Source organism: Ursus arctos, unplaced genomic scaffold, assembly GCF_023065955.2.
Source record: "Ursus arctos isolate Adak ecotype North America unplaced genomic scaffold, UrsArc2.0 scaffold_10, whole genome shotgun sequence".
Lineage (NCBI taxonomy): Eukaryota > Metazoa > Chordata > Mammalia > Carnivora > Ursidae > Ursus > Ursus arctos.
In genome coordinates, this window is record NW_026622764.1 from 76075239 (window position 1) to 76204108 (window position 128870).

General features: G+C 42.6%; 1 protein-coding gene across 1 annotated transcript; it reads left to right on the forward strand.

Moving 5' to 3' along the window:
• Positions 1-551: 551 nt before the first annotated feature.
• On the forward strand, positions 552-73185 carry LATS2 (large tumor suppressor kinase 2). The gene is made up of 8 exons (XM_026492973.4): positions 552-784; positions 13069-13617; positions 60541-60673; positions 61889-63300; positions 64436-65018; positions 66066-66248; positions 68015-68121; positions 70823-73185. Exons 2-8 carry the CDS (start codon positions 13276-13278, stop codon positions 71315-71317), a joined length of 3255 nt encoding a protein of 1084 aa, XP_026348758.1. The 5' UTR covers positions 552-784; positions 13069-13275; the 3' UTR covers positions 71318-73185.
• The last annotated feature ends 55685 nt before the right edge of the window (positions 73186-128870 follow it).

The window sequence follows — 128870 nt, forward strand, 5'->3', positions numbered from 1 at the left end:
CAGAATCTCACTTGTTTGTATACATTTCTATCTAGTTCTTCACATCATGAAACATTTCTCATAAACAAAATATCCACAGCACTGAGGTTTGATTAAATTAAAACTAATTTTGGATATACATTTGAACGTCCTTTATTACTTGATTCCATGGACTAAGCTGTCTGTCCTCTTTTGCCCTTACTTTTAACAGCTGACACCTATTTGGTAACTTGGTGGCTTCTTCAGGCCTATTAACTTACTTTCTTTGCCCGGGCTGGTGTGAGATGCTTAAGAAAACAGTGGCTTTAACTACAGAGTTACCAACTCTCATACCAGTGCAGTCGAAGGGGCAATACTGGAGCTGGGGGCGGGTGACAAAGTGGCAAGAAAGTCCGCAAGAGTCCGGCGGGGAGGCCGCGGGCAGGTGGCGGCGGGCGCGGACGGCCGCGACCGGGAGGCAGGAAGCAGCGGCGGGGCGGAGCGGGCCGGCCGCTGAGCAGCCAGGGCCGCAGGCGCCCCGCCCGGGCTGGTATGCGGCCGAGAGTGACGCGGGAGGCGGGGTCACGTGACGCCCGTGGAATGCCAACAATGTAGCGAATGTCCCACTTGGGTCTGCGCGCTGGAACCTCGGCGTGAGCGCCCCGGGAAGATGGAGCAGCCGCCGCCCGCGCCGCCGCCGCCCGGGGCTCCCCCCTACCCGTGGGGCCAGCAGCAGCTCCTGCCACTGGCGCCCGGTCCCCCGGCGCGCGAGGCCCCGGAGCCACGGACGAGGACGCCCCGGAGGGTGTAGACCGCGCCCCAGGAGGTGAAGGGGCAGGGGCGGGGGCGTGTGGCCAGGGGCCAACGCGGGGCGGCTGGAAGTTTCCAGCGGGGCCCTGGGACTCCCCACGCCCACCCTCGGGCCGCTGCGGGCCGCGGCTCCGAGAGGGGCGCCCGACTCGGCGGGGCGGCCCGGCCGAGGGGCGGGGAGCGGGGCGGCAGAGGAAGTTTGTCCCGAGCGGAGCCCTGCGCCCTGCCCCCACGGCCCCCGCCCGGTCGGGGCCCGGAGCCGCCTCCGCTGGCGGCGCGTCGTCGCGGGCCGTCCGGAGTCCGCCGAGCCGGGGAAGTTGGGAGCCAGCGCCTGGCTGGCGGGGCTGCGCCGCTTTGTTGTGCGCCGGGCGGCTGCGGCCGGGCTCCCGGCGGGGAGCGGGGCGTCCCGAGAGGCGGTCCGCGCCAGGGGTACCCCGCCTCCACGGTCCCGGGGAGCTGGGCTTTTCCCCGAGACCCTGCCGGGCGCCGTGCCGGCTGGGGGCCCGACAGCAGTCGGGATCCCGCGTCCGCTGCACCGCCGTCCACAGAGGCCGCGCCGTCGTCCGCCACGGGCCGTGCGGTCGTCCCCCCGTAGGCCGCGGCGTCGTGTCCCCGCTGGGCCGGCGGTCGTCCTCCCACCCGCCCCCCACGGGCGGTGCAGCCCGCAGAGCTCCCGGTTTTGCCCGAACGGTTCTCGCTTCGATCTCTCCAAGTTTGCCTCCCGGTCCTCGCGGGTCGCAGCCCGAGCTTCAGGGACGCTTTCGCGGCCGTGAGAGCGGCGGCCGTTGCATAACATGCCTTTCCTGCGCCCTAGTTTAGCCGACTTTCTGGAGCTTGTCTTTTCTGATGCAACCTCACGTGCAGTTAGTTCCCCTGCCGGGCTCCGGAGATGCGGATTCTGAGTTAATTCGCGTTTTGCCAATCACCTCTCCGCAAGCCTGCCTTCGGAACTTGAGGAAGAGCATCTCTCTCGGGGTGAAGTCTGGCTCGCGGGGTTGGGCGGGAGTGCAAGCCCGGAGCAAACCTGTCGTTTGTAGATTCCGAGTCCCCGGCGCCCCAGGGGAAGGCGGGGAAGGTAGACCCCCAGAAGAAGGTGAAACTCACCTGACGGCACGGAGGCCCGGGTGTCCTAGGGTGCTGGCTGTATGTTATGAGCCCTTCGAATGAGAAGTTATTTTTTTCTTTCAATCATAACCGTGAAAGTATACTTTATTTATAGATTTATTGTGACAAAATCTTAAACAAGAACTTTTACATTTTCACACGTATGTAGGATATAAGTGAGCGTGCTCTTAATAGTAATCTAGACTTTTAAAAATTGTTTACCGGTACTCTTAAGCCAGAGACTATACATTTGGCAGACAAAAATTCAGTGGCCAAATAGCTCTCTTCCCAAAGTATTCGGCAAATATGTTACATTTTAAAAGGAAAGCTGGCCCACATTTTACTAAGAAACTTAAATATACTGAAATTTGAATGGAAGGTCACAAAATGTGTACTGTCTTTGTACAGGTGTTCTGTTTAAACTTTAAATTAGTAGATGAGGAGCCTGCCTTTAATAATGGAGAAAGCAACTCGTGGCTTATTTTTAGGAAATTTGTACTAAGTAGATCTTGCTCCATTCGACTAACTAGTCGAATCTCGGCATAAATCCCTCCATGATGGATCACCATTTTTGAGTGCTAAATCAAGAGACTAAGCTGTTTGTATCTTTTACTTTTTCCTTTAGCAGCTGTTGTAATAAGGTAGTAACAGAACAATCTTCCAAAATAAGAACACAGAGACTGTTTAAGAAAGTCTGTTTTACATTATAATTAACAAGACACTGTTATTCAGCCTCTCGTAAAATTTGGTCTCCTTATCCAGGTATGTAGAACACTGTTTAATGAGTACACCAGCATTCCTTTGAAATTAAAATTAGTAAACATTTAATAAATCTCAAAATGTAAAGCAATTTAAAATGGTATTGGAACAGAAGACCTCATGCAAAAGTATTAAGTTGAATTCCTAGAGTCATGGAATTTTAGAACTGGAAAGGATTCTACTGGCCTCTCCATCTAGCTGGAAATAGTTTGGACCTAAGTGTAAATTGGAACTGTACATATTTCTTTCCTTAGCAAATCACAGGGTTGATGGGAGGGACTTTCCTTTGGTGGGAGGGGAATGTTTTTACAATAAGATGCCTTGTTATTTTAAATGCTGTGTTGTAAATAGCCGGCCCTAGGCTTCTAAATCCCACTGTGTGTTGGGGTGGGGATGGGGGGGTGCAGGTGTTCTAGCTGATAAATTCACCATAAACACTTAGGAAGGATTCTGGAAAGCTTTTGAAGGGGGCGAGGGTGTTCTGCTTTGTATTAGGTAAACCAGACCAACACAGTTTTTGAAAAGCTGCTTTTAGGGGCGCCTGGGTGGCTCAGTCGTTGGGCGTCTGCCTTCGGCTCAGGGCGTGATCCCGGCGTTCTGGGATCGAGCCTCGCATCAGGCTCCTCTGCTTGAAGCCTGCTTCTTCCTCTCCCACTCCCCCTGCTTGTGTTCCCTCTCTCGCTGGCTGTCTCTCTCTGTCAAATAAATAAATAAAATCTTAAAAAAAAAAAAAGTCTTTAAAAAGAAAAGCTGCTTTTATATTTTATTTCATGATTATAATGTTAAACTTCTAAACAATGTTCCCCACTGACTTTTACAAAATGACTTGAAGAAATACAGAAGATAACTTAGTGCCTTTACTTTGTCTTGATTGTAAATCTGCTTGAAAAAGGATCAGCAGAATGAAGGGGTTGGGCACCTGTGAATGGCTCCTGGTGTTTGGGCCACTGGCTTCACTAAGTCTGCTGCTTCTCTCAGTATTTTTAAAACATGTTATTTCATCTATAGTTTCGTTTTTGAAGTATTACTCAAACAAGGTAGTGTTGGAAATAAAGATAATGGTTGTGATACTAAAATTAGGACAGAAATTTGACGTTAATGTTTACCATTCAGTATATGAAAGCCTTATGTTGCTTACCATCTAGACCATGTCAACCTAATTGTGACAAATGGTTTCTTAAGTTAATTAAATACTTTTTGCCCATGTGCTAATTTTTGACATTCATAGGACTATTTTTGGAGCATAAGTGAATAATCTCATCTTTTGTAGCAGTGGTTTATATTTATTGTTAGCTAATCATTGCTCTATTGTGGCATAGCGTAGATTCTGTTGACCTCTTAATTAGCAAGGATGGTAAAGATCTTATGAATGTAAGTTGGCTCTTGAATGGAGTGGGCCTCCAGAGTATTGCCCTCCCTGCCTCCAAGCAGTTTTCCTGATTAGGAATGTTAAGAACCATCAGGTTTCATTGCTAATTAACATCATCCTACCTCAGAAGTCTCATTCCTATGTTTTCATTAAATGTACCCAGGCAGTACCTGCCCCCTCCCCAACATTATCGGCCTATTTATTTTTCTCTTCTATGTTTGATCCTTTTCACAGGAAGTTCCAGACTCTAAGAATAGCTTCACACTTCTTCCTTCATCAAATCGTAGCCTTTTAGCTTTTCCAGTTTTGGTGAAACAATTCTTAACCTAGTAGGTTTTCTCCAAATAGGCACATGTACTGGGAAGGCACGTGTACTGGGATTCTTAGGACAGTCACAGTATTACCTCTGTCCATAGCAAGGACTCTCACATGGGATGGGGGTTCTGACTCCCTAGCTGGCAAATGTCTGAGATTTGGAGGGGGAGGAAGCAGGGCTTTCTCAAAGATTGAAAACCTTACTGGGGTATGGAGTTGAAGATAAGGAGACCCATCCTGTACAGTTGCTTGCTGTTACGAATGCTGGAAATAGTGGATAATAAATCTGTCTATAACCTGATCATTCTGTGTGGTCATCTTGAGTACAACCTTCTGTGGCTCCATTTTTTTATGCCATTGTTCATAACGCATACATACATACCCCACAGATACCAGGTACAGAGCTAATAGAGAATGTGGTGGTTTGTTTTTCCTCTAGATTGTAAGCTTATTTAGAGGTGAGACCCTGTTCTACCTGGGTGAGACCTCATAATACCCAGCAAAGTATTTGGCATGCATATGGCCCTTCTAAACCCACTACAACCTTGTGATTGTACTCTTTATTGGAGAGTTTTCCTGGATCCCCAGAGGAACGTAATCATTGATTTCCTCAAAGACCCTCACTGCGAGGGGAGCCGCTGTTGTGCGGTTTCCTGGCCTGGACAGTACTGGAAAGGTACGCCAGCGTGGTACTTTGTGATTCTGACGTTCAGCGTCTGGCTGGATGGCTGACCCGTCTGCCTGACTTAGCTTCAACTTTGCTAGTTAATTCTAGTAAGGATATGATTTAAATAATAACTGGAATTTTAGGTCCAAGAAATACTGTTTTAAAAAATGCCAGTGTTTGTCATCAGTGTGGGTCTCTAGAGACATGGGTTTGGTTGATTCTGTGGTTGGTGCTTGATGTGTGTTTAGCATCCGGTGTGGGTTCATGAAGCACTAACAGAAATTAGAAGGAAAGTTTGTGAACATCTGATAGCACTTTCCAGGATTGGAATTGGGTTTGAGAGGGCCGAATTAAGGGATGCTTCAGATGTAGCTCTCACACTTTTACATGAGCCACCTCTCCTAAGTAGTTGTCTCAGTTCCAGGCTTGAAAATGAGGTGTTTTTGTTTTCTGAGTTGTGTTATAGTTTTAAAATTCTAGTGTCTTATAGTTTCTTCTAAAGTATATTTAAATTTATTGAGGATGCCAAATGAATTTCCAAAATTAGATTTACTTTGCTTGATGCCCTCTTTTTAAAAATCCACATTCATGAGGCCTTAGGGTCATATTTAGAAAATTCTTGATGAGAGAACTTATTAAAATGATATAGTAGTGTGTCAGAGTAGCTCGTTTCCAGCTGCAATCTTCGGTGAGTATTCTCATGAAAAATTCTATCACAAGTTCATAATTTGGCCATGAAATCAACTGTCTCCAAACTAAAACGTAAAATACAAGGTCTCAAGCTGAGAAAATACTTTCTTTCTTTATGAGACTGAGGGAAAGTTTCATGCTTTCCAGATTGTTCAGGCAGGAACAGTTTGCACAGAGCTGCTGTTTTGCAGATTCCCTTACACATACAGGGCAATACCTGTGGTGGTCCCAGCACCAGCGCTTTCTGTAAGATGATGGTGGAAGATGGGAAGAACATGAGAAGCGTGTGTGGTGACCTCCTACTCCCACTATGCGAAGGAACTTCCCCAGGCGGTGGGTTTATGGGGTGTCACTGAATCATTCTTTCAACTTCTCTGTATGTTGGAAAATTTTCATAATAAATTGTTGAGGGGGAAACAAAAAGGAAAGAAGCCAAGACCTCTGATCCGGATTCTGTTTAAGGGCTCATCCACTTGGTATTTCTTGGCTCATGCATCAATACAGACATCAACACAGAAATATCTGGTCTCACCTCTGCCGGCTGGCTTTATAACTGGAATGTTTGTGGGACATATGAGTGTTTAAAACTCCCAAGTATCTCAGGAGCTCAGCTCTTTGGAAGTTGCTCCCTGTTGCGTGTGTCAGCCCCCTGGCAGTGGGGGTGACCGCGTGCTTGGGAGGGCGTATGTGGCAACCGGCAGGTTAGACTCCACTCTGTGAGGGGACTTTGCTCTCCTGGTAGCACCCAGTCCTGAGGTTCGGTCTCTGCATGTGTCACTGTGTGTAGCAAGGGAACCATCCTTCAAATGCTAGTTAGCTAAAGGCGAATAGTTAGACAATTATTCCCGTTTTTTGTGTGAGTGTACAATATACATATTTATCATTTTAACTGTTCGTAAGTGTATAATTCAGTTGCATTAAGAACATTCACATTGTTACTGCAATCATCGCTGCAATCTGTACTCAAAGCTTTTTCATCATCCAGAAAGAAACTGCACACACTAAATAATAGCTCCCCATTCCCCTGTCCCTTGGTCATCTCCATTCTGCTTGATCTCTCTCAAGTTGCAGATTCTAGGTGCCTCATGGAAGCAGAATTGTGAAGTATTTGTCCTTTTGTGTCCAGCTTACTTCGCTTAGCATGACATTTTCAAGGTCCCTCCATGTTATAGCCTGTGTCAAAGTTTCATTCCTTTTTCTGACTGAATAATATACTGTGTTATGCAACTTTATGTAATAATTATGTGTGAACTTTACCGGGGAACATTTCACCTGGGCCCACATCTTACACTTCAGAGAAAGAGCACTGCTGTTAATATGGAGCTCCTTCCACATGCTCAGCCTTGTGCCAGGAGCTCTCCTGCAGCGCCTTTAGAGCACTGGCAGCTCGTATCCCCGGTTTAGGATGGAGTGCTGGGCGACTTCATGCATTCATTTAACAAATGCTCTTTGGGCCTGTGCGCGTGTCCGACAGGCAGGCTCCTGCCCCACAGACCTTACAGTTGAGGTGATTCAAGACGAAAGCAGGCACATCGGTCATTCATTATGCACTGCAATGTGGTTGTGAATGAACACCAGGGTCTCTGAGGTTGGGTGGGCAGGGAGGTCCTTCTGCGGAGGGGATTTTTCAGTTGAGAATGGTAGGAGGTGAACCAGACGGAGTGGTATTTGTTCCTAGCAGAGAGAATGGTCTTGCTAAGTTCAGAGGTAAGGAAGAATTCGTTGCCTTTCGCTTGCCCCAGGTCATCCAGGTTGAAGCTGTTGCTGGCTGGTTGGGAAGCAGTCCCCTTCTTGAAGCTAAGGTGCTGCTCAGAACTGACTATCCCAGACCCGGCTGCAGGCACATGGTTCACACTTTAAGTCTAATCACTTAAGTTTTTCTCTCTTGTGCTTTTCTTTTTTTAAAAAGGAAGGTACTTTAACTTTTCAAGCATTGCTATCAAATAGTCATTTAAAGAGGAGTCACTTGGAGTGAGCATGAAATACATTTCTACATTCAGTTTGGTACCTTTTCCACTAATCAGTCTGGACTTTGCCCTGGTCTTGTCTCTTGACTTGATTAAAGCCTTTTTTGTCTGATTCTGAGTCGAACTTCTTAGTAATTCTAATAATTGGCCCGTGTGTTGTGCATTATAGATGAGAATGAGCTCACATGAAATTTCACCTGTGATCTTCAGAGCAGCCTTGTCAAGTAGACAGAGAAAGGCTTGTTACCCAGCAGGAAATTGAAGCTCTGAGAGGTGAAGTGCTTGCCCAGATCACATGGAGCTAAGTGCCAGAGCTGGGGGTGGAAGCCAGGCTTCTCACCTCCAGCTGCTTTTTCCTTTGCATCGAAACGGCCCTCTTCTGCATCAGCCTCCCCCAGACCTGTCCTTACCTCCTGATAAGTGCTCTCCTCCATCCCCACCAAGGCTGCTTGCTTGATGCTCCTTGTCCAGGTGGTTGTCCTGGCTCAGATAATGGTACTACCATCAGCTCTGGTTTCTAAACCAGAAACTTGGCCTCCCCTTTCAAACCAGTCCTCTAGTGAACATCACCAACCCTTATTGGTTCTATTTCTTAAGCTGTTGAACCACCTACTTCTCTCTGTTCTCCAGCTACTATTCGATTTCAGATCCCCATAATTCTTTGGGTAGACTTTTATAGTCACATTATCTAAGTAATTGATCTTCTTGTCTGTCTTCCATCGTAAACTGTGAACTCCTTAAAGTCAGAGGCTGGTCATTATTTTCTGCTTCCCTAAGATCTAGTAACAGGGCCACCTTGTATGGGTGTTCAGGTTGTGCACTGTTCAAGGGCCTTACATGTAAAATGGCATACCTCACATCATACAAACGCTCACTTATATAAGGGCATGTGTAAGCCTACGTGGAGACTCTGGGCCACTCACAGAATACCTGTACAGCAGTAGAGTCACCTCTGAGGATAAAGCCACATAGCGTGCATGTGATAGACCTGTTCTGGAGGATACACACGATCACTCCTCTGTCACCTGCCTCAGAGGTCCAGTTCCCACCCTCCTTGTGATTCAGACTTTACCTGCCCCCCTCACCTAGGGGGTGTATATCATGTGTGTCTGCATGCATGTGTGATAGATTGTGACATGTGGCATGTCACATGTGGTATGTTTTCAGAGTGGGCCAGGCCACTGTCCACAGAGCTCTGGAAAGCTCCCTAGGGCAAGAGGTGCCCATGTTGTACAATAATATAGTAAACAGTTTACTTGAGGAAGGGGTACCTTTTTATTTTATAGTCCCAAAAAGGTACCACATGAACCACTAGGGCTCTGTCAATAACTACACAGAAAGTATTGGATGTGGCGGTAGAAGCAACGTCTTAGAGCAGACCACTCACTGCTCAACTCCTCATAGCTCTGGGGCTGGAGCCATGTGGGCTTCCGCAGCCATAAGGCAGCAGTACAATTTGCAAAAGCCCCAGACTGGGAATAACCAGATGTCCTTTGGTGGCAGAATGGATAAACAAGTATGTTCATACAATGGAATATTACTCAGCAGTGAAGAATGACAGACTCTTGCTACATACCACTGTATGAATAACCCAACAGTGACCAAAGTAAGCCAGACATGAAGAGTACAGACCATGTCATTCCATGGATATAAAGTTCAAAAACTATAGACTAATCCTTGGTGTTAGAAGTAGTGAAGGTGATTCCCCTTGAGGCGTTGGTCTTTGGGGGACTAGGAGCTTCTGGGTGGTAATGACACACTCCTTGATCCAGATGCTATTTATAAGGGTGTGTTCTTTGTAAATGTTCATTATCTTATGATTTGTGCACCTTAAGAAATATATGTTCAACTTACATAAAAACATTCATCCTTCCTGCCCCCTCCCCAAAAGACTGACTTCTTCCCCAGCTTTCAGCAACTTTGTGTTTTTAGAGTAAATTCCAGAGAGCTTTCAAGCCTCAACCCACCAGGGCCTCTTTCACCTGTGCCTGGCTCCCCTTCGCTCTGCTGGTGTGGCTGGGCAGAGAGGACATCCCCACATCTTGGGTTTGGCATTCTCAAAGCTCTTTTTTCTTCAGTGTGGACTATCTCCTGTGGCCCTTGCCCTTTCTTAGCTGAGTGCAAGACAGCTTTGTACCTTCTCTTCAGTCTGCTAATGTCCCTTGATGGTAAAATGAGGCTGCTCTTCTAAGTCATGCCAGTTGGGAGGGGTATGAGCTCTCCACTCACTTACCTAACTGCTCGCTCTCGTGGCTGAGCAGACAGAATGTCCCGCGTGCTGGTGGCGTTCATTGATGTCTTTAGGGCCAGACTAAGCCCAGACATCTGGCCAAGGTGTAACTAGCTCCTGATACCCTCTCTCCCTTCCTCCTTGGGACTGCTCACCCTGGCTTTCCTCATCTACCTGGTGTGTCGTGATTGTCCCTTCCAGTCCACCTTCCAGTTGGCTTCCAGACTCAGCTCTTTAAAGGGCACTTTTGGGGATGCCTGGGTGGCTCAGTCAGTTAAGCATCTGCCTTTGGCTTGGGTCATGATCCCAGGGTCCTAGGATCGAGTCCCGCATCAGGCTCCCTGCTCAAAGGGAAGCCTGCTTCTCCCTCTGCCTCTTCCCTCTCCGCATGCACACGCTCTCTCTCTGTCAAATAAATGGATAAAAATCTTTTAAAAAAATAAAAAATAAAGGGCACTTTTGGCCATGTCACTCCTTAACCTAACCGCAGACAATGACTTGCCACCATCTGCAAGGAGTCCAGACAATTAACACGGCCTTGAAGGTCCTTCCAGATGGAGCCCTGTATACCTCCCAGGGTCTCATCCTTCCATAACTCTCCAGGAAAAGCCTTTCCCGCACAGATGTAAATCTGAGGGGTGGGGCCTGTTCCTCCCCTCCTTTGCATATGCTGTTCCCTTTGGCTGGAATTCCGTCGTTCCCTGCACTCAGATTTGGTTATCTCTACTTCAGAGTTTTTTCTGGCTTTCTCCTTTGTTCTCCCATTTGAAACCTCCTCTTGGGCATCTCTTTTCCTTTGAAGCTGCTCATTGGCTACCTCACCCTCACCTTGCTGAAGGCTGGATTTTGTTTTTGTTTGTACTAGCAGTGCCTGAGATTTTGTAGGCTTTTGATGAATGTTTGCAAGGTGGGTATGTGGGTGGATGGGTAGGTGGTAGAGGAAGGGTGAATACATTTTGACTGCAAAGAAACCTTCCCTGATTATTTATTGTGAAGGTAAGATGATTTATGTCTTGTGTATTTCAGTTTTTAAAAAAGGGGGGTTAAGACCCTGAAGAGTGGAAACAAAGTGATTTGTGTGAATTCCCACAGGAAAAGATACAACTCTGCAGCCTATTCTCAGACATAGCGAATCACTCAGGATTCTCCATACATGCTTGGCAGCTCCTTGAGAATCTCTATTTTTTTGCTGGAATGGGAATTCATGGTTTTAGAAGGTTAGGTATTTCAAAACAGATGCTTAGACCACGAAGTCACTGAAAATGAGTGTGGTTGCAATATGCCCCATTTTACACCAATTAAGCAGAGCTCTGGGCTTCTGGCCCCCCGCCAATACTCTGGTCCGGGCCCCAGGGAAATCTCAGCAGCTCTTGGATCTAATTGTTCACTGTCTGCGTAGTCTTAAAACAGTCATTTTGGTGACTTTACTATGTTAGATGTTGTGTATTAAAACATGGATTTCATGTTGAAAAATGTATTTAGTCTGCTTCGTAATTTCTAAATAGGATCTTCCTTCAGTTTCATTGAGAAGGTGATAGTTAGAACCTTTTAAGAGCTTCCATCTTCCTACCTCTAAGAAAAGAATAGTAATTTTAATGTCATTTCTTCAGATTTACGGCCATAGATGATTATGAAATAGATCTATATAAGTAAATTCACATGGAACTCTCAGAGCCTGGCACACAGTGGATACTGGATAAATATTAGCAATCATTTTTTTTTCTGCATGACAAAGCCTGTGAAGCAGATTTCCATTTTACGGTTCTAAAATTCCTTACTGAAACAAAAAACCCAGATCCCTTCTCCCTGTCCTTTTAAAGATTGCTCTTTTTAGAATCAGTTTTCTTTGTTCATTAAAATGCAAAATGCATATCCTTTACAATTCTGTGGGTTAAAAGGAGTGAAGTGAGTGAGGGCAAAAGAGGAGGGGTGGGGAGAGGGACCTCTAGAGCTTCAGGTGTGAGCCCAGGGGCTGTGCAACAGGCCTTTGCTTCTGCCACCAGTGGGCCTCTGTGCACTGGTGATGACAGCTAATTACACAAATAGTAACAACACGAGTAGTAGAAAACATGGTTTACCAAAGACTTCTGTGGTCCAAGTGCTACTGAGCCAGTTCTTGCATGGTCTTCCTCAGTGCTTACCACTGCCCTCTCACCAAGTGTTGTCATCTGTTTCACCCGGGGAGGGTGAGGGGAGTTAAAGGACTTTTCCAAGGTCACCCAGGCAGCAAATGATTTGAGCTAGATCCTGCTTCCAGGAGAGCTGGCTGCTAAGGGCGGTATCTGGTTGGGATCCATTTTGTTTTTTGAATGCAGGAACAACAGAGTAGTCAGTGAATTAGGCCTGTAGAAGCCATTTCCATGCTGAAGTAGGAGGTGATCTATATGAATGACTTCCTGATGTAGCCACTTGTTAGTATGGTCATAGTGTACTCTGAGAAAGAAATCCCCCACATGCTTTTACCAGTCCCCTTCCAGGTAAGTATCAGTGTCTACAAGAAAGGTATTTAGGTCACAATTCTGATAGGAACTTTACCACTTTGTGGGGAAAAAAAACAAGGGAGTAGTTACCTTCAAAGTCTTATAGCACATTTTGTTAGAATGCTTTCACTTGCAGTATAGGACACCTTTAATGTGATCAATATTGTGGTATCTTCCAGGAAGTTTGGGAGGGCTTTATAAGGAGTAATTTCCAAAGACATGGAAGGACCACAGGTTCGTGGGGGGGGAGGGGAAGGTTCGCAAAATCACGGAGATAAGAGACAAAGGTGTGGGTCATGAGTTTAGTGGTTATTAGGAACAAGCCAGAAATCTAAGACCTTGTGTAGGAAGTTTAATCCTAAATACTCAAGTTGTGAATTTCAAAATGAAATTATATTATAATGAATTATTTTAAATGAGCTCTCAGTTGTCAGTACTATTCTCTATTCTTGCCTGAGTTAATATTTCTAAGTCAGTATGAGTTGTGGAGATTTACTTTATTGCAGATTACATATTACAGGAAACATCTTGGGACAGCCCTAGATGTCATGTGCGCCAACCAGAGTTGAACAGTATTTTTATCATTTCTGAGAGGTGATGTGTTCTTTCTTAATCCTTCCAAATGGAATATTTTCAGGATCATGGTCCATTTCTGAAAAGTATTGTTAACAGTATGTGAAAACCACAAATGAGTATGTTCTTTCCATTTTCTTTTTCAGATAGTGATGATCTTCAAAATGAAGACTCTGGAAAATTTTAGGTTCTCTATAGGAACTACAAAAATTGAAGGAAAGAAGATTTTCAAAAGGAAATTGTTTTGAAAGTATGTTTACAACTAACTGATACTGTTGATAGTTTTTTTTTTTTTTAAATAATAAAACACTTTAAGAAGATTGTATTTATGGTAAAAGGAAACTGGACTAACAATGAGGCCAAAGACTTTTCCTGCCACAACTTATTCTGGAAATAGCCGCCAGCGACTGCAGGAGATTCGAGAGGGCTTAAAGCAGCCGTCCAAGTCTTCCGCTCAGGGGCTGCCTGTGGGACCAAACAGTGATGCTTCCCTGGCTACCAAAGTCCTGGGGGGCAAGGATGCCGCCAGGCAGCAACAGCAGATGAGAGCCACCCCAAAGTTCGGGCCTTATCAGAAAGCTCTGAGAGAAATCAGATACTCCCTGTTGCCTTTTGCTAATGAATCCGGCACTCCGGCAGCTGCAGAAGTAAACCGACAGATGCTGCAGGAGCTGGTGAACGCGGGATGTGACCAGGTGGGTGTAGCCTCCCTGAGGCCCCTGTGGTGGCAGTTACAGTAAGTAGGCCATCAGAGCACGGTTGAGATACCCAAAGATCCCGTGCTTGCCCCTTGAAGGCTCTGAACTGCTTACTAAGAGAAGTATTTTGAGGTCAGAACCCAAGGCCCTTCCGATGTGCCATTGCATTGCTTTCCACCTGCTCTCCAGAAGGGTCTTTCAGGCCGCTTTTCCTTTTCAGGCAAGATCCGGACATTTCTGAACTCCACTGAAATTGTACCATGTGTATTTTCTGTTCTGTCCTTGTGAAGTTGAGAAGGACATTCACACTTACCCCTATCTTTGGGGTTTATTTGGGCTTATTCTGAGCTGTCATGGGGAAGATACTGGCTTCCCTTGTTTTTGGTTTGTGCATTTGTTTTACTTAGTTAAGGGAAAGGTTGGTTGGTAGGATTTGGCTCTTCTTAGACTCTTTTCTCCTATTTTTAAAAACAGTGTGTATACTGTTATAGGAGACATAACTATGTTAAGGAAATGATCAAGTTTGAGAAGTCATCAAAATGGTGGCAACATAGTCTGACTTCTCAGTTGCTTAAGAATAAGGGACACATTAACGGAGGTGGTACCAATAATATAGAAGTACACAAGTTCTAGCGATATGTTTCTGATCCCGTGGTGACTCACATAGCCACGTCAAACCCAGGTTGCGGGGCAGGACTGTGTAAAATGGAGCTAGTGTCCAACCACGTAAAAATGTACTTAGTAAAATCTAACTGGTAAAAATGTAATTGCCTTCTGAAAGCTAATGCTTTGTTACCATCCGTCCTCTTACAAGTCACAGTTGCATGAAAATGGAAATAAGCTAGGTATTTTTGCTGCCTTGGAACATTAGTAAGATTTCATGCTCAGAGCACGTCTAGATGGCTTGAGCACTTGTAGCGTCTTAGAAATAACCTAAGTACCTACTCCTGGCCTCACAGTCGCAGGAGAAGGCTAACAGTGCCCTCTTTTATTTCCAAAAGCTATCTCAACCTTCTTGTTGGAGTTGATTACCATAGAATTTAACTAGAGAATTTATATTTCTCAGATGATATGTTTGTGAAACTAATCGTGCTATTTTGCAGGGCACTTCCTTGACACTTTGGGATATACTGGGATTAACTTGTGTGAAGCAAGCATTGTTGTGTTGAGAGTTGCTTTTATAAAGCACAGGGTCATGAATAATGTGGTGCAGAGTGTTTTAGCAGTGGAAGCTGACAGCAGAGTCATGACCTTTCTCATTGTGAAAATATGAAGTTAAATACGCTGCCAAGTGCTATCCCTTGACAAACAGAACTTGATGGTTTTGAAAGTAGGAAGGAGCAGTCCTGGGGAAATACTGGAGTATGATTGCAGAGACTTGAAACCCAACAGCAAAGCCTAAAAGCTTCTATAAATCACTTGCAAACAAAAGAGGTAATCAGAGCAGGGTGTCTTTGCAGTTGTGTTTCAGCTGTGATAAAAAGAAACAAGTGAAGCAAATAATCCAAAATACAGGTGGGATCTCATTATGGCAAAATCCATTAGTGATAATTATAGTGCAAGAAATAATGAAGCTGGTGCTGTATCCAAGACAGTAAAATACAAATACAGTAAAATTAAGGATCATGACACCAGTGAAGTTCCCATCAGCATTTAATTTATGTTAATTGCTAGCAGAAAGGACTCTGTTTGTCATATTTAATGCTCCTGAAATAATTAAGTCACTTGGTGTATAGTGTTACTTTATAAAGTAAAACAGCTCTGCCTTCACCCTGACCCTCCAATTTGGACTGTTTTTAGTCTGTATACAGGGGTGCATTTGCTTTCAGAGAATCCCGGTCAGACCGTCATTACGAGAACCTAAATAATGTGAGTGGAAACAGTCAATAGTACCTCTAGAGTTGTGTGCCTTCAATAAAGCAGATGATCAGACCCAGTATAAGAGGTACAGAGAGTACCTAGTGTTGCAGCTTTTCATTTTCCTTTGTCTCCTCCTGTATTGCCTTTTAATTTAGGTTCAGTTTTATTCTCTTGTACTTTGTCATTTTTAACCCTGATGTTAATCAGAATGGCAGTGAACTCCCGTGTTTTCTTAAGGTCTTACTGGTGATACACACTTTTATATACACCTTTTATCCATATACATGTGCATACATTTTTTTCCCATTTTATTTGGCCTGAGACTTACTGAAAATATTTACTTGAATGTTTGAGTGTTTCCTTTTAAACTTTTTATTAAAATAAAATTTACATAAGAAAAGCACATGATTCCTAAGTATACAGCTCAGTGAATTTCACCTAGTGAATCACACCCACGTAACTAGCATGGATGGATGTATTTTTTTTATTTAAGTAATCTCTATACCTAACATGGGGCTCGAACTCAACACCCTGAGGTAAAGAGTCACATGCCCTTCCGACTGAGCCAGCCAGGCACCCCTGGGTGTGTGTGTGTGTGTGTGTGCGTGTATACATATATGTATATATATTTTTTAAGATTTACATATTTATTTTTAGAGAGAGAGCATGTGCATATGAGAGAGTGTGGAGGGGAGGGGCAGAGGTTGAGGGAGAGAATCTCCAGCAGACTCCCCACTGAGTGTGAAGCCAACTCAAGTCAAGAGTCAGGTCACTCTCACAACCCTGAGATGATGACCTGAGCCAAAACCAAGAGTCTGTTGCTCAACTGACTAAGCCACCCAGGTACACCCCACTCCCCACTGGAGTATATTTTAATTAAAATATTTTTAATGTAAATTTCTAGGAAAAGTAAAAGACTACGTTTTCTTTTTCTTAGTCTTTCTATGTAATGATACAGTATATATATCAAATGATACAGGTCTAAAATATTTTTGCACGTACATTACTAAAGACTTATGAGAATTTCTACAGAAAAAAAAAGGCCAGTGAATTAATATTCCTTATGGAAGGAGCTGCTCTTTAAATATAGATTAAAGGGGCGCCTGGGTGGCCCAGTTGTTAAGCGTCTGCCTTCGGCTCAGGTCATGATCCCAGGGTCCTGGGATCGAGCCCCGCATCAGGCGGGAGCCTGCTTCTCCCTCCGCCTGCTGCTCCCCTGGTCATGCTTGCTCGCTCGCTCTCTCTGTCAAATAAATAAGTAAAATCTTTAAAAAAATAAGTAAAAATTAAAGGAATTGGAAAGGTAAGTGTTTTGGTTATGAGTCATACTTTGTATCATTTGGATACTCTTCTCACTGACATAGATAATAAATTTAGCTTTTACTTTATCTTATAAAACTTAGTTTCACTTTTCTTTTACTCTTAATCAGGTGATCATATTACTAGGTTTTCCCTTTTTTTCTTCCTGACAGAGTTTTAAAAACCACTAATTAGGGGTGCCTGGGTGGCTCAGTTGGTTAAGCATCTGTCTTTGGTTTAGGTCATAGTCTCAGAGTCCGGGGATTGAGCCCCCTCATGGGGCTGTTTCACCCTCTCCCACTCCCCCCCTGCTTGTGTGCTTTCTCTCGCTCTCTGTCAAATAAATAAATAAGCATGCTAAAAAAAAAAACCCCACTAATTTGATTTTGCAGCGACATTAATACATGTAACTTGTGTGCTTCTCGGAAGCATATGACTTGTGTTCTCTCACTGAATTTCAGTGGGTGCTGTTGAGGCAGGCTCACTATCCTTGGGGCTTCTCAGGGTGCAGGGATGGCTGGCTGGTATAGGGGCCTAGTGATGGCAAGGATCCTATTCAGCAGTAGCTCCTTGCACTCCTCAAAATAGCTAAGCATTTTATCACCTTGGGTCCCTTAGAGGAAGACCTAGGTGAGAACTGCCTTTCACATATGAGTACCAAGAAACCTTTTTTTTGCTTCTCTTGAGCAATTAGCATGTGCTCTTTCTCTGTGGACAACCTTCATGAGCCTCCCTCATTGATCTGCTGTGAGAGGTGCCAAGTCTGTGGCAGCTTTAAGACTTTTTAGGGCCTCGGCCTGTCATAGCTACATTCTTCCAGTCCTGAATTTCTATGTTAGCATAATTTTCCTAATCCCGACTTAATCCAGTTTTTCCTCACTTTATTGTGAATGTTTAAATGACTTAAATCTTTAATGGAATGAGGGTAGGAAGAAATGTAAACAAACAAATCAATTTATTATACCAAATTTGGCCTAAGAAAAAAGCCAGTGGTCAGGATGTATATTCAGAGGCAGGCTTCCTGAGAATAATGGTCATAGCAACAAATAAATTTGAGGTCGTCTGGTTAATAGGAAAAGGGAGTGAATTTCTTTGCATTCTCAAGCCAAAAAGTACAAAAAAAATCAAGTTTCTCAACCCATCCTACAAGTTATTCCTCAACCCAGGTCCTTTTGCCAAAGGAAATAGCATCGCAGAGGGGTGCGGCCTGCTGGGGCCTGTGAGTCTCACAGAGGAAGGACAGACACTGGTGCTGGCAGCAACCTCCTATGCCAAGTACTGTTCCAACAAGCACCTGCACCAGCAGCCTCACTGTGGAAACTACACAGCAAGCATTGGAGATGGATTCCAGTCGTTACCCCAGTATTGCAGAGGAAACTATGGCTTGAGTGGTCAGGCAGGTGACTCGAACTCTCCTCTGCACACTCCCCCCAACCCCCCAGCCGAGGCCCTAAAAAGACCTTGTATCTTCAGTAAGAGTTGGTTAGACAGACTTGTTACACACACTTGAGAGGAAAGACGTCAGTGCTCCCTTAATGTGGCCATGCAGAGCTGTCTTTAACTTGCACTGTGTGTGTTCCTGGCCCGATTCTGTGCTGACGTACGCCCCATCCTGGTGGGATTTTCTTCTCCGTGACTTGGTCCTCTCCTTTCCCTCATGTCCTCTCACTTCCTTGGGTGGGCGGCACTTGCTCAGCGCTTCCAGTCCCCAGGCCCCCTCGCCACAGGCCCTGGATGCGTGGCGCGGCCTCCTCCTGCTCTCACCTTCACTTCACTTGTTCTGGGGGCTTCTTCAGCATATTATTCTGTTGGCTGGTAATGTCGGCATCCATCTTCCCCAGCGTGGATTCGGGCACCTGTTATGGTTCCGCTCCGATTCTTACTGCAGCGTTTCAATTCCTCCGCCGGGATTTGAACTGTTCCTATAAAGACTTCCCTAGTTCTGTATTTCTAAGGCACTGGATGCTTGCTGCCAGCCTTGTGCGGACAAGGTGGTCATGCTGTCGTCGCACTTGCTTCGTGGCGCGCAGGCCCCTGGGTGCCGCATCCGCGCTGCGTCCCGGTGTGTCCAGGTGTGCACAGGGCTGCCTGCGCGGTTCGCCCGCAGTGTGTGCGGTGGGGATTTGCACACGCGCTGTGCACGCCCCAGAAAAACTTTGCCCACACGGTTCCCTGTGCCGGTCCGTGCACAAGCCATCACTGATCTGTCAGACGTCGAAGAGACACAAACACCACTTGGCCTCTTTGTATGTTTAGCTCAAACAGGAGGCATCGTGTCGGGAAAGCTCTAGACAGTGACCTACAGAAATGTTAACGTTGAAGTGCTGTTCCTTTAGCCTGGTGTCAAGATTCTGCCTCGGGACTAGTTCTCTGTAATACAGGTATTGTGCTAAGGAAAAAAAAGTAGAAAAGGCCTAGATAACAAGTACATTTCCTCCTTTTCCCTTCCTCTGGAAAGGGAACGACTTTCCAGTATTACCGAACAAGAACACGGGTACTGCCCTGAAATATTCGTAAGAGGAGAAGGAAAAAAGAAACACTTAAGTTTAGGAATGCCAGTAATGTAACAGGAAATTGTATTACAATGGCTTTTGGGTGTAGCAGTTCCTTGTCTTCCCCTCTCCCCCACCGTTTTTTCTTTTTTAGCCTTTCAAATTAAATCTGGCCCTGCCAAAAGATAAACTGTATACTTTGTTAGAGTAGGATATTTAAAATTAATTTGACAAGACACAAGCACATCATACCCTTGTGTCATACCCTTCCCCCACCCCACCCCACCCCACACAGGCTTCATCCTAGTTATTAAAGGAATATGTGTTCATTGTGTAAGTTTGGAAAATACAGAAACAGATGAAAGGAAAATAAAAATTCCCTATAATTCTGTCAGCTCAAATGTGACCACTCAGAACTTTTGGTATGAAAGCAGCCAGATTTTTTTTCTAATTAAAGGAAATTAAGGAAAGTGAGGAGGCCTGTACAGGTGACAGGTGGAAAAAACAGAATACGGGGTATGATCCCACTTCTTCCTTCAGAAAAAATATATGTTTATAATATAGCCCTTCTCATTCTCCTTATCTAAATCAAGACCAGTCGTTTCCCTTACAGAGTGTGTCTTGAATCTCTCTGTGCACTTCCCTGTCCTGGTCTCCCTACCTGCCAAGCCTCCACCTTTGCTCCTGACGTTGCCGCTCCTCCTGGCCCCTCTCCTCATCTGCTCCCAGCACAGAACCCTCTGAGTGATCATTCTGAAAAGGAAAAGATCCTGTCATTTCGTTCTGGAAACCTTTCCGCTGCACTTGTGATGAAGCTCCTGACCTGTAGGCAAGGCCCATCCCACAGCCTCAGGTGGCACCCCTTTTCCGGCAGTTGGTGCTCTGACCCTGCCAGCCTTTCCTCAGACCTCTCAGCACTGGCCCCTTCTTGCCTGGATAATGCCTACTCCTCTTTGAAGGCTTGTCTTCCAGAGAAGCATTCTGTGACCCCTAGTCTAAACCAGATCCCTCTGTTTTAGTCCCTTTCATTACAGAAATTTGCTTTCATAGCATTTATCAGAATTTGTTGCTAAGTGTTTAGTTGTGTATTTCATGCAATATCCATTTCTCTCTTTAGATTTAATGCCCATTGGGCAGTGGCTTTGTTCTGGTCATCATTCTCTAGTACCTAAAACTGCAGACTCTCAAAAACATCTGTTGTATAAATGAAGGGATAAACGTTTTGCTGTTTATGTTTATGGTATGTTTATGGTAAACATCTTCATTTTTCATGCCTGTATTGTATTCCATTGTTCAAATAGTAGTTTTATAATTTATTATAAAAAACTGGTGTTAAGAGGTAAACTGAAGCATATTTTAAAGTTTATCTGAGCAAAAATGATTCTAATTGGTGGTGGCAAACCAGAAGTGGTTAAGAGCACTCCACTGACAGTTGCTCAGGGAAGGACTTTCAGAGAGCAGAGGCAGAAGCAAAGTAAGAAAATTATTCAGTTGTTTACAGCTTAAGTGGTTACCTGATTTGGGAGGGCCTAGGTGGCAGCTTATGATTGGTTGTCCTCAGGTTTTGACTTTTTAGCCTTCAGGCATTACAGACTTAGGTTTGGTTTGCTTACATAGGCATAAGGTCTTAGAGTCACCTCAGTCTGGGGTTCCTGGGTGGCTCAGTTGTTAAGCGTCTGCCTTCGGCTCAAGTCATGATCCCAGCATTCTGGAATCAAGTCTCGCATCGGGCTCTCTGCTCAGCGGGAAGCCTGCTTCTCCTTCTCCCTCTCCCACTCCCCCTGCTTGTGTTCCCTCTCTCTCGGCCTCTCTCTCTGTCAAATAAGTAAATAAAATCTTAAAAAAAAAAAAAAAAAGAATCACCTCAGTCTGATGGCTTCCTTGTTTAATTAAACACTGTGATGACCATCCTTCTGCATAAATCCTTAGAGATATCCCTGATTTACTTAGAACAAATTTTAGAAATGGAGTTACTAGGACAAATGATAAGAGCATTTTTACAGTTTTTATTTGCCAAGTTTCTTTTGAAAATTTTTAAATTGCCTTTATATTTCCAACCCTGCCAACAATGAATACTGCTACCACAAAACAACACATCTGTTGGTCAGTTTAATAGTTTGTTCTGTATTCTTAATTGTGGCAATAAGTATGTGGTAATAAAGTGGTGATAGTTCTTCAGTTTTAAGTAGCAGAAAACTCATATTTTGAGGGGGCTCTAAGTGTCTGTGATTGGATCCATTTTACTCTTAAAATGCGATGCAAAGTCTGGTACATCAAGCCAAAATGTTTTGAGGCACATCTTTTCTCTCCTCCTGGAATGATTTACATTTGTGCATGGTACAACTCCTGGCCAACACAGGATTTTGCAGTCCCAGAGGATTTGCAAGAGCAAAGTTGGCAGACGGGTAGGCGAGGCCTGTCCTCTGGGGAGGACAAGCCATAACAACCCCAGGAGCAGCAGCATCGGGACATTCAGCTTGCTCTGTTGCCCAAAATGTGTTGTGTGCAGAGCAGAGCGCCCTGGGTGGTGTTGAGGAATGACAGGCACGAGTGTTGGTTCTGGCTGCCCTCAGGAAGCCAGGTGCTGGCTCCTCTTTGAGCAACCTTCTCCCTTAATCCAAACATGCAGTAAACTATTAATATTTTCTGTATATGCCATAACGTGGAAAATATTGGAGCTCACAAATATTGTTTACCTGATAACCTCAGTTTGTTTCCTATAGTTAAGAGTTTCTTATGGTTTGTCATCTTCTCTGATTTCACCTTATTTTATCTTTCCCTCCCTTTTCCTATGATCCTCGGTTTTGTTTCTTAAATTCTACATGAGTGAAATCATGTGATAATTGTCTTTCTCTGATTGACTTATTTCACTTAACATAATACCCTCTGGTTCCATCCATGTCATTGCAAATGTTAAGATTTCATTTTTTGATGGCTGCGTAATATTCCATTGTGTATATATACCACATCTTTATCCACTCATCTGTTGATGGACATCTGGGCTCTCTCCATAGTTTGGCTATTGTGGACATTGCTGCTGTGAATATGGGGGTGCATGTGCCCCTTTGAATCACTATGTTTGAATCCTTTGGGTAAATACCTAGTAGTGTAATTGCTGGGTTGTAGGGTAGTTCTATTTTTAACTTTTTGAGGAATCTCCATACTGTTTTCCAGAGCATCTGTTATCAGTTTGCATTCCCACCAGTAGTGTAAGAGAGTTCCCCTTTCTCTACAACGTCACCAACATCTGTTGTTTCGTGACTTGTTAATTTTAGCCATTCTGACTGGTCTGAGGTGGTATCTCGTTTTTTGTTTGTTTGTTTTTAAAGATTTATTTATTTTTTTGACAGAGAGCATAAGCAGAGGGAAGGGCAAAGAGAGAGGGAGAAGCAGGCTCCCTGCTGAGCAGAGAGCCTGATGCAGGGCTCAGTCCCAGGACCCTGGGATCATGACCTGAGCTGAAGGCAGACGCTTAACCGACTGAGCCACCTAGGCACCCCCTCATTGTGGATTTGATTTGTATTTCATCTTTCTTTTCTTTAGTAAGTATATCTGGAAAGAAGATGTTTTTCGTAATTATATTTTTCAAATTTGTGATTTTATTTAATTGACTTATTTTTCAGTGCAACAATTGAAATTTTTTTAGGTGTACTTGCTATTTTTCCTGGAGTTATGGGAAACCGTAGGAAATTTCTCTTCCCTTTGTACCATTCTCCCACACCCTCACCCTTATCCCGACTTTCTAGCATAGTCCTGGATAAATAGTGAATGCTCAACAGATATCCCCAGCTGTTGGAATCAGACAGACTGTATTTCAGTTCTGACTAAGATTGCTGTGAGTATGACTTGGGAATCGAATTAAGCTGCTGGTGACAGATTGCCAGCTACAGAGCTTACTATCCATAGGTGACCTAACAAAGGGAGCTGGAGGTTGGCAGGATATGGCCTGCATGGTGGTTCTGCAGTGTCCTCGAGGCCCTAGTCTCCTCCTCTCTTTCAGTTCTGTCCTCCTTAATAAGAGGCTTCCGTTCCCAGGTGCACCAGGCGGCTCCTCTCCGAGAGTCAACAGTTTGTACAGAAAGCAGGAATATGGCAGCAGAAGTGCTGCTCTAGCTCTGGCTCTTTCTTCGAGAGCTCTTTTCCATACCTCACTGGCCAGAACCTAGTCACTTGGTCACAAGAGGTAAAGCAGCCTGGGAAACGTGTATTTCAGTTGGGCATATGGCTGCACCTGATAGAACCGGGCTTCTGTTAGTAAGGAAGAAAGGATCTCAGTAAGTCAGACAGTAGATTTCGTTAAGGAACCAGAGCCTAACCACGTGTCGTGCTGTCTGTCACCATGAGCTAACAACCTCCCTTTCTGAGCCTCATGGTCCTGCCTCTATACCCTGGGGATAACAATTACTCCTACCCTGTGGCTTGTGTTGCAGACCAGAAAGAATGGAAAGTGACTTGTCTTTGACTATAATCTTTACTTCAGTCATTATATTATTGTGTACTTTCCCCAGTACCTATTTTTTCTCCTGCATAGCTTTCACATCTATGTCTTTTCATTGTTAACACCCTTCTCTATACCTGGATTCTTCTAAGTAGTCGCCCTGACCCAGTATTTCTGCCAGTGAACTTTTCCTAAAAGGTGAGAAGCAACCATTCTCTTGGTATCCACTGCCCTTCTCTTCTTACGGTCTGAATCACCACCTACCAAACTTGATTATTTCTCTCATTGCCAGCCCAACCCGCTTGCTCCAGCTGTGTTTGCCTCTTTACACACCAACTGCCACTAAGCTGTGTGACTTTCTCCCACACTGGCTTTACTCATGCTGTTTTCCCTACCTGGAATGCACTCCCCGCCAGCCCAGCCATGCTCTGCCCACTCAAGTCCCACTTCATCCATGATTCATCTTTGTGCCCTTTTCCAGCTATTCATTCCAGCACATGTGGGGTTCTCCCTTTTCTGAATTCCCATTTTTGCCAGTGCCATCTAGAGAGCCATGATAGGTCTGCACAGGGTCTTAGGGATTATCTAGCCTGTATGGCTCTTTACACAGTTAAATTAACCGAGACCCAGAGAGGCGATTTGGTCACTTTAAGACTATGCAGCAAGTGAAGCGGAGACTCAGAGCTACAAGCGTCTCAGTCTCACCCGTGAAACTGACAGAGAAAGAAGGAGAGAGAGTCATCACCCTGCCATTTATAAAAGTATTTCCATACAGTGAAATTGACCCATCGACCCACTGTCCAGGGATAATCATTGTTATTTGGCCATATTATGGTTCCTTTTATTGTTGTTTTGATTAACTTTTTATTTTGGAAAAAATTTAAAAGTACAATAGCATCTCTCTCTGCAGTAATTTTTAGAATAAACATTTAATTCAAATATAGCATCTAGAATATTTTCAAAACAAATACCAGGCATCATTTCATTTATCACTCATATACTCTTATATTTAAATGTATCTGTAAAAGACAGAAAAAAATGAAAAACACAACAGAATAAAAACATAATCACAATACTGTTGTCACGCTCAACAAAATAAACATTTGAAATTTAATGTAATTTTTATGACTACATGGTTAATATTTTAGAACTACTTATTAATGAAATTAATATTTCTGAGCAATTACTGTGTGAATATCATTTTAAGTCTCCAACAAGCCTACAAGGAAGGTTCTGTTATTGTCAACATTTACAGATGAAAAAACTGGTTCACAGGTTAACTTGCACAAGGTAAATAATGTGCCTACTAAGTAGTGCAACTAAGATTCAGAAATCCAGATCTGGCTATTTCTTGTTTTGTATCCTGAATTCTTTTCCCTGAACATTAAATGCAAAGCATCTCTTCATATCAATAAAAACATAAATCTAAAATGTTTACATGCCATCATGGGAGTCTGCCAGAATTTAACAGTTCCCCTATTTTTGGACAATGAAATTGTTTCAAGTTTTTTACTATTATAAATAATGCTACAGTGAACATGTTTATTCATAAATTTTGGAAGATATATCTACTGCTCTCCTTAGGCTAGATTTTTTTAAAAGTGAAATTACTCCGGGAGTCTTGTTCTATAATTGTTTCACGCAAGTTAGTTTTGCCTAGAGGTTGAGTAACATTCGTAGCAGTAAATGATTGGCAGAACCAGAAGTCAACCCGAATAATGTTTGCGGTCCTTCTTTGAGTGCATGTTTATTGAACATCTGTGAGGTGCCATGCACTGTGGATTCAGAGATGTCGGAGACCTGAGATCTTTCCTCTTAATGCCTCGTTGCTTCTGGCTGGACTCTTTCTCATTCACCAGAGTGCTGAAGGAAAAAGAAAATCTATCCACTGAGAATTCTGTATGTAGCAGAACTGTCCTTCCGAAATGAAATTGAAAACATTTCCAGGGAAACCAAAATCTGAGAAAATTTGTCACCATTTGCAGTAAAAGAAATACAGAATATACAGGGAGGAATGAAGAGCACTAGGAATGGTAAATACCAACAAGTATAAAAGACTAATTTATTCCTTTCTTTCTCCTAATTTCTTTAAAAGAATGTCAATATTTAAAACAAAAATTACGCTGTAATAATGGGTTTATCACACATACAGATGTAACATAGGACAGTATGGATAACAGGTTAAATGGAATTGTATTACTGCAAGGTTTCTATGTTTCTTCTGACATAATTAAAAATTAACACTTAAGTGGGTTGTGATAAATTAAAAATCGACATTGCAGTTTATAGAGCAATCACTAAAATAGAATTCAAAGAGCTAAAGCTAGAGAGCCAATTAAGGAATTAAAATGGAATACAAAGAAAAATTGATTAACATGAAGGGAGGCCAGGACGGAGGGACAAAGGAACAAACAGATGAGATAAATAGAAATGGCAGGCTTAGGGGCGCCTGGGTGGCACAGCGGTTAGGCGGCTGCCTTCGGCTCAGGGCGTGATCCCGGTGTTGTGGGATTGAGCCCCACATCAGGCTCTTCCGCTATGAGCCTGCTTCTTCCTCTCCCACTCCCCCTGCTTGTGTTTCCTCTCTCGCTGGCTGTCTCTATCTCTGTCGAATAAATAAATAAAATCTTAAAAAAATAAATAAATAAATGGCAGGCTTAAATAAAACCATATTAATGATTACATTCACTTAAAAGGATTATGCACTCCACTCAAAAGGCAGAGGTGGTCATACTAAATAAAAAAGCAAGATTCAACTGTATCCTATCTGTAAGACACACTTCCTAAATACAAGGACACAAATAGACTGCAAACAAAAGTCTGGGGAAAGATAAGCCGTGCAAACTGTAAACATAAAATAGAGGCAGTGGCAATATTAATATCAGATAGTACCCTTCAGGAAGAGAATTACTTGAGACAAAGAGGACTACTTTATAATAAAGGGCCTGGATATCAGGAAGATGTGGTAGTGAGTATGCATTTAAACACAGGCTTCAAACTATGTGAAGTGAAGTAGATGGAGCAAGAGCGAAAGGAGAAATCAGCAAATCCACGATCATTATGTGGAGATTTTAACCCACCTCTCAGTAATTGATGGAACAGGTAGACAAAAATATATCAGTAAGGATATAGGAGAATTGAACAGCATTATCAACCATTTTAATTTAGTTGACATCTATACACACTACACTCAGTAAATGTAGAATACACGTTCTTTTCTAGTGCACATAGAATGTTCACGGAGACAGACCTCTTGTTAAGACAAGTCTCAATAGCTTTTAAAGATTGAAATCTTACAGAATATGTTCTCTGGCCACAGTGAAATTAAATTAGAAAAAAGTTAAAATCTTTGAAAGCCCCAAATATCTGGATGTTAAACAACTCACTTCTAAAAAGGTCATAACTCAGAAAAGAAATTGCAAAGGAAATTATAAAATACTGGTTCTGAATAATCAAAATTTGTGAGATTTTGCTAAAGCAGTACTTAGAGGGAAATTCATAGTTTTGAGTGTATATTTTAGAAAAGAAGTAGAAAATTAATCATGTAAGCTTCTCCCTTGGGAAGATAGAAAAAAAAGAACAGTAAAATTAAACCCAAGGTAAGTCAAAGAAAGGAAACGATAAAGAGAACAAATGGTAAGAACAAACAATAGGAAAGTCAGTGAAGCCAAAAGCTGGTTCTTTGAGAAGATGAGTAAGAGTGACAAACTTCTAGCCAAACTTACCCAAAAAAGTAAATAAGAAGGAAAAAGGGACACCTGGGTGGCCCAGCATCCAGCTCTTGATTTCAGCTCAGGCCATGATCTTAGGGTCGTGGGATCAAGCCCCACGTCAGGCTCTGTACTCAGCACAGAGTCTGCTTATCCCTCTCCTTCTGCTCCCCACCCGCACCCCTCTTCCTCCCCTCACGTGCTCCCACACATGCTCACTGTCTCTCTCTCTCTGTCAAATAAATAAATAAAAAAAAATTTTTTTTTAAAAAGGAAATAAGCACAGAGGAAACAAATGACCAATTTCAGGAATGAATGAAGGAATCCTACTGTTGGTCCTAAAGACATTAAAAAATTGTAAAGGAATATATAAACAATAAATTTATGATCCAATAAATGTGACTTAGATGAAATGGATAGACAAATTTGTTGGAAGACAAAAAAACTACCAAAATAAACACGAAGAAATCAAAAAATCTGAATAGCCCAATATCTATGCAGTTCATAATTAAAATCCTTCCTACAAAGAAAACTATAGGCTCACATGCTTCACTGGTGTATTCTATTAAACAGTTAAGGAAGAAGTAATAGTAATGCTAGCCAAACTCTTTCACAAAATAAAGGAGTAGGGAGTGGTTCCTAGCTAATCTGGGACCGGTGTTGCTCTGGTATCGAGATTTGATAAAGCCATTATAAGAAGACTACAGACCAATATTCCAATATCTTTTGTAAATGCTATATAAAGGCAAACATCCTAACCAAAGCATTAGCAAATGCCATTCAGTGAAAATATATTAGGACCAAATGAGATTTATCCTGGACATGCAGGGTTGGTTTAACATTAGAAAATTAATGTAATTCACCATGTCAACAAAATAAAGAGTAAGGCCATGTAAAGAGTAATGCCATCTCCATAGATTCAAAAAAAGCACTTCACAAAATCCAGCAGCCATTCAGAACAAAACTGGGCATAAAAGAGAACTCCTCAAATTGCTGAAGGACACCTGTGTAAAACCTACAGCTGGCATCATATTTAATGGTGAAACTCTGAATACATTGCCTCTAAGATTGGTAATAAAGCATGGATGTCCACTTTTCATCTTCTGTGGAGGTCCTGGGCAGTGCCTTAAGGAGGGTAAAAGAAATAAAAGTACGCAGATTGGAAAATAAGTAAAACTGTCTTTATCTACATTTGACACGATCCTTTTGTTGGAAATCCTAAGGAATCTATTAAAAAGCTACCAGAACTAATAATTTCCTACATAATAATTTAGCATGGTCACAGGAGACAAAATCAATATGCAAAAATCAATAGTTTTCTGTATTCTAGCAATTAACACTGGGAAATTGAAATTTAAAATGTGATTTCATGGGGCACCTGGGCGGCTCAGTTGGTTAAGTGTCCGACTCTTGATCTTAGCTCAGGCCCTGATCTCAGGGTTGTGAATTCATACCCCTGTGTTGAACTCCATGCTGGGCATGGAGCCTACTTTAAAAAAAAAAAAAAAAAAAAAGTGATTTCATTTATAGTAGCATTTAGAAATATGAAATACTTAGGGATAAATTTAACAAAATACATATATGTACAAGACCTGTAAAAAAAACACAGACCAGTACTGAATGAGTTAAAGAAGATCAAAATAAATACAGTGATATACCATGTTCATGGATTGACGGATTTAATATTGTTAATATGGCAGTTCTCCCCAAACTTACCTGTAAATTCATCACAACTCCGACAAAGCCACAGAAGGCTTTTTTTTAAAAAATTGAAATTGATGGACTGATTCTAAATTCATAAGTTCTGCAAAGGACCTAAAGTAGCAAAAAGCCCTGTTAAAAAGAACATAGGTAGATTACTTAAACTATGTAATTTCAAGACTCATACAGTTAAAACTTTATAATAGAGTAGATTCTAGAGCTATACAATAATCAAGACAGTGTGGTTCTGTCACGGATGAGTGAAACAGAATTCAGAGTCCAGGGGCGCCTGGGTGGCTCGGTCGGTTAAGCATCTGCCTTCGGTTCAGGTCATGATCCCAGGGTCCTGGGATTGAGCCCTGCATCAGGCTCCCTGCTCAGTGGGGAGCCTGCTTCTCCCTCTTCCTCTACCTGTTGCTCTGCCTACTTGTGTTTCTTCTTTCTCTCTCTTTCTGTCAAATAAATAAATGAAATCTTATTTTAAAAAAATAAAAAAGAATTCAGAGTCCAGAAATGAGCCCACATTTATATAGTCAACTCATTTTCAACACGGATACCAAGGGAAGGAAGAAAAGGGGTTTTTTGTGTTTTCAGCAAATGGTCCTGGGATAAATGAATATCCTAATGGACAAAAATTAACACTCAACACCATTCATAATAATTAAATAAAAATGGATTATAGACCTAAATACAAACTATAAAAACTTTTAGAAGAGAACATAGGAGAAAATCTTTGCAATCTTGAAAAAGGCAAAGATTTCTTAGATCTAATATAAAAAGCATGGATCATGAAAGAAAAATTGATAAATATGACTTTTCTGAAATTAAAAATCTTTGCTCTTCGAAAGATATTAAAACAACAAAAAGTCCATGGGATAAGAAAAAATATTCTAAATACATATACTGGACAACAGACTTATTTCTGGAATATATAAAGAATCCTTACAATTCAGTAATAAAATGACAGGCCTTTAAAAATGGGCAAAGATCAGGGGCACCCGGGTGACTCAGTTGGTTAAGCGTCTGGTTTTGGCTCAGGTCATGATCCCAGGGTCCTGGGATCGAGCCCTGCATTGGGCTCCCTGCTCAACAGAGAATCTGCTTCTCCCTCTCCCTCTGTGTGCTCTCTCTCTCTCTCTCTCTCAGATAAATAGTTTTTAAAAATATGTTTTTTTAAAAGGGCATAAATTTGAGCAGACACTTCACAAAAGAATATACAAGAATGGCTAATAAGCCCATGTAAAAATACTCAACATTATTAGACATCAGGGAAATGCAAGTGAAAACCACAATGAGATACCACTACATTAGGAAGGATACAATTTTAAAGTCCGATAACACCAAGTGTTGGTGAGAATGTATAGCAACTAGGATTTTCTTACACTTCTGGTGGAAATGTAAAAAAGTTTCTAAAACATGTACCAACCATACATCTCGGTCATTCCTCTCATAATTATTTCTCAAAGAGAAATGAAAACCCGTGTCTACAAAAAGACTTGAGCATAAATGTTCATAGCACGTTTATTTGCAATAGCGAAAAACTATAAGCAGCCCAATGTCCATCAGCAGGTGAATAGATGAATAAATCCTGGCATGTCCATACAATGGAATACTGTTCAATTAAAGGAAACCTGTGGGACCACTTAGGTAAACAACAGCATGGATGAATTTCAAAATCATACTGCATGAAAGATGCTAAACACAAAGTAGGATCATATAGGATTTTCTTTTTATAATATTTTAGAGAATATAAACTAATTTGTAGTGACAGAAAGTAGATAACTAGGGCGGGAGTGGAAGGAGGGAGTACCAGAAAGGAGCACTCAGAAAATTTTACGAATGATGAAAATATTCTGTATCTTTGTTGTGATGGTGGTTTTACTATTGTATATATCTTGTCACTCATGGCTGTGGAGCCCCAGAGATGTGGCTTATCAGAGTTGAGACATGTGAGTCTATAATAGACACCCGATTTGGAAGACTTCACGCGAAAAAAAGAATGTGAAATATCTCCATCTTTTTAATATTGGTTACATGCTGAAAAACTGCGTTAAAGAACATATGTTAACATTAATTCCACTTTTGTCTCTGTTTTCTAAATGTGGCTATGAGAAAATTGGAGATGACCGTGTGGGCAGTGCTAGTCAGTGGTAACAGCAGCGGTGAGGGCAACTTCAGTCACGCCTTTGCCTGGGGCAGCTCCTGCAGGGCTGTTGATTTTGACGTTCTCTGCCCAGACCGCTTGCTTATAACTGTCCTCACTAAAAGTTCAGCCAACGTAGAAGAGGCAACTTTTATAATTTTGTTGTGATCATTTTATTACTTCTCAAAAGGTAATCCATATTCATTATAGAAAACTTCAGGCACCGTAGGTGAAGAAAACAAAAGCTGTTGAAGACCTTACCTCTAAAAGGCAACCACTGATAAAATTAAATTTTTTAACATTAATATATTGCTACGAATCTATCCCTTCAGTCTTTTTGTATATATGCATTTTATAAGAAAACAAACTGGAAACCACATTGTTTTGTAACTTTGGTTTATCATTTCATGAGCTGCTGCTTCTCTCCATATTCCACTTCTTTTTTCTCCTTTTGTTTAAACCCATGCCTGTTATTTTTCAAATTGACATTTTATTTTTCACAGTTAAATATTTAACTTTTCTCTGTGAAGCTCTATAAATTTCCTGTGGGGGCATCTCCCTCACAAGATGCCAGGATGCCTGCTTTCTTTTTCCCCAAGTCCTCTGTTTTCTTTTAGCCAGTAGCACAAAATGTGTCCTTAGTCTTTTAGCCAGTAGCACAAACTGTGTCCTCCATTCTTTTTGGAATTTTGAGATCTTGTTTCATTGTTGATCCTCAAGTTCAGAAGACTCGGGAAGCAATGTTCCCATCAAGAATGGCAGTTCACTACCTCCCGTGCACTGGCTGTGCCTTGCACATGGATTTGAGGTGAATTAGGCTGACATCACAGGCAACTAAAGGCCGGTCAGTGCACTTGGCAGCTTCTAGTCTGTATATAGCAGAGGTCACGGGCTGGAAGCCTAAGGATGTGTTTCTTTTTTCTTTTTTTAAATTTTATTTATTTATTTGAGATAGAGAGTGAGAGTGAGTGAGAAAGAGAACACGAGCAGAGGAAGAGGGAGAAGCAGACTCCCTGCTGAGCAGGTAGCCTAATGCAGGACTCGATCCCAGGACCCTGGGATCATGACCTGAGCCGAAGGCAGACGTTTCACCGACTGAGCCACCCGGGGGGCCCCTAAGGATCTCTTTCTTTAGCAGTGGTGTTTTTATTCTACCTACACACATTCTTACAGTTTAAAAAAAATCAGTTTTCAACTTATAAAAACCAGGATATTTCACATTAAAATTTGGGTTCTTAGCTGTCCTTGAAAAGGAGAAGTCCATGACCTTTCTGTCTTGTACAGAAGCCAGTTCCAGGGCTTTCGGGTGACCTCTGAGCCGTCTGTGACAGCTCTGGTTCAGCGCTGACACAGGCAGAAGTGTGGTCTAATGGAACCTAAACACCGAGCCCCGGAGCAGCTGCTCACCTGAGACAGCAGCCGAGGCAGCTTTGAGGAGGCGGCTGCCTGGCCACTGCGGGCTGTTGGCCGTGCTGCCTCAGGCCCTGGTGCCACGGGTAGTGGCACTGGCCGGAGGAACAGCGGGGCGAGCTGTCTTCCCCTCCTGCAACTCCCACGGTCTCTAAGTGGTTGGACACTCAAAACCTCCTGCTCCTCTGCCTCCTGTGTTTGCTCAAGAGGGGAGATCAGATGCCTAGGTGCGGGGTATGAAACACCAGCCATTGGCAAAGCATCCAGCTAAAGAGTAAGAAGGGGAAGTTTTTTATTTTTTAAGTTATGTCTGCGCAAGGTAATAGATGTGCCCCAGAAAAGGTGATTATTTCTTTTAAAGCCAGGGCATTGTGGCTCCTCCCACCTCCCTGAAGAGTAGCTGGAAAATTCCTTTGTGACTATAATGAAGATCTTTTATGCTCTATCAGGGTGAATAATTCTTTATATCAGCTTGAGTTTCTCAAAAACACGTAAATGAAACTCTCCACCTTCATGTCTAAATTGATTGTTTCTATAACATCCCTCATCTCTGACCCCTGCCTGCTTGAATATTCAGTTTCTCTGACTCAGGTAGTAAACACAGGATTCCTGAAAGCACCTGATAATTAAATAAAAAGCTCAATTTTGACTTTTGTGTAGCTCACTTCATCTCTTCAAACACTCGGAAAGGGGACAAGATTTATTCTATATGGTCTGAAGTAGGGCAGGTGGGAGCAAGGTCCATGTGGAGTATGCACGATGTGAGGAGGAGCTTTCTAACACTGCAGTCTGAAGCTGGGGTGTGAGGGAGGTTAACTGCACCACCAGTGGGAGAGAAAAGGTAAGGGTTGTGTTGGGGGAAGTCTAGAACCTCAAGGTAAATGCATGGAACTGGAGTGACAGTTCTCAGCCCTGAGCAGTTAGACTCACTGAGGAGCTCTGGGAACACATGTGAGCACACATTGTCCCTCTCTCTCTCCCTCTCTCTCTCTCTCTCTCACACTTGCACATCCCCAGCCCCAGAGGTTCCGATTTAATTGGTTCTGGATGGGTTCTGGGCCTTGGTATTTTTAAAAACTCAGCAGGTGTGAGAACCCACTGGGCTAGTCTTCTCAGCTGTCATCTTCCTGTTTCCCCTTGGGCTCACTCCCCTTTACCCTGTCCCTTTAGTGTCACAAATGAAATCAGCTTTTCTGATTGGGGACGAAAAGTACGGAAAGGGCGTCTGAGTACAGATTTTTGTCATTTCGGTGTGTGGAACTGACAATGCTGAGAGGAGCTTTCACCTTCTGCTCTGTGCTGTGGAAGGCGCCCCGAGCCCTGTCAGAGGCCGGGGCACGGGAGTGTGCTGGGTGTGCGCGTGACCAGAGCAGGTGGTGCCCCAGCAACCAGGGCCCAGCGTCAGGGGTCCTGGGACGGTTTCGGTGTTCTGTGTCAGCGCCTCGTCACCTCCCAGTAGTAAGTCCTTTCAGCGTCACTGCAGACCCCACATTTAGCAAGTGCTCTGGATGGGGTCATCCGTTCCAAGTCAGGAAGAAACTTGCCTGCGTGTCTCTCCATAAGCAGTATTTCTCAAAGCTTTACTGTCTCATTGAATTCTAAGTAGTCGACACATGCCTGAGGGGATGTCTTAGGTTTGACAGCCCTCTCTGACCTGTGAGGTGGTAGAGCTGCTAGCCAATGAGCTGCTGCACCTGTGCGGAAGTGAAATCGAGCGGAGGAGTAGGACCGGGCCAGCTGACGACGTCCCCTCCACGTGGCAGCTGTGAACTGACGATGCAAAGAGGATCCTGGCACTTAACTGAAGGGATGGCATTTTCAAAAGTCTCACGTCACTAGTATGAAGAAATGAGTGATCCTTTTGGTGGAAGGTGGGTGGTTGCCGACAGCACCCTAGCATTTTTAGTCAAGTGTCTTTCAAACTGCAGGGTGAGATCCTTGGAATGGATCAAACAAGCATTTTGTGATCTGTGAATAACAACGCAGAGAATCACATCACATGTTAATAAGGGTAAGTCGTTCTTACGAGATTGTGAGTCATAGTATAAACAAAACGACTCTAACACAGTTCCATGTAGAACGTTAATTTTTCCTGCATGGGAGACTGATGGGGGACAGGCTCCGTGCTTCACTTCATCAGCTAGCTGCTGCCCAGGTACCAGGCACCCTGCTAAGGGATTTTCTAATGGTTTGTCACCTCCTACTACGGTGCTTCGGATCCCTTAGAAGTCTGAGAGAGGAAGAAGCACTAACAATGACGACGAATTTGTTTCCGGTCTTGCCATATTCTGTGGGATGTGTTTTTTCTCATGAGTAATTTAGTGCCCTAGTTAGTCTTCTGTCTGAGAACAAATGTGTGGCCAAGGGTAGGGCATGGTGCTGTCCTTTGTGCTGGTGTCCCTCATTTCAAGGAGTTGGATTTAACAGGAAACAAGGTAGGCAGTCTTGGACCTGCCCATGGTAGAGAGTTACTTCAGATTTTCTGTGAGGTTTTACAGGCAAGACACTATCTGGCTAATTTCTCAACTGTGAAATGCACAAACCAGTCACTTGATGTTGGTGTGGGGAAACACTTATTTTTACTCAAGGTCGCAAGAGAGGCTGTGCTTAGTATCTTAGTATATATGGCAGACTGCTGATATTTCCTGATTGTAGGATAAAGGGTGAAATGTGAAGAAAGGTATTTTTTTTCCTGGCCATTTTCAAAGGAATGAACTGGTATAAAAAGGGAAACTGCTGATTATAGGAAATTAATTTTTTTTAAAGATTTTCTTTTTAGGGGGCGACTGGGTGGCTCAGTCAGTTAAGCGTCTGCCTTTGGCTCAGATCATGATCCCTGGGATCCGGTCCTGCGTGGGGTTCCTTGCTCAGCCGGAAGCCTGCTTCTCTCTCTGCTCCTCCCCCTGCTCATGCTCTCTCTCTCTCTCTGTCTCAAAAATAAATAAATAATCTTTAAAAAAAAAAAAAAAGAGGGATTTTATTTGTAGGTACTCTCAACACCCATCATGGAGCTCGAACTCACAACCCTGAGATTAAGAGTTATGTGCTCTACTGACTGAGCCAGCCGGCACCCTGAAAACTAATTCTTGACAATCCTCTGAGTTCTGTTTATAGCACCTACCTAGGACAATTTTTAAGTTGGGCATTAATGAAGCCAAAGGTATTTTGCTTGTTTTCTTACAGAATTTGAGGAGTAAGTTTTCTTTGGGTTTTAGGTGAGTTAAAGTGTATAGTATAGATTACTGCGCAGTGCTGTTAGATGTCTTAAGTGTGAATTGTGCACTAGAGAGGAACATGTCTCATCTCTGCCAAAGTCCTGGTCCTCACTGTACCTGAAACATGGGGTTTCTCCAGGGCAGGATCCTGATTGCTACAACAAACCAGCGAAAGGGAAACCCTGCCCAACACAAGCAGCAGGTCCTGCCTGCCCTGTCGGTCCTCTAGCTGGCTGTCCCTTTATTTCTACGGCTGATCTGCACTTTTACTGCCAGCAGCTGAGTCGGAACTCCTCGGGGTCAGGGAGTTGATGATGGAAGAAGAGTAAAGAAATGTGTTGCTAAACCATTCTTGCCCAAGTGCAGTATAGGTCCTTTCACGGTAATCTAAGTATTACTGGACCAAGAGGGTTACACAGTTTTACCTAGAACACCATGCATTGGAAACTCAAAAGAAATGTCTAGAATCTCTGACTCAGCACACATTGTGGAGTGCCTGCTGTGTGCCAGGCACTGTGTTAGGATCCCAAGAGTACTAGAGTGAGCATAGTAGACCTGATGGCACCTCTTGGAGTTTACAACCAGCCAATGAATACATTTTCAATACCTTTTTCCAAACTAAATTGTCCTAAAACAGACAAGACCTTAGAATAGCTTAGATTGCCCAGATGGATAAACAATGTTATGTGTTCTTTGTGACTTTCTGAGAAAGGAGTGTTCATGTGGTTGAGGCTCTAAAGTTAAACCACTCAACAAATTTTTTTTTTAAGTATCATATTTATTCTTTCCTTGGCCCTGTGAGGTTTATTTTTGTTGCTGATAGCAGTGCTGGCTGCAGAAACCGATGTGTCTGGTCAGTGAAACCAGCAGTTCGTGAATGGGCTGATGGCCGGTGCCTTTCTGACTTAGTGGCTGAGGTGTGCCTTGCCAGCGAGGGGTGCTTGCTTCAACGCACCATCTCAGCATTTCCATGCTATCTGAAAGAGTTATTGTAGAACCCTCCTGGCATATAATTTTCTCATACACATCAAGCATATACTTTTCATCCAAAAATACTTCCTTCATAGCAGTTCCTTAACAAAGGTTGTGCTTTGTTCATACTTCAGTATTGAGCTAAGTCAAACCATACAGCTGGGCAAATTGGCTTTTTTGGTTTGTTTAACCTGACTGCATTATTACTTTCTTTGGCTGGCATGTTTCAGTTTTGGAATTTGTTTCAGATAGATCCCTTTGACCTGAGAGGATAGATGGTTGAATTGCTAATTGTCCTCTGTGGTTTGCTCTCATCTTTGAGAGAACTAGTGAGAAGGGAAGCTGCTGGATTCCCTAGTGCCACGCCTTCCCATCCAGGGAGTGGGGACTAGTGTCGCAGACCTCATATTGTCCGACTCTTGGTTTTTAGAATAATTCCCTTTTATCTGTTTCTTCCTAAAAGGCTAAATTATTTAGCCTTTTAAATCTGCTTCCTTTTTCATTTTTAAATGAGCTATACAAATTTAATGGGAGGACAAGGAAAAGGACATTTCAGAGAATAAATAAAAAGAGCTCTCCAATATAAATGTGAAAGGCGAACCGTTAAAATGGAACTCTGTTACAGGGCCTTGAAACGAAGGTCAGGACTTCATATCATTTATAGCCTTCTTGAGTGCAGCTTTTCAAACAACCTTATCTTTACCTTTCCTGCCTGTTTGAGGTCTTGTCTACAGAAAATTCGACTCTTCTCATGCTTTTTGGAGTTAGCACACTGATTTTTGCTTTTATAAAGTATGATAAATGAAGTCTTGGCTCAAGGACATTGCTCACATCCTGAGGATGAGCGTATTACTCAGGGATCAAGCCAGGACAACTGTTCAGGTCCTGCTGGGACTAACCTCAAGCTTCCAGAGCTCTAGTGAGTAGTTACTTGTAACCCCTGAAAGCCCCACTTTACCTGTCGCTACAGCTGGTTGGCTTTACTGGCCTAAATGAGCAAGCAATGAGAATTTGTAGGTATAGGAACATTTCCTACCACGAGAATGGAACTCCCATGAGCAGAGGGCCTTTGTCTGCTCTGTCACTGCTGTGTCCCCAGTACCTAGAACCGGGGCCCTTACTGTTCAGTGATTTAATAACTGTTTTGAATGAATGAAATGTTCTAGCTGAGATCATGAAGTCACTGACATGTGCAAAATCTCTGTACCTTACATAGTTGCTTTGTAATAGAAACAAGCTTCTTCTCTCCGTAACACCGCTCCATCTGTGTTATCTTTGTCCCTTTGGTAAATTGCTAATCTGTTCCAGTCGCAGTTTTTCTATCTTGGGAGCATGGCTTGTAATACTCATTTTCCCAGGGTGGTTGTGGGATGGACAAGAAATGATTTAAGTAAAGGGCCTTGCACAGCACGTGGTCTTTGCTAGCATTGTCCCCTCATGCTGCCCATTTCCTTCAAAAATCTACCAACAGCTTACAGTTGTGGGCTGTGCCTGGTGGCATGAATGGCATTTCCTAGGCATTGAAAAGTGGAAATGCTGTTAGGTAGAAAATCTGACTAGAGGGGTGCTAGGCTGGCAGAGATGGTACAGCATGCAGCTCTTAAAATCTCAGCGTTGTGAGTTTGAGCCCCACGTTGGGTGTGGAAATTACTTTAAAATCTTAAAAAAAAAAAAAAAAAAAAGAAAGAAGAAAACTTTAATTAGAAAATTAAAATTAAATGAAAAACTGAAGCTTTTGGCAAATGTTAATAAAGGCAACATTCTATCATTTTTGGAAGTCTGTTAACTCTAGACTAGCCAGCTGGTATTTTGCCCCCAGATTGTCCAGTCCAGAAAGAAGCACAGCAGATTTTGAAATGTCTGGATCCGGGCAGAGCCTCCTAGCAGTATTGTGTACTCAGAACAGTTTAATCATCTTTCACATAGAGTCACTTGTCATGCACAATAGCCCTTTTCTCAGAGAAAATGTTAATGCACTTGAGGAGTTGTACATTTTCTGATTTTGTGTTTCCTGGCTCTCTGCCACTTGTGGGTGCAGTGACCGGTTTAAAAACACCAACCTCCCTGAAACGAGAAACGTCTCCAGCCGCATCTTTTGCGGCAGCGTCAGAGTGCACGTTTGGTGACTGTCTGAGACCCACGGATGGGTGGAGGGATGTGGAGAGGATATGTAGATTCTTTCAGCGAGAAGTTGACGCGTATTCACCATCTTTAGAAGTCCGTGAATTTCAGTCTTTGAAGGAAGACAGGTATTTCAGAATAGTAGCCAAAGAAGTGAGAGGAAGTAAGAAGGGTCATGGGTCCTGTTATAAAGTATTTGGCATGCATTTCTGGAAAATCATGCTGCCACCACTACAAGGTAGCCACCATTGGCCATTAATGTTGGTGTATGCTGTGGTTTTTAAAAATTTTTACAAGAACAGGGTCATGTTGTAGGTACTGTTTGATTTGTGTCGACTTTTGGGAGATGTTCTGGAGTATCTAGTGATTTGGGGCTTTCATATTTGGGAGTGATGCACTAAAATGCAGATTGGAAGGACTGTAGTGTGGGGCCTATTGATGGGGCCTTCACTGTAGGGTGATGAGGTGGAGAGCCAGTCCCACAAATGTGTGTTTCTGGAGGCTTGTCTCAGGGGCCCTTGGGCTTTTCCAGGGGAGACGCTCAAGTCTGCGAGATGGCCAGTGGCTCTGGGAAGTCTGTTCTCAGGGCAGGGGAGGATCGCTGATGGGCCGTAGTCAATTCAACGCGTCCGGCTCAATCTTCTCTCCACTTTATCCCTGTGCTTCCTGTCTGCCCCTTGCTGTGCTGCAGTGTCTGATTCGGGGACTTCTGGTTCAGTGTCTCCTGCACAGAGTGGGGACCTAAGGACTCGGGTGCACTGCGTATGGACCTCCGGGAGAGCACCCTCTTTTCCACCCTCCCCTGCCCTGTGGGCTCCCTTCACGCCCTTGGGTGTATGTGGAGTCCATGGCTGCCCCTCCATTTGGTTCTGCATTGAAATCCCTTCTTCTACACTGTAATTGACAGACAAGAGCTATGATGGAAAACTAAGCAGAGTAACAAGAGTTGTGGCTAATGCACCAAGTACAAGCTGAAGTCCTATATATATATATATATTTGTTATCCATTTTTTGTTGTTTGTTTTCACTTAACAGTGTATTATAAACATTTTCCTATGTCATGAGATTCTACTCTCTAGCACTTTAAAAGAGTGTTGTATGTCACTGATTGGATGATAGACGTTAATTTATTTGGGGACACTCCATTCATTTGTCATTTTTCACCCTCTAGGCAACACTCAGGATTACTTTTAATCAACTATTTCATTCCTAGACATGATTTTCTGGGCCAATTGTCAATAGAGAATTTGAAACTAATTTGCCAGAGGGATTTTCTGATAGTTGCATGAGAGGAGAGGGTGAGGAGACAGGAGCAGGTGCAAAGGAAGAACAGGTTATTTGACACTGTGAAAAGATCTCTAGCTCACTGAATCAGATGTGAAATGGTGCTTGCTCCTGCCTCCCAAGAGCTTGCAAGGTGGTAGGGAAACCAAGGCATGAAAGAGCTATGCTGTCGCGCACTTACTCATTTGTTCACTACTTCACCAAACATTGAGCAGTCCCTGTTTGCTAAGCACAGTGGATGCAGACATGAGTATGACTCAGGTTTTGGCCCTGAGAGCATACAGGATAAGGAGGCAGGGTTGTGAAGAAAGGCCGTGGGACAAAGAGAAGCTGGGTCTTGGTTTTATTGTTCAGTATGTTTGGTGGTGATAGATGGTGATGTAATCTTTCAAACATTTATAAAAGGAGAATAAGAGGACATTTCCCCACATTTGTTTCAGAGACTTTTTTTTAAGTTTTTATTTTAATTCTATTTAGTTAACATGCATTGTGATATTAGTTTCCGGTGTACAATATAGCGATTCAGCACTTCCATACAACACCCAGTGCTCATCACGACAAGTGCCCTCCTTAATCGCCATCACCTATTTCACCCATCCCCCCACCCACCTCTCTCTTCTGGTGACTATCAGTTCTCTATAATCGGGAGTCTGTTTCTTGATTTGTCTCTCTCTTTTCCCTTTGCTTCTTTGGTTTCTTAAATTCCACATATGAGTTAAATCATACGGTATTTGTCTTTCTCCGACTGATTTTGCTTAGCGTTATACCCTTTAGCTCCATCCGTGTCATTGCAGATGGCAAGATTTCATTCTTTTTTATGGTTTAATAATATTCCTGTGTGTGTGCCACCTCTTCTTTATCCATTCATCCGTTGATGGACACATGGGCTGCTTCCGTAATTTGGCTATTGTAAATAATGCTGCTATAAATATAAACATAGGGGTGCGTGTATCCCTTTGAATTGGTTTTTTTGTATTCTTTGGGTATACACCCAGTAGTGCAGTTCACAGGGTAGTTCGACTTTCAATTTTTTTGAGGAACCTCCGTACTGTTTTCCACAGAAGCTATAGCAATCTGCATTTCCACCAACAGTGCACGAGGGTTCCTTTATCTCCACGTCCTTGCCAACACCTGCTGCATCTTGTGTTGTTGATTTTAGCCACTCTGACAGGTGTGAGGTGGTAGCTCATTGTAGTTTTGATTTGCATTTTTCTGATGGTAAGTGATGATGAGCATCTTTTCATGTGTCTGTTGGCTATTTGTATGTCTTTTTTGGAGAAATGTCTGTTTATACCTTCTGCCTATTTTCTAATTGGATTATTTGTTTTTTCAGTGTTGAGTTTTGTAAGTACTTTGTATATTTTGGACACTTACCCTTTATCAGATATGTCACTTGCAAATATCTTTTCCCATTCAGTAGTTTGCCTTTTAGTTTTGTTGATTGTTTCCCTTGCCTTAGGAGATGTATCTAGAAAAATGTTGCTATGGTTGATGTCAGAGACATTACTGCCTGAGCTCTCTTCTAGGATTTTTATGGATTCAGGTCTCACACTTAGGTCTTTAGTCCATTTTGAATTTATTTTCGTGTATGGTGTAAGAAAGTGTTGAGTTTCATTTTTCTGCATGTTGCAGTCCAGTTTTTCCCAACACCATTTGTTCAAGAGACTGTCTTTTCCCATTAGATGTTCTTTCCTGCTTTGTGGAAGATTAGTTGACTACATAGTTGTGGGTCCATTTCTGGGTTCTCTATTTCATTCCGTTGATCTTTTTGTCTGTTTTTGTGCCTGTACCATACTGTTTTGATGACTACAGCTCTCATATAACTTGAAGTCAAGAATTGTGGTGCTGTTTCAGAGAGTTGTACAGAAACACTGTATTACATACGTAGTGAGGCTTCTCTGAGTTCTTCAGCCTTGATCGCTCCCCTCCCTCCCCAGCCACTGTTAACCTGAATTCATCTTCTCATTCCTGTGCATGCTATAACCAATCCACAGTACTGTTTTACAGATTTTTAAAAAGCCCTGTACAGTATGATTTTGCAACTTACTTTTTTCATGCAACATGTTTTTGAGATTTATCCTTGTTGATAGAAGAGGCTCTAATTCACTTTAATTGCTCAGTTGTATTGCATTGTGTGATTATATCATTACTTATCTATCCATTCTCCTGTTGATGGACGTTCAGATTGTTTCCAGTTTTCTTTTATCAACAGAAGTGCATTGAGCATTCTTCTGTATGTCCTCTTGTGAACATGGAGGTTTCCCTAGAGTGTATATCTAGGAGTAGGATTTCGGGGTCACGGGATTTGAGCATCTTTAACTTTCTTAGATATTGTCAAAGTATCCTCCTCTGTGGTTATACCAATTCACACTCCTTTCCTTGGTTTATCAGGGCAGGTCTCCCTGTCCTTGCCAATAGCTGGTGGTGTCAGACCTTTTAAATATGTCAACCTAAGGGGTATGAAGTAGTTTTTAAAAATGTAGTTCCGGAGGGAGACAAACCATAAGAGACTCAACTGTAGGGAACAAACTGAGGGCTGCTGGAGGGGGGAGGTAGGTGGGAGTTGGGGTAACTAGGTGATGGGCATTAAGGAGGGCACTTGATATGATGAGCACTGGGTGTTATGTGCAACTGATGAATCACTAAATTCTACCCCTGAAACTAATAATACACTATCTTAACTAAATTGAATTTAAATTAAAAATGCAGTTCTGGGGGCATCTGGGTGGCTCAGTCAGTTAAGCCTCTGTCTCGATTTTGGTTCAGGTCATGATCTCAGGGTTGTGAGATCGAGCCCCGCATTGGGCTCTGTGCTGGGCATGTAGTCTGCTCGAGATTTTCTCTCTCCCTCTCCCCCACCCCCACTTGCATGCTCTCTCTCTCTCTCTCTCTCTCTCTCTCTTTGTAAAAAAGAAAATGCAGTTCTCTGATTATTAATGACATCGGACTTCTTTTGACTATTTGGGTTTGAACCACCAGTGGCATGAACTTGCAATATGATTACTCATTCCGAGCCTCAGTCTCCTGATTTTCATAAAATGTGAATGCCAGCATTTTGGAGTCATTCTGAGGATTGGAGACCATGTGCACGGTTCCTGGCTCTGTTTCTGTCTCAGTCTTGAGTCTTTCTTCCAGCAATACCCACGAGGCTGCCCCCACATTGTGGAGATACACCCCCCCAACCAAGAGCTGTGGGCTGGAGCAGCAGGACCCAGTAACTGAGGCCCTGTTGAAGAGAGACGACCTTCCCGAGAGCCCGGCAGGAATCCCGGGAGACCCCCTGCACGTGGTGGCTGTGCCATGGAGCTTGTGGAGTCAGTCAGGGCTGTGGTGTTAACTGATCTCCTTCTCTCCCTTCGCACCTTTAGAGTCCGTTCTCACACAGCAGCCCGAGCAGTCCTTTTAAAGCAGAAGGCACGTCTTGTGCTCTTCTCTGGCTTCTGGTCTCACTCAGGGTGAAAGCCAGCGTCTTTACCATAGGCTCTGCGTTGAGTTCCCACCCGATGGTGTGTCGCCCATTTTCTTCCTGAAATGGATCTGCAGGGTCATGTGCCGGGAAGTAGAGGAGGGATGGCAGTGTAGCGCACAGCTGGCGTTGAATCAGTTGGATCGGTTAGGTGCTTGCGTGCAGAGTTTTCGTGTAAAAGGTACTGTTTCCTGTGGCCGTAGTCAAAGAAAATAGCAACCCTGTATCCCTGACACACACACTCGCTGTCACCCTTATTTGACATTTTTCCACATAGTACTTGTTGCTATATGTTATGTTATTACCTAATTTGTGATTTTCCTCAGTTTTGTTTACCTCTGTCTCACCTAGAATGGTGCCTGGCACATGGTGGACCCTCAGTAGATCTATTTCTCGAATAAAGGACTGAGTAGCGGGCTTTCAGTAAATGTGGCCACAATCTTGTAGAAGCAGTCAGTTTATAAACCAGTAAGTACAACTCAGTGACGTCAGTTTGATGGTAATGTGTACAAGGCATTGTGGTACAAGAGGACTGAGAAATCAGTTCTCCTGGGTGGTTGTTGGAGCTTGGAGAGAGGGGCTTCAGGGAGGGTGTCATGGTAGAGATGAGGGCTCGCGCTGAGTCTACAGAAGTGTGTAGGCATTTGTCAAGCAGGGGCTGGGAGTGGACTGACATTCCAGCATTGGAAGCAGCGTGAGCAAAGGTCCTAGGACATGAAGCCATGTGACAGATTCCTGTGATGCATTTCGAAGTGTCAAACCATTGAGAGTGTGCAGCCCACATGCCAGGTTACAGCTTAGGGGGAGGAGACAGAGGCCAAGGAGGGCAACAGTGTGTATGTGGGTCCTGGGACTTCCAGCTAGAGTCAAGAAGGCCAGGAGGAGAGAAGGAGCACCTGAGTTCAGGCATTACCAGAGTGGGGTGTTCGTGTGTACATATGAGAGGGTGGTGTTGATGCATTTTTATAAAGACTTTATTTTCTGAATACAGAAACAATCCAAACTCATTATAGAAGATTTGGAAAGTATAGGAAAAGTGTGAAGAATATAAAATTCATACCTGATCTTACCACACCAAAGTGATGCAGTGTTAACATCTCGGGCTGTTCCTTCACTGCGTAGTTAGTCGTGTCTCCTCACTAATAATGATCATTCTTCTCCAGTTACGAAGTTTCGTGAGATGATTAGCCTGGCAGGATTGAAGCACTGAGAGTTGTTGATGACAGTTACTGGCACAGAGAGCACTGGAGATGGAGACATTGGAGCCATGTGTTCTTGATCCTTTTTGTAATTTTAGAGGAAGGCACTTTTTTAAGTCTTCCCCCAAATATAGAATTACATCAATTTTGGCCCCCTTTTTCTACCACAAACAATTAGTGTCTTTCTCCATCTCTCCCTGTCTCTCACACGCCCATCTGCGCCCACACCCACTCCTCTGTGTCCTCCGGGTCGTGGCTGTCCAGGCTGACGTGGTTGCTCCAGGTCCACCGTGCTGGGCCTGGCCTGTGCCTTGTCCCCTGAGTAGGAGACAGCTGCGTGGCACTGTAGCCGGCTGCGAAGGCTCTCCAGAGGCCTGGGTTCACTCCTTGGTGCTCTAAGAAATGTCATTGATGAATTCTTCCTTCCTAGAAAGAATTGGGAACTGAGAGACGTGTTTGTCATCTGAATGTGGCAAAAGCTATCCTTGCCCTGCTGGGCACAACAAGAATTTGAATGCAGCATTCTATTTAATACTAAAAATATTAAAATGTTGGGGCTCCTGGGTGGCTCAGTTGGTTTAGTGTCTGCCTTGGGCTCGGGTCAGGATCTCAGGGTCCTGGGATCGAGTACCGCAGCAGGCTCCCTACTCAGCAGGGAGTTTGCTTCTCCCCTCCCTCTGCCCGTCCCCCCACCCACCTGTGCAGGCCCACGCGCGCTCTCTCCCTCTCTCTCTCTCAAAAAAATAAAATCTTTAAAAAATATATTAAAATGTTGTACACACAGATTTTTTTTAAAGAAATTGAGGTATGATTGACATATAACGTATTAATTTAGGGTATATAACATAATGATTCAATATTTGTATATATTGCTAAATGATTGTCACATTAAACCTAGTTAACATCCATCACCATACATAGTTACAAATTTTTTTTAAATTTATTTATTTGACAGAGAGAGACAGCCAGCGAGAGAGGGAACACAAGCAGGGGGAGTGGGAGAGGAAGAAGCAGGCTCCCAGCGGAGGAGCCTGATGTGGGGCTAGATTCCAGAACGCTGGGATCACGCCCTGAGCTGAAGGCGGACACTTAATGGCTGAGCCACCCAGGCGCCCCACAATTTTTTTTTTCTTGATGAGAACTTTTAGGATCTACTCTCTTAGCAGCTTTCAGATATGCAATACAGTATTTAACTGTAGTCACCATTTATTTTATAACTGGAAGTTTGTACCTTTTGACCCCTTTACCCACTTCGCCCACTCCCCACCCTTCACCTCTGACAACTGCCAATCTCTTCTCTGTACCTATGAGCTTGTTTTGGGGGGTTTTGTTTTGTTTTATTTTGCAAAATTCCACGTATAAGTGAGATCATATGGTATTCGTCATTCTCTGACTCTTTTTTATGGCTGAATAATTTTCCTCTGTGTGTGTGTATGTGTGTGTGTGTGTGTGTGTGTGTTTGTGAATGTAGATACAGATATAGTTATCACATTTTCTTTATCCATTCATCCATCAGTGGACACTCATGCTTCCATGGCTTGGTTACTATAAATAATGCTGGAACAAACATGGGGATGGAAATATCTTTTTGAGTTAGTATTTTTATTTCCTTTGGATAAATACCCAGAAGTGAAATTGCTGGGTCATATGGTATTCTTATTTTTAATTTTTTGAGGAAGCTCCATACTGTTTTCCACAGGGGCTACATCAATTTACATTCCCACCAACAGTGCATGAGGGTTCCCTTTTCTCCACATTCTTGCCAAACAGATATATATTTTTTAACATAAAATTTATACCACTATTTGGCAATGCTTGCCTGAGATTTCACTGTCAGCAACATAGAATTAAGAAAAAATTAAAACTGGTAGTCACAGCCAAGTTTGAAACAAAATGAGTAGATTTTAAAGCATTGTTGGAGGAGCCCCTGGCTGGCTCAGTCAGTAGAGCATGCAGTTCTTAATCTCAGGTTCGTGAGTTCAAGCCCCACATTGGGTGTGAAGCCTACTTAAAATTAAAATTAAAATTAAATAAAGTAAAGCATTGTTGGAAAATGAAAATTGTTTCAGAGCTTCCAAGTCCTTGGAGATGTGAATTAAAAGTTAACTCCCCAGTATGTATCCATTTCAAAGTTACACTTAACTGTTTCTGAAAAATACATAAAAACTTAACTAGGGAATTTCAGTTTTCACTACCATGTATCATAACTAAGATATTTATACATTTTAATAAATTATACTGTAATTAATATATTACATGGTATCTTTCAAGAGTACTTGTAAAAGTAGCAGATTGCTGTCTTCTTTGATGAGCCTGTAGCTTTCTAGATATTCCCATTTGTTTGAGAACATTAACAAAAATAACCACAGGGAAGGGAGCTCTGTGTACACTGCATCCAAATGCCCCCTCCCCTGATGCCTATGGGCTGACCATCCCCAACAAAGTGAGACAGAGGTAGCACTGGGGGCCCAGAACACACAGGAAAACAAAAACAGTTATTCATTTAAAAAGCAAAGAGGGGCGCCTGGGTGGCGCGGCGGTTAAGCGTCTGCCTTCAGCTCAGGGCGTGATCCCGGCGTTATGGGATCGGGCCCCACATCGGGCTCCTCCGCTACGAGCCTGCTTCTTCCTCTCCCACTTCCCCTGCTTGTGTTCCCTCTCTCGCTGGCTGTCTCTATCTCTGTCAAATAAATAAATAAAATCTTTAAAAAATAAATAAATAAAAAGCAAAGAAAACAAGCTTCAAGTTCTGTGACAAAAGCATGGGCTAGTGGAGTAGGCCCACGTGCTATTTCCAGGTAAGCAGGTCATAGACAAGGGCAGAACTTGCCAGGCAGCATTTGTCTGGAAGCGAAGAGCAGCCAGTCTTCCCACATACTTGGTGGACTTAATTTCACGAGCCAGGATTGGCTTGGAGCCCAGTAGGAGAAATCCATTTGTCCAGAATCACGTTTAAGCTGTTGATGCTTCAGCTTCGAGGCCTCTGGCTTATCTTTTGGCCAGCTTGATGCCCAGTCCTGGCACAGGCTGGTCCTTCATAAACTCAGTCCCATCACAGCATGTAAGCTTTGGTGGCAGACGGTTCTTCGTAGAGTTAAACCGGTCATCCACTTGCCCTTTTCAAGCATGTATACAGTGGGTGTTGGAGACCAGGAATGGGTACCGGTATCTTTGATAAGAACACGCACATCTCGGGCACAGTTTTTTGCTCACTAATGACATCTCCATGCCTCGCTTACAGACCACTTGCCCCAACCTCTGTCTTGCTATGATTTTTCTTCCTCAGTCATCATGGGTTGAGGCAAACATTGAATCTTTTCCTTTATGGAGGCCTTTTTCCTCTAAAGGTAGAATTCCCATCAAGAGTGTGAATTAAAACTCAAAATTACCTCCTGTCATAATTCTCCCTACCACTGGCTAATGTTCCTCTAGGCAGCCGAAGACAAATGGCAGGTGGCCTATTGTCTTACCTTATCTTTAGTTTCTATCTTACCTCTGTCCCTGTCAGACAACGGTGGAAGTTCAGAGCTAAGTTTGCAAATGAACTCCCAAGCTTTGGCAAGCCCTTCCTCTGGACTCTTGTCCTGACCTCTGAACCGATCTTAAAAGGAAGAGAAAGCCACAGGAGAAAGCCCGAGGTTGGTGCAGTCCTGGCCAGCCTGAGCTCTCCCCGACAGAGGGAGCCGAGAAGGCTGGCTTTAGGTCTCTTAGCATCTATTCAGTTATCCACTCTGTCAAGGTCAGGTTGTGTTCTTTCTAAGTTTTCTCTGTATATGATCTTGTCCTCTCTACCAGAAAGTTTGTGGATCTATCTTCTGCCTGCACTTAGCCCGACCCTGTACCTGGCATCCTTCCGCTCATTCTTTAGAAGTGTGTGCTCTAACTTAGTGATAGGTTTTCTTTTGTGCTGGGAAAACATGGGCCTCTACGTACTCGCAAGTCAAACCCTTCTGGCTGATGGTTACGAGAATTATCCCTAGAATTTTGTCTTCTGTGGGGCCAGCATCATTGCTTCCTATGGATTGCACCATTTCTGTGCTGTCTGCCAAAGGTTTCTTGCTTTCCTAAGCACTCCGAAGGCTGGAAGTGACGATCTGAATTTCCTTCATTGTTTCCTTGAGCAGTAGAGATGGTTTTAGAGACTTGGTAAAGGTGAGGCGCATGATAATTCCCCTGTGCTTTTGTGTGTATGCTTATTTGTTTGCTGAATTGTACCAGCCAAATTTTAGAGTACCTGTTGTCCTTCTTAAAAGCAGGGAAGTCTTGTTGGGTGGGGGAGGTGCTCTGGAAGGGGCCAGAGCAGACTCTGCCTTGTGAAGCTCTTGCTCAATCTCTTTTGGGCTTTGGCTCTCACATCCTTGGATCAGGATGCTGCTGGATTGTTCCCTGGTGCTGCTGGAGCCAAAGGGCTTCCTGCCAGAGCACAGGGGTGCCTGCAGGTTGGAGGCTGGGGCCGGTAAGCCCAGTGCAGTGCTGGTTTCCTAAGCCCAGACTGCGGCCTGTGTGCACATGCAAGTGCATGCCTGTGTGCACATACGGTTGGGACCCAGGAGTTCTCCCTTAGCAGACATGACACTGAACAGCGTGTGTGCTGCTAAAGATTCATTTGCCCAGGAGCCCCTGGCTGGCTTATTTGGTAGAGCATGCAACTCTTGATCTGTGTTGTGAGTTCAAGCCCCATGTTGAATGTAGAGCTTACCTAAGGGGGGGGGGGAGGTTTATTCACCTCTTCTTTCCTGAAGCACTTTAAAGTGTTTTTATATACTTATTTTTCTATTACTTTCTTTACTGAAAAAAATAGTTTGTTTTTCTCAAAAAGAGATTGCACCTAAGTTATAACAATTCATACCCAAGAGTTTGGTACTCCTTTAAGAGAACAAAAACATGTAAAGATACAATAATAATTTTGTAGTCAATATTAACCCAACCAAATGTTTATTTGAGGGCCTACAGAGTTGCAAGACCACGTAAAAAGGCAGTACTTAACTGCTGAATATGCAGCCAAATTATGATAACTAAATGCAAAGTTTAAGATAAAATAAATAGGTAAGCATACTTTTTTTTTCGGATTATGCACTGCAGAAAAAAATAGAGTCCATTATCAGTTATCTATTTGTGTGTAACAAACCATCCCAGAACTTTTGGTGGCTGAAAAATACCAATAATTTATTATTTATGATGATCCTCTGGATTGGCTGGCCTCTCCTGGACGGTTCTTCTGCTCCATGTGGCGTCTGCTGGGGTTCCTCCCAGTGGCCCATTCCACTGGGAGCTCAGCTAGAGGTTAAGCATCCAAGATGGCGTCACCCACATGCCAGAACTGCAACGGGGCCGCCTGGAACTGCTTAGGCCAGCTGGGGCTCTCTTTAGCCACACAGAGAGCCAAGGAATAAAGATGGAAGCAGCCAGGCCTCTTGATGGCTAGGCGAGGCACAGAACTGGCAGAGTTTCACTTGTGGTTCATTCCATTGGAGCAAATCCCAGGCCAGCCATGACTGAAGGGGAGGGGTGATAGACTCCACCTTCCTATGGGAGCTGCAGCCCATGTGTGTGGGGATGGAGGAGTTGGTGCTCCTTTTTGGACACAGGCACACGTGAGTAGAAAGAGAGGATCCGGGACCCCTGAAACCATATGCGTATATGAAAACTAAGAGGGAATTTTGCTGTATTAAGTTTCCATGGAATGTGCATACGTCTCTTCACCTACCTCGACAGTGGCAAAAGTAAAAATCTTTAGCATTTTATTTAGCAAATATCCCTCAATATCATGGTATTTTAGAGGGATTGCCTTGTGAAATCTTGCTGTCATTGGACTCAGCTGTGATCGGAAGAATTTTTGTCATCTGCCCATAATGATGGTGCTAGATAATACAGGTAGTTTTATTCTAATGGAATATGGCGTGTTCATCAATAAAAACTCTTATGGTGTTACTATATTTAACAAAAAGAAATCATGTGTATTTCAGCATAAAATTAAGTCAGACTCTTTTTCTCATGTTCTAATTAATTAAGCCCTTGTTCACAGACATAATTAATTTTACATAGCTAAGATGCCAAGACACACAACATTACATACATAAGCTTTTGAAAGTTGCATGCTTTGTTCCCTGCTGCATTATTTGGTATTGAGAACAGTAGTAGGTGCTCAGTAAATATTTCTCAAGTAAAAGAATTGTGGCCATAAAAAGTATTTTTATGGCTGTATTAGTATGTTCTGGGAAATACATTAATTCTAATTAACATAATCATTCTATCATTGGATATTTAATCTTCTTCCAGCTCCCGTCCCACCCCCTTCTATTTAGGGGTCTGATTTATTATACCTAATTCTGACATTTCTTTATACAAGTTGATCTTTAAAATATTTTTAAAATATTCATTTAAATTATATCTGGCTCAGTCAGTAGAGCGTAAGACTCTTGATCTCTCAGGGCCATGAGTTCAAGCCCCACATTGGTGGTAAAGATTACTTTAAAAAAAAAAAAAAAAGCCTGAGCATAAATTTCAAGAAATAAAATTATTTAATCAGGGTACAAGCAAATTTTATAACAAACATTCATCTTAAAGGAGTATGATGGTTTATATTCCCACCAAGAGTCTGGGACTGTTGAAGAGTTTCACCAACCCATTTATCTTTATACTGGTTTATTTTATTTCGGTGATAACGGTAATGATAAAATACTATTTTATTAGTGTTTCTTTGATCATTGGCAGGGTTGGAAATTTTTCATGTTTAATTTTAGGCCAGATTTAGTCTTCATTCCCTTACCCACCAGTTACTTTAAGAAATTTTTTTTTCCTCAAAGTGCTGAGCAGTTACTCCACCCAGAGCTGCTTGCTGTGTAAATAAGGTGTAGGCGCAGTGGCTTCGTCCAGCAAACCGTTAAGAGGCCACCACCAGGGCGTGAAGTTTCTATGAGCCACTAATGTGCAGTAGTAATTAATTTTCTTTTCTTGTGCACACATTTAAAAGTCCGAGGTTGCTGCTGTCTGTCCCTCACTCATTTGCCCAGCCACACACAAGGAAGCTCTTACGAGCCCCTGGAGAGTGCTCTGCGTTCTCTTTGGGAGCTACGTGCGCGTTGCAAAGAATGGTAGGAGGCTGGGTCTGCCCGGCTGGCTGGTGATTCACATCCATTCCGCTCGAGGCCTGTGTTTCTGATGAAGGCTTGACAAACTGGTGGCAGGATGCACTGAAACACAGTGTTCCACTTTGTTTCCAGAAGAACTCCTGGAAGCATTTGGCTGAGGGAATGCAGTGCCACAGCAGCCCCTGCAACAGTATGTGGGCTTCACGGCCAGGCCTCCTGTGCTCCGGGAGCGGCCGGAGCTTTCCTGCGCACCCGGGCACCTTTCCTCTCGGGGTTGCCGCTGACTGCAGATGCCCTTCAGCAATACCCTGCTGCTTATGTCTCTTTCCCATCTTGGCGTTCTCTCCAGAAAATCAAGTCTTCTGGATCCGATTCCTTTTTAAGGTGAAGAAGAGGAGTACCGCCCAGTTTCAAAGCTGGCTGTTCTGTCTTCCTTTTCCTTGACAGCCCGTTGATTGGGGGGGGGGGGGGAAAGAGGGGTATTTGAGTCCCAGGACAGCAGTGCTTGGGTGGCCAGGGGGTCTTGGCCAGAGATGGGGTCTTCAGCAAAGGATGGCTAGAGACTCTTTTCCTCCATTCTAACTTTGAACTTAAATTGATAGTGTGTATGGAGGACTGAGACACAGGCCCACATAGACCCAACAAGGCCCGAGTTCTACATTTCTAGTTTTTCAGCCAAAATTCGCAGTTGGAATGTTAAAATGTTGGAATATGGCTTTGCTAACATTTGAAAAATGCTTCATTACCAGTAAGGGGTTGGGGGAAGGACCTCCATAGGAAATTCCTTCCTTCATACATAATAACTCTTCACTGAATTTCAATTAGTCTCAGTCCTGCATCGATGCCCATAAAATAATCGAGCTGTATAGAGTGTGTGAACCCAGCTTTTGTCTTCCTGTGAGTTATGAGTCAGAAATCGTAGGCACATAACTAGGTTTGCTACAGCTCTGCCCTGTAGGACCTGTGAGTGGTAGAGAAAATGCACCCATTTGAGGGTGACCAGGTCAGGAGAGCCAAGGCAGGTGGGGCACATACCTGGCCAGGCCCCAGCCTTTCCAGCAGGCTGGGGCCGAGGAGCAGCACAACTGATTGATTACTGGTCTGCCTCATGCTGTTGGGTGGACTTCCTGGCATGTGTGGGCTCAAGGCTGACAGGACAGGGCTTTGGGGGCCCTGCAGCAGCTGGAGAGCTGGTTGCTGGACAAGGCTGCTGGGTAGGAGGCCCACTAAGGGGCAGGATCTGGACTAGGCAGAGAAGATGTTGGGTGGAATGGACCTGCAGTGGAGGCTTGGCTTATCCCAGTGGGAGCTCTGGAATTGGGGTATGGAGCAGCCTAAGATTCTGCGGGCAGTGGGAGGGCAGTTTGGCTACAGGCCCCACACCTCACCCACTTGGCCGTTTTGTTAAACGGCCTCACTACAGTCCCTTTCATATCAGATGAGTTACGGGGAAATCCCATTTTCCAGAATTTATTTTGGCTAGAACCAGTTTTAAGTTCCCAACAGTTCATTGATAAAATGTAGAAGGAGAAATCTCTTGGGAGAGATACCTAAGGTGGAATGCTCTTGCCTTCAGAGCATCCAGAATCTTCTACCACTCTAGTCTAGGTAAAGCTGAGAAAAAATGCTTCTAGATTGGATATGGGATATGAAGGAAATCGCAAAGTCAAGATGCTTCCAAGGTTGGGAGAATGGCATTGTTGTTTACTGAATGGGAAGGCTGAAAGAGGCAGGTTGGGTTTGCACAGGTGGAGTCATTGGCAGTCATCAAGGAAGTGAGTTAACCCTGGAGGCAACTTGTACCAAATCTAGCACACCTCATACAGTGGCTTCAACCCCAGCACGGAGGGCTGTCTGGAAGAGGAGGCTGCCTTGTAGATGTGGTGTCTGAGTCCCTACTGGATAAGCATAACTTTTGTATGAGATATTAAGCAATCCTAGCTGAAGCTTTCTGGAGTGCTTTAGGAGAATGCGTTGTATATACTATTTTCTTGGTGCATGTTGATAGATGGCATAAAGTTATCAGAGTCTCCTTAGCTCGCTGTATTGCTCGGTTTAGACTGTTAATCATTAGTAAATGGAAAGCAATATAAGAGACGCACGGTAGGACAGCTTTAAGATTTTGTGAACTTCTACAGAAGAGGCTCTCCTGAAGAAGGCCGAGGTATGCAAATGAGGTACTAGAGTAAAACTCGAGGAAATAGTTTGACTTTTGTGTTCAGTGTTTGTGTTTTACGTTCCCTTCAGCCTGTGTTTGGGTACAGCCCTTGTTTGTGCTTTATCTCCATCTTCCCACACAGCGGGAGGCAGCCTGCCCAGAGAACCTGAAGCACCTCCTGGCCTCCTCCCTGCCCCCACCCCCCACCCCCAGCAGGAGCTCTTTCCTCCTTTGTGGATCTCCTTTCAGAGTGTCAGTGTCCCATTCAGTCATTCTGTCTCACTCACCCAGCTCTTTCTAATGTCGAACACTGGGACAGATAGATACCTGACTGTCCTTCCCCTTCAGCTGGGGCCACATGCTTGCTTAAGGGCACGGCTGCCCGACCTTGTTCCCATCTTAGCACCCACAGAAGGGAATAATATTTATGGGGCAGCCCTAGGTGAACTGGAAGAGCTTGGAGATGTCGATTGAGACTTGGTGAAAAGAACTCATGACATTTCTCTCTATAATTATGGTAAGAAAAATAAAGTATAAAATATTAGAAATATTAAATATTGAATCTGTATCAAATCTACAAATATAATCTTATATTTGTCACCAGAGACACTTAAAATACCTCTGTGTTCTGTAAGAGCAAACCCTTAAATGGTGCTGTTTTGAAACATGTCATTGTCTCTTTTAATCTGCGGAGTGGCCCTCTTAGCCTTGTTTCACCGGGAATGAAACAGATGCTCAAAGTAGGTAAATCATTGGCTGCTACGTGACAGAGGGCAGGTGTGAAGCCAGCCGCTGGGCTCCATGCTGCGTGTCGAGGCTCTGTACCGCTCTGCCATCCTGCTGCGTCTTCTGAAGCAGGTTTGATGCTTGGAACGGCCATGCGCATGCTAGATCAGGCCTTTGAAAGGACGGTGAGTGCTTGAGAAAGGACGGTGAATGGCCAAGCTCCTGGGCTGGGCTCTAGGGCCCCGATGCTGGGCTTCAGCTTCATCCACCTCTGTCTCCCGGTGCCACCTCTTGCCATCTCCCTGACTGTGCACTTGTCTTTTTGCCTGTGCACGGGCTTTTCGCCCAGCCAGAGGGCACCAGCCCCCTTCCCAGTCCTCCATGTCCTGACGTGGCCATGGGCACCCTTGCTGCTCTCTGCTTGTGCCCGGCATGCGGTGTGCAGCCCGTGGCAGTCACTAGTGAGCACAGGGATGTGGCTTCTTTCCTGTATCTGAGTCTCTCATCCCCCTGGCAGCTTGTCCAGGAGAGGTGCCGCCAGTTGCCCGTGAGCTTTGGCTCCTTGTTCCTGACAGGGAGGCTGTGGGTGAACCTCGAAGTGTTTCTGGGGCCTTTGGTAAGGCTCCTCCAGTTGGGCTCTGTCATCTTCCAGCCTTCCCTGATAGGCAGGAGCCAGCTGCACCCACGCAGTGTACCATGTGGGGTCTGTGGAGAGTCCAGCAGACAGGAGTCTGGGCTCCCGTGGGCAGCAGGTGGCAGGACAGCTTCCTACAAGTTGGGCAGAGTATGGGAAATGAAGCTTCAGTGACTTTCTGGGACTGGTTTAAGGTCATCATTTGTCAGTTCCCACATTAGGTTTTGTTAGAAATTAGATAATTTATAGTAGTTAACATTTTTACTTTTATTTTCATCAAAACCAAGTAGTTTCCATGGAAATTTTACAGTAAAGATTGGATTCATGATTAGCTTTTGACCATATCAGCTGCTGCTCATTTTTGCTTCCACACTGTGAGTGACCATTCTTTTGCCATGTCCATGTCTCTGAGCCTCCCAGGTTCAAGTTTCAGGTAGAAAATCACCCTTCTGGGGCGCCTGGGTGGCTCAGTCATTAAGCGTCTGCCTTCGGCTCAGGGCGTGATCCCGGCGTTATGGGATCGAGCCCCACATCAGGCTCCTCCGCTGGGAGCCTGCTTCTTCCTCTCCCACTCCCCCTGCTTGTGTTCCCTCTCTCTCTGGCTGTCTCTCTCTGTCAAATAAATAAATAAAATCTTTAAGAAAAAAAAAAAGAAAAAAGAAAGTCACCCTTCTGTCAAGTGTAAATCGCTGTAATAGGTACTTTTAGCTGTTGTTAGTTGCATCTTGAAGTGTGTTGTTTTTCTCCCAGTGATTTTCATTATGAATTTGATAACAGGCCGATCAATTGGAAATTGGTGAGCAGTTTTGTGAAATGGGGATTTGAGATGAAAGAGATAGACAGGGAGTGGGGTGGAAGGGGCCATCAGACAGACTGATACAGTTGGGGTCCAGGGGTGTATGCCGAGGCCTGGATGCCCTGACTGGGCTGGGCACTGGGGGCCCCTGTTCACTCCAGCCACCTTGGCAGCTGCTCCTGGGTGGAGGCACCTCGGCCGGCCCAGGGCCTGGTTCGTCCCCCTCATTGTTTCCCTTGAACTCTGTGGAAGCCCTGTCCTGCAACAAAGGAGGATGGGAGGGACAGGTGGCCCACCAGGCACAGGGCTCTCGGAGCCCAGATTCCTCCTAGATCTGCCTTGCAGGGCAAGGCTTCCCATGGAGCATTTCTATGGAAGGTATTCACTGAAAAAAAAGGCTATGTGGGAAGAAGTGACACTGTCAGTCAGGTCCTAGTAGTGGTTGGAAGATGATCCCTTTGTTGTCACAGCTCTTGTGAATGAGGTGGTCCTTGTGGGGGGGGCCTCGTCACTGCCTGGGTCCCAGACCTGCCACATCACTTTAACTTTGGCCTTACTAGGTCACCCCTTCTCTCCCTCAGGTTTTACTTTGTTTTCCTTTTCTCTATTACGGATGTTATAGGCCTTTTTGTTTGACTCCAAAGATATTTATTACTGAAGGTACTAAGGAAATCAAAATTAGCAAGGCATTGCCCCTGTGCTCGTTGGGCTCCTGGCCTAGTAGGGGAGACTTCAGATGCCCTGGGACAGATCAGTAGTAAGAGTACAAAGTACAGAGGAGCACACGTGTGTGGGGGGCTGCAGGGGTGGTGCAGGGATGGGTAAGAGGAAGAGACAGTCCAGAGGCAGATGGCACATGGGTGTGTGCTGCCGGAGAAAGGGGCAAGGGGGCTGGCGTGTACTAGCCTATGCAGGATGCTTAGAGGTGCAGACACACGGCACATAAATATGCTGGTGTCTAAGCACATACCGTCCAGGAAAAGTGCTTAAGGTCTGGGGCAGAATTTGGGCACCCTTAGGTACATTAGAAATACTGTGTGTAATGGCACCCTTGGCCCCACCATCACCCCTGACCTGTGCCAGAAGGGGAATCTGACCTTTGGGGGAGAGGCCTATGCCTTCTCCCACCATGCAGCCAAGCCCAGCATCTGGACACCCTGTGGGGATGCTGGAGGCAGCGGCTGCCCCCCTTCCTCTCTCTGCACCTTCCCCCCAAACAGGTTCGGAGCCACTTCCTGTGGTGACTCGCCAAGCGGCTGGCTTGGTGCTGCGTAGAGCTTCAGAGAGGTCGCACGCACCAACTGTGCGGAAAGCAGGTTGTGCTGTTGGAAGGACTTAGCGCTCACTGACGTCTGCTTGGGTCTGTTCACAGTCCACGACAGATGGTGAGGCTGGGTGGGAGACAGGGTGCGTATTCCCGGTGGATTTGGAAGTGATCCTGGATTTCCTCAGCTGTAAAGCCTAGCTCTACGTGCACGTGTAGTAGCCTCACCCGAGAGGTAACGTATGGAAGCTACTTATTTGCCAAATGAGGGTGAGGAACAGACAAGGGCAAGACTCGACTGACCTGGATTATTTGATGGGTTTTAATAAACAAGTTGCCTCATTAGCGTTGGGTAGGTTTTATGATTTGAAGCATCGCTGTGAACACAGTCATTATATGTGGTCGCCTGTTGATTTTTCTTGGTTAAGTTCCTGGGTTCGAAGCACAATAAACGTATAAATCTTGAAGTCGTGGGTGCCCAGTAAACAGGGAGAGTTTGAGAATGTGTTTGTTTCAACTTGGTCGGTCCAGGAGTCAGCACTTTCCTGCCGTTCGGCAGGTGCTGAAGGACTGAGCACGTCTGGCAGTTCAGCCTGAAGGAGACAGGAGCTGCTGGTCACGTTTCAGACAGAGCAGACTGCTGTGGTTAGGGTCAGCTCCCCCTGGCACATATTTTAAATGGGTGCCAAAAGCTCCAGGGTGATCCTGATAAGATGCGGCCTTATACCATGTTTTTCTCCGAGCTGTTGAGAGTTCTCTGCAGACATGACCTCATCGCATAACATAGCTGTGAAGTAGGGAGGTGGAAGCATTACCTCCCGTCTGCAGGTGAGACATCGCCATGTTCGCTTCTGCACCTCTCTCACAACAGCCCCACCGGGTTTTACACACTTGCCCTTTCTGTCAGTCCAGGCTCTGCCTTCCAAACACAGCTCTATTCTTCCTACGGTTTCTGTCTGCCCCGTAAGCTGCCTCTTCATGCTCTCCCCCCACCCTGCCCCCACTCAGCCTCCTCCCACGAACCCAGCATGTCACCACCCACCCATCTCGGGCCATCGTCCCCTGCCCCCTGCCCCCTGCCCTCCCCCCCCCCCACTGTCTTGCCATCTCTCTTGGCATCACCAAGAATATAGGCACAGGTTACAGCCAGTGTGCTTTGTCCTGCCATGGAGCGGGGATATGGCCAGGAATGGAAAACCAGATTTTAGTATTACATAATCAGAGGGATATGAAGCACTGAAGTTGTTTCAGTTGCTGCGTTAAGTGGGTGGATACAGCCACAGGTGATGTGGAACCATGGGGGGCTGGCGGGAGCACAGTGGTCAGTTCTGAGTTAGCCTGGAAAAGCCCTTGGTTGGGAAGCCAGGGAGATCGGTTCCTTCTCAGTGTCTGGGACGCGTACTGAATTCTCCAGAGTGGTCCTTGGCTAGCACAGCCACTGTCTGTCTGCCCAGAACAGCCCTGAGCTTCCTTCTCATTGTCCTGGGGTCTTCCTGCACCCTCACCCTGGTTCTCCTCTCCTATCTGAGCCACAGGATCTCTTCTGCCATGCTTCCCTACCCTTTATGCCCTCGGACCCCCTCTTGTCTCCTGTCACCACCCCTTCTGCATTTTGTGCCCTCCTCCCCGCTTGCCTGCCCCTCCACCTTCACAGTGCTCAGTGTTCCCTTCCACAAATTCCCCGTTTGCTGCCTCTGGCTCTTCCAACCTTGTCTCCAGGAGGCTGGCCTCTGCCATCCTTCCAGTTTGCCCACAGCTCTGCTGAGCCAACCAGCAGGCACCTTGTCCTGTCCTGTCTCCTGTCCGCTCTGGCCTGGCCTGTTTGATCTCCCCGACGTGAGAATGCCTCCAGCTCTGCCAATCGTCTCTCTGCCCCAGACTGATCTTCTCATTGCCCCACATCCCCTGTTGGAAAGCCTCCATAACGGCACAGGCTGCCCCAGCCTGTGGCTCCCTCTCTGCTATCTCTTGTGCCCTTGCTTACTGCCTGCCACTCAGCCCGTTCTCTGCCCCCCCCCCCCCGGCCTCTGCTCCGACTGTTCCCTCTGCCAAAAATACCTTTTCTCTCCTGGGTTCTCCATCTACCCAAATTCTGTCTGTCCTTGGGTAGCCAGCTGTGCTTCCATCTCTTCCACTGACAGTGCCTGGTGTTCTCCCCCCCCCCCACCCCACCAGCAGAAGGAATCCATCTCCTCTGACCCTTGTCCCTCATCCCTGACCCTTGTCCGCTGTGGCTCCCATGGTGGTCCACAGCTTCTGTCTCTGGTTCATGCCACAAGCCGTTTTAGAGGCTTGTCCTGTGCTGGGCACTGCTCCAGGGGCTCCTTTGGGGCCTGGCTTCTCTTTCTCCCACTAGACCAGGAGCCCAAGTGCAAGTTCTCAACTACCGTAGCCAGCAGGGGGCATTCAGCAAGCTCTTTATAAATGACTATGGCAACCCTCCCCTCCTCCAGCAGGGGGCGCAGGGGGTGGGGGGAGGGTTGGGACACTCCTTTTCCTTCTCCCAGTTAGCTTGGGGGTCAGCTGAGGTTAAAGCCAGGGTCTCTGACTTCAACCATTTTTCACGTTAAACAGTTCTAGCTTTAGGTTTACCCACAAAGCAGAATTTATCAGTCCAATCACAGAAGTTTTCCAAGGAAAAGCAGAACTTAAGATTCTTTCAGGTCTGCCATCAAAATTCCAGTGTGTTTGTGACATACCCTAAATAGCCTACGGTTTAGTGTGTATGTGAGGCTTTTGTCATGAGGCACCTGAGGACATGGGGCCGGCTGTGCTCATTCTGAGACTTGTCTGCAGCATGTTGCAGGACCCCAGCAGGCACAGAGGGGCGGAGGTCGCAACAGTCCTGAGCAGGGCAGGAGCGCAAGTCCCCACGTGGCTTTGTGTTAAGATGACAGGCATTGATATCGCCCACTGAAGCATCCATGTGCTTTCCTCCCAGGAGATGGCAGGCAGGGCTCTGAAGCAGACCGGCAGCCGGAGTATCGAAGCCGCTCTGGAGTACATCAGCAAGATGGGCTACCTGGACCCGAGGAACGAGCAGATTGTGCGAGTCATTAAGCAGACCTCACCAGGTGAGCTCAGAACTGCAGCACTGTGGGTGATCGAAAAACACACCTCCATTTGCAGGAAGGGAGGTCCGGTGTGGCCCCGGTCAGCACATTATCTCTTGGCCCTTTGCCTCACTGCACTCACCGGTGAGCTGGGCCTGCCCTGCTCTGCATTCGGGCCCTGTTGGGGGAGGCAGCAGGTGGCAGATAGGGGACTTATCTGGGTCCTGAAATAACCTGTGGTATTTTCTGGGGGCGGGCGGTTGTATACATGTTTTGTCCTATGAAGATTGAAAAACTCACTAGATATTAAAGTTAGGCCACCCAGCAGAGTGAGATCTAAAATGTCCTTTTTACTTTCTCTTGGGCCTGCGAGGGAGTCTTTGAAAAGGGAGGTTTATTTCATTGATTTTAAAACACACCTTTTCTCACACTGTTGCCTCAGAGCAGGCTGGCAGGCACGTCTCCAGGCTGTAGGCCATGGGCAGTGGCGCTAGGCCAGCCCCCTCAGCGTTCCCTGGGAAGGGCCAGAGGCACCAGCAGCACATTCACTGCCCATCAGTGAATGTTTCTCTTTGAGGATGGAGCAGATGGGACAGTTTTTGGTACCTGAGGTCCCTGGGCATGACAAGGGATTTAGAATATTTAGCAAAAAGAGCTTTCCTTATTTTGTGGAAGATCTTTGATAAAACCCACTTCATCTATTGAGTGAGAAGTTGTATCTTTGTTGTTAAGAGGACACAAACTCTTGTTTTCTTGTTGATAGAAGGTCCATAAACGATTGCCTACTGGCTATCCATGTCGAGATTCTTTGAGTTCCAGGGTCTGTCTCGGAGCACAGCTTCAAAGGGAAGTGCAGGCCCGTGTCTGTAATGATTTCCTTCTACATTTGCCTCTGACGCGTATTCGCAGATGCATCTTCTTAGCCCAGGAAAACAGTCACTGGCTGTGCTTCTGCACTAGATGATGTCTGTAGAGGCTCTTGGCTCTGCCGGGTGTCCCTGTGAGGGGCCTCTGAGGCGCGGCACAAAGCCTTTGACCCAGAAGGTCACCCGGATCTGCCCATAGCAGAGTTCAGCCTGTGTCAGAGGGCCTTCCAGAGGGCCTTGGGTCATCGAAGAGCTGGTGCAGCAGTGTCAGCCCCAAGAAGACTGCCAGTGAGAGGGGCCAGCCTGAAAGAGCCAGAGCCAACTGAGCAGGTTCCCCTCTAATGCCGTGTCCCCGTTCTTTCCTCTGCAGGAAAGGGCATCGCACCAGCCCCTGTGCCACGGAGGCCAAGCTTTGAAGGAACAGGCGACCCTTTCCCACCCTACCATCAGATGAGTGGGGCAGCCTACGAGGGCAGCAGCACACTGGAGGAGGTGCCTCGTCAGTACATGGACTTTCTTTTCGCCGGAAGCACTCACAGCGTGCCTGGTGGTCATCAGCACCAGCCCAAAGGCTATGCTGCAAACATGGAGGCCGCAGGGATGAACTTCCCAGTGGCTGGCCCCGGGGGCCAGGCCCTCCCACTGCAGGGTGCCCACTACAGGCCACACCTGCTGGTGTCCGGGGAGCCGCTGGGCTATGGCATCCAGCGCAGCCCCTCCTTCCAAAACAAGGAGGCAGGAGCATATGCAAACCTTGCCGCCAAGGGCCCAGCAGTGCAGCCAGGGGCCAGCCATGCATTTCCGCCCGCGGGAGCGGCCACAGGGCTGTACGCGCCCCACCCGCACCACAAACAGGCCCACCAGATGCACATGATGGGCTCCCGGGGCCAGGTGTTCACGAGCGACAGCCCCCCCCAGAGTCTGATCACACCCTCCAGAAACAGCCTCAATGTGGACCTGTATGACCTGAGCAGCCCTCCTGTCCAGCAGTGGCAGTCCTCTACCCTGTCCCGCCGTGACTCTCTTCAGAAGCCGGGCCTGGAGGCGCCCCCCCGCCAGCACGTGGCATTCCTGCCTGAAGGCCCCATCCCCAGCAGAACCAACTCCTTCAACAACCACCAGCAGCCAGTGGCCGTGCCCATCCGGGCAGGAGTGCCCAGCAAGACGGAGCCTTCCATGCCCTCCCCTAACACCATCACAGCTGTGACGGCCGCCCACATCCTGCACCCAGTGAAGAGCGTGAGGGTGATGCGGCCTGAGCCCCAGACAGCTGTGGGGCCCTCCCACCCAGCCTGGGTGCCAGCGCCCACCCCTGGGGTGGACGGTCTGGACTCCAAGGACGAGCACCCTCTGCCCCTGGGCGGCGCCAATGCGTACCCGCTGGACATTGAATATGGCAGCCCAGACCTGAGGTGCCCACCCCCCCCATACCCCAAGCATCTGTTGCTCCGGAGTAAGTCAGAGCAGTACGACATGGACAGCCTGTGTGTGGGCATGGAGCAGAGCCTCCGAGGCGGCCAGGCTGCCGAGCCTGCCGAGAGGAATGACAAGAGCCACAAAAACACCAAAGGGGAGAAAGTGGGGAAGGATAAAAAGCAGATTCAGACCTCTCCTGTTCCTGTTCGGAAAAACAGCAGAGATGAAGAGAAGAGGGAATCTCGCATCAAGAGCTACTCGCCGTATGCATTCAAGTTCTTCATGGAGCAGCACGTGGAAAATGTCATAAAAACCTACCAGCAGAAGGTCAACCGGAGGTTGCAGCTGGAACAGGAAATGGCAAAAGTAATTTCTCATTATATTCTTATCATTTGGCCCTAGCTCTTTCCTAAATTGGTAGTGGGAATTACAGCAGAGTTCCTTCTTTGTTTCTGCTTTATTCACTTTTATTACAAACGATTTGTCTCACAGGGTGATGGTGCAGTTGTAGGGCAAACATCTTGGAGAAATGACAGGTGTTTCAGGCTCCCTTTCCCGTTCACCCTGTCTGTGCAGGGGAGCAGTGAGCACTGAGCAAGATGCAGCCAACAGGCAGATTACCAGAGTGATTTTTATGGTGTGTCGTTATTTGTTAACAAAATTTGTCGGGTTTTACTAACTGGTGTTTGAACATTTTGGAAGAGTAGAAACAAAGTTTGAGGTTTTATAAATTGAAATTGTGGGATTTATAAAGAAAAATATATTCGGTAATGATCTATTTATCCTTTAACTCTATAATTAGCAAATAATATTTATTTTTTAAAGATTTATTTATTTGACAGAGAGACAGAGCGCAAGCAGGGTAGGGGCAGAGGCTAGAGGGAGAGGGACAGGCAGATTCCCTGCTGAGCAGGGAGCCTGATGTGGGGCTCCATCCCAGGACCTTGAGATCATGACCTGAGCCAAACTCAGACGCTTAACCAACTGAGCCACCCAGGTGCCCCAGCAAATAATATTTTAAATGTACCTTAGTTAACACTAATCTGCTAGAGAAGTTAATTAATGAAATGATTTAAATTAAAATGTTACAGTGAATTTCAAAGCCAATCATTTCAAATTCTAAAAATCAAATCTGTGTTCTTACTTTCTGCTCTTCCATTTTCATTGGCTTTTCTTGTTCCCATTTTCCCTGAGATATTACATTATTAGATTGTTCTTAGAGTTCCAGGAACTTTGTGGTCCCCTTTTCTTTTTTTTAACAGATTTTTATTTATAGAGGTTTCCTTTAGAGCCTGAAGTTACCTGTTTTGTCTTCCCTTTAGATTCCAGATTTGTGTTTACATATAAAGAACAAAACCAGTTGCTGTCTTGCTTATAGTATAGTGGACCCATTCAGTGTTCTTATTTCTACAAATTAAGTTAGGACCCTTGTGTCTCTGACCCCACCCGTTTCCTACCACGGGCTCCTCTAACGTGACTTCCGTGTTTTCCTTCTCCGCAGGCTGGACTCTGTGAGGCTGAGCAGGAGCAGATGAGGAAGATCCTCTACCAGAAGGAGTCTAATTACAATAGGCTGAAGAGGGCCAAAATGGACAAGTCTATGTTTGTGAAAATCAAAACCCTGGGGATCGGTGCCTTTGGAGAAGTGTGCCTCGCTTGTAAGGTGGACACTCATGCCCTATATGCCATGAAGACCCTGAGGAAGAAGGATGTCCTGAACCGAAATCAGGTGGCCCATGTCAAGGCTGAGAGGGACATCCTGGCCGAGGCGGACAATGAGTGGGTGGTCAAACTCTACTACTCCTTTCAAGACAAGGACAGCCTGTACTTTGTGATGGACTACATCCCAGGGGGGGACATGATGAGCCTGCTGATCCGGATGGAGGTCTTCCCCGAGCACCTGGCCCGGTTCTACATCGCAGAGTTGACTCTGGCCATTGAGAGTGTCCACAAGATGGGTTTCATCCACCGAGACATCAAGCCAGACAACATTTTGATAGATCTTGATGGTCACATCAAACTGACAGATTTTGGCCTCTGCACTGGGTTCAGGTGGACTCACAATTCCAAATACTACCAGAAAGGTATTGTCTTAGAGTGCCACACCCACCGTCTACATCTAGACAGAACTAAACCATGTAAGGCAACTCTCTCCCATCTGGGTGGCTCCTGATCATTTTTAAGTTATCTGTTTGCCAGTATTTTATACTTCGGCATGACATCCTTTTCTCCCTGGAACAGTAGTATGATATGTGAAAAAAAAAAAGTTTTTTTAAATTAACGGATTCAAGTTTTAACTATAGTATTTTTAGGACAATAGGCTATGGGGTGTCATGGGACCTTGGCTGGGAGCCATCACTCTGCCCTTATAAAATGAACCTTAAAAAATAAGTCTCACAACCTCCAAAGAGTTCTGTCTTCTAGCTAATGTGAATCTATCTATAGGTATCTGTAAGTACAGGTGTAGGTTAACTCCATCTTCTGTAGTTCTGCCAGCCATTAGCTTACTTAAGACTCAGTTTCTTGAAATACTTATTTTAATACCATGGCTTAGCCTTCTATTTTTCTTTAAAGATTTTTAAGTAATCTTTACACCCACCATGGGGCTCAAACTCAAAACCCCGAGATCAAGAGTTGCATGCTCTATCGACTGAGCCTCATGCTTCCATTTTTTTAACTCCAAACTAATCCTAAATCCATTCCCATTTTTGGCATTAATGTCGCTTTTGTTTATATTTTTTAAATCTTCTCATGCTTTTCCGTGCTCATCTTGAAACATGTCTTGTCAAACAGGTAGGAGACTTTGGCCTGAGTGCTATGCCTGATATCCTCATACTTACCTGAGCTTTTCTCCCTGAGCATCACACTGTCAGCCCCACAGCACCCAGCTCCTGTCATCACTTCATCCATCATTCGTACTGTTTGTGTTACCTCAGGACTTGAGTCTCAGACCCTGGAATCATGGGCCAACCCTACAGAGCAGCTGGGGAGGATTCTTTCTCATAACATGTCAGGAGCTGAACTGAATTACTTTCCCCTTTGAAGTTGTGGATTTGTTGCATCGTTGAATAGTGGAAATTCACTTTGTTTTTTATTCTCTTCTTTCACTGCCCCTGATTCCTGGGTGAAAGGGAGCCACATCAGACAGGACAGCATGGAGCCCAGTGACCTCTGGGACGACGTGTCTAATTGTCGATGTGGAGACAGGCTGAAGACCCTGGAGCAGAGAGCCAGGAAGCAGCACCAGAGGTGTCTGGCGCACTCCCTAGTTGGGACCCCAAATTACATCGCGCCAGAAGTGCTCCTCCGAAAAGGTGCGTGCTTCCGTCCACAGCTGGCTGCTCAACTGGCGGCCATCTTGACTTCAAACGTGTGGACCCGCGTGACCTCTCAGAGTCTCTCCAGCCCAGCTTTCTAAGACTCTGAATGTTTTCATTGTATTTTTGTACTCTTGGAAGCCCGAGAGGAAATTATTTCCCTGGCATACAAGCCTCCAGCGGATCTCATGTCTGTTTTGCAGTTGCCTTTACTCCTGGGGTGAAAGAGGACACACACCATTAGACCTGTCTCACTAGCTCCTCCTTTGACTGGAATAGATAGGGTGTGGGGTGTGGGCTTTCTATCTAGAACCCAAGAGAATCTCTCCACAACTGGTCTTGACAGAAACAACTCTGAGGGCACAGGGACTCTACTCAGTCTGCCTGAGCTGTACATGTCCAGGCTCCTAGCTCCTTGTAGTGTATCCGGCTGGCTAGGAAGTATGACAGAACACAAGTATTGTTTCCCTCCATTTCTCCCCTGTTAGTCCAGAAGCCCCAGAAGGCGAGACCTGGGGACAGTGGTATGCATAAAATTACAAGTGTTCAGTAAAATTGGTCTCCTGTGTGGATGTTCTGTCAAATACGACATTCGATTTAGTACGAGAGGAACCTTTCAGTGATCAGTAGTGGTGCTTATAGTGACAGTGCAGTAAATCCAGAGTTTGGTGGTCTATCTTTTCACACGTGTTGTTTCAAGTCTTTGAAGTCTATTCAAGTCAGTTTTCTTTGTTAGCTGTGGAAATCCAAGGCAAATCACTTAACCACTCAGAGCCGCAGGCATAACAACAGTTACCTTGAGAGGTGGTTGTGAATATCAGCCTCGCTGCCCTGGAAAGGTGTCCTTTTCTCCTCACAGTGGGAAGCAGGACGTGTCTCCAGCACCCTGACCTGTGCCACAGTCCAGGGACTAGGGGTTGGAGTTACCCTGCCACCTCCGGGGCCAGGCCAGGGCAGGAGGAGATGGGGTGGTGGGAGAACAGAGTTAGCAAATACTGCTGGCAGGTCTTATGGCCCAGTTCAGGCTTAGCAAGGATCAGGTGACGTCAAGACTGGAGCATGGCTGGGACTGGGATGCAGAGCAAAGGAAAAGTGGGAAAAAGTAAAAGAAAAATGGACCTGTTCTCCTGCCTCAGTGAGGCTGGCCCTGCCTGACCAAGCCGCGGGTTGCCCTGTCTCAGCTACCGTGTCTTAGGAGCTCTGTGAGGAAGGCCTGGCTCTGTGGGTGCATCGCACTGTCTTAGGAGTCAGTTGTTTTCTTTGCCAAAGGGCCCCCTTTCCTTTTTCTTCTCCATATTCCTCAACTTCCAGAACTGACTTAGCAAGCCTCCCCAGGAAGCCCTCACAACTGGTAGGCGTAGCACTTTCTGTTTTTCAGTTAGTCCTGTTTTAATCAAAGTTCTTGTGTGTTCTTTAAGAACTTAAAGTCCTGGTCAGTAATGTTACTAACAGTAACAATAGGCTTTTAAAATTAGAAAGTCACATTATAAAAGCATCCCGTGTTTATCACAGAGTAATGGTAGAAAATAAGAGAATACATGAAGACCGACACCACCCTGGCAGGTGTCCCATCCAGCCTTCTATTCTGAGTCACATGTGCAAGGAGGCACATTTTATGTAGGTTGGTTCTCTTTTACCTAACGGTATGCTGCTTGAACATGCTTTCCCCCTTAACAGTCAGTTAGCATTTGAGGATTTCATGAAATACTTTTCTGAGAAGAATACATGCCTGTGTTGGAATTGAGTGAGACTTTGTCTTTCAGGATACACTCAGCTCTGTGACTGGTGGAGTGTTGGCGTGATTCTCTTCGAGATGCTGGTGGGGCAGCCACCCTTTTTGGCCCCTACTCCCACAGAAACCCAACTGAAGGTAGGAACTGACTAGCCCATGCATCTGCTTGCTGCAGACACATGTGGCTGTCTGATGAACCCATGAATCTCTGGTCAACATTTGACCTTTCATCCTGAGTAGTGTAGGAGTGTCACTTGTATATTTTTAAAGTATTATTGTTATCTATATAAAAAGTTTTATTTTAATAAAGTCACAAAGTTAGACCTGTGTTTTGATATATATATATATCTCAAGTTTTACTTGAACCATTGGTCATCTGCCATCTTGAACCATGAACAGTGAGAAGCAGTAAAGGTGTGCTGTACATACATTGTCTGCTGCCAGCCATGCCTGCCTTGCAAAAACACTGAAGACTTTATGAAGTAGATCTAAAGAAATCAGTTATTTCTTTGGATGTCATACTACATTATACAGTATATACGTTACTCTTTGCAGATTATCAGCTCTGTGGTCGGGCTAGTTGTACATATTTCTGACATCAATTGGAAATAAATAATTACCCTCTCAATCATTTAATACTAAATAATTAGTTTTAGAATGATAGAATGATAACCATTATTTTCTGAAATAAATGATTTGATTATTTAAGAAGGATTGAATAGAGAATCTGATGAAATCTTTGGAACTTCTTTGAACAGTGCACTTAACCATCAACATACGTGTTTACTAACAATTCTACGAAGTACCCGTATATCCCAGAGTCCATGTTAGACCTTAAATTAATAATCCCTTATTTAGAAAAACTCCAAATGAAGGCTTAGTTTTTACTCTGGTAACAATAAAAATGGAATTTGACATTATCTGTATCCTAATTGAATTGTTGAACCATTCACTAATTTGTCTGCATGATAATAACCCAATGTTTTTATTGTGATAAAACTTAGCCATTTTAACCATTTTTAATTTTACAGTTCAGTGGCATTGAGTGCATTCAGTGTTGTACAACTGTAACCATTACCTATTTTCAGATATTTTTATCATGCCAAACAAAACCTGTACCCATTAAACAATAACTCCTCATTTCTCCCTCTGTCAGACTCTGTAACCTCTCTTCTGCTTTCTGTCTCTGTGAAGTTGCCTAGTCTAGGTGCCTCAAAGTGTAATACCATATTTGTCCTTTCATGACTGGATTATTTGACTTAGCATAATGTCTTCAGTGTCCATCCATGCTGTAGCACGTGTCAGAATTTCCTTCCTTTTTAAGGCTGAAGAATATTCCAGTGTATAGCACGTTTATCTATCCATCATCTGGTGATGGTCACTTGGGCTTTTTCTACCTTTTGGCAATTGCGAATAATGCTGCTGTGAACATGAGTACATATACAAGTATCTGTTTGAGTTCCTGCTTTCATTTTTGGGGTTATATACCCAGAAGTGGGATGGCCAGATCATATGGTCATTCTATGTTTAACTTTTTGAGGAACCACCAAACTGTTGGCCCCAGTGACTGCATGATTTTACATTCCAGTCATCCATGCATAAGGGGTCCAGTTTCTTCACATCCTCATCAACACTCACTTCACTTGTTGTTGTTGTTTTTTTATAATAGTCATCCTAGTGGGTGTGAGGTGGTATCTCCTTGTGGTTTTGATTTGTATTTCCTCATGATAGTGATTGAGCCTCTCTTCGTGTGCTTATTGGACATTTGTACATCTTTGGAGAATGTCTATTCAAGTCTTTAGCCCTTTTAAAATCAGGTTGTTTTTGTTGTTGTTGAATTGTAGGAGATCTTTATATATTCTGGACATTACTCCCTGATCAGATATATACTTTGCAAATATATTCTCCCATTCTGGGATTACCTTTTCATTCTGTTAATAGTGCCCTTTGGTGCACAAAAGTTTTAAATTTTGATGAAGTCCATTTTATACATTTTTTGTTTTGTTGCCTGTGCTTTTGGTATGATATCCAAGAAATCATTGCCAAATCCAATGTCATGAAGATTTTCCCCTATGTTTTCTTCTATGACTTTTACAGTTTTAGTTTTACTAAAACAACTACTCAAGTTCAAACCAGCACTCCCACCCATACACCCACCTACCTCCATGCTTTCCCAATGCCCTATCACTGCAGCCTATAGCCTGATAGTTTGGCGTGGCTTTATCCTGATTCTAAGTATAAATAATGGAGAAGTCCCTTAGGTTTTCTCTTCAAAGTAGATGCATTTCATGACAAATGTATTTACTGAACATCCCAGTGGCTGGTCTGTGCAGTTGACTGTCAGGAACATGAGGCCTAGGCCATAGTTTCCATCACCTTTATTCTCCTCTGTGAAGTTGTCTTTTTTTTTTTTTTTAACAAAACCCCAGTGGACCATCTCTTGGCCATAATAAGTACTGAATGAGAACCTTGATGGTTCAATAGAAATCTGTTGCATAAGCTAAAGAAATGACTCACAGATGATTGGCCTCTTCATTTTTATGGAAATCAGAAAATACTTTTGCTAATGTGTCTTTCTGATAGAAGAAAGTCAGTCTCTTTTGGTCTGTCCGGCTTCTTCAGCCCCTGCCTCAGGCTGTGAGCCGCCTACTAAACTGTGCCAGCCTTTGACAGCTGCGGAGCTTTGCAACTGCTGCTCCTAGATCTCACTCTAACTGTTCTCCCATCGTGGAGGAAAAATTATTTAAAAGCTGCATCATCACATACTGTCTCAGAACTGCCCTAAATGGGCCTTAAAATGTGAAAAGAAAGGAAAACTTTGGTTCTGTTGTGTCTTCAGGTGATAAACTGGGAGAACACGCTCCACATTCCAGCCCAGGTCAAGCTGAGCCCTGAGGCCCGGGACCTCATCACCAAACTGTGCTGTGCCGACGACCACCGGCTGGGGAGGAATGGGGCTGATGACCTGAAGGCCCATCCATTCTTCGGGGCCATTGACTTCTCAAGTGACATCCGGAAGCAGCCGGCCCCCTACGTCCCCAAGATCAGCCACCCCATGGACACCTCAAATTTTGACCCCGTAGATGAAGAAAGCCCTTGGAACGATGCTAGTGAAGATAGCACAAAGGCCTGGGACACACTCACCTCTCCAAATAACAAACACCCTGAGCACGCATTTTATGAATTCACTTTCCGAAGGTTCTTTGATGACAATGGCTATCCCTTTAGGTGTCCAAAGCCTTCAGGAGCAGATGCTTCACAGGCTGAGGATTCTGATTTGGAAAATTCTGATATGGTGGATCAGACTGAAGGTTGCCAGCCAGTGTACGTGTAGACAGTACACGTCCCTGACACTCTGCTTCTTCAGCGGTCCAGGGTGCCCGTAGCCAGTTTCCTAACAGGCCCGATGGAGAGTCGAGGTCAGCTTTGTTCAAGTTAGTCCATTGGTTACTTCATTCGAAGTTCTGGTCTTCACCAAAAACCCCCAAAACAAACAAAAAAGCTTTTTATAAAAAAGGACACAAGTCTAGCAGATTCTGGTTGATGGGGGTGGGGGCAGGTATCAACATTGCTTTGATTGGAATTGGCTTTTGAGGACCTTCACTGCATTAAAACAATATTTTTAAAAATTTAGTACAGTTTAGAAAGAGCACTTATTTTGTCTATAGCCATTTTTCTTACTAAATTGTAGGGATTAACTTTGACAAATCATGCTGCTGTTATTTTCTACATTTGTATTTTATCCATAGCACTTCTTCACATTTAGGAAAAGACAAAAAAACTGAAGAACATGTGATAAGAAATCTCTGTGCAATAATGTGTAAAACAAAACAAAACAAAACACTGTTCTGATATTACTAATACCATTTTATTCACACAATGGTTTTTGTTTTATATTTTTTCCCACATTTCAAAATTGTGATACAATGTTAAAAGCTGCTTTTTTTTTTTTTTTTTGCTTTTTGCATATTATAGTATACTAGAAAGTGTGAGCAAGGTGACTATGTGGGTGTGATTTCAGATGTCTGGTGTGTAGAGAGTACTGCATGAGCAGGGTTTTTCTATTATAAAATTACCATATCTTGCCATTCACAGCAGGTTCTGTGAATATGTTTTTACTGAGTATCTTTAAATGAAATGTTCTAGACAGTTTCCTGATAACGTATCGTGTGGGTGACTTCTTCGCTATGATTGTATCCCTTACTGTTTTGTCAAAGAAGTGCAGATGTGTAACTGAGAAGTGATTTTTGTGTGTGTGTCTTGGGTATGATTGGATTCTTTGGGGGGTAAACTTAAACATTTGTCATATACTAAAGTCGTATACATCAAAAGGGATTAATTTAGCTATGCCAAAAAGTGTTAAGTTAATCACGGAGCTCTGTCCGTTTCGCTGGTCAGTACGCTCTCATTGGCGTAGCTGATCTGTGGAATCCAGGAGCTGCGACCCTGGGGCCGACACCCTGCCCGCACAGAAAGGTTTGTGCGACGTCCGTCCTCCTGGTGACGTACACGATGGAGGTGTTACTACCAGGATGAAATCTAATTCTTTCACATTTTTTTTTTTTCGTGTGCTTTGAAGTATCAATCTTAACTTGGTTTTAAAAATACATTTTTCTAATCTTTGTAAAACAGTGAGGATTATTCAAAGTGACATTGGAATAAAAAATAATTAAGCCATACGTATTTTCTTAGAAGTGTAGATGTATATATAACTACATAGATAAATACACAAAATATTCCTTATTTCAAATTAGTATGATTCCTATTTAAAGTGATTTATATCTGAGTGAAAAGTTCAATTCTTTATTGCTTTTTAAAAATCTGATGCGTCATATTTTTCATTATATTATTCCACATATTTTTCCTTGAATTTTTTAGCATAATGTATCCATTATTTAGTATATATCTAGGCAATAACACTTATAAGTTTATCAATGTCTAAACTAAGGAGAAAAAAAAACAATTCCTGTGTACTGGTTTACATTTGTATGAATGGCAAATCCTGAAGTCTGCTGTGCTTGTATTGTGACTGTCAGTATTTTCGCTATTTTATAGTAACGCCCCGTTATTTACTGCGCTCTGACATACTTTCATGTGGTAGGTTCTTTCTCAGGAACTCAATTTAACTATTATTTATTGATATATCATTGCCTTTGAAAAGCTTCTACTGGCACAATTTATTATTAAAAGTTTGAATCCAAATCCGTTGGTGTCGTGTCGTACTGGAATTCGTAATTTCCTGCTTTTATCAGTATGCTGCTCAGTGATCCGGAGGCAGCCGGGATGGCCAACTGCCGATGGAGGCCCTGTCACGAGAGGGAAGGGGGAGGGGCCGCCCCAGACGGGCTTCCGGCTAGGAGGGCAGGGTCGGGTGTGGGAAAAATGGGTTTTCAGCTTATACACAGAAAGTCCAGGTCAGGGTGTGGTTCTGTGACCTAGCTTCTCTTCCGTAGGAAGGTGACAAAAACACCTTGCTGGGATCGTCAGGTGGGGTAAGTGGGATATCAGGTATGTACGGTGGGTGACCAGGAGAGGATTCCCCTGCGTGAGATGCTTAAACGGAGAGGACCACTGTACTGCTCTGACCTTTGGTTTAAAATGGCTGGTGGAATTTCAGAAAATATAATAGTTTGTTTTCTTTCAGTTAATCTTTTGAATAGTTACAATCACATGGTTGAAAAATCAAAACGTGAGGGGCGCCTGGGTGGCTCAGTCGGATAAGCACCTGCCTTAGGCTCAGGTCATGATTCCAGGGTCCTGGGATGGGGCCCCACACCGGCTCCTTGCTCAGCAGGGAGTCTGCTTCTCCCTCTGCCCCTCATCCCGCTTGTGCTCTCCCTCTCATTCTCTCAAATAAATAAAATCTTTTAACAAAAATAAATAAAATAAATAAATAAATAAATAAAATGGTGGAATTTCAGAAAATAGTTTGTTTTCTTTTGGTTAATATTTTGAATAGTTATAATCACATGGTTTAAAAATCAAAACGTAAGAGGATATACAATAAAATGTCTCCTACGCCTTTTTCTAGCCATTCAGTTCACCTCAGTTTGTTTATATGTCCTTAGAGAAATGAAACTTTATGCGTACACAGCACAAGAAAATGCATGCTCATGCACATTTTATCTCTTTTACACAAATGGGAGAACGTTATGAATACTTTCTGCATCTGTTTTCTTCACTTGGCAATCTAAGTTAGCCCTTGTCATGCTTTATTATACTATGTGGTATTTCATCGCAAAGGTGTATTATAATCAAGCCAAGTCCCATATCAGTGGACATTTCGGTTTCTGATCTTTTTCTATTATAAATAGTGCTGGAATAAATAACTACCATAGCCATCATTTTGTGCATGTGCAAGTACATATATAGGATAGATTCCTAGAGGGGGAATTACTAGGTTAAAAGTTAAGTGTATTTGCAATTTTTAGTGCCAGATAGCCCTGCAGAGATCTTGGGAGAAACTCTTCTATGGCTCTTTCCTATGCATTCTTGGGTATACCAAGAGTGAAGAATGCAAGGCCCTGACCACTTTTCACATGGACTATTTCTCAGGTTTGTGTTTGCAGTGAGCAGCCTTGAGGGGTGAAGTAATGTCTCCCTCCAAGACAAAGAAGCAAGCTTGCTTATTGCTTGCTGTAAAAGGGGTAGATTCCTCAGGCTCAGTGGACCTCAGCTAAATCCCTCTGGGTCTCCTGCACTTCCCCTGTGGGACTTGGGGGCAAGGAGATTCGTGCAAACACACCAAAGATCATGCTGCTTAATGTACTGTGAGTAATAAAGTCCTGTGTGTCTGATCCTGGAGTCCCTTGTCTTATTTCAGGATTCATGAAAGAGTAACAGGCTAATTTCTTAGCTTAAAAGTGGGGTAAAATCAAATCTTAGACCTGGCAACAGGTGTTATATCAACATATACTCCCAAAAGAAATCTATGGGAGTATTTACTGCTTTGTCAACTGCACGGTATATTATCAACCATTTTTAACTTTGTCCATCGACTAAGTTAAAATACACGTGTGTGTGTCTTGATATACTTCGATTTGACATTCCTCTCATTTTGAAAGAAGTTGAGCATCTTCGTGTATGCTTAATATTCAGGTACATATCCTTAAAAAGCAATGGTTCTAATTTTATGCATCATTTGAGTGTTGGTACCTAAGGGAATCCCAGATTTCCATTCACTGCTTACTCTTGATCTTCTCTTCCTGATCAGCTGAAGTGAATTGTTTAGCTGGGCTGATGGCCAGATAACAGATTACTGAGAACAGACCTTTCAGTGTTTTGACAGATTCTATAGGAGGTGAGTCCTCTGTTAGAATGTTGCGAGGACGCGGCCAGGCCTAACTAACATAGCTGTGGTCATTGCTGGGTGTGATTGGAGTGCATTGAGGGAACAAATACTACATTCTTTCGAAGTTTCTTCTTTGCACGTGGCATGTTACGTGTCCCTTGATAAATCTAAATGCAGATCTCGAAGAGAAAAAGAGTAGCCAGCATGGCTGGCTTCCTCTGAAACTCCTATGGTCCGAACCATTATTCAGTTGCAAAAAAATTTTTTTAAGATTTTTGTTTATTTGAGAGAGAGCACAAGCAGGGAGGAGAGGCATGGGGAGAGGGAGAAGCAGACTCCCCACTGAACAGGGAGCCCGCTGTGGGGCTCCATCCCAGGACTCAGGGATCATGACCTGAGCCGAAGGCAGATGCTTAACCAACTGAGCCACCCAGGTGCCCTCAGTTGCAAATTTTTTTAAGTGGAGTTTATCGGATTCATAATACTTCATCCAAATTCTACTTGTGAAGTAGTTTTGAAGCCCAGTATTTAAGTAATATTTTATTTCCACTGACAAAATTCAGCATAATAAAAGATCTTTGCCATTAAGGTGCATATTTGCAAGTAGTACTACGCTGGCATTGTTAACCATTAACTACATTCTTCTCCGTCAGTGAAGAACTTCTCCTTAGTAAGAGAATTTTCCATTTCCAAAAGTGGCAGCTTAAACTTAAGTAGTGGACAAAATGTGCTTATTCACTGGAAAGGAAGAAACATTATTATTGAACACTGGGATGAAATACATATGGCCCACTGCTAAAGGGAGAAAACTAGCTTAAATGGCAACTTTGTTTTTCTTTTGCAACTCACATCAGACAGTGTTCTAATTTTTGTTTCCACCATCAAACATACTTGAGAAAACTCAAGAGGAAAAGGAAAGCCTACTGTATTTACTGATAGTTTTGCTCACCATGTTCTTTCTTCCTGATTTCTTAGGATTTTTATCTTTTCCTATCTTTTTAGAAAATGTCCTTTTTCCATTCTTTTAGGAAAGGTGACAAATTCTCTTAGGTTTCCTTCATCTGAGAATGTCTTCCTTTCCCCTTTTCCCCTGAAAGCTATTTTAGGGTATACCTAGTTGGGGTATAATTCTATTTGATTGTAGGATTCTAGATTGATACTTGCTCTTTCAGCACTTGAGAAATATTATGCCACTTCCATCCGGCCTCCATGGTCTCTGATGAGAATCTGTTGTCATTCTAATTATGTTTCCTCTAGAGACAAGGTGTCGTCAGAATCTCTGACAGCTTTCAAGATGTTTTCTTTGATTGTTTTTCAGAAGTTTAATTATGCTGTGCGCTGGCTTGGGTTTCTTTAGGTTTGCCCTGTTTGTGGTTTGCTCAGATTCTTGACTATGTAGGTTCATTTCTCTTGCCAAATTTGAGAAGTTTTCAGCCATTATTTCATTCAGTGCTTTTTCATCCCTGTCCTGTTTCTCTTCTCTGTCCAGTACTCCAAAGATAAAAGTATTACATCTTTTGTTATCCCTGAGGCTCTGCTTATCTCCTCCCCACCACTTCCACCTGTTTTCTCTGTGCTGCTCAGGTTGGATAACTTCTATCGTTCTGTCTTTTAGTTTACAGATTCTTTCCTCTGTCCGCTCCCTTCTGCTCTTGAGCTCATCCACGGAGCTTTGTATTTCAGTTATTGTATTTTGGGGTTCACAAAATTCCATTTGATTCTTCTTTATATCTTCTACTTCTTTGCTGAAGCTTTCTGTGTTATTTTTTTAAGAGCACAAGTTGCTCTTTGAAGCATTTATTATGATTTAAAATCTTAGGTAAGTCTACTATCTCAGGATTGTTGTCTATTGATTTCTTTTAAAGATCTTCCTGGTTCTTGGTGTGATCCTCAGTTGAAACCTGGACATTCTGCATTTTGTTCTGAGACTTTGGATCTTCTGTTTTAGCTGGCTGTCGTTGGCATTGCTTTGGCAAGGGAAGAGGGACACACTGCCTCATTATTGCCTGGTACAGGTAGAAGCCCCCACTCAGCCTCTTCCGATACACAGGGACAGGGACATTTCCTTGTTACTGCTGAGCGGGGGTGATGTACCTGCTGTCCAAGTTGTGTCCACTGACATCTTGTTGGGGTGGCCTCATTACCACTGAGCAGTCCTGACTCTGCACGAGGCTGCCTCTGACACCACCCTAGTGAGGGGGAGAGAGGGATGCCTCATTATTGTCAGGTATCAGATACCGAAGTCCAGGTTCCCCATATTTTCCACTTAGACTGCCAAGTTGGGAAAGGCATCACCAGCCAACAGGGGTGAAAATCCCAGCTTCCTACTTGGAATTCTCTGAAATCACCCCAGCAGGAATGTTGAGGAGTCTTATTTCAGCCTTGCAAGGGTAGAATTGTAGGCTCCCACTTTGCCCTTGCTGGCACGGCATTTTAGGACGAGTGTGCGGTGCCAGTTTTCTCTGTGGCAATTGGCTGGAGTAGAGCAGTTATGGTCTAAGAGCTCTCTTGCTAATCTACCCCTTTCTTCCTCCTCTAGCTAGAGAGAGCAAGCTTTTGTTGGGACTCTTTTTGTCTGTGCTTCTTGGCTTTTCCAGGCTGCTGGCATCTAGCTCCACGTCTGGAACATTGAGGCAGAGAGAAAACACAGAGAACTCACTCCTGTGTCAGTCCTCGGGCACTGAGGTCCCTAGCTGTTCTGCTTCCTCCTCTCCACCTTTCAGTGTCTTTTGTTTGTTTTATATGTAATGTCTAAGAGTTTTAGTTGTACGTAACGGGGGGAATAGGGAATAGTACATCTACTCACTCCATCTGGAAGTGGAAGAGGGTTTCGGTTTCAACTTCACTTTTAACTAATTAAAACTCAGTTCCTCAGTCACACCAGCCTCATTTCACGTGCTCAGTAGCTGCATGTGGTTAATGGCTACCACACTGGATAGCTCAGATCTGAGAGAATGGTTCTCCAGTTTTGCACTAATCCTTGCACTGACAAACATCTTGATGAATTTTTTTATAAAGATTTTATTTATTTATTTTAGAGACAGAGTGCAAGCAGAGGGAGGGGAAGAGGGAGAAGGAGGAATCTCAAGCAGACTCCACGTTGAGCACAGAGCCCAATGTGGAGCTCAATCTCATGACCCTGAGATCATGACCTGACCCGAAATCATAGTCAGATGCTCAATTGACTGAGCCACCAAGATGGCCCCTTGCTGAATTTTAAGATAAGTATAAGCTAGCCTTCATCTCTTACATATCATTTACACTTGGGCAATGAAGAGACTACGGTATTCCTCAAGGAGCAGAGTCAACTGAAGATCGACAGGGCATCCAAAACCCTTTTGGTTCAGCAGCATCATTGACTATTCCTGCTTCGCTGCTTTGACTACATGGTATTTCCTAAAATCACCAGTTTCCTTTAAGCTGGTGACCAGCATCTCCAAAAGGATCGTGATAGTTTATAGCAGTAAGACAAGAAGACATGGAGCCTGTCTCCCACAGCAACCTCTCCCTTGTCTTGTTAAACATCGCCAGTCAATCAAGAAACACCTTCCAGCTGAACCCAAACTTGGCCTCAAAATCCAACTCAGTACTTGGAGTAGGTCTTATCAATTGATCAAACCAGTTATTGAGATAACACCCGGTTGCCATCTTAGCATAGTAACGCCAACCTCTTAACTTTCCCTCTTTCTCCTTTGACCCTATTACTTCTTACCTCCTGTGAAAACCTCACCTCTCATTTATTCCTTTCCACTGGCCTCTAACTCCTACACCAATATGATCAAAGGTGTCCACATTTTCCCTGTCCATAAAAATGAACCGGCCTCCATTGATGCCTCTGACCCTTATGTTTTTAAATTCTTGAAGCAGGACCATATAAGAGAAAGAGTCCTGAGCAGGGAATCCGGGGCTTTGATTCTAAGCCCAGCTTTATATAACTTTGGGTAAGTTAGAACTTCCGTCAGATTTATTAGTTACACAGGTCAGAGAGAGTCTGGCTTTTAAGTTATTCTTGAGAATTAGTGACTTCTAAGAGTTGTCTCAGAGGCTGCTAGGGCAAGAGGGCCCTGCCCTTTGCTTCTCTCATATACTAGCTGTGCTTTTATTTTGCATAAGATTTCCAAAAAAAGCATTCTAATCAAAACGAGTTTTAAGACCACTGGTTTACATGACTGGTAATGTCTTTTCTTTGTTGTTTAAAGCTAATTTTAAATTTTATAAACATAATAAATGTACATAGTTTTGAAAGTTATATTACCCAAAAAAGAAGTCTCTATCCATCTCTTGTCATTCCCCACTCCCCAAACACAACCAACTTTCATGTCCTTCTATGTTATTTCTTTGAGTATTTCCATTGTTAGTAATAAGCTTTTAATGATATTTCTTGACTTACTTATTTCAAATATATATTTTTAATTTTATTTATTTATTCGACATAGATAGAGACAGCCAGCGAGAGAGGGAACACAAGCAGGGGGAGTGGGAGAGGAAGAAGCAGGCTCATAGCGGAGGAGCCTGATGTGGGGCTTGATCCCATAACTCCGGCATCACGCCCTGAGCCGAAGGCAGGCGCTTAACCGCTGTGCCACCCAGGCGCCCCTTATTTCAAATATTTTTTATCTTCATTCTCTTATAGTCCCCTTCCCAACCTCTGTTTCCTAATAGAGTTCTACCACAATTTTCTGTTAAATCAATTGTCAGTGTAAATATTACTGAGGCTATGCTAAGTAGTCTTTGAGCCAAATACTATATTGTGATTATGCTTCTCTTTTTAATTTTTTTCCTCTTGGACTTAAAAACTGCCTCACTTTTTCATTTGCTTTGTTTTCTTTGAGGCTATAGGTGTTTTTATCTGTCCATCCATTCTTTTCTCCTCCCTCCCTCCCTTCTCCCTCCCTCCCTCCCTCCCTTCTTTCTGTCCCTGCCTCCTTCCCTTCCAGTTGCTGCAATAGATCTGTCAAATGCCAGACTGTTTTCCGGGAGCACACATGCTTTGTCCACCTCCTCCCAGTCTGGACTGGCCACCTTCCAAACCTAACAAACAGCTCATCTTGGGAATTCTCTTTGTCACTTTCCTGTGTTGGATCCCATTTTGCCAAAAGCTGCATCTTCCTCTTTCTTGATTTGTACCTAGAAACAATTTGGAGTCCTTGTTTGTCTGAAAATGTCCCTTTTCTACTTGACTGAAAATATGGGTAGGCATAAATTCTAGGATGAAAATTCACATACATTTGGAAGGCATTAGTCCTTTGTTTCCCTCCTCCTAGTATTGCTGTCAGAAGTCTAATGCCATTCCGATTCTCAGTTCTGTATGAGTGGCCTTTTTTTCTTCGTTCTCTCCATGCATTTAGGATCATCTTTGCATGCCCAGTGTTCTACATTTCATGATGATGTTCCTTGATATACATTGTCTTTCATGTATTATCCTGAACACGTTATAGCTTTCAATCTAGAGGCTTGTGCCCTTCAGTTCTGGGAAATTTTCTTGCATCACTTTGAACTTCATTCGCTATGTTCTCTAATTCCTATGTGTTGGATCACCTCAATTGCTCCTCCAATCCTCTTAAGTTTATATACTATCATCCCTGTCTTTCTTTTTTTTTTTTTTAAGATTTTATTTATTTATTTGACAGAGAGAGACAGCCAGTGAGAGAGGGAACACAGCAGGGGGAGTGGGAGAGGAAGAAGCAGGCTCCCAGCGGGGGAGCCTGATGTGGGGCTCGATCCCAGACGCTGGGATCACGCCCTGAGCCGAAGGCAGACACCCAACGACTGCGCCACCTAGGCGCCCCCTATCCATGTCTTTCTTATTCCACTTTCTAGAAGATTCATTGACTTTAGATTTCATATTAAACTCTTAGGGGGCTGGCAACCAATATCTTTTTAATTCCCAAGAGCTCATTCTTATTCTGTAACCAATGTATTCCTTGTTTTATGTATTTAATATTTGTGTTTATTAGCCCTATTATTATGTTGAGGTTATTCTGTTCCCCAGATTACCTCTGGGTGCCTTTTTACTATCATTTTTGCTACTTGTTTCTTTGTTTTATTCTTTATCTTTCATGTTAGAAGATTTCCTCGCATGACTCTGACCATCTTTTTTTTTAAAAGTAGCTTTAGGGGTGGCTGGCTTCCTCAGTTGGTGGAGCATGAGACCCTGATCTCAAGGTTGTGAGTTCAAGCCCCAAGCTGGATGCAGAAATTACTTAAAAACAAAATATTTTTTTTTAAAAAAGTAGCTTTAATGAAATATCATTCACATAAATCCATAAAATCCACCCATTTAAAATGTAAAATTAAACGGTTTTTAGCATATTCAGAGTTGCACAAACATCCCCACAACTTTATCTTATTTTTTAAAAGATTTTATTTATTTGAGCGAGAGTGAGCAAGAGAGAAAGAGAGCGTGCACAAGCGGGGGAGGGGGAGGGGTGGGCAGAGGGAGAGAGAGAAGCAGACTCCCTGCTGAGGAGGAAGCCCAATGTGGGGCTCTGCAGGACCCTGGATCATGACCTGAGCCGAAGGCAGATGCTTAACGACTGAGCCACCCAGGCGCCCCAGTGTGGTTTTGCTTTATATTTCCCTAAGGACTAATGATATTAGCCTCTCTCATGTGATTATTGACCATCTTTATATTTTCTTTGGAGAGATGTCTCTTCAAATTTTTTGCCCATTTTAAAATTGGATTATTTTTTATTATTATTATTGAGTTGTAAGGGTTCTTTATATATTCTCGTTACAAGTGCCTTATCAGAAAGATGGTTTGCAAATATCTTTCATTCTTGGAAGTGTGTTGTCTTTTCACTTTTTTAAAGGTATTCTTTGATGCCCCTACATGTTTTAACTTTGATGAAGTCCATTTTCCTTATTATTTTGTTGTTTTTGCTTTTGGTGTCATATCTAAGGAGGCTTTGCCTGACCCAAAGTCATGAAAATTCACTCCTATATTTTCTTTAAAACTTTTAACCTTTAGTCCTTACACTTAGCGCTGTGATTTATTTTTAGTCTATCTTTGTGTGTGGCAAGAGGAAGGGGTATGATTTCATTAGTGGGCTTATGAATATTGACCATCTGTTGAAAAGACTAACTACTCTTTTCCCACCGGATTGTCTTAGCATTCTTGCCAAAAATTAACTGATCATAAATTCAAAGATTTATTTCCGGAGTCTCTGTTATATTTAATTGAAGTATGCATTTATCCTTTTGCTATGCATTCTTGTTTAAAGTATCAAGCACTGACAGCTGACTAGGAGCTCCACGTGGGGGGGGGGTATTTTATTTATGACTCTGAGGTCTTTCTATCTTTGTAGGAAAGGCTGCACTTGCCTGCTGGTGGTTATATGCCCAAGTGCGGGCCTTTTGTGGACCTAGGACCCAGCAGAGACGGGCTTACAATGTGCGCCTCTTTCTTTCTCTACCTTGAGATCTCTGCCTCTGCTGTTTGTACATTGGCCACGTTCTCACTCCTGGGTCAGGAATCTTTTGCAGTGTGAGAAAGCCTGCTTACTGCTTGAAGTCTACCGAAAAATGGCTTGCCATTCCTCAGCATCTGGCACTGCCAGGATATTTATGATTCTTAAATAAACCTCCGACCCTCTTTACTCAGCACCTATTCCTTTGCTTTCAGTTTGCACCAAGAGCACTAATTATTTCCTCGGGACCAAAAGTAACCAGCTTCTTCTTAGTGTTCTTCACCAACCATAGGCTTCAACACACTTCTCTATTTCAATGTATTCTATTGATTTAGACATCTAAGATGTCTGGATGTGTCTACATTTTCTCTCTCCCCTAACACCACTAAAATGACAGAAATGAGATTTTTTTAATTAATAGGTTTATTTTTTAGAGCAGCTTTAGGTTCACAGCAAAATGGAATGGAAAGTACAGAAGTTTCCTATGTACCCCTGTCTCTACACATGCATAACCTCCCACATTATCAACACCCCCCACCAGAGTCCACTTGTTACAATCGATGCATCCACGTTGACACATCAGTATCACTCAAAGTCCATACTTTACATTAAGATTCAACTTGGTGTTGTACCTTCTGTGGGTTTTGACACAGGTGTCGTGACAGGTATCCACTAATATAGCATGCAGAGTAGTTTCATACCCTAAGAATCCTTTACCTCACCAAGTCATTCTCCCTCCCCACAACCTCTGGCAACCACAGATTTTTTTTTCTTTTTACTGTCTCCACAGTTTTGTCTTTTCCAGAATGTCATAGAGTTGGAATCATACACTATGTAGTCTTTTAAGATTGGCTTCTTTCAGCTACTAGTATGCATTTAAGGTTCCTCCGGGGCTTTTCATGGCTCGTTCCTTTTTGGCGCTGAATAATATTCCATCGTCTGAATGTACCATGGTTTATTTACCTATTCACCTACTGAAGGGCATTTTGGTTGCCTCCAAGCATGGGCAATTATGACTAAAACTGTTTTGAACACCCATGTGCAGATTCTTGTGTGGACATACAATAGTCTCCCCTTATCCACAGGAGACATGCTCCAAGATCCCCGGTGGATGCCTAAAACCACAGAGAGTGCACTGAATCCCACCCAGATGCACTGTGTTCTCTCCTGTACATCCGTACCCGCGATCATGTTTGATTTGTCAGTGAGGCATTGTAAGAGATTAACAACAATAGCTAATAATAAAATAGAACAATTATAACCATATAGTGTAGTAAAAGTTACATGAATATGGTTTCTTTCTCAAAATATTTTTGTGCACTGTATTCACCCTCCTCGTGATGGTGTGAGATGATAAAATGTAATGAGACAAAGTGAGGTGAGTGACGTAGGCTTTCTGGTATAGAATCAGGCTACTGCTGACCTTCTGACAATACGTCAGAAAGAGGATTGTCTGCTTCAAGACCACAGTTGATGATGGGTAACCGAAACCACAGATGAGGGTGGGCTGCTGTACTTTTCAATTCTGGGTAAATTCCAAGGAGTGCAATTGCTGAACCATATGGTAGGAGTAGGTTTAGTGTTGTAAGAACCTACCAAGCTGTCTTCCAAAGTGATGAACCATTTTGCATTCCCACCAGCAATGAACGAATTCCTGTTGCTCCACACCCTCACCAGTATTTGCTGTTGTCAGTGTTCGGGACTTTGGTCATTCTCATAGGTGTGTAGTGTGGTTCCTCACTCTTGTTTTAACTGGCAATTCCCTGACGACATATAATGTTGAGCCTCTTTCCGTATGCTTACTGGCCACCTGTTTATCTTCTTTAGTGAGGCTTCTTTTCAGATCATTGGCCTATTTTTAAATCAGATTGCTTGTTTTATTATTGTTGAAATTTAAGAGTTCTTTATATATTCTGAATAACAGTCTTTTATCAGATGTGTCTTGTGAATAATTTCTCCCAGTCTGTGGTTTATCGTCTCTCTCTTGAGAGAATCTCATTGTTGTTCACAGTGAAGAAATTTTTAATTTTAACAAAGTTCAGCTAACCAATTCTTTCTTTCATGGATCATGTTCTATCTAAAATGTCATCACCAGACTGTGACCCCCACACCTCTGCAAACATGGGAACATGGTGCTAGGAGCAGTGCAGAGCACGGGGGCTGAGGGCTGGCACCATCTGGAAGCTGTGCACAGGCTCCACTCTGCTCTCTGTGCCTAAATTCACAGACAAACATGATTAGATAACAACAGACAATGGTACTGGACCAGTGGGAATCAGCAACTTTGCACAGGTAGCTTTGGGAGATGTTGTTTATTGTAGTCTGCCTGAAGTTGGGACAAAATTGAACAAACAAGATGAGTTTGGTGCTTTGGAAAGTGTGAAAGCTGTTAGTGAACTCTATTCTCCTCCATCAGAAGTAACTGAAATTAATGAAGCTCTTGCAGGAAATCCAGGACTTGTCAACAAATCTTGTTATGAAGATGGTTGACTGATCAAGATAGCACTCAGTAATCCATCAGAACTGGGTGAATTAATGAGTGAAAAAGCATATGAGAAATACATAAATCTATTGAAGAGTGAAAAATGGAACCCCTAAATAGACTAGTGTGAAGCAACTTAATCTAGCGTAGTTGTCTTAAATTAGTGGTGCATAAAGGATTTAAAATAGCAACTTTTAACAATACCAGTGGAAAAAGAAACTACTTGCCACAATGCTAATGGAAGAAAACACCCCTTAACTTTCTAATGATTGCAGATAAACACGATATGCATCTTTTTTGCAACACCCTATGATTTTTAGGCTAGGCTCCAGTTGTAATATTCAGAATCCTGAAATTATCTGCGGTTAAAAACTAGTTACAAAAATTACATAATTCAAGACTAACATTGTAATCTTAAACCTTAGGGAATATTGTAACTTGCTTACCTCTAGCCTGGATTGGGGTGGAAGTGCTCAAATGATCCTCCCACTGGAAATAGTGGCAGTAGAGAAAGGTTTGTGAGTTGTGTAGTGTCACGTAAAGAGCAATACTGTCTTTAATTTTGCAATATACTGCCCTTGCTCGTGCTGTTTTTATACAATGAAGCAACAGCCTTGTAGGAAGATAAATAGTTTAAAAATAAAACATTCAACTTCCTCATTAATCATGGCTTTTGTTTTGCTGTTACTATTTCATTTCATGCTAATATTTGTGAAAATGGTAATTTCAACTTATGGAAAGTTATTTTTTGTTGTTTTTGTTTTTGTTTTTTTAAAGTAGGCTCCACACCCAGGGTGGAGCCCAACACAGGGCTTGAACTCCTGACCCTCAGATCAAGCCCTGAGCTGATATCAAGAGTTAGGTGCTTAATCACCTGAGCCACTGAGGTGCCCCTGGAAAGTTATTTTTTAAAAAGAAATTTAAGCCATAATAATGAAAATTTCCAAGAAAATGTTTTTAAAAAGTAAATAAAATGTCATTGCCATCCCCTAGTTCATGTAGGTTTTCTCCTGTTATATTCTAGGACTTCCCTAATTTCGTGTTTTATGTTTAGGTTCATGATTTTTTTTGCAAAAATATTTTTTTTTTCTGAAGAGTGTAAGGTGTCTAGATTTTTTTTTTATAAGGATGTCCATTTGTTGAAAAGACTATCTTTGCTCCATTCATCTCTGTCAAATATCAGTTGGCGGGCAATATTTATGTGGATTTATTTCTGAGGTCTCTATCTTGTTACAATGATCTATTTGTCCATTCTTGTGCCGATATCATACTGCCTTGATTACCGTAGCTGTATATTAAGTCTTGGAGTCAGGTAGTGTCAGTCCTCCAACTTTGTTCTTCCCCTTCAGTATTGAGTTGGCTCTTCTGGGTGTTTTGCCTCTCCATATGAACTTTAGAATCAGCTTATTGATATCTATAAAATGACTTGCTAGGATTTTGATTTGGATTGTGTAGACCTATAGATTAAGTTGGGAAGAACTGACACCTTGACTTGTCCTATTAGGACAATTGCATTGTCCTATTCATGAATATGGAATATCTTTCCATGTATTAACTTCTTTGTTATTTTCATCAGAGTTTTGTAGTTTCCTCTGTAGATCTTGTATACGTTTTGTTAGATTTATACTGAAGTATTTCATGGTTTTTTGCTTCTCTTGTAAATGGCAATATGTTTTTAAGTTACAAATTACAAGTTTCAAATTATGCTTGTTCATTGCTGGCATATAAGAAAGCCATTGATGTTTTTTGAGATATAATTGACATATATGCATATATATAATTGACATTTATACATTGTATTCATTTTAGGTATACAACATAATGATTTGATATATGTATATGTTGGGAAATGATTATCACAATAAGTTTAGTTACTATCCATCACACACATAGTTACAAACTTTTTTCCTTGTGATGAGAACTTTCAAATATGCAATATAATATCGTTAACTATAATCACCACACTGTACATTACATCCCCAAGACTTATATATCTTACGATTGGGAGGTTTTTACCTGTTTTTCCTTATAAGGGCTTATTGATATACGATGGTGAGCAGGGATATCCTTGTCTTGTTCTTGATCTTAGCAGAAAAGCTTTGAGTTTCTTACCATTGAATATGATGTTAATTGTAGGTTTTTTGTAGATGTTCTTTATCAAGTTGAGGAAATTCCCCTCTATTCCAATTTTGCTGAGTTTTTAAAAAAATATTTTAATTTTTATCATGAACGGGACTTGGATTTTGTCTAGTGGGTTTTTTTCTTTTTTGCATCTATTGATCATGTGATTTTTCTTCTTTAGCCTGTTGATGTGATTGACGGACTACCTGCATTGATTTTTGAATGTTGAATCAGCCTTGCCTACCTGGGATAAATCACACTTGGTTGTGATGTATAATTCTTTTTATACATTTTTGGATTTGACTTGCTAATATTTGTTGAGAATTTTTGCATCTATGTTCATGAGAGATATTGGTCTGTGTTTTCTTTTCTTGTAATGTCTTGGTCTGGTTTTGGTATCAGGGTAATGCTGGCCTCATAGAGTAAGTTTGGAAATATTCCCTTGGCTTCTATCTTCTGGAAGAGATTGTAGAGAATTAGTATAATTTCTTCCTTAAATGTTTGGCTGAATTCACCAGTGAACTCCTGTGGCCTGATGCTTTCTGTTTTGGATGATTAACTACTGATTTAATTTCTTTAATGGATATAGGCCTATTCAGATTGTCTATTACTTCTTGTGTGAGTTTTGGCAGGTTGTGTCTTCCAAGGAAATGGTCCATTTCATCTAGATTACCAAATGTATTCTTTTTTTTTTTAAGATATAGATTGATTTATTTATTTAGAGGGGTGGGTGGTGGAGCAAAGGGAGAGGGAGAGAATTTCAAGCAGACTTCCCCCTGAGTGCAGAGCCTGCCACAGGGCTCGATTCCACGACCCTGAGATCATGACCCGAGCCAAAATCAAAAGTTGGATGCCTAACCGACTGAGCCACCACCCAGGCCCCCCCTCCCAATGTATTCTTTTAATGTCCATGCTCTATTGATGTCCCTCTTGCATTTCTGATCTTGGCAACTTATGTTCTCTCTCTTTTTTTCTTACTTACTTTGGCTGGAAACATATTGATTTTTTTTCAGAGAACCAGCTTTTGGTTTTGTTGATTTTCTCTTCTGATTTCCTATTTTCAATTTCATTGATTTCCACTCTAACCTTTTTCATTTATTTTCCTCCTCCTCCTCCTCCTCCTCTTCTTCTTCTTTTCTTTTTTTTCATTTTTTTTTCTTTTATTGAGAAAGTCACAGTTGAATTGGCAGCACATTTCACTGGAATCCTCCATTAGATGAACTATATAAATATATCAAGCTTTGATACAATAATCAGAACACTTAGGTGTTTACTGTGAACCCACCTGTTTCTGGGGAGTTTTCCAATGGGAGATTTCTTTTTTTTTTTTTTCTTTTTTTTAAAAAAATTATTATGTTATGTCAGTCACCATACAGTACATCCTTAGTTTTTGATGTAGTGTTCCATGATTCATTGTTTGCGTATAATACCCAGTGCACCATGCAATACATGCCCTCCTTACTACCCATCACCAGCCTATCCCAATCCCCCACCCCCCTCCCCTCTGAAGCTCTCAGTTTGTTTCCCAGAGTCCATAGTCTCTCGTGGTTCATTCCCCTTTCTGTTTACCCCCCCCTTCATCCTTCCCTTCCTTCTCCTTCTCCCGATCTTCCTGCTATTTCTTATGTTCCATAAATGAGTGAAAACATATGATAATTGTCTTTCTCTGCTTGACTTATTTCACTTAGCATAATCTCCTCCAGTCCCGTCCATGTTGCTGCAAATGTTGGGTAATCGTTCTTTCTGGTGGCTAATATTCCATCATATATATGGACCACATCTTCTTTATCCATTTGTCTGTTGAAGGGCATCTCGGCTCCTTCCACAATTTAGCTATTGTGGACAATGCTGCTATGAACATTGGGGTGCATATGGCCCTCCTCTTCACTATGTCTTTATCTTTGGGGTAAATACCCAGTAGTGCAATGGCTGGGTCATAGGGTAGTTCTATTTTTAACTTTTTGAGGGAACTCCACACTGTCTTCTAAAGTGGCTGTACCAACATGCATTCCCACCAACAGTGTAAGAGGGTTTCCCTTTCTCCACATACTCTCCAACATTTACTGTTTCTTGCCTTGTCAATTTTTGCCATTCTAATTGGTGTAAGGTGGTATCTCAATGTGGTTTTGATTTGAATTTCCCTGATGGTTCATGATTTTGAACATTTTTTCACGTGTCTGTTAGCCAATTGTATGTCTTCATTGGAAAAGTGTCTGTTCATATCTTCTGCCCATTATTTGATTTGCTTATTTGTTTCTTGTGTATTGAGTTTGAGAAGTTCTTTATAGATCTTGGATACTCTTCTTCTTTTTCTTCTCCTCTTCCTCCTCCTCCTCCTCCTTCTCCTCCTCCTTCTTCCTTCCTTCCTTCCTTCCTTCCTTCCTTCCTTCCTTCCTTCCTTCTAGTTTCCTAAGGTGGAAAGTTAATACATGCATTCAATATTATACATTTCTCTCTTATCACTGCTTTTGCAGCATCCCACAAATTTGGTAAGTTGTATTTTCATTTGCTTCAAAATATGTTTATATTTCTATTGATATTTCTTCTTTGACCTATGTGTTATTTAGAAGTGTGATGCTTAATCTCCAAGTATTTTGACATTTTCCAGCTCTTTCTGTTACTGATTTGTAGTTTATTCCAATGTGGTCTGAGAGCTATGATTTCTATTATTTTAAATGTATAAAAATGTGTTTTATGGCCTAGATTGTTGTCTATTTTGATGAATGTTTCATGCTAAAATAAAGAGGATTGGCTGAAAGTTTATTTTTTTTTAAAGATTTTATTTATTTATTTGACAGAGAGAGAGACAGCCAGCGAGAGAAGGAACACGAGCAGGGGGAGTGGGAGAGAAAGAAGCAGGCTCCTAGCGGAGGAGCCCGATGTGGGGCTCGACCCCGTAATGCCAGGATCATGCCCTGAGCCGAAGGCAGATGCTCAACTGCTGTGCCACCCAGGCGCCCCTGGCTGAAAGTTTATATTAGAAGCTACCCAGATCATCTCCCCAACTGCCCTTCCCCTAACTGGAAAAAGCCAGAAAATTATTCTCTGAGTATGATAAACTAGAGGGCTGTGAGGTTACAAGGTATGGTTTCAGACGGAACAATAGGACTGTCCACAGTAGGATGAAATGGACGTATGTTCTGTTCTCACTCAATTCTCAGAATACTGGCCACAAGGCCATCATCCTCTGGGCAGGAGATTGGTGGTCTTCTGCAGGCCCTCTGAACAGCCTAGAAGGAGAGACGTGAAGATATTGATATTGATATTCCCCACGTAGAGGGCCAAGCCGGATTACCTTATACTGAAACTTCACCACACACCCAGAGCTTTCAGTCAGCATATTAGTGTTGAGTTCTTGGGTATGAACCTTTGAAGAATATTGAAGAATAATGTGAACCTGAGGAAAGCTTCTAACTTGGAAGATGCAGACAAAAACACACAGACAAAAAAGCAACCTAAAAAAGAAAAAAGACTGTGTGAGAAGAAATTTTCAACAATCACTAATATTTTCAAAATGATAAGAAAAAATGTTGCAACCCTGAAATAAGAGCAGGATACTGTATAATATTTTAAGATTTATTTATTTATCCTAAAGAGAGAGAGAGAGAAGGAGTGGGGGAGCAGAGCAATAGGGAGAGAGAGAATCTCAAGCAGATTCTGCACTGAACAAAGAGCCTGATCACAGGACCCTGAGATCATGACCTGAGCTGAAAACAAGAGTCAGATGCTCAACTGACTGAGCCACCCAGGTGCCCCCAGGATACTATATTTTAAAAAATGCAGAGAATATAAGAGAGCTCTTTGAAATTAAAAAAAAAATAACAGTGATAGCAAAAATGTAAAACTCAGTAGAAAGTTTGAATAATAAATTCAAGGAACTCTTCCAGAAAAAAAAGAGCCCAAAGATGAAGAAATGGAAAATAAGAGAGAAACATAAAGAATTAGAAGATATGGCCATGTCTAATTTCTGAATCATTGGAGTTCAAAAAGAAAAAAAAAAATAATGGTTTGAGGAAATACTCAATGCCATAATTCAAGAAAATTCCCTAGAGCTAAACAATATGCTTCTAGATTTAAAGGAACTGAAGTGCCCAGAAAAATGGATAAAAATAGACCCACACATGGGACACCTGGGGGGCTCCGGTGGTTGAGCATCTGCCTTCAGCTCAGGTTCAGATCCCAGTGTCCTGGGTTGAAGTCCCACATCAGAATCCTTGCTCAGGCGGAAGCCTGCTTCTACCTCTGCCTGCCACTCTCCCTGCTTGTGCTCTCTCTCTGACAAATAAATTTTTTAAAAAATAGACCCATACAAATGTATATCATCACAATATTTTGAATATTTGGAACAAAGAGAAAATTCTACAAGCTTCTAGAGAGAGAAAACAGTTCATATACAAAGGATCAAGAATCAGAATGGCTTTGAACTTAACAATTGTAGACATTAGAGAATACTAGAACAAGGCCTTCAAAATTTGTAAAAATAATTGTTTCCAACTTTTTTTTTAAGATTTATTTATTTATTTGAGGGGTGCCTGGGTGGTGCAGTCAGTTAAGCATCTGACTTTCAATGGAAGCCCACATCAGGCTCTGCACTAGGCGGCGGAGGCTGCTTGGGATTCTCTCTCTCCCTCTCCCTCTGCCCCCACACCCACCCCTGCTCTTTCTCTCTCTCTCTCAAAAGCAAACAAACAAACAAACAAAAAGACATTTCAGATATTCAAGAATTCAAAATATTTTCTTCCCATACACTCTTTCCCAAGAAGTTTCTAGAAAATGCACTCCACCCAAAGAAGAGATTAAACAAAGCTAGAAGGGGCATGGGGTCCAAGAGGTGGATAATTAGGATGATGTTAAAGCAATCCAGAATGACAGCTATGTACCCGTACAGATGGCAAGCCATTCATGTGGGATAGGTCAGAAGGCTCTAGTACAGACTTCTCTGGGAGGAAGTTCTTTCATCCATCTGGAAAGGAGATTGTGATACTTGGTGAACAGCATGGGATTGGATTTGGGTTAAGTATATAGAAAACTACGCAAGTATTAATTCTAAGGAAAACTAAGGGTTGTGCAAAAAAGTAAAAATACAGTGGTTCATTTGAAGATAGCATTTACACAGATATAATAATGACATGCTAAATGTTGATTCCACCAAAATTATGACAATACTATATTAGGAAGATAGGGGAATGGGAGGAACATGCATGGATATCAGGGGAAGAGGGTTTTTATGGAGTTGGATTCTCATCGTCCACAATGGGAAATAATTGCATCATGCCTAAGATGGCAAAGAGAGGCTGCCTTACAAGGACGCAGTTTGGAGATAAGTCCTCTGTTAGATGTATGTATTGAGAATATTTTATCCTATTTCCTTAGAGGTATCTTTTAAAGAGCAGGTTTTAGTTTTGATGAAGCCAAATTTCTTATTTTTTTCACTAATAGCTGGTGCTTTTGGTGTTCTATTCGAGAAATCTTTTCCTTCTCCAAGATTATGAAAAAATTCACCTGTGCTTTCTTCCAGAGGTCTTTTAGCTTTAGCTTTTATATTAGCTCTGGAATCTATCAAAGTATTTTTTGTATTTAGTGATTTTTTAAAAGATTTTATTGATTTATTTGAGAGAGAGAGTGGGAGAGAGAGCACGAGAGGAACAAACAGATTCCCCACTAAGCAGGGAGCCTGATGCAGGGTTCAATGCAGGGCTCCATCCCAGGATCCTGGAATCATGACCCAAGCCAAAGGCAGACACTTAACCAACTGAGCCACCCAGGCTTCCCATGTTCAGCGATTTTTGTTAAAGTGAACATGTCTTACTCCCCCATTGACTTCCTGTGCCTAGCACATAGCGGGCACTATTTTTTGTTAAATTTACATATTCATCTACAAGCTCCTTCATGGTAGGCCCTGTGTGAGACAGTTATTTTTTTCTCTCTGGTCCATCACTATCACCCAATGCCTAACACAATGCTATATACAATATAACCCTCAATAAATAAGTACCCAAAGAAGCCAAGGGCAAGGGCCATACCTGTGTTTCTCTTGTGCCTGTGAAGCCAGGGCAAGGCTCTGTTCTACCCCAGGACCTCAGGCTCTGGTAGGTTTGTTCCCCATAGATAAGACAAGAGCCTCATCCTGGATACACTGCATATGCCTGGAGCAAGGGAATATGGGGTGGAAGTTGGTCCTGGGGTCAGTCTTCTAGTCTTATCTTCCTGGAATTTCATATGCTGTTCAGAAGCTCATTGCCGGTCTTTGGTTTGCGTGCTCTGAATTTTAAAGACAGCTTAGCCTGTAAGCTGAGGCCATATCTCATAGTAGCTTGGAGTCTCTTTTCAAAATAAACACCACCTGGGAGTACACACAAAGTCAATATTAGTAAATGTTGATGCCTGGACACAAATCTTTTTACTTTCATCAGCCAAAATACAAGGTAGAAAATCAACCACAATCATATGATACAGCAAACAGCTTCCTGATGAGAAAAACCAAATCTCCACCGGCTCTAGTCACAGTCAAGCAAGGTCAGGAATTGGGGGAATACTGAAGGCAGAACCAGGGAGACACAAGTTCTACCATCCCCGATTTCCTTGTGACACTTCGTAGCTTTGGATTCAAGCAGGGCTTCCAGACCATAATGTGTTCTTGTTTTTGTTTTCATGGAAGAAGGAATGATATGAGAAACCAAAGAAATGAGAGCTGTGGAAGGTCATCACTGTCAAACAGCAAGCCAGGACTTGCTTTGTGTTGCTGGCTTCTCTTTGCCTGTATTTCTGCCTTCTTCCCTCAGCACTCTTTGGTGTGGGCCTTCCTGGGGCCATTGACCAGAAGTCAACTGCTTTTTAATTCCTTCTGAAAACAGTCCCAGGTTGACACCTTCCATGATTTTGCATTGTCCAAAGATAAGATCCAGTGTTGGTCCAGCACTGGAGGCCCTTAGAATCCCACTCCAGGTACTGCATTGTGGTGATGCAATGGAATCATCAGAAGCTTTGGCTGCAGGTGGACCTGAGTGTAAGTTGCTGGTCTGTCTGAAGCTGCATGATCCTGGGTGCTTTTTTAACCTGAAAGAGTTGCTTTCTGAGGCTCAATGTCCTTAATTCCTTAATATAAAATGAAGGTAATAGTACCAATGGGAGAATTAAATGAAAAGCATAAGCAAAATGCTCAGGACATAATAGATGCCCCCCTAACAAGGAGTCAGTTCCCCTTCCTTTCATCTCCTGACCCTCTTCCATACAGCTGTGCTGTAACCATACCAAAATCTTTTATGAATCTTTAAGTACACGTCCTTCAGACTTCCATTATGTTTGCATACATTTCCTTTACCTGAAGTGCTGTTCTCTCTAAGTTTTCACTCTGAGAACTACTGCGTGCACATGGACACCCATCTCAAGTGCTATCTCCAGGATGAAGCGTTCCCATCCACCCTTCAGATGTGTGTTCTCTTTTCCAGACTCTGCAGTACTTGTGTTCCAAGTGGGAAGTTTATTGCAAGACAGGCCTACCTCAAGAAACAAGAAAAGTCTCAAATAAATAGTCTAACATTACACCTGAAGGGACTTGAAAAAGAAAAACAAAGCCTCAAGTTAGTAGAAGGAAGGAAATAATAAAGATCAGAGCAGAACCCAATGAAATAGTGACTAAAAAAATAATACAAAAGATAAATGAAACTAAGAGCTAGTTCTTTGAAAAGATAAGCAAAATTGATAAACATTTAGCTAGATTCATCAAGAAAAAAGAGTGAGGACACAAATAAAGGAAACTGGAAATGAAAGAGATGTGACAACTGACACCACATAAATACAAAGGAAGAAATGGATACAGAATAAATACAGAAGAAATGGATAAATTCATAGAAACATATAATTCTCCAAGACTGAAACAGGAAGAAATAGAAAATCTGAATGGATCAATTACTAGTAATGAAATTAAGTCAGTAATAAAAAAAACTCTCAACAAAGGTCCAGGACGAGATGGCTTCACAAGTGAATTCTACCAAACATTTAAGGAGGAGTTAACACCTATTCTTCTCAAACTATTCCCAAAAAATATAACAGGAAGGAATGCTTCCATATTCATTCTATATGGCCAGCATTACCCTCATACCAAAACCAGACAAAGCTAATACAAAAAATAAAATTACAGGCCAATAGCCCTGATGAATATAGAAGCAAAAATTTTCAAGAATATTAGCAAACTGGATTCAACAATAAATTAAAAGAATCATTCATCCTGACCAAGTGGGGTTTAGTCCAAGGATTCAAGGTGGCTCAACATCCAGAAATCAATCACTGTTATACACCACATTAACAAAATAAAGGATAAAAATCATATGATCATCACAACAGATGCAGAAAAAGCATTGGACAAAATTCAACATCCATTCATGATAAAAACTCTCAACAGAGTGGGTATAGAGGGAACATATCTCAGCATAATAAAGGCCATATATGAAAAGCTCACAGTAACATCATATTCTTTTTTTAATACTATTTATTTTGTTATATTAGTCACCATACAGTACATCCCCAGTTCTTGATGCAATGTTCCATGATTCATTACTTGCATATAACACCCAGTGTACCATGCAATATGTGCCCTCCTTAATACCCATCACCGGCCTGTCCCATTCCCCCACTCCCCTCCCCTCTGAAGCCCTTGGTTTGTTTCCCAGAGTCCACAGTCTCTCATGGTTCATTCCCCCTTCTGTTTACCCCCCTTCATTCCTCCCCTCCCTCTCCCACCGATCTTCCTATCTCTCATGTTCCATATATGAGTGAAACCATATAATAATTGTCTTTCTCTGCTTGACTTATTTCACTTAGGATAATCTCCTCCAGTCCCGTCCATGTTGCTGGAAATGTTGAGAAATCGTTCTTTTTGATGGCTGAGTAATATTCCATTGTATATATGGACCACAGCTTCTTAATCCAGTCATCTGTTGAAGGGCATCTTGGCTCCCTCCATGATTTAGCTATTGTGGACATTGCTGCTATGAACATTGGGGTGCATATGGCCCTTCTGTTCACTACGTCTGTATCTTTGGGGTAAATACCCAGTAGTGCAATTGCTGGATCATAGGGTAGCTCTATTTTTAACTTTTTAAGGGACCTCCACACTGTTTTCCGAAGTGGCTGCACCAACTTGCATTCCCACCAACAGTGTGGGAGGGATCCCCTTTCTCCACATCCTCTCCAACATTTGTTGTTTCCTGTCTTGTCCATTTTTGCCATTCTAACTGGTGTAAAGTGGTATCTTAGTGTGGTTTTGACTTGAATTTCCCTGATGGCTAATGATTTTGAACATTTTTTCACGTGTCTGTTAGCCATTTGTATGTCTTCCTTGGAAAAGTGTCTGTTCATATCTTCTGCCTATTTATTGATTTGCTTATTTGTTTCACGTGTATTGAGTTTGAGAAGTTCTTTGTAGATCTTGGATACCAGTCTTTTATCTGTAGTGTCATTTGCAAATATCTTCTCCCATTCCGTGGGCTGCCTCTTAGTTTTTTTGACTGTTTCCTTGGCTGTGCAGAAGCTTTTTATCTTGATGAAGTCCCACAAGTTCATTTTATCTTTTGTTTCTCTTGCCTTTGGAGACGTGTCATGAAAAAAGTTGCTGTGGCCGATGTCAAAGAGGTTGCAGCCTATGTTCTCCTCTAGGATTTTGATGGATTCCTGTCTCATATCGAGGTCTTTCAACCATTTGGAGTTTATCTTTGTGTATGGTGTGAGAGAGTGGTCAAGTTTCGCTAACATCATATTCAACAGTGAAAAGCCAAAAGCTTTTCCTCTAAGATCAGGATCAAGATGAGGATGCCCATTCTCACCACTTTATTAAGCATAGAACCAGAGGCTAGCCACAACAATCAGACAAGAAAAAGAAATAAAAGGCATCCAAATTGGTAAGGAAGAAGTAAAACTTTCACTATTTGCAGATGACATGAAATTACATCAGAAAACCCTAAAGATTCTACCAAATAACTACTAGAAATGATAAATGAATTCAGTAAGTTTGCAGGATACAAAATCAATATACAGAAATCCATTGAATTTTTATACACTAATAATGAAGCAGCAGAAAGAGAAATTAAGAAAACCATCCCATTTACAATTGCACCAAAAATAATAAAATACCTAGGAATAAACTTAACCAAGGGGGTAAAAGACCTGTCCTCTGAAAACTGTAAGACATTGTTGAAAGATATTGAAGATGACACAAATAAATGGAAAGATAAACCATGCTCATGGATTGGAAGAATTAATATCGTTAAAATGTCCATGCTACCCAAAGCAGTCCATGGATTCACTGCAATCCCTATCAAATTATCAGTAACATTTTTCACAGAGCTAGAATAAAGGATCCTAAAATTTGTATGAAATCACAAAAGACTTTGAATAGCCAAAACTATCTTGAGAAAGAAGAATGAATCTGGAGGCATCACACTCCCAGATTTCAAACTGTACTACAAAGCTACAGTAATCAAAACAGTATGGAATTGACAGAAAAATAGACACATAGATCAATAGAACAGAATAGAAAGCCCAGAAATAAACCCACATTTATACAGTCAGTCAATTTATGACAAAGGATGCAAGAACATACAATGTGGAAAAAACAGTCTCTTCAATAAATGGTCCTGGGGAAACTGGACAGCCACATGAAAAGGAATAAAACTTGACCATTTCATCACACCACATACAAAAATAAACTCAAAATGGATTCAAGACTTAAATGTAAAAGCCAAATCGATAAAACTCCTAAAAGAAAACATAGGCAGCAACTCTTGGACATAGGTCTTAGCAATATTTTTTTGGCTCTGTCTCCTCGGGCAAGGACAACTAATGCAAAAATAAACAATGGGGCTACATTAAATTTTAACACTTTCACACAGCAAAGGAAACCATCAACAAAATGAAAGGGCAACCTACTGAATAGGAGAAGATATTTGCAAATGATATATCTGATAATGGGTTGAAATCCAAAATATATAAAGAACTCAGATGACTCAACAACAAAAAACAAACAATCCAATGTTTTAAAAAATGAGAAGGACTGTATAGACATTTCTCCAAGGAAAATATGGAAATGACCAACAGACACATGAAAAGATGCTCAACATCACTGATCATCAGAGAAATGCAAATCAAAACCACAAGATAGCACCTCACAGCTCTCAGAATGGCTCATATCAAAAAGACAATAAGTGTTGACAAGGGGGTTGCCTGGTGGCTCAGTTGCTTGAGTGTCTGCCTTCAGCTCAGGTCATGATCCCAAGGTCGTGGGATCAGGCCCCACGTCAGGCTCTCTGTTCAGTGGGGGAGTCTTCTTCTCCCTCTGCCTCTGTGTGCACTCTCTTTCTCTCTCTCTCATGCGAGTGTGCTCTTCTCTCAAGTAAATAAATAAAATCTTTTAAAAAAATAACAAGTGTTGACAAGGATATGGAGGAAAGGGAACCCTCATGCACTGTTGGTGAGAGTGTAATTTGGTGCAGCCACTGTGGAAAACAGTATGAGGTTTCTTCAAAAAAATAAAAATAAAAATACTATATGATCCAGCAATTCCACTTCTGGATATTTACCTGAAGAAAACAAAAACGCTAATGCAAAAAATATATATGTCGGGGCGCCTGGGTGGCACAGCGGTTAAGCATCTGCGTTCGGCTCAGGGCGTGATCCCGGCGTTACGGGATCGAGCCCCACATCAGGCTCCTCCGCTATGAGCCTGCTTCTTCCTCTCCCACTCCCCCTGCTTGTGTTCCCTCTCTCGCTGGCTGTCTCTATCTCTGTCGAATAAATATATATATATATATATATATATATATATATATATATATACCTCTATGTTCAATGCAGCCTTATTAACAATAGCCAAGATATGGAGGCAATTGGGGTGCCTGGGTGGCTCAGTCAGTTAGGGTTCTGCCTTTGGCTCAGGTCATGATCCCGGGGTCCTGAAGTTGAGCCCCTTGTTTGGGGGGGGGGGGTCCCTGCTCAGCAGGGAGTCTGCTTCTCCCTCTCCCTCTGCCGCTCCCCCTGCTTGTGCTCTTTTGCTCTCTCTCTCTGCTAAGTAAATAAATAAAATCTTTGTTAAAAAAAGATATGGAAGCAATCGACAGATGAATGAATAAAGATGTGGTATACATATATAATGGAATATTATTCCGGCCTTAAAAAGGAAAAAATTCTGACTCATGCTATAAAATAGATGAAACTTGAACACGGTATGCTAAATGAAATAAGCCAGTCACAAAAAGACAGATACTGTATGATTCCACTGACACGAGGTACCTATGGTAGTCAAAATCATAGAGACAGAAAGTGGAAGGTGGCGACTGCCAGGGAATGGAAGGAGGGGAAATGGGGAGCTTTCCCTTCATGGGTACAGAGTTTCAGTTTGGGAAGATAAAAAGTTCTGAAGGTGAATGGTGATGATAGTTGCATAACCACGTGAGTATCCTTAACAGGACTGAACGGTATACTTAAAAATGACTGAGGTGTTGAATCTTAGAGTATGTGTGTCTTCCTACAGTTAGAAAGAAAATAAATCAATAATCCTCAAGGGAACACAGGTCTGTGGGGGAGTTGTGGTCACCCACTTACGGGCCACCGTCATCAGGAGCTTTCAGTGGGGCCCAATCAGCTACCCGGAATCCCGGGTCGGCGTCGCTGGTTTCTGGTATCCGACACTTAACAGGGCTATGTCTTTCTGAGCTGCTCAGTCCCACTCCCAAGCCCCTTCAGAAGCTCAGACCACATTTGTGCCAGAGCCACACAAGGGAAGTGTCTCACATCACTGTGCACATGTGGAGACCCACCTGCTGTGACCTCACAAGGCCAGAGAAGTGAGAGTGAACAAGCAGATACGTGTGGAGGCCAGAGTGTGCTTCTTTAGTGGGCAGAGTCTGTTCATCTTCTTGTCTTGTCCAATCAGGTAGTGCCTCTTCTGACTAAAGTGTCGGAAAAGTCTCCCCACGTCCTACTGTGATCTTAGAATCCAATTATTCAGCCATCCTTCCTCAGTCTCTCCTTGTGTCCCTTCCTCTTTCCTTGGGGTTGAGTCTGTGCTTAACTGTGGGTCCTGAGAGGCAGTTCTTAAGGCTGTGCCGTGTGAAGAAGGAAATGTTTTCCTTTTCTAAACAAAATTATTGTGAAAGACGTTGGAACCAGGATATTTTGGTTCAAGTCTCGAATCTGCCACTTTTTAGTTTTGTGATGCTGAGCAAGTCACCCCATTATCAAAATTCTTAGTATCTTTGTTCATTTTATTGGGTTTTGAATATCCTGTTAAGCATATTAGTGTTTTCAGTTCAGTTTAACAAGTGCTGAATGATCACCTACTATGTGACTGGCATCATCCAGGGGAAGATGTCCTTCCTTCCTTTCTTCATTCATTCAATAAATATGTTCTTATGTACCTTCTGTGTGCCAGAAAGCGTGCTCAGTATTGAGGATACCCGTGAAGAAGGCAGACATGTTCTTGCCTCCCCCGAGTCAGAGTGGAGTAAAGCATTTAGAAGACGATAATGCAGCAGTCTAAAAGGTGTGCCAGGGAAGTACGGGGTGCTGTGGGAACACTACGAGAGGCACCTGAGCCAGACTGGAGAGGTGAGAGAAGGCAGGCCAGCAGAAGTGATGCCTGCGCTGAGACCTAATGACAGCTAGGAGATGACCAGCTAAGGGGGCATGATGGAGGGGGGCTGTTTTGTCACATTATAGCTGGAGCTTTATAGTGCCAACAGAGATTTAAGGGCCAGAGACACAGGCAGGGGCCGGACCTTGAAGGGCTTTCTAAGTCTTTTTTTTTTTTTTTTAAGATTTTTATTTATTTATTTGACAGAGATAGAGACAGCCAGCGAGAGAGGGAACACAAGCAGGGGGAGTGGGAGAGGAAGAAGCAGGCTCTTAGCGGAGGAGCCTGATGTGGGGCTCGATCCCAGAACGCCGGGATCACGCCCTGAGCCGAAGGCAGACGCTTAACCGCTGTGCCACCCAGGCGCCCCAGGCTTTAGAAGTCTTGTTAAGGAAACCGGGCAGAGTTAGCCAACGTTGGTTTCTGTTGCAACTCAAGAACTCCACCAGATTCAAATTGAACCACAGATCCATACATCTTGAAGCCAGCAAGGAGCTCTCGGGATAACCGATTCGGAACCAAGCCTTTGGGCAGGTAAGGTATCCTCAGCCCCATTTTGTAGCTGGAGTGGATCGCTCAGGCTGAGGAAGCGAAGTAACATGCCCAGTGTCACAGTGAGTGAAGACGAGAACTCAGGCCTCCAGTCTCTCAGAATGGAGTGCATCACCCCACTGCCACCATTTAGTTATCACACGAGTTTTCCAGCATAATACCTCGCTTCGACAGAGAATCATTTTAGTAGAGACAGTAATACAGAATTTAAGCATGTCAGCTGAAAATATTAAGAGAAGAAAGCCACAGTCACGGGTAAGAGAGGGAAAGTGCCAAATAGTACTTCTTCCAATATTTAGAAAAACCCTTTGGAATTTTTTACATACTCCCCTCACCTCCCCACTAGGTTAGAAAATAGTTCTAATCTTCCTTAAGAAACAACACAGATGAACATAAGGGAAGGGAAGGAAAAATAAAATAAGATAAAAACAGAGAAAAATGCAGTTCTGGAAGAAGATAAACCATAAGAGACTCTTAACGGTAGGAAAGAAACACGGTTGTGGGAGGGGAGGTGTGCGAGGGGATGGGGTAACAGGGTGATTGATGGGCATTAAGGAGGGCACGTGATGTGATGAGCACGGTGTTATTTGCAGCTGATGAATTACCGAACTCTACCTTCGAAACTAGTAATAATACACTGTATGTTAACTAAATTGAATTTAAATTTAAAAATGTGTTAAATAGTTCTTTCTTAACGTCCCTTTTCTTGCAATTAATTCTTCCTCATACCCAACAGACGCTTTTCTTGTGTTGAACCATCCAAAGAAAGTTACCCTTAGTGACTTCACCAGCTCGTGCCCTATCAAGGAACAGAAGGCACTGGGATGGGTCCCTCTAGAAAAGCCTGGGCTGGGAGCCACCTTGTGGTCAGGGCAGTGCAGAGCATGGCTGTTTAATGAGGCAAATGCTTTTGGTTTAAAAAGGAACAAGCTGTATAGATAAAGCATTTTCCAACGTGATTAAAAACGTTCAAATGAGTTGTGTGCTTTATAGCAACTCCCAGGAAACCCTTTTTGAAACGGAATTTATCTCTGGTCTCTGTTGAGTGCAAGCAGTCTGGGTTTCTGCTAGAGCATTGTTCATATGATTGAAAAAATTGTGACTTAGACCAGACCAACAGTTCTCAAAGTGTGGTCTGTGGGAGCCAGGACGCCCATGAGGTCCGCTTTTCCAACTACATGTCTGGTGGAGGCTGGACTTCTCCATCTACGTCAACTGAAACAACATAGCACAACAGATTGAATGTGGGGGCAGAAATAAGAATCCAGCTGTCTTCTCTTAAAGCAGATATTCAAGAGATTTGCAAAATATGAAACAATGATACTCACCCCATCACCATAACTTGTTTTTTTCCTTGGAAAAAAATAAGTATTTTGCAGAAAGCATGTTGTTTATGTTAACATGTAATGATTTTTAAACTTTTTCAATTAATATTTTTAAAAATTTCTAAGTTTTAATTACTGCATGATAAATATTGATAGATACAACCCTTTCCCACTCCCTCACTCCACGCACACAAAGTTCTGCGGGGTCCTCACTAAGTTTTAAGAGTGTAAAGAGGTCCTGAGCACAAAAAGTGTGAGACCAGCTGGACTAGAGCCACGTGTCATCCTGAGCGTTCAAAACACCGCAGAACACAGAGGCTCCAAGTGAGTGGTTCTGCACTTCTTGAGGCCCTGGCTCAGAGCCACATAAAGATGGGGCATCGGGTTCACTTGCTCTGGTCTTTCCATCAACCTCTGCTTTGAAGGCCCAACATCTGCCGTTTGTGTCGTTCCCTGTGAGACGCCTCCCACGTCCCTCCAGATGTTTGCCCCTCACTGTCTCTGGCGCCATTGGGCACATGCTTCCACTTCACTGCCCCCAGGAGACCAGCTGTGTGTGGACCCTCGGCCTCACGTGGCACCAACGGCCCTTGCCTCACACCAGCACCCTGGGACTTCTGGCCCCCACAGTGCAGAACCCAGAAGGGCAGGGAAGTTGAAAGCCTGGAGGGTAGGCCCTTGACCAATGAGATTGAGGAGCAAGCAGATGCATTTCCTTCCTGCCTGCCTGCCGTGGATGTGCTGAGGTACACGGCCCTCTAGAGACTGCCCGTGAGCTGGAGAGCTCGGGGGTGCTGGGTGTCAGTGGTCACCAGCTCCTCGGCCGCCACGGTCAAGGCCCCACTCAGAACTCTGTAATTCTGTGAAGCCAGGCCGAGGCCGAGTTTACCATCTCACATTCTCCACACTCAAGTGACAAGAATTAAAGCAACAGCTTCTAACACTGCTTTAAAGTTTCCCAAAGTGACATTCTTTTCTATTATCCAAAATATCATTGTTTACTGAGCAGGGTATTCAGTTGCTCTCAAAGCTCTCAAGATATAAGGTCTCTATCCTTAAAGGAATTTGTTGTTGTTGTTGTTGTTTAAGATTTTATTTATTTGTTTGAGAGAGAGAGAGCACAAGCAGGGGGAGGGGCACAGGGGGAGGGGCACAGGGAGAGGGAGAAGCCACCTCCCGCCTGATGCGGGGCTCGATCCCAGGACCCTGGGATGAAGACCTGAGCCAAAGGCAGATGTGTAACCGACGGAGCCACCCAGGCACTCCAGGAATTCTCTCTTTTTTAAGTTTTTATTTAACCCATTTACATTTTTTAAAACCCTGAGGTATAATATATAATTGTCATGTCATAAAATTCATACTCAAACAATATACCATTCACTGCTTTTAAGTAAGTTTTTCCAGTTGTGCAACCATTACCATAATCCAGCTTCAGGATATTTCCATTACCCTAATGAGATCCTTCGCACCCATTCACCATCCTCCAACCCCAATCCCAATCCCAGGAAACCGCTGATCTACTTTCTGTCCCCAGAGTTCACCCTTTCTAGACATTGAAATAGGATCATACAATATGTGGCCCTTGGTGACTTGCTTCTTTCACTGAGCATAATGTCTTTGAGGTTCGTCTGTGTTGTGCGCGTCTCGGTATTTCCTTCCTTTTTCCTGCTGAATACTATTCCTTTGTGTGAGTGTATCACATTTTGTCTGTTCACCAGCCGATGGGTATTTGGGTTTTTTTCCCCTTGCTTTTTTGGCTGTTGTGCATAATGCTGCTCTGAATATTCACATGCGAGTCTGTGTGTAGATTTATGTGTCCATCTCTCCTAGGCAGATACCTAGTAGTGAAATTGCTGTGTCATGTGCCATATTTATGTTTAGCCTTTTAAGAAATTGCCCAACTGGGGGCGCCTGGGTGGCACAGCGGTTAAGCGTCTGCCTTCGGCTCAGGGCGTGATCCCGGCGTTATGGGATCGAGCCCCATGTCAGGCTCCTCCGCTATGAGCCTGCTTCTTCCTCTCCCACTCCCCCTGCTTGTGTTCCCTCTCTCACTGGCTGTCTCTCTCTCTCAAATAAATAAATAAAATCTTTAAAAAAAAAAAGAAAGAAAGAAATTGCCCAACTGTTTTCCAAAGTGGTTCTCCTGGTCAAATTGCTCTTTGCCAATCCATCCCCCTCAGTAAATAGTGGATGCCCTGGTGGGCTCAGCCATCCAAAGACTGTTGGCTAGACAACCCTTGCTCAGTCCTCAACAGGCCTACTTTTCCTTGGAAAACAATTCATTCCTCTCCCCATTCCCCTCCTTTTTGCTCCTCATCCCTCCTCTCTTTCCCCTCCCTCGCCCCCCCCTTCCTTCCCTCCTTCAACAAAGCTGCACAGAGCACCTACTAACACCAGGCCTTGTGCAGGAGACAAGAAAAAGAAGCAACTAAGGCACAGTCAGAGAGCTCACACTGTAGGGAAGGCAAACACCTACATGGTTACTTTTTTAATTCTTTTTTTTTTAAGATTTTATTTATTTATTTGACAGAGAGAGAGAGAGGACAAGCAGGGGGAGTGGCAGGGGGAGAGGGAGAAGCAGGCTCCCAGCTGAGCAGGGAGTGAGGGGCTCCATCCCAGGACCCTGAGATCATGACCTGAGCCGAAGACAGATGCTTAACCAACTGAGCCACCCAGGCGCCCTGACAGTTACTTTCTTTAATGTGATAAATTCTGGGATAAAAATAATCAAATTATTATAATGAAAAAATGTTTTAACATTTTATGATTTGCATTTTAATTTTTATTGGAATAAATGAATAATTCTTTACAGAAATTTAAAAATTTTTATAAAGTCAAATGAGATGTTTAAATATGTGTTCTTGTCCGTCCAGAAATTAAATTTTAATCTTTTTTCACTACAGTGTTGCTTTATTTTCGTGTTTACATTTAAGTCATTAATCCACCTGAAACATATTCTCATCGTATGATATGAGAAGACACTCCAACTTAATTTTTTTCTAAGAACTTCTGTGTTTAGTATACAGTGAACACCTGCAAAGTGACAAAAAACACAACAGCATCCTGATATGAAAAATGGGTGAAGAATATGAACAGAAAGTTCACAAAAGGAGAACAAAGCACTAATAAATGCATGACAAATACTCAACTGAATCATCACCGTTAATTGAACAAATGCAAATTAAAACACTAAGGTACCATTTTCCACCTATCATTACGGCGAAGACCACAAACAATGGTGTACAGATTCTAGCATGGTTATGTTGAAATGGACACTCCCGCACTACTGATGAACATGGTTACAACTTTTATGGAGAAGGATTGAAAGCCTGGAGGGCAGGCCCTCCAGAACATGGAGAAGGATTTGGTGATCATTTCTAAAGAACTAATGAAAAATGGGGACAAACATTTATGCACATAGTAGTTATTTTAACACTTTTATAGCAGTATTTTTAAAAAGCAACTACATGTCCAGTAATATGAGGACAACTGAAAATATCATGTTGTCAGTCTACTGCCATATTGACATTTCATCAATCTTTAGAAATCCTGTTTCCAAAGAGTTTTTAATGACAAGCTAAGTAATCACTATATAATGTTAAGTAAAAAAAATACAGGATATAAAGCTATAGATGTATACTGTGGTCTTAATTATGGAATGCAGAGAAAAAAAGAGAAAGAACTGTATCTAATTTTTAAATGTTTGAAAAGAAATATGACAAAGTTAAAAAATGGCTGCCTCTTCGGGATGGTGCAATTATGGGTGCTTTTTTCTTCCTCCGTTTTTATATGTTCTATTTCTATATTTTCTTTTTTTTTTCAAAGATTTTATTTATTTAGGGGCACCTGTGTGGCTCAGTCGGTTAAGCTGCTGCCCACGGCTGAGGTCGTGATCTTGGGCTCCTGGGATGGAGCCCCGCATCTGGCTCCCGCTTCGGTGGGGAGTCTGCTTCTCCCTCTCCCTCTGTGCTCTCTCTCTTGCTCTCACTCTCTCTCCTGCTCTCTCAAATAAATAAATAAAAACTTTTAAAAACATTAAAAAAGTGGTGCCTGGGTGGCTCAGTCGGTTAAATGGCAGTCTTCAGCTCAGGTCATGATCTCAGGGTCCTGGGATACAGCCCATATCGGGCTCCCTGCTTAGTGGGAAGTCTGCTTCTCCCTCTCCCTCTGCTGCTTCCCCTGCTTGTGCTGTCTCCATTGTGCTCTCTCAAATAAATGAATACAATCTTTAAAAAATAAATAAATAAATAAATAATAAATTCCTTAGGTTCTTTAAAAAATAATAATAATTATAAGAATGTAAAAATGGGGGTTGGACTCTAAGGTCACTGAGGTCACTTTGAGCTCTAAAATTCTATATAATTCACAATACATTCTTTTTTTTTTTTTTTAAGTAAGCTTCACACTCAACGTGGGGCTCAAACTCATGACCCCGAGATCAAGAGCCACCTACTCTACTGGCTAAGCCACCCAGATACCCCCACGGTACATTCTTATCACTAGGTTTTTTGGACCACCCCACTGATAATAGCAGAATGTATTACAGGTTTGCAGTGTTGTTTTGGCATGTCATTGTGTGAGATTTCTAAATCTTGGACAAAACTTCAATGTTGTCTGTCAAACCTAAGCACAAGGTTATGATCTTTTATGACATTCGTCAATGCTGCCAGAAGACTGATCCTTAAGATAGTAATATGAGTAGAAGATAATAAAGCTTTACTTATAAATGTGACATTACCAGTAATTAATCATCCAGGAGACATTTTAACTTTACTACATCATTATAACTCTTGTAGTAATTTCTTTAAGACAGGGAGATAAGCCCAGTCTACTCGGAATAATAAACAACTAGGTATAAACTAGTGCATTGGTGTGTGTGGCAACATGCATGTCACACCCACATTCTTGTCCTTTGTTTCCTCCTGGGGAGAAAGTGTACAGGAGTACGAAATGGAGTGTCTTACCTCTGGGCCTCTAGTCTGCTCAAGGGAGGGGTAGGAAGTCCCCCAGCTAGTGAGGGATCTCTCTGGGGCATAGGTTGGCCTGGGACAGGTCAAGTCTTCTAGTAGTCAGCTGCGGGGCAGGGGTTCCTCTCTCTGGGTCACTGTGGGAAGAACTGGTTGAGGCCCTGAGCGGGCTCATCAGAGTGGCTCTTGTTTAAGTCAAAGCAGGGCATTCAGTCAGCTCCTGGTGGGCTTTGGACGCAAAGCCGTTCAGGTTGTTGACTATTGTCCCTCTCTTTGCCCCCATATTCAAGACAGTGGGGGCCCCTTCTGAAACAAGCATCCTGGATCAGGTCCCAGGCCTTTGGTGACCCAACCCAGCAACTCCTGATTTGTTCCTCCTCTTTCTCCATCTGTCCCATTCTTTTTTACCCACTATACTAAAGCCCCTTTCTTTGTCTTCTTTCTCAGCAGACTTTTACATGATCCCTTAAAACCAGAAACCAAATCTTTAGTAACCCACACTGCCATGGGTTCCTCTCTCCACCCGAGCAAGGATGGCTCAGTCTTGCGGGCACATCACTTGCTTTATGATAGGTTGGTACTTACTGCTACTCAACGCAAGGTCATAGACTAGTTTGAAGGCACAGGTGCCCTCTGCGCCTGTCCAGGAGTTCCCAACTGAAGCCCGAAGTGCTCAGCTTGCCCCTGAAGGTTGGGCTGCAGCTCCCACTGCTCAGTCCACTGAAAGGGTTGGAACAACCACTGAGTATCTTAAGTTGTTCTCCCACAGGCTCTTACACAGAAAATAGAAATAAGGGTAACAGAAAATAAATAGTTTCTAAAAAACAGAAAAAGGCATATCCTTGTACACAAATCCTTTTCTGTATCTCTAATTTATCCTTAAGGACATTTTTAAGGCTCTCATCACATATTTTCAAATTGATTTCCTAGAAGAGTTGTGCCAATTTATATTCCCATGAGAGTGTTAATTTTAAAACATCTCTTGTGAATGTTGCCTTTATCTTATTCTTTAAATATTTCATTTCTGCATTTTGAATAAATACACATGATGTGTCATGTGGGTTTTTCTTTCATTCTAGAATTGCGGCTGAGACCCAAAGCCATGGACAAAGCATGGTAAGAACTCCACATTCTGGGGCGCCTGGGTGGCACAGCGGTTAAGCGTCTGCCTTCGGCTCAGGGCGTGATCCCAGCGTTATGGGATCGAGCCCCACATCAGGCTCCTCTGCTATGAGCCTGCTTCTTCCTCTCCCACTCCCCCTGCTTGTGTTCCCTCTCTCGCTGGCTGTCTCTATCTCTGTCAAATAAATAAATAAAATCTTAAAAAAAAAAAAAAAAGAACTCCACATTCTATGTTCAGGGAACCTTCAAGACCCCTCTGGATTTTCCGAGAAGTGCCAGGGGGCAGTCCACCCCATCACCAGTCAGCTCTCCAAACCCTCTCAATTCCCCAGTCACCATAAACCTTTCTGTTCACTGGTTGGACTTTGCACAACCAGAGTTTTGCTCATCAGGAAACTGTGTCATCTAAGCAGGGAAGGACAATGGGGAAGAGATGAAGGGTGGAAGAGGGGAGGCAAGAACAGTTCACACTAATCACTTGGCTATATCTCTCCCCTTCAGTGAAGTAAGATTTTGTCGATTATGCGGATGACAGCTGCACCCGAGACAGCCTCCTCAAGAAGGCTGCCCACTGGTCCAGCTATAGAAGGTGTGGAGGACCACGGGCAGCAGAAGCATGTACAAGAGGCCAAGCAGGAGCTGGACCTTCCATGTCGGGGGCTTATGCAGATTCACTCCTCCCAGGGTGTGCACCTCCCACCACAGAACCCCTCCCGTGGTCCCATGAAGCTCCAACATTTGGAAGGCCACCTCGCAGACCTCATGTCTATCAGCACTGAACAGAGAGACAGGGGTGACCAACAGAAGGGGGAACTTAGCATGAGGTAATGAGGTGAAACCCCAGCACCCCTCACCTGAATGAGCCCATTTCAACTTTAGTACTCAAGGGTCTCCAACATTTCATAAATTTTTATGAGCTTCAGCTCTGAGTCCTGGATCTGCACCTGACAGGCAGTCACAGAAGGAAACCTTCATCTCTTATACTCTCTTTCTTCAACATCAGAGACGCCAGCAAAGAGGAAAGGGTTGGGGTTGATGCCCCCTTTACCCACCGCCCATTTAAGACACACAGGCATTTGTGCAGCATGCATTGAAAGTAAAGAATTTGCCCAAAATGTCTTCAAAAGACTGGCTATCCAGTGGGAAAGGTAATTTGATTTTGGCCAAATTATTGTGGGGAGGTGAGATATATACATATATTTTCAGTTATGTTCTAATAGATTGAAATCAACTAGATTGAAAAGTTATGAAAAGGTGGGGCACTCAGGTGGCTCAGTTGGTTAAGCATCCGACTCTTGATTTTGGCTCAGGTCATGATCTCAGGGTTGTACGATGGAGCCCTCTATCGGGCTCCCCACTCAGCAGTGGAGTCCGCTTGGGATTCTCTCTCCCTCTGCCCCTCCCCCCACTTACATACGCATGCTCTCTCTCTCAAATAAATAAATATATAAAATCTTTTTAAAAAGTTATGAAAATGTATGTAACTGTGGTTCTCAAACTATATGTTGAGGTGCCCTGTGCACAGTCAACTCACAGGGTCAGCAAGGGATGTTTCAATGTTTTTTCCTATTGAATTGACAGACAAGTTGATAGGAAAACAGAAGTGATTCCTGTTGGACACCAGTCTACTAACTCAGGGTAGCTCACAGTTTCAACATTAGATCACACTACATTCCTTGCAATGACATACATCTTTGCAAAATTGGGATTTTGTGGGTGCCATGATGAAAAGCAAGTATCTCGTAAAGATCGGTGTTGAACGGGAAATGAGTGGCAGCAGCGTCCGGTCTTGTTCCAAGATTTGAGGAATTGTGCAATACCCAGCAAGCACACACATCCCTTAGCGATTGTGGTTACTTAATGATAAAATAAAAATAGCATTTTTTCTCTTTTTAGGACACAAATACTAAATTGCTTGCAACTACCTACATAATAAATGGAACTATTAGGTAGTTCTTTTGGCATAAGAGCCCTGAGAAAATATTACTGAGATGCTAGAATACACAGACTTGAAGGTACAGTAGTAAGTAGGTCTCTCTCCCACCCACAAGGCAACCACAGATACACATTACTTGTACGTTCAAGAGATAGTTAATGCACATAATATAACTAACATTTATTTAACTTTTACGTCACGTCCAGCACTCTTCTAAGCTTTGTATTTATTAGCAAATTCAATCCTCTGCGATGCAGGTGCTCTTACTCCTCCTGTTTTATAGATCAGGCCACGAATACTCAGAGAGGCTAAGTAACTGCCCAAATCCGCACACCTGAAAATGGCTTCAGGGTCGGAGCTCTTTGAGTTACTCTATAGTACCTTTGTGCCAAGTTTGGATATTAAAGATTTTATTTTTAAGTAATCTCTACACCCAGCGTGGGGCTGGAACTTACAACCCCAAGATCAACAGTTGCACCCGCTCTACCCAACTGAGCCGGCCAGGCGCCCCATGGATATTGTCTTTTTTTTTGGACAGTATCTTTAGAAACATGTCAATTTGATAGGAAAAAAATACCAGTTGTTTGAATATTAGTGAAGTTAGGCATTTTTTTTATTTAAATAGCTCCACACCCAGCATGGAGCCCAACGTGGGGCTTGAACTCATGACCCTGCAATCATGACCTCTGCCGAGATCAAGGATTTTTTCATGTGTTTACTGTCATTTATATATATTCTTTCCATGACTTGCTTCCTATGTGAATATTTTTAAGTTTTTAAAGTGTCCCCACTTTCTAGGGTGTCTGTAAAAAATTAATGTGTTGATTACTTTGAAGTACCCAATCAGGCAGAAATGCCAACTATTGTGCTCACTGGAATCTTCTGTTCCTCTATATTTCAGTAAGCCAAATTCATTTTTTCAAATCAGAGATTTACTTTCTAGGGGCGCCTGGCTGGCTCAGTTGGCAGAGCATGCTACTTTTGATCTTGGGATTGTGAGTTTGAGCCCCAATTGGGTATAGAGATTATTTTTTAAAAAATAGTATCTTTTAAAAGTGGTTTAAAAAAAAGGATACTTTCTAGAGACAAAAAATTAATCTTAAGCCTTTTCCTTTGTCACTTCTAGTTTAAAATGGTTGTTTGAGAAAAATAAAGAGAAGAATTTCCCTACTCGTAAAAGAAATCTTAAAACATTTGTATCCAGCAATCAAAGATTGTGAGTGCTATAGGAATCCCCTAATGATGCTTGTTTTTCTAAGAAGTGATTGTTTTTTTCAGAGTCTGAGGAAGAAATCAATGTTATGTGATATTTGCTTGTCTAAGTTTCATTGATGTTTATAATTTATCTTTGCTGATTGTTCTTTATTTCTCCATGTGGGGATCTTGTTCCAAGTCTTAGTTGCACTGAAAGGGTTTTGAATTCGTACTGCTGAGGCATAGAGGTATTTTTTTAAATTTGTTTGTTCACTCATTCTTCTTTCATTCATTCATGAGAGAAAGAGGAGAACAGAGAGAGAGGGACAAGCAGACTCTGCACAGAGCGTGGAGGTTGATCTTAAGACCCTGAGATCATGATCTGAGCCAAAACCAAGGGTAGGACGCTTAGTCTACTGAGCCACCCAGGCACCCCAAGTTTATTTATTTAAAAGATTTTATTTATTTAAGAGAGAGAGAGAGCACAAGCAGGGGGGAGGGACAGAGGAAGAGGGAGAAGCAGACTCCCCGCTGTGCAGGGAGCCCCATGTCAGCTGAGCCATCCAGGTGCCCCAAATTTATTTATTTTTAAGTGATCTCTACACTGGGCTTGAACTCATGACCTAGAGATCAAGAGTCACATGCTCTCCCAACTAAGCCAGCCAGACACCCTGTATTGAGGCCTAGATTTAGTAAATAGCAGCAAATAGAGTTCTAGTAGAGAAAGCAAATGAGGACCTCAACAATTATTGATTTATGTGGGGAACTGAGTCCCGAAGATAAAAATAATTAAAATAAAATCTTTTCTAAATATTATTTTTAAACAGTCTAATGGACACCCCTTTTCAAGTAATAGTTTCCTTTTATTATGTTACTGATTGGTTCAATTAATTAACCTGCAGCACTAACAATCACATATCAGTTGCTATGTAGACTTTCAAGAAAAGATTGTTCCAGAAAAGGGGGGAGAGAAGATTGTTCCCATAGAGCATGCTTTTTCATAGATAATTTTTTTAATCCAGCTGTTTTATAAAAATATAAAAGATTCCTTTTTCCATATAAACCTGTCTTTCCCAATTCAGCCTGTGGACTTTAGGAACTAGTAAAATAACGTAGGTGAGATCACCAGGTATATAAATATTAGGAAAGAAACTATCTAGAAATGAAGGTAAAACAGTTTATAGGTGCATCCATGAATTTTTTAAAAAAATTATCACTTATTTTTATTAAAGAGAAATAACTAGAATCCACCTTCGAGATTTCAAGAAGTCTTTAGTACTTAGAATGAGAAATACTTTCAGGCTAGCGAAAGAAAATAAAATCGTTGCCCCAAATATGACTGCAGGTTTTCTTCCTAATTAAATTAGTTGTTTTTTTGCCCAGGTTTTGAACTTAAAGATTTGCTGAACTAGAGATGAAGTTTCGATTAGAGTCAGAGGCAGCCCCATGGCGTTTACCTCCTCCGGCAGTGTGGGAGATGTCTACCAAGGTTGTTAATTGTTTTGATGGGTAAGGATTCAGAACTAAAGATTTAGAATTCCCTAAATGAGGTTTGGTTGTTTTGCCCTGAATTTCCACCAAATAATTTTTCCAGAGATCACCTGAATTTTGTTGAGTAGATTTTTTGCTTGTTTCCCTTCATGGAAGTTTATACCAAATAAAAACAAGTAAATAGAAACCTGTTGCAAGTCTTTTTTTCTTCTTAATAGGTTACATGATCACAGCTGAAACAAAAATAGAGATACTGATATAATAAGAATACATGTATAAATTCTCTTATGCAAATGTATTTAGTGGTTTGATTTCCTTTACTCTAGAATATATGTACAGAATATACTGATAACTGATACCCTTGCCGACTATCCAGTAGGTCATTTATCCTGAATTCTATCAGTATTTTAGTCCAGAAAGTACCATAGTTTCTCTGAGCGCCAAATCAAACCAATAAACAGCAGAGGGAGCTGGTGAAGTGCTTTTGCAAATAATATCTGTGCTCACTCCAAGGGTCCACGAAATTCCTTGACATGATGTTTTCATGGAGAGGAAAATAGGAATTTTTTTTTATTAAACCACCTGCAAATTGCAATGTTTTCTTTTAGGTATTTTCTTTTATATCACCATATTCTAAGAAGGTGCTGTTGAAACTACATAGTCAAAAACAAATACTGAGCAGATTTCCGTAATGTTAAGGCAAATCTGCATTATGTGCTCCCCCCGCCAAAAAAAACTAGACAATTGTTAAGGGACCCTTGAACGGCACGGCTTACTCTGTTCTTGAGCCATTATGGGCACCTAATGTTCGTCCATACTGAGTCAACGAAAACATATTGAACGGCCTCATGTTCAATTTATGTATTGAGCACCACTTTGCACATACCGAATACTTAAAATTGAAGCTGGAATATAAAATCCATGGGTATCTCTACATAAATGTATCACAAGTGTTTTCAGGACAACAGTACAAGACAGGTAGGATTATCTAATTCTGTTCATAAGCTCTATTGAGCATTACTTTCATCAAAGTTGAAATTTGTAGGGGTGCCTGGTCAGCTTAGTCAGTAGAGCATGTGGCTCTTGACCTCAGGGTTGTGAGTTCGAGCCCCATGCTGGGTGTAGAGATCACATAAAAGATTTTTTTTTAAGTTGAAATTTGTCATATTTACCTTCCAGATTTAGATGAACTTAGAACTTTGGAGAGAGAATTACTTTAAGATTACAGAAAGAAGAGAGTTTTACTTCAAATATGACTCTTCATTTTAAGTAATGTGTAGGGATGGAGTCAGGAGAGCTGGTTGGGGCTGTCTTTGATAAGAGGTGGGCTTGAGCTCTGTTGGAATAAACAATGAAAATCATAGCAGGAGGCAGAGATGGTGTTACACGTGAGGGGAACAGTCACAGGGTGGAGGCCCACATGCCTTTGGTGTGGCTGGTCTCTGGGACGGTGGGACCAGCCTGGCTGAGGAAGATCATGACTTCTGTAGTTCAAAATAAGCAAACCAGCACTTGCCGAATACCACGTTCCTTCACACTAGACTCATCAGAGATGCATTCTCTAATGCAGCAGTCCTCAGAGTTTTTGTTTTGGAATGCCTCCACATTCTTAAAAAAGTATTCAAGTGGGACCCCCTGAAAGCTAAGAGACCCTGTCTCCACTGAAAAGTTTACTCACAAATTTTGTTGACATCAGGTCCACAGTGATGAAACAGGGCTTTCTCCAGCGTGTAGAAAACCAGGTTCAGAACACCCTGAAGTATGGCCACCACTCTCCCAGGAAGAACTGAAAAAGTTAACGAATGAAGAAAAAACAGAAGCAAAATGAGAGAAAACAGAAAATATCAAAAAGTTGATAACAACTGCTTTGTGTCCTTGTTGTTCAAAAAAACCTTGTCTTGGTTGTAGGTTCTTCTCAGTGCCTACGGTGACCCGGAAGCTTTAAAAGGACCAGAATATTTGGGGGCTGCTTGGCCAAATAGAGTTGCCATTAACAATGACACATTCGGGCTCACAGGATCCAAGTGCCAACGTCATCACCTGCTTCTGGTCCCACGGTGTGACGACAGCACACTGGCGGTGGCAGAACACTGAGGCGTCTCTAGGTACAGCCAGCTGCCATAGCTGCCGCTCAAGGAGGAAGCACGGCTTGTCTTCACACGGATCCACGGATGAGGCAAAAATACCAAGAATATGAACACAGGCTGCTTAAAGAAGTTCATAAATGAAATTCCCATTTTCTCTAACTCTCCACAAGTTTAAATGTTAGGAATAAGAGCAAAGCAACATCACTGCAGAACCCTATTGACGAGCCTTCAGATTCTCCCATGGAGGGCTAGTGACAATTCCTACAGACATCTAACAGGGATAGGCCTTCACTACCCCTGGTTTGTCAAAATCCAGCCCAGTGATCCCTGTCAGCTCTTGCCGCCACAGGGCATGGACCCCTTTGGGAAGGGCAGGGACAGAGTCACAACAGAGTTGTTCTTCTCAGACGACCCAGCCCTATCTGGAGTAGGCTTCCTTCTGTCCCCAGCTCCCCATGACATCCAGGGACTGGCCTATGTCACCTTCTCACAAAAGAAATCTTGTCACTATCATCCTCTGACCACTGGCAAGCAGCTTTGGCTTTGATTCTTCTCAACAACCAGAGGACATTGTGGGATTTCATCCCCTTGATATAACTGGAAAAGCCTTAGCAAGCTTGCTTGAGAAGAACTGCCAGGCCAAGACCAAGCCATCCTTTTGCCTGCCTTTCTTCCAAACCCTCCCTACACTCTATAACCACCAACGGTCCAGGATCTGGATTCTGACACCCTGCAGCATCCGCTAATGCCCCCTCGCTCAATAGCACATTTTCAGTCTTGCCACAAAGGCTCCCTCAATTTCAGCAGCTCCAGGAGGTTTAGAAGTCATTCCATTTTCCAGGTCAGGAAGCCCCTGATAGGGAATGTCATCAAAGAGACATAACTGTTGATTGACCTGTGAGCTGGACCCAGGCACTCATCCTCACTCCTCCCCTGTCCCTGGAATATAGGTTCTGCTTGCCTTTCCCACCCCCAGAGGCTGCTCCAAAGACATAGCTTTGAAATGGTGATTTGGTGCTGAGAACAACCTCACCATATACCTGACAAAGCACTGTTCAAGCCTTATAAACTTTTAAGATTTGACAAGTGGGGATGGGGATCCATGTGTTCTGCTGCCGCCCAAAACAAGTTCCCTCATATCTAAGTTCCCTTTGCTATTACTAAAACTGCCACCTACAAACCTCAGAGTGGCCTCATCTTTCTTTGGTCTCTCCCTGCCCTCTGCTTATGGGGGCCAGTTCCAGAGTACACCAGGAAAGCTCTGGAGAGGCTTGTGAACCAACACCCCCTGCCCTCGGATGGTCTGGCAATAGTATCACGCACGTGAACTGCACAGCAAACCCCACCTCAGGTAGTAACCTCTTCAACTTGAGTCTGCTGCCTTGGTGCAACATGGCTCTGGGAGGGGGCCCTGCAGCAGGGAAGTTCATTTAAAGCCTTTGAGAATCTGTGAGTAACTCAGGTCTTCAGTTATTCGGTCATAGGGTTAGTCTTAGAAATTTTCTCTGGGAAAACATAAAGTCTTTGTCACAATCTCAAAGTTTTAATTTGTCGGTTACCTTTTTTTTTTAATTAAGTAAACTCTACCCCCAACGTGGGGCTCGAAGTCACAACCCCAAGATCAACTGTCACGTGCCCTAGGGACTGGAGCCAGCCAGGCACCCCTGACGGATGACTGCTAATATGGAGTTCTACCCGCGAGGTGGAGTATTGTATCTGGTTATTCGCTAGAAGCACTTCACTATAACATATAAATGGGGGAAAAAAAGACGAAAGAAAAAGAAAAATAGACTATAAAATTATTGTACTATAGAGTTCAACAGCAGGAAAAAAGTCCTGATTTTACTTTCTTTAGGAAGCTGGTTCAAAAATAAACTTCGAGAGTCATAACAGGAGGCGGGATACAGCTACTCTCTAGCTACTTCTTGCTGTTACTGTGACTGATCTCTCTCTCTCTCTCTCTCACACACACACACACACACACACACACCAAAACTGTGCTATATCTTAGTGAAGTATTTAATATTTGAGAGCTCCAAATATTAACATTTCACAGATATATGATATGTGCAGAAATACACCTTCTATGAGAAAGGAATATTTTAAAGAGATGTTTCCCTTTGGTCTATCACGTTTTTATTTCTGGGGAAATATATTAGGTTCCTATAAATTTGATACCATAATACTTCCGGTTCTGTATTGCTGCCTTCAAACGTTTCAGAAATGTTGAGTTATAAGATGCCTTTACATTTTCTAGGTCAAATATCTTCTATATCAAAGGGAATTATTCTTATTAAGTGCTCTCATTTAATTTGGTCTTTACAAGTAGATACCTGCTAAAAGAGATTTTGTTCTTGTCTTGATTCTCAAGTAAAATAGCATAATGCCTCTGTGGCATAATTCATTTTATTCATATATATTTCTTTTTTTTTTTTTTAAGTAATCTCTATGCCCATCATGGGGCTCGAACTCACGATGCCATCAAGAGTCACGTGTTCTACTGACTGAGCCAGCCAGGTGCCCCAAATCATCAATATTTCTTGTCAGGGCCTTTAAAGTAGGATACAGTGTTATCCTAATAATATGATACTTAACTGTGAATATACACTTTACTACTATGTTAGTGACCTAAACCAACAAGGCATTCTCTGGTTTTTAGCAAAGTCGTTAGATGGATTTACAGATGTCCATCAGAATTCCCAGTTCTATGCCCCTATGACTCACAGCACTGCATTTGCAAAACAAATAGCTAGGCCTACAGCTATATCTGCACTGTAGTTGTTCATATAGTGAGGCTGACTTACATAAGCTGGATGGCACCTATTGTGGAGCTTTGCACGCCAATGGGTCTTGCGATCACAAGTGACGGGGATTTGGTGACCGTGGGCAGCTGGTCCAGAGTGGTCTTTCCCAAGCTTCTCCTTCACTTGGGAACACTTTAAATGTTCAATTCCCGGCAATTTCTTTGTTTTTCATGACAGCATATTAGACTGTAATTTTTGTTTTATTTTAATCATTTGAAAATGTGGCATTTTAATTTTAAAAAAATTAAAATTATGCTTCCCCTCAATAATCTGAACATTAAAAAATTCAAGCATTAAACCAACTTAAATGAAAGGGGGAAAAAACCTTATTGATGAGTCCAAAGAGCTTTTGTATATGTGGGTTATATTTATTGGTATCTACTATGTAAAGACATTAAAATTGAGAAATGATTATTATTGTTATTTTATTTAGGGTAAGAGAGAGAGAAAGAAAGAGAGCACGAGCTGGGGAGGAGGAGAAGATGGAAAGGGAGAGAGAGAATCCTAAGCAGGCTCCATGCCCACCATGGAGATGGACTCGGGGCTTGATCTCACTACCCTGAGATCGTGACCTGAGCTGAAATTAAGAGTCGGAAGCTTAACCAACTGAGCCACCCAGGAGCCCCAACATTTAGAAATTAAAGAAATACTAATTAACTTTTTATTTTTTTACTTTTAATTTTTTAAATAAATATCTTAAAACAAAAAATTTAGTGAGAGGAGAGACATTGTTTTTACATTTTTACAAGTTTCTTTAATATCTGACTTAATAGGAGAACTACATTCTCATATGTGTCTCTACATTCCATGCACAGGGACATCCCATATGCAGCCTTTGTAAAACCCCACTGTTCACACTGACAGGAAGAGAGTAAAAAGGCAAATAATATCTTAGTTTTATTATGAAAATAATTTTTTCCAATTATTTTATTTGCTTAAGCAAAATTTAATTTTACCTGAAAATTGGGACGTTATATTGATCTTTTAAAAAAGAAATTCAATTGTGGTAAAAACAAAACAAAAAAAAAAAAACACCCAAAAAAACAAAACTCCACAGGAACATGAAATTTACCATCTTAACCATTTTTTAAGTATTCAGTTCAGTAGCCTTAAGTATATTAACAGTGTTGTACAACAGATCTCTAGAACTTTTCAATCTTAAAAAACAGAAGCTCTATGCCCCCAACCATCAGGCAGCCATCACTCTACTTTCTGTTTCTATGAGTTTGACTACTTCAGGTACTTCCTATACGTGGGATCATATAGTGTTTGTCTTTTTCTTTTATTTATTTTTACTTTTTAAAGATTCTATTTATCTATTTAAGAGAGAGAGAGAAAGAGAGAGAGAGCATGAGCAGGGGGAGGGGCAGAGGAGGAGGGAGAGGAAGGGAATCTCAAGCAGACTCCATGGTGAGTGCAGAGCCTGACACAGGGCTTGATCCCACGACCCTGCGATCATGACCTAAGCTGAAACCAAGAGTCGGATGCTTAACTGACTGAGCCACGCAAGCACCATAGTATTTGTCTTTTTCTAACTGGCTTATTTCACCTGGCATAATGTCTTCAAGTTTCATCCATGTTATTGCATGTATCAGAATTTTCATCCATCCATCCATTTATTTATTTATTTATTTATTTAGATTTATGTATTTATTTCAGAGAGGGAGTGTGTGAGCAGGGGGAGAGGAGGTGGCGGGAGAGGAAAAGGGGAAGCGGGCTCCGCACTGAGCAAGGAGCCCTATAGGGGGCTCAATCTCCAGGCCCAGAGATCATGACCTGAGCCAAAACCAAGAGTCGGATGTTCAACCGATTGAGCCACCTAGGTGGGCCCCAGAATTTGCATCCTTTTAAAGGCTGATTAATATTTCATTGTATATCTGTACTATGTTTTGTTTATCCATGTATCCGTTTTCTCCTAAGAGTTTTACAGTTCTAGGTCTTCAATCCATTTTAAGTTAATTTTTGTATATGGTGTAAGAGAGTCCAACCTAATTCTTTCTTGTCCCCCAGCTTGTTTGAAATATAATTGACTTATAACATTGTGCAAGTTTAAGGTGTAGAACATGGTAAATATATGTATATATATGTATATGTATGTATATACATACATACATGTATATATATGTATATACATACATACGTATATGTATGTGTATACATACATACATGTATATATGTACACATATGTATATATGTATATATGTACATACATATGTATATGTATATGTATATACATATGTATGTATGTATACATATGTATATATGTATATGTATATATGTATGTTGCAAAATGATTATCACAATAAAGTTACTTAACACATCCATCCCTCACATAGTTGCAATTTGTGTGTCTGTGTGTGTGTGTGTGTGTGCATGTCCAAATTCCTTTTTTTTGCATGTTTTTCCATCTAGTTTACCCAACTCCATTCATTAAAAACACTGTCCTTTCCCCATTGAATGATCTCTTGTCAAATGCACTCTTGTCAAAAATCATTTGGGGCACCTGCATGGCTCAGTCAGTTGAGTGTCCGACTCCTGGTTTTGGCTCAGGTCCTGATCTCCGGGTCGTGAGATTTAGCCCTGCATCAGGCTCTGTGCTGGACATGGATCCTGCTTGGGATTCTCTCTCCCTCTCCCCCCCCCCCCCACCTGCTTGCATGCTCTTTCTCTCAAAAAAATCATTTTACCACATATTTGAAGGCTCATTTCTGGGCTCTCTATTTTACTGTGTTGATCTACATGTCTCTCTTTGTGCTAGCACCACACTGTTTTGATTACTAAAGCTTTGTGATTAAGAATTCCTTCAACTTTGCTCTTCTTTTTCAAGATTGTTTTGGCTATTTGGGGTCCCTTGTGATTCCATATGACTTTTAGAATGGACTTTTCTATTTCTGCAAAAAAAAAAGTCATTGGGATTTTATTAGGGATTGCATTAAATCTGTACATCACTTTGGGTATAACTGACGTCTTAACAATAATAGGTCTTCCAATCCATGAACATGGGATGCCTTCCCATTTATCTGTGTCTTCTTTCTTTCAGCAATGTTTTGTGGTTTTAGTGTATAAATCTTTCACCTATTTGGTTAAATTTATTCCTAATTACTGTATTTTTTAAATGTTATTGTAAATGAAGTTGTTTTCTTAATTTCCTTTTCAAATAGTTCATTGTTAGTACATAGCAATGCAACTGAGTTTTTATTGTTGACTTTGTATCTTGCAATTTTGCTGAATCTTTAGGGTTTTCTATATCTAACAGCATGACATCTGTGCACAGAGATAATTTTACTTCTTTCTCTCCAGTGTGGGTACCTTTTATTTCTTTTTCTGTCTAATTGCTCTGACTAGAACTTCTAGTACTATGTTGAAGAGCAGTGGTGAGAGCTGGCATATAGTTGGGTCCTCTTTTGTTTGTTTGTTGTTTGTTGTTGTTGTTTGGATCCTATTTTTGTTTTTATTTTTAATGCATTCAGCCTATCTGTGTCTTTTGATTGGGGAGTTCTATTCATTTACGTTTGAAGTAATTACTGATGGGGAAGGACTTACTATTGTCATCTGAAAATAGTTTTGACCTGTAGGCCCTCTGAAAGGATCTTAGGGACATGCTGGGCATTCTGGGACCTACTAGGTGTCCCTGGGCCACACTTTGAGAAAAGCTGGTATTTCATCAGTGTGCTTATGTTGACAAGATATTTATGATTTGACAAATGGTTTTGCAAAAACACACGATGGTCTCTTGGTAAACACAAAAAGAAACCAATATGCCTGGTTCAATTAATGTGAAAAGATTTTAGAAATGCAAACACTCTATTATGGGTTGTACAAAAGTAAGGCATTTGATAGTAGTCCCAGATTACTTTGCCATATTTCATGATTTAACACTGAGAGAAGGACTCAGACAATGTACTAAACTGCAAGAAGCCAACTTTTTCACAGAAGGTATAAATTTCAAGTTACTGAATACCTGAGCACCCAGTTGTGCACCATCAACTGATACAGCAAATGTCAAGACATTTCTAAGATAAGCTGTCTTTTTTTTTCAAATTTTTATTTAAATTATAGTTAGTTAACATACAGTGCAATATTGGTTTCAGGAGTAGAATTCAGTGGTTCCTCACTTATGTACAACACCTTGTGCTCATCCTAACAAGTGCCTTCCTTAATACCATCCCCCACCTATCTCCCTCTACCAACCCTCAGTTTATTCTCTATCATTGAGTCTCTTGTGGTTTGTTTCCCTCTCCCTTTTTAATTATTTCCCTTCCCATATGTTCATATGTTTTGTTTCCTAAATTCCACACATGAGTAAAATCATATGGTATTTGTCTTTCTCTGACTGACTTACTTCGCTTAGCATAATACACTCTAGCTCCATCCATGTTGTTGCAAATGGCAAGATTTCATTCTTTTTGATGACTAATATCCCATTGTATAGATATACCACATCTTCTTTATCCATTCATCAGTTGATGAACATTTGGGCTCTTTCCATAGTTTGGCTATTGTTGATAATGCTGCTAAAACATTGGGGTGCATATGTCCCTTCAAATTTGTATTTTTGTATCCTTTGGTTAAGTAACTAGTGGTGCAATTGCTGGATCCTAGGGTAGTTCTATTTTTAACTTTCTGAAGAACTTCCATACTGTTTTCCAAAGTGCCTGTAAAAGTTTGCATTCCCACCAAAAGTGCAAGAGGGTTCCCCTTTCTCTGCATCCTCACCAAAACCTGTTGTTTCTTGTGTTGTTAATTTTAGGCATTCTGACAGGTGTGAGGTGGTATCTCATTGTGGTTTTGATTTGAATTTCCCTGATGATGAGTGATGTTCTGCATCTTTTCATTTGTCTGTTAGCCATTTGGATATCTACTTTGGAAACATGTTTATTCGTGTCTTCTGCCCATTTCTTAATGTTGAGTTTGATATGTTCTTTATAGATTTTGGATACTAACCCTTTATCAGATATGTCATCTGCAAATATCTTCTCCCATTCCATAGGCTTTTAGTTTTGTTGATTGTTTCCTTCACCATGCAGAAGTTTTTATCTCGATAAAGTCCCAATAGCTCATTTTTGCCTTTGTTTCCCTTGCCTCCAGCAACAAGTCTAGTAGGAAGTTGCTACAGCCAAGGTCAAAGAGGTCACTGCCTGTGTTCTCTTCTAGGATTTTGATGGTTTCCTGTCTCACATGTAGGTATTTCATCCATTTTGAATTTATTTTTGTGTATGGTGTAAGAAAGTGGTTGAGTTTCATTTTTCTGCATGTTGCAGTCCAGTTTTCCCAAGACCATTTGTTGAAAAGACTGTCTTTTTTCCATTGGACATTCTTTCCTGCTTTGTGGAAGATTAGTTGACCACAGAGTTGTGGGTCCATTTCTGGGTTCTCTGTTCTGTTCCATTGATCTATGTGTCTGTTTTTGTGCCAGTACCATACTGTCTTAACGACTACAGCTTTGTAATATAGCTTGGAGTCTGGAATCATGATGCCTCCAGCTTTGCTTTTCTTTTTCAGGGTTGCTTTGGCTACTCAGTGTCTTCTGTGGTTCCATACACATTTTTGTACTAAAATCCTAAAATTTTAGGATTGTTTGTTCTAGCTCTGTGAAAAATGCTGTTGGTATTTTGGTAGGGATTGCATTAAATGTGAAAATTGCTTTGGGTAGTATAGACATTTTAACAATGTTTATTCTTCCAATCCATGAACATGGAATGTTTTTCCATTTCTTTGTGTCCTCTTCAATTTCTTTTATAAGTGTTCTATAGGTTTCAGAGTATAGATCTTTTGCCTCTTTCGTTACATTTATTCCTAGGTATCTTATGTTTTTTGGTGCAATTGTAAACGGGATTGCTTCCTTGATTCCTTTTTCTGCTGCTTCGTTATTGGTGTATACAAATGCAACAGATTTCTGTACATTGATTTTATATCCTGCAACTTTGCTGAATTCGTGTATCAGTTCTAGCAATTTTTTTGGTGGAGTCTTTCAGATTTTCTACAGAGTTTTATGTTGTCGGCAAAGAGGGAAAGTTGACTTCTTCCTTGCTGATCTGGATCCCTTCTAGTTCTTTTGCTGTCTGATTGTTGAGGCTAGGACTTCCAGTACTATGTTAAATAGTAATGGTGAGAGTGGACATCCCTGTCTTATTCCTGACTGCAGAGATTTTCCCCATTGAAGATGATATTAGCTGTGGGTCTTTCATATATGTCCTTTATGATGTTGACGTGTCTTCCATCTATACCTACTTTGTTGAGGATTTTTATCAAGAATAGATACTGTATTTTGTCAAATGCATTTTCTGCATCTATTGAGGAGATCAAATGGTTCTTATCCTTCCTTTTATTAATGTGGTGTATCACATTTATTGGTTTACAAATATTGAACTAAAATAAGCTTTCTTAAAAGGAAAAGCTTCAGACTTTCTGTAGGCAGCTTTGCTTCACTTCTCTGACAATTTTCTTTACTTGTTATATATTACAAGTATGACACAGATTTTTAATATAGTCTTTACAGTATACAAAACTGAAAAAGTTGACATGATAGCTTGAAATGTATCTACTTAAGCTATAATAATTCCAAGTGACTTAGTCTTTACCTGAAAGCAGAATCCTTGAGTTGAAAGCGTGGACTATTGGGCTAGGAAGGCTGGGGTGAAATACCAGTTCTACTATTTCTTAGGTAAGTAATTAAGTTGCTATGTGCCTCAATTTCCTCATCTGAAATTTTTGACAATAATAGCATAATTATTATATCACAGAGTTACTGGGAGGATTGAATGAGTTAATAGATGAAAACAGCTAAAAAACAAAAGCTTAGTGTCCTTCATGTACTAATTATGTGTAAACAATAACCACCATTTTGTAGTATTCTCAAATTGATTGGAATGTTTACTATTTTGCAATATGCAAATTCTTATATATTTAAATAATCCATATGTTGGTCTATGATTCTCAGACACCAACTGTGTGTCCTACAATTCTTTTTTCTTTTTTTTTTGAGATTTTATTTGTTTGAGAGAGAGAGTGAGTGAGAGAGCGAGCATGAGTGAGCAGAGGGAGGAGAGGGAGAAGTAGGCTCCCCACTGAGCAGGGGGCCTTGATGTGGGGGTTAATCCCAGGACCCTGGGATCATGACCTGAGCCGAAGGTAGATGCTTAACGGACTGAGCCACCCAGATGCCCCTACAATTCAATTCTGATACTAACTACTCAGAATTAGTGCAGACACCACAAATTAAGGGCTAAATCCCATAAGATTGCCTCCACTTTAGATGCCTGTTTCAAGTCTTAGGGACATACTTCTGATCCACTAGCTATAAATCAGGGATTCCCACAACCCCCTGCTAAGGTTCAATAATTTGCTAGAATGGCTCACCGATCTCAGAAAAACACTTTACTTACATTTACCAGTTTATTATAAAGGATACAAGTGAACAGCCAGATTAAGAGGTACATAGGACAAGGTCTGGAAGGGCCTCCATCATAGGAACCTCTGTCCCTGTGGAGTGGGGTGTGCACTGCAGGCGGATACATTCACCAACTTGGAAGCTTAGAAAATCTCATTGTTAAAAAAGCCTTTATAGTGTTCAATATCCAGCACCCCTTCTTCCTCCCTGGAGGTTGGAGAGTGGGTCCAAAACCAAAGGAAACAAAGGTTTCTACCCTTTGCTCTTTCAGGTGACCAGCCCCATCATGGGGCCACCTGGGGGCCCCACCCTGTTCCCTCATTAGCATAAATTCAGGTGTGACTGGAGGAGGCTTGTTATGATTAACGGAAGGCACTTCTGTCACTCAGGAAATCCAAGGGTTTTACGAGCTTCTTGCCAGGAAGGAGGAACAAAGCGCAGATGCATTTTTATTGTACCACAGCTGGAAAGGAGAGAAAATGAATTAATTAACTGCTGTTATTTTATTTTTTTTAATTGCTGTTATTATTAAATCATCTTATCTCAAACTTTTCAGACGCAAAGACTATGACTTCAATTTCAATTCTCTACAGTATCAATCACTGTTCCAAATAAGTAATCAATTGATAACAGTAATACCTTGCTTTCATACAATGCTTCATAGCTTTACAAAGTCGTCTCAAATGTATTATCTTCTTCGAATCTCACACACTTGTGATGGTAAACATTTTACAGATGATCAAACTGAGGTCCTGATATGTTAAGTTACTTAGCCAGTAAACATATCTTAGAAGAATCAGAGATATAATACAAACTCAGTTCTTCTGATTTAAATTACAGCCTTTGTCCACTTTACCACAAAGGATACTAAACTGTAAGATAGGTGACTGGTTCTACCTGGCTTGGTCCTAAATCATTTAATTTCTCTGGGTCTTATTTTCTTCATCTGAGAAATGGATCATTAAAGGATTTTCATTTCCAAATTGTAAGATTCCATTATCTCTAAATTCTCTTCTAGTTTTAAAATATCATTTAAGTGATATCATATCATTTAAAACATCATTAAAATATCATTTAAAATACAACAGTTGGCTTTTCCTTTGCACCAAAATGTCAACAGTGGAGATAGTCAGTAACCATATTTTCACTTTAGAAATGTTCCTAGAAAGCCACTAATTTAGGAAAGATACAACATTTAGTAACATTGGCAAATCCCACTGGTTTCCATTAAAAAAAAAGCAAACACCAAAGTTTCTAAGGAAAAGTATGTAATATACTTTACTAATTAATTCTGGTGAAGAGTAAGTAGAGATAATTTTGACTCCCATGACATCATATGTGTTAAAGAGTACTCCAAAAGTAGAGGGGATGTATTCGCGAAATGTTCTTGATTTCAGGAACATTTCAACCAGACATCTACTTCTTAGACCATTAACATTTCTCTCTTAGAAATTATTGGAATCTGCACAACTTTCTGCTTTTCTATTTCAGGATACGAAAAGCATGTGGGTAGGCTGGAATACTACTTCTTAACCCTCCACAGGAGAGCGTTATTATTGAATACATCAAGAAATAACAAGTCAGGCATTGGAGGGGAATTGTAGTAGGTGAATTCTACTGTTTTCTAGTACATTGAGATTCTACAACTTCACTGTTTACCCTACCCTAAAATTCATGGCTCCCAGTTATATGAGATGTCTATAACCCACTTTATAAAGCCTCTAAATTCAATATACTAAGTTAATTTGAAAAGAAGCCTACTCATCGCCACATTTGATAAAGTACTTTTTTTTCCTCCTTTCAAAAAAGTGTCTAGATGCAGTTGTTTTTTTTTTTTAAAGATTTTATTTATTTATTTATTTGACAGAGATTGAGAGAGAGAGTGCACAAGGCAGAGTGGCAGGCAGAGGGAGAGGGAGCAGGCTCCCTGCTGAGCAGGGAGCCCGAAGCAGGGTTCAATCCCAGGACCCCAGGATCATGACCTGAGCTGAAGGCAGCTGCTTAACCAACTGAGCCACCCAGGAGCCCCTAGATGCAAAGTTCTTATGTAATTACACAAAACAAATGCTTTGGAACACAAGGCCCAATCTGAAGCATTATAGGCCTCAAACATTTAATGTCACAAACTATTCATTTGCCTGCACTTTTGCAGATACATCACTGATCTGCAGTAATTACTCTTTGTAGCAGCGACATTTTGTAATCCTTTTTTGGATTGCTGTACTTAATCAAATATGTATTGAGTGCCTACTGTATGTCATGCACTATGCTAATCCTTTAGTTTCACACAATTCTTAAAAAAGGCCATGCACTGCATTTTGGTTAACTTTACCCTTTTGTAATGAAATAGAAGTCACATCCTTCATTTCTCAAGCAATAAAAACCTTGTTAATTCACTTTCTCAACTCCCAAGTTGTAGAGATATCAAATACAAGAAATTTTTTTTTTACAACCTGTTTTCCAATGGAGAAAATAATGCAACTCTGTCGCACTGACATTAAAAGCAAAACAAAACAAAACAAAACAAAACAAAAAAACACCTTGGGGTGCCTGGGTGGCTCAGTCGGTTAAGCCTCTGCCGTTGGCTCAGGTCATGATCCCAGGGTACAGGGATGGAGCGGCATGGGACTCCCTGCTCAGTGGGGAGCCTGCTTCTCCCTCTGCCCCTTGCCGCACTCATGCTCTCACTCTTTCTCAAATAAATAAATAAAATCTTTTTAAAAAAATCTCAAAAGTACGGTTTACTTATAACTAGGAAGAATAAATACAGAAAGATTTCAACAGAGGAAAACTTACACACACTAAAATGAATTAGACTTTGTCCCATGAAGCAGACCAGCATCAAAAGGTCGAAGTTATAGGAAAGTAGATGTCAGCTCAAAACAAAATAATCCCCTCTTCTGAACATCTTTTCTAATAGTTAAAGCAGGTTTGAATACTGAAATAGCTCCTCTCATGACTACTTGGCTGGATTTTGTAAAGGAGACTGCAGCACTGAAGGGAAAGTTGAATTACTATATAAAGTACCTGTCAACATGGATTCCATTACTAACATTACCATTACCACTTCCTTAAACCCGACAAAACGAGTG

What these genes read in the sequence shown, in the direction of transcription:
- LATS2 (XM_026492973.4), top strand. Translation starts at nt 13,276, where the DNA reads ATGAGGCCAAAGACTTTTCCTGCCACAACTTATTCTGGAAATAGCCGC. An exon ending in TGGAACAGGAAATGGCAAAA is followed by an intron (nt 63,301 to 64,435) that starts GTAATTTCTCAT and finishes CCTTCTCCGCAG; the next exon opens with GCTGGACTCTGTGAGGCTGA. An exon ending in TTCCAAATACTACCAGAAAG is followed by an intron (nt 65,019 to 66,065) that starts GTATTGTCTTAG and finishes CCTGGGTGAAAG; the next exon opens with GGAGCCACATCAGACAGGAC.